The sequence below is a fragment of the Euprymna scolopes genome, chromosome 33 (genome assembly GCF_053919585.1).
Source record: "Euprymna scolopes isolate OS-2025 chromosome 33, ASM5391958v1, whole genome shotgun sequence".
Taxonomy (NCBI): Eukaryota; Metazoa; Mollusca; class Cephalopoda; order Sepiida; family Sepiolidae; genus Euprymna; species Euprymna scolopes.
In genome coordinates, this window is record NC_136514.1 from 74,974,623 (window position 1) to 75,118,801 (window position 144,179).

At 33.4% G+C, this 144,179-nt stretch overlaps 2 protein-coding genes and 2 pseudogenes across 2 annotated transcripts in view; 1 reads left to right on the top strand and 3 right to left on the bottom strand.

Annotated features, from left to right (window-relative positions):
• Positions 1-33,864: 33,864 nt before the first annotated feature.
• Positions 33,865-104,372, bottom strand: LOC145258303 (uncharacterized). Its single transcript, XM_080116350.1, has 8 exons — positions 104,298-104,372; positions 91,311-91,577; positions 87,425-87,551; positions 64,385-64,650; positions 47,282-47,410; positions 45,670-45,797; positions 36,962-37,075; positions 33,865-34,909 (listed from the first exon to the last, which is right to left on the bottom strand). Exons 2-7 carry the CDS (start codon positions 91,558-91,560, stop codon positions 36,971-36,973), a joined length of 1,005 nt encoding a protein of 334 aa, XP_079972476.1. The 5' UTR covers positions 91,561-91,577; positions 104,298-104,372; the 3' UTR covers positions 33,865-34,909; positions 36,962-36,970.
• Positions 69,511-69,647, top strand: LOC145258545 (U2 spliceosomal RNA; annotated as a pseudogene).
• Positions 104,373-117,196: 12,824 nt separating the features above from the next.
• LOC145258470 (U2 spliceosomal RNA) lies at positions 117,197-117,334 on the bottom strand (annotated as a pseudogene).
• A 12,916-nt stretch (positions 117,335-130,250) lies between these two features.
• The window catches only part of LOC145258304 (glycerol-3-phosphate dehydrogenase [NAD(+)], cytoplasmic-like), a 98,862-nt gene continuing 84,933 nt past the window's right edge, over positions 130,251-144,179 (bottom strand). Inside the window, exons 7-9 of the mRNA XM_080116352.1 lie at positions 142,098-142,207; positions 137,720-137,826; positions 130,251-130,498 (exon numbers count right to left, since the gene is read on the bottom strand). Of these exons, the coding sequence (XP_079972478.1) occupies positions 130,402-130,498; positions 137,720-137,826; positions 142,098-142,207 (314 nt within the window). The 3' untranslated portion in view covers positions 130,251-130,401. The remainder of the gene's footprint in view (positions 130,499-137,719; positions 137,827-142,097; positions 142,208-144,179) is intronic.

A 144,179-nucleotide genomic window follows, 5' to 3' on the forward strand; every position in this document is an offset into this window, starting at 1 on the left:
TATATATATGTATATATATGTATATATATGTATATATATATGTATATATATGTATATATGTATATATATATGTATATATATATGTATATATATATGTATATATATAAATGTATATATATATATGTATATATATATGTATATATATGTATATATATATATGTATATATATATATGTATATATATATATATGTATATATATATATATATATATGTATGTATATATATATATATATATATATATATATATATATATATATATATATATATATATATATATATATATATATATATACAGTGATGATCATATTTATTGGCACGGTAAAATAAAAGTTAAATTTTGTCTAATAAATTCTAAAAAAGGGATTAAATTAAAGAAAATAACAAAGTATATTATGTATTTTTAACTGGCCTTTCCGATGCAGCAATCGGATTTTAGAAAAAATAAATAACAAAGGAACAACAAACATAATTGCAAAAAACCCTTGTTCAAAATTATTGGCACGATTTATTTAATAATCAATTGTATAGCCTTTGGCCTTGATTACCTTCCTCAGTCGCTTTTCATAGTTTACAACAAAGTTGTTGCACTCTTCAGTAGTAATTTTAGCCCACTCTTCCTGACAATAATCCTCCGATTGAATAAGATTCTTAGGCTTCCTTTGCATTACCCTTAATTTTAATGTTCTCCATAAATTTTCAATTGGATTAAGGTCTGGGCTTTGTGATGGCCACTCCAAAACATTAATATGATTGTCCTCAAGCCATTTCTTAGTCAGTTTAGCCGAATGGTTTGGGTCATTATCTTGCATGAACCACAAACGACGACCAAGTGAGAGCTCTTTAGCAGAGTATTTCAGGTTTTCATCCAATATTTTAACATAATCTTCCTTTTTTATGCTACCTGTGACCTTAACAAGTCGCCCTGGTCCAGAGGCAGCAAAGGATCCCCAAAACATCAAACTGGCTTCACCGTGCTTCACTGTGGGTATGGTGTTCTTAGGCAGGAAAGCTTCGCCAGATTTTCTGTAAATATAAGACACTTTATTATGGCCAAATAACTCTATTTTCGTTTCGTCAGTCCATAGAACACGCTTCCAGAATGCAACATCTTTATCAATATGACGTTTTGCAAAGGCTAGCCTTGCTTTCAGGTGCATAGGCTTCAATAAGGGAGTCTTTCTCGGACGACATGCTTTTAAACCAGCTCTCTTCAAAACTCTACCAACTGTATGTCGAGATACATTCACTCCAGAGGTGCTCTGTTCATCAACAATCTCCCCAACAGAGATCCTTGGGTTTTGTTTTACTTGTCGAACAATTTTCCGTTCATCTCTTGGGGAAAGAATCCTTTTTCTCCCTCTACCCTCTAAACTCATAACGTGGCCTTGCGATTTGAACTTGTTTATTATGGCTCTAACAGTGGATTTGGGAAGGTTTAGCTTCTTTGAAATCTTATCATAGCCCTCCCCATTGGTACGGCATGCTACAACAAGCTTCCTGACGTCTTCGCTGTGTTCCTTAGTTTTAACCATGGCGATTGAAAATTATAATTTAGTCACTTATAATAGTTTAAATAAATCGCTATCTAAAAATTATCTGAAAAAAATTATTCACTGAATTAGCGTTAAACAAGCATAATATGGCTATAAAAAAGTTCAGAAAGCACGTAAACCGGAAATTGATTGATATTATACTGATACTAAAAGAAAAACAAAGCCGTGCCAATAATTTTGAACAAGGGTTTTTTGCAATTATGTTTGTTGTTCCTTTGTTATTTATTTTTTCTAAAATCCGATTGCTGCATCGGAAAGGCCAGTTAAAAATACATAATATACTTTGTTATTTTCTTTAATTTAATCCCTTTTTTAGAATTTATTAGACAAAATTTACCTTTTATTTTACCGTGCCAATAAATATGATCATCACTGTATATACATATATATATATATATATATATATATATATATATATATATGTATATATATATATACATATATATATATACATATATATATACATATATATATACATATATACATACATATATATATACATATATATATACATATATACATACATATATATATACATATATATATATATATATATATATATATATATATATATATATATATATATATATATATATATATATATATATATATATATATATATATATATATATATAAAAACAGATGTTTCGTGGTACACAATTTTAATATTGCTTTGGAAAGTATGAATGGAGTCATTATGGGTGAAAAAAAAAAAAACAAGAGAAACGGGAAATTGTATAGAGACAGATCGACTAAAAAGAATTATAGGTAAAAAAAAAAAAAAAAAACATCGAATAAAAAAGGATCCATACGAAATTTTGTGTAAAAAAAAAATGAAGGGATCTAGAGGTTAGAGTCATTCGTTAACTTAATGCAACTTACCGACGAGATCTATTGAAAAGGGTCGGTCGAAAGGTTAACCTCTAGATTCCTTAATTTTTTTACACAAAATTTCGTATGGATCCTTTTTTATTCGATGTTTTTTTTTTTTTTTTACCTATAATTCTTTTTAGTCGATCTGTCTCTATACAATTTCCCGTTTCTCTTTTTTTGTTGTTTTTTTTCACCCATAATGACTCCATTCATACTTTTCAAAGCAATATATATATATATATATATATATATATATATATATATATATATATATATATATATACACACACACTAAAATCAGATAATGCACACGCAGTCAAATACTAAAATACGCTCATTTCTACACAATGAGCATTTTGACATGTAAATAATATTCAACCAAGGTTTCTACCCAAACACGTGTTGAACATATTTACTTGAAAATAACTTTACATTCTTTTGTATAAAAATTTTTGTTATCAAATTTCGTTTTTCTCAATTTCTCTTTTACAAAATTCTCTATTCATACTTTAAGTAACATTTGTTAGTTGGTGACCATTCTGTTATTGCAATGTCTTCTTTTACTTTGTTTTATTATACACTAGCAAAGATAACCGCGCTTTCTGCGGGACTTTGCTATACGCTCGGTGCCCCCTTTGCGCGCACATTTGCAGTAAGTGAATGTTGTACGAACTGAACCAAATATGGCCGTAATCTTTGATATTGTCTTTGAAAAATTGTGTGCATCACCCTTAGGTCGGAGACCATCATCATGCCAGGGTTGGTCATGATCGGTCCAGTGTTGTGGGCTGTACGAGAGTATATAGAGTGTCGACAAAAAGAAAGTCCGCACTTGTAAATTTTCAAAAACTGCAAATTTAAGCTAAATTTAATGTAACTGTTTACAAACCTATACCGCATTTGATTCGCCTTTTATTTCTCTATAATTTTACATGTTCATATTTGATTTTTAATTGAAATATTCTAGTGTTCACGTCAATTTTAAAAAAATAACTTCAAATTGAGGCAAAAAGAAAGTATGCAGCAACAAATTCGCTTAAACCCAGCTTAAATTATCGCCCCTAAATCAGTTTAAAATATCTACCAACAGGCAACAAAGCATCTCTAATCGTAATTGTTGTTCCAGGTTATACAATGTAATATTTAGTCCATATACCACGACTTTCTTTTTGTGATCGTCAAGAGCTCATTAATCTCCACCTTTCTGGTTTATTCAATCGAGAAATTGGCTTCAGATTGAAATGTGATGAGAAAACGGTATGAAAGACTGTGTAAAAGCATCAAAACACCGACAGTGTTCGTGATGGCCCTAAATCTAGTTGTACTAGAGTTATATCTAACAGGGAAGATAATGCTATCAAGATCAGCAGCCTAAGAAACAGATTTGAAACGGCTCCCTAAATCCAACAACAGTACAATCTTGTTAAAAAAAAAAGTGCTCTCTTTCTACTGTCAAGAACAGATTAAAGGAATTTAATTTGCGAGGATATGTTGCAAAACGCAAGCCACTGATTTCTGTATAGAGCAGAAAGCGCCGTCTGGACTTCGACAGATGCAGTGAAGATCATGACTCTTCATATGGTCAAAAGTGCTTTTTAACGACGAAAGCAAGTTCAATAGGCTAGGCAGTCATGGTAGGTAGTACATCCATCGGAGGAAAGACGAAGGATATAATCCTAGGTGTCAGTTTTAACGCTGCAAAGTGGTGGAGGTTCAGTTTTGGTGTGGGGCATTATTAGTACCAATGGTCCAGGACCTATAGTTCGCTTGCAAGGTCAAATTAATTCGACCAAGTACATTAATATGTTGACTAAGCATTTTCTACCCTACTTTGGTCGGAATTTGGAGTATAATCCCATCTTCATGCAGGATAATGCTCCCATTCACACAGCTGGCAATGTCAAGAGGTTCCTGGAAGAGCATGATATTCCGTGTTTGGATTGGCTTACACAATCTCCAGACCCCTATCCTATTGAAAACGTATGGCATTACATCAGGCAACTGCTACGTAATGATAAAATGAACTTTGGACAAAAATTTAAGAAAAAGGGGATGCCCTTTCCCCGGAGTATTGCTGTAGTCTAATTCAAAGAATTTCCAAAAGATTGCAAGCTTTCAAATTGCAGAAGAGCTATGCTACTAAATATTAACTAGTTCATTGTGTTCCTATTGTATTTGTGTTGCATTAATATCCTAAAGTTACATTTAAATAACAATTTTCCATTGTGCGGACTTTCTTTTTGCCTCTGCATTTGAAGTTATTTTTTTTAAATCGACGTGAACACTGGAATATTTAAATTAAAAGTCAAATATGAACAGGTAAAATTATAGTAGAATAAAAGGCCAATCAAATGAGGTATAGTTTGTTTAAACAGTTACATTAAATTTAGCTTAAATTTGCAGTTTTTGAAAAAATTACAAGTGCGGACTTTCGTTTTGCCGCCTATATATATATATATATATATATATATATATATATATATATATATATATATATATATATATATTGTTTGTTTTTGTTAGTTTTAAAATTATTTTGTATCGCTATCCTAGAGTAAATTTTATCCTGTGAACACAGTTGTTCGCTATTTCTGTTCTACAGTTTAATAGATGCTGGGGTTCTTTAAAATACAGGATGGCAAATTTTTCATGAAGGCATAATCTACATGAGTCGTCTAGGTCTCTAAATGTGGTAGCTTGTCTTATTATTTTCCATTCGACTACCGACGAATTCCGCTTTTCTTGAGTTCCCAGTATTTATTTGCTAGCGTTGTTTTCATACAGTGTTTTATATTGTTGAATGTACTTTTGTGGTCATAATATCGAGTTTTGAAATCTAAGGAAGTCATTCCTACGTAATATTTCTTGTTATTCGGGATTTCTTTCGCAAATATTGTGGCCTGGTAAACTACGCTTTTGGTTAGACATTTATTTTGAAGTGGGCAAAGTGTGTGGTATCTACAGTTGCATTTATCTTGTTCGTTATTAGTATTTTTATTTTTATTTCTAGTATGGTTGTTGTTGCCCGGGGTTGGTTTATTATTATTATTATTATTATTATTATTATTATTATTATTATTATTATTATTATTATTTCTGGTAGTGTTAGTTTTATTTTTGTCATGGTGTCTACTTTTATATTGTTTATTTTGTTGTTGTTTACATTGTTTTTATTTAATATTTTGTTATTATGTGCTTTAATTATCATCTCTAAATTTTCGCAGCAGCTATAGGATAACTTTAAGATATTTTTATTGAAAATTTTGTGTGAGGGGTTGGTTGCGGGAAAGTGTTTTTCAATAAGATCTAGAATTTCTTGCCAAGTTTTGTTTTTACCATTTGATTGTATGGGTCCGTATACCAAATTATAGTTCTTTTTCTTCTATTTTTAATTTTATTATAGTTATTGGTGTTTTGTTGCTTATATTTGGTATCGATATTTTTGTATCCACTATTTTTTAGGGCTGTTTCATAGATATTGGTTGACCTGTTAAATGCATTTTTTCATTTCCTTGTGTATGATTTTCTTAAAGTTATCTCCCTTGATTTTGTTGGGGTCTTTTATTATAGCTAGTCCATCATCTCAATATAGGCCGATATCCGTAGTATCAAATATGCTTGTGAGGGCATATAGAATGAATAATCCCACAAGATCTGATGCTTCTGCAGAATCCCTGGCACCCATCGCCAAATCAAACGAATTTGTCATTTTAGTTTTTATCCATTGGGTTGAAAATATAGAAAACAAAGATAAATGTACGTTTATACAGTTCGACATCATAGACTTCTATCCCTCGATATCCGAAGAACTTTTTAACATTGCCCTAGAATTTGCCGAGGCATTTACTGATATATCCTTGGAAGAAATCAACATCATTAAAAAATGTAGAAAATCAGTTCTAATAAATAACACTAACCAATGGATAAAAACTAAACTGAAAAATTCGTTTGATACATAAACTATCACACACACACACACACACACACACACACACACACACACACACACACACATATATATATATATATATATATATGTGTGTGTGTGTGTGTGTGTGTGTGTGTGTGTGTGTGTGTGTGTGTATACATATATATATATATAAACTAACGTAAAAAAAACTAACCTAGATTTAAAACAGGTTAAGAAACTAGATATCCAGGCTAAATAGAGCACACACAAAGGAACAGGTCAACCAGAGGTCAAATAGGCCTTTGTCCGGTAAGTGCATGTTCATTGGCTGATAGGAAGGGCGCGGTGGATACTAGAAAGCTGATTGGCTAACTAAAATCTCAATAGAAGGTGCGTATATAAAAACGACAGACAACCACAAAATTCGCGCATAAGCCTGAAGAGTCCTAGAGTGGATGAAACGCGGAATATTCAATGTAGCTTAATCGCCATATATATTTTATAACTTGCTAACTAGTTCTACCTACGTATTGAGCACTTTTGAAGTAAATACTAAACGTTTACGCATAAATTTATACTTTCGTATATTAATTTTCTGTGAGTAAATGAAGTAGTTATATATATATATATATATATATATATATATATATATATATATATATAATCAGATGGGACTCGGACAACGCCGGGAGGACCTTGCTAGTGGATTGAGAGACTGCCTGTCTCCAGGAAGGTCCCTTTAACACGAATTCAGGAGATTTCGCATGGTTGAATCTAATGATGAAGATGGTGATTATGATGATGATGGTGAAAAGAAAGAATGTGTTTTACCGGTAATCAAAATAATCTCCCCAACCCCACAAGAATGGATAGTCGAAGGGTGTCTGCGCATGAAACAGAAGTCATAAAAATAATTCCCGAGCAGGACAGTTTGACACTTAGGTTAATTAACCGACCACCAAGGAAGATAAGATAATCCCTTGTAAAGTGGCTAGAAGAAATGGAAATTGACCATGAAAACCACTTGAAGAACGAAGGCAAGAAAATTGGTTATTGCAGGACAGACTGGTGATCATAAAAACCAACTTAAGGATACGATAGCTGATAGTGAGACTTTAAAAGTCGCCAATCCACGGTACATGGATATTTATTGCTTTTACAGAAATAATAATTCAGTTTTGCAATGACTACTGGCGAATTCAAATAAGGAAAGGAAAACCTTTTTCTTTCCCTTCGATAATTTTAGAGGTCGTTTTTTATTTATTTATTTTTTTTTCTGTGTCAGGGCATTCAGCGGTCGGTGGGAAATACTTTGACCCCCTCCCACCCTTGGGAAGCGGAACGTTACTGGACCGATTCTAATATAACGTTAAGCAAAGATATCTAAACGACACTTTGACACGCGTCTTCGGCGACCCCCCTAACTGCCATCCGGTTGAGACGCGCTTCTGTTTTCTTTTTCTAAGTTGAAATTTTTTCCCAAGTGTAAACTAACGATAACAGACGAAGAACTTTGTTAGCTAATGCCAGCCCCTAAAATCTATATGAGTGATTAACGCATTTGTAAAGTTGAAGGCAATATTTATTTTACGTTATGAAAAACAAGTTAATCCTTGAATTCTTTTCTTTGTTTTGAAAACACCGTTGTTTGGTAGTGCAGCCTAGTTTCAGACAGGCCCTGTTGACAGTTTGAAAGCCGGATCAAGATTGGAAACAAGTGAGCGGACCACGGCGACGGGGACAAATCCTACAAATAGACGGAGACAAAGGTGTGCCACAGGGATCAGAGTCAGTTGTACTTTTCTTTCAAGCCTGTGCATCTGTGCCGGCCCTGTAGGTGTTACAGTTTTTAAAAAAATTACAAGTTGCGGACTTCCTTTTTGCCACCTGTATATATATATATATATATATATATATATATATATATATATAAAATATATTTTAGTCATCGACATACAGACCTGTTTCGTTGTTTCACAACTCATCAGTGCCGCTAGACTAACACCTATCCCAAGCCGAGGATCGAACCTAGAACCGTCGTGATGACAGTCGGCAGTTCTACCCCCTGACTACGGAATCGGTGGCCGTAATTAATCTGTCCGAATGTCTATTTAAATAAACATCCGTTCGCCACTCGTAGAGGGCTCAAACGTTTGTTTGTAAACAAACCGCGAGCTTCGCATTTTTTCAGCTAAATTAAGTAGCGAGTAAGATAATTTACGATAGTGCTCTACCCAAGAGGGGGGCTTTATAAAATATATTTTAGTAATCGACATACAGACCTGTTTCGTTGTTTCACAACTCATCAGTGCCGCTAGACTAACACCTATCCCAAGCCGAGGATCGAACCTAGAACCGTCGTGATGACAGTCGGCAGTTCTACCCCCTGACTACGGAATCGGTGGCCGTAATTAATCTGTCCGAATGTCTATTTAAATAAACATCCGTCCGCCACTCGTAGAGGACTCAAACGTTTGTTTGTAAACAAACCGCGAGCTTCGCAATATAATAGCCTATCTCTCTCTCTCTCTCTCTCTATATATATATATATATATATATATATATATATATATATATATATATATATATAGAGAGAGAGAGAGAGAGAGAGAGAGATAGGCTATTATATTGACCTTTCATCTTTATCTTGGAAAATGGTGTGATACATCCCCAGGTGGGTGGGGGCATCATTATGCCAGATTTGGCCATGATCGGTCCAGTGGTGTGGGCTGTAGGAAAGTTGTACATACAGACACAAACACACAAGAACGCTACTACTTATATATATATATATATATATATATATATATATATATATATATGTGTGTATGTATAACTACTTCAAGTATAGATTTATGCGTAAACTTTAAGTATTTACTTCAAAAGTGCTCAATACGTAGGTAGAGCTAGTTAGTAATTTATAAAATATATATGGCGATTAAGCTACACTGAATATTCTGCGTTTCATCCATTATAGGATTCGTCAGGCTTATGCGCATAAGCCTGACGAATCCTATAGTGGATGAAACGCAGAATATTCAGTGTAGCTTAATCGCCATATATATTTTATAAATTACTAAATATATGTATATATGTGTGTGTGTGTGTGTGTGTGTGTGTGTGTGTGTGTGTGTGTGTGTGTGTGTGTGTGTGTGTGTGTGTGTGTGTGCGTGTGTGTGTTATATAGTCCTTATTAGAAGGGATGACGTATATTATATATTTGTTATTGCATGTTGGTCCGAGAGTGTTCATATTAGTGCGACAGTGTACATTTTAAAGGAGAGACGGGAACATGTAATACACTTTGAGAAATGGAATAGATAGATAGAGAGATTTATACAGTTCTGAATGGAGGTGTTTCTATAACATATATTTTCTTAACACATATATTTTTGAGATGATGATTCTCAGATCTTTTATCATAAAGAAAGAACTAGTCCTTACTTGTAATAGCTGAGGGGGGGAACATTCTTAAGATGATAGACACATTACTTATATGAATTTTATACACAAAGTTCTTTTTATAGATTAGTGGAACACAAGTTCTTATAATACAAATTCACAATACCTTGTCTGTAGAATAACATAACACAAGTTTCTACATGATTTCAACTTCCAATCTTTCGCCTCCAAAGGTGGGTTCCTTCTGACTCCTGTCAGCTCTATCCGACCCTCACTGACTCAGCACTCTCTCTCTCCGACTCTAACCGACCCTGGCTACTCACCTGTTTGTCTCCTAAAGCTCTAACTATATTGAGAACTCGTCTCTTAGCCATGACGTCACTGCATGCCCAAAACACGTGCATCGTTCACACATGCTTGCAAAGAAGAATTCTCTTACCTAATTTTCGACTAACCTATTTTACAATAATGTTTAACATTTTCTATTGTTCGGATCTTGATAAACTCAATTTAATTTCATTTCATTTAAATAAACAGAATTGCATCATCAAATCCCTTTTTCACATAAACAGATATCTAAACTATTTTATGTGAACTAAACAATGGGTAATTCTACATTCTATTTTCAATAACATATCTGTATTATTTATTTTAAACTCTCCTGAATCTTAATTCCAAACCTAGCTTCCTAGGTTCGAATTCTCGGACTATCCTATCTCATTTTCACTTATTTACAAGAACAGGCGACTGTTCTCTTACATACCTTCTATCCTTATTTTCAAAAAAAATATATATACATTTTTAAATTCTGGAACATTTTTTCTATATCTACACAACCACACGGCTAAGAATGATCAGGCTTAAAAAAAAAAACTCCTTTAGTCAGCCCTTTCCAACTGACTTCACAATTACTATTTATTTATTTGTTTATTTATTTATTATTAGATCAGACCCTCTCTGATCTTCTTGGCATTTATTTTTGGGTGTGTAGGGTATTCCTCCCCTGATCCACGTCAGCTGCTATATCCAGCCACGCTTATGCTGTAAACTGGAGGTCTCACTTTACCTCTTTCGAAATTGACGACTCCTTTCGTCCAAAAGTGCCCTGATCGTATCATTTGCCTGGTTGTTCTATTAAGTATGGCTTTGTTTTCATTTTGTAACTATCTTATCTTTTCCGGGACATCTCAAAGCTCATAATAAATCTTCGTGGTTGGCTTCCAAATTTTAAGATATACCTTTCATCACACTGATTCACTTGGATTTCCTTGCTCGGACTCTTGAAATTTTGATGAAGATTTAGAGAATATCGCCCTTAACTAATTAACCCCCAATCTTGCGCCATGATTCATCTCTAATTTGAGCCAACTCTTACCTTTTACTTGGAGTCGTTATATGCGACCAGCTTTTTTTAGCACTCAATTCACAGGGTCTATTTTTTTTCTCGAACGGGGCATCTCTAATGCTTACCCGGCAAGTTACGTATTCTCATGTTTCGTATTTAGGATGGGGCGTATTTTTCATTTTTTTTTTATTTGTTGTTCAACTTCATTGGTCGTGATACCCTGAATAATACCATAGATGAACAACTGCTAGAATCTATTAAATCCGTCGCAGTGGAAACCGTCCATCCTGAGGTATACCGTCAGCAATTCTTTGTAATGAAGCAAAGTGATGGGGAGACTATCACGTCCTTTATTTCCCGGTTGAAATCACAAGCGATGCTCTGCGCTTTCACTTGTGGCAACCAGCAATGTGCAATGTCATTTTTTGAGGACATGATCAAATCTCAAATCATTGCCGGATTACGGGACACCTCCCACCAGAGCAAAATTTTAGCAGAGATTACGTCCCTGCCAACTCTGAATGGTTTAACTAGACGTCCCTTGACTCTGGAATATACCGCCAGAGCATCAAATCACTTCCAACCAGCAGAGATCACACAAGTGGTCCAATTTAAATCTGCGTCATCAAAAAAGTTTCCACCACCAAATAAGACGAAACATAATGATGACAAATGCAAAGATTATGGACACAAGACACACCCAAAAGGACGAAGACAACGTCCCGCTTGATGCAAATCATGCCACAAATGTGGCAAAGAGAATTACATCTCAACTACATGCCACAGCACAGCATCGTCAAATGTTATAATGGGAGACTACCCAAATGACAGCCAGGAAGAAGATTCTTCATTCATATCGACAATGACTGTGCAACCTGAATGACTAGAGGAAGAAGAGGGGATCCTGCATGGTGCATGGACCAACAACACGTTCACACCAGGCCGACCAGAGCCACCTCTATTTTTCAATATTACCATCACATTAGATACAAAGGCCCACCAACACCTCGGACGATTCAGACATACAAATATGAAACAGCAACCCGTCCAATTGCCCGCTTTGGCAGACACGGGAGCTCAGATAAGTACAGCTGGTGTGGCCTTATTAAACAATCTTGGGTGCACTTTTGAACATCTGCTGCGCACTAGGCACCGGTTACATGCCGTTAATGATGACAACCTGCCCATCATGAGGGCCTTAATTGCCACGATGTCACTAGGTAAGACAGCATGTTCGGAGGTGATATACATCGGCCCAAGGGTGAAGGGCCTGTATATATCACAAACGGCCCTGAAAAAAATTATCAACAACGGCTTTCCAGCACAACTTAGCAGTCTGGTAGCCACAACGAAGATGGACCCCAAACCAACTAACGAAATGTTATCCTCTTGCGGATGCCCATACAGATCACCATGCCCATCACTAACCCTAACCACTACCAGACAAGCTGCCATTTCCCACCACACCTGAATATCGAGGAGAGATAGAAAGCTGGATCAAATGCCACTTTGCCAGCAGTGCATTTAATACATGTACGCACCAGAAATTGCAGACCATGACCGGAGAACCGCTTACTATCACATTCCTCGACAACCACCAACCTAAGGCTGTTCACAAACCAATCCCTATATCCCACCACTGGAAAAAGTCTGTCAAATCCCAGCTTGGTGCAGATGTAGCACTGAACATCATTGAACCAGTGCCAGCAGGGACACCAACGACATGGTGTTTGAGAATGATCACAGTGCCCAAAAAAGACGGCAGCCCACGTAGAACGGTCAACCTCCAAAATTTAAATGCAGCGACAAAACAAAAACACACCTACACCATCTACATTCAATCTTGTCAACACGATACCTCCAGGGAAAAAGAAAAACAATTCTGGATGTCTGGAACGGATATCACAATGTTCCTCTGGCTGTGAAAGCACGGGATGCCACCACTTTCATAACAGAATGGGTCAGATACAGGTATTTGCGAGCCCCCAAGGTTTCGAAGCATCCAATGGTGATTACACAAAAAGATTCGACACCATTACAGAAGGTTTCCCTCGTGTGGCTCGCTGTGTGGACGACTCTATCTTGTGGGATGATGATATGACACTGTCTTTTTGGCACACTATTAGATACATCATGCTATGTGCTGAAAATGGAATAGTATTTAACCCAGAAAAATTCCAATTTGCAAATAACAATGTAGAGTTTGTTGGCTTCGACATCAGCCTAACAGTGTACAAACCATCTCAAACATTATTTGAGGGCATCAGAAACTTCCTATCACCGACAAACATTACAGGAGTTAGATCTTTCTTTGGCCTGATTAACCTAGTTTCATATGCGCTTGCCCAAGCATCCATCATGTCGCCTTTCAGAGAACTACTGAAACATAACAGCAGGTTTTACTGGGACGATACATTGGAACAACTCTTCCAGCAATCCGAGGAAACAATCCTAGAAAGCATCCAGGATGGCGTTCGAACATTTGAAATAAATCGCCCAACATATCTGACTACAGACTGGAGTCGAGCAGGAATAGGATTTATCCTACTCCAAAAACATTGTGCATGCCCGTCCCCAATGGACTACCGTTGGGGGCCAGGACATTGAAAAGTTGTATATGCTGGCTCCCGATTCACTAGACCTGCTGAAAACCGGTATGCACCAATTGAAGAGGAAGCTTTAGCTATAAAGTTTGGATTGGAAAGCTGCAAAATGTTTGTTTTAAGCTGCCCCCACCTGATACTTGCTATTGACCAAAAACCCCTTGTACCGATATTCAATGATCGTAGCTTGAACGAAATAAAAAAAATCCCAGGATTTTAGATATCAGAGAGCAGACCCTGATGTACCAGTTCAGGGCCATATCAATACCAGGCAACGCCAATGGTGGAGCAAATGTCATGTCCCGTATCCCTACACCTACCACCAAAGTCGCAGCAGTTGAATCGGACAGCATAGAAGAAGCGTTGCAAGCTGGAATAGAATCCCGATACAACCAAGACAAATCTCCTATCAAGATGGCACGCATGCAGCAAGAAGTCACGATGGATCACCAATACCTGAACTTCGTGGAAACAATAGAAAAGGGATTCCCTAAACATAAGGATCTTCTACAGCCAAATTTTAAAGAATTCTGGAATATGCGAAGCGACCTATACACGGTTCAATCTCTAGTATTCAAGGAAGGCCGCATATTAATTCCAAAAAGCCTACGTCGTGAACTCATCGACCAACTCCATGTTGGCCACCAGGGGGTCAACAGTATGAGAAGCAATGCCAGACAACGTTTTTTTTTTGCCTGGTATGGGAGCACAATTGCACGAAAAGCGCAATCAGTACAAGCGCTGTAACGAAATTGCATACCATAAAGAACCCGCAATAGAGCCTGTCCACCCAGACTACCCTTTCCAATCGAAAGTAACAGATATTTTCAACATGGCTCGACGGAAATATATGATATATTCTGAGAGATATTCAGGTTGGGCAGAGGTATCCTCAATGCAACAAGACACCAGGATCTTCACAGTATGCGACATAATACGCAGGTATTTCGTTAATTATGGTATGCCGGAGGACATTGCTTGTGACGGTGGACCCCCATACAACTCTGATGAGTGAAGGAAATTTCTCAAAACATGGGGCATATCCCTTCGAGTCTCATCGGTATATTATCCACAAAACAATGGCAGAGCCTAGGCAGCTTTCAAGCACATGAAGAGGGTATTAACAACAAATATTAGCCCCAACGGTTCACTGGATACGGACGAAGTGGAAAAGCACTGCTACTCCATCGCAACACACCACCACCTGACATAGGTGTGCCGCCATCAGAACTTCTATTCGCTCGCCCCCTGAATGACCACTTACCAAACCCCACAACATTTCGCCATGAATGGTTGGAACTCGCTGACATGCACGAGAGGGGCATTAACCAGCTGTTCCTCAACAACATGAAACACACTGAAAACAGGCAGCAACTCAAACACTAAGAATTGGGGAACATGTGTCAATTCAAAACCAACATGGACACACAGGAATGGGTGTTTGATCCTGCAGAACAGTGGTTCATTAAAATTGTGGGCTCTGCGTTAGCACCTAAAAATAAAAAAAAAACGTTTACAATTGTTTTTGATATAGATGTACATAAGAATACTTTGATAAGTATGTTTAACTTAAATAGGGATGGTATAATAAAATTGTGGGGTCTGCGTTCGTGCCTAGCCTCCATAGAATGGAAATAGGCACAAACTTTAATAAAGACTTTTCATATCTATCTGCGTAAATATACTTTGATAATTATGTTTCAGTTTGAAGAAATATGGTATAATAAAATTATGGGGTGTTCGTTTGCGCCTGACCTCCATAGAATGGAAATATGTCACAAAGTTTAACAAGGTTTTTTAATATAGATCTACAGAATATTGTGATAAATGTTTCAGTGTGAACAGGTATGGTATAATAAATTATGGGGTTTATCTATTTTATTTTTACTTTCATCATATTTTGCTTTGGTTTTGATACCCTAGAATTCGAAGCTATCTCTTTACAACACTTTCTTTTCATAACCTACGCTAGGACAACACTGGCACGATTGTTGAAACTCTCCCCCGCAGACAATACCGCATATTAGTTGATGGCAGCAGGAGAACCACACTCCGAAACCGCCGTTAAGAGAAACATTTTCGTCGACATAAAAATTGGTATAAGGGCCATCCGTCAGATAAATACTTGGATGCACTCCCACTCAAGTTAGCGTTTTGCAAGGCGGTTGAAACCACGAGGATTGTGAAATTGCGCCACTTGTCCTAAATTTAATGAGAAATTGTCTCATAGCACACTTTTTCATTTTTTCTGGTGGGGTGATGTGACATCATCTTTAAATTGGATTATGTATTTAAATCAAATTTTAAATAATAAATAATAATTTTAGACTGACGAGATATATTGTTTTTGTTTTTTTTTTGTTTTTATATTTTGTCGCCGAGGTAAAATAAAACATGATTCCCGCAAGATAGGCTAATACAGTAGGTGTTTCGAACTGAGCGAAAGTCTACTAATGTACCATCCCCCTTTAAAACTTGCAGAGACTTTACTGGCTGGAGATTTCGTCAAGTCAATTTTTAGACCGGATTGTGAAGCAGAGAAGAAGAGTGGAGACCGGAAGTGGTATCGCTCTCCCTTTCCTTTTTTAACTGGACACAAGCGGAAGTCGCTCTTTCGATTTGGGTCGCCGACCTATTAAGAGGTCTCCCTCCTAGTGGGAGGAGGGGGATGGCTTCTTCCCCTTATGCGAAAAGGAGATACAGATACACGAGGCGTGGACGACGCAACCTTCTTCTCCAGTCATGCCAGAGAATGCAATGAATTTACTTTTTCACGAAAGAGACAATGACTTTTTCCCTATCATGCGAAGGAGATGCAGATGTACTGACGTGGACGATGTGATCCCTCATCCCTCACGGAAAAGACAGATATATAAAGTGCGAGCAAGAAAAGAGAACACATGAATTTGCTATTCGAACTTTTTCCCCACCGAAGGAAATATCTTGGATTAACTGCGTCGTTGACGAGTTGGGAAACACACCAACGAAAGAAATAAAAGAGGGGGTAAACAAAAGAGATCTGTAAGTGCAAAGACTTTGATTGCCCCCCAAAGACTTTCGCTTATTTCAATACGCGTAGATATACTTCAGATTCCATAACTCTGAATACATTTTTTTTCTTTCGTTAAACTCTTCCTTTTTTTTTATCTTAAATAAATCTATTTTTGTATCTTTTGGGAACGTGTCTGTTATCTCGTTATTTCATCGCGTTTTTATTGTGTTCGTCCTTGTATCTTTATCCATTTGTTTTTTTTTTGTTTTTGTTTTTTTTTTTTGCTGTGTCACATGCGATAAAGAGAAAAATACTTGGGTTTTTGCTTTCCCATACATTCCCTTATAGTCCCCCACTTTTTGGCCACGTGTTACAAAGGTAAACGAGATTTGTTTTATCATTAAGTTTCCGTTCATACCTCTACGTTATAAATTGCCTTACCACCCCTTTTATCGCATGTGTAACAATATCTTTATAAGCAAGTGTGTCAAGCCCGAATCGAAACTCGGCTCTAAAAACGACAGTCGACGCTTCCAACTCCTTAGTTATTATTCGATGCTGGAATTAAGCAAAATATCAATGTAAACATTGATATTTGTCGCAAAGTTTTAATTCTTTACACAATGGGCAATGCATTATAGGTTGGTGATAGTTGCCGATTCTACTTACCATAAAGCTCAACCAAAAAGTAGAAACATTCACAAATGGACTGTTTCATTGTGTCACAGCTCTTTAGTGTGGCTAGAAAAATGTCTCAAATCGGGATCGAAACTTGAATATTTAGACAAAAGTCGGTACTCAAATGAACACCCACCCTCTTCCTGCTCATCGTATGTTTGTAACGAATAATGGGTTGGGTGTAAAAATCAATCGTTTGATGAAAAAAAAATCAATAAAAAGCTTTTAACTAATCATTTTCCCGATAATTATCTTTAACCTAATTTCTAAGTAATTTCATTTTCCTCTTGACATCGACTAAAAACAATAAATTTCAACACTATGGGATGTCGGTCACCAGTTTTTAGGGATGTGGTTCACACCTGTTTTGGGGGTTTACTTTAGGGCGTTTTGTAATGGGAAAAATATTTTGGGATGAGCCGGATTCAGTAAAATATTTTCAGTGAAAAATATTTGCAGGTTTTATATTCAAATGTGAGAAAAGGAGAGACAATGTGATACGGTAAACAAAACAATTCAGAAGGCATACATTCACAAAAAGAGATATTTTAAATATATGTTTAAAATAGAAGTTTACAGCAAAAAAAAAAAATAGAATGTTCGTGAATATTTTTAGAGTTCTTGTAAAAACAAGGGCATTCATTAGCTGATACATTCGAAGAAGTCTAAATTGATTAAGAACTGTGAGTTTCAGGGGTCAGGAAAATCGTTTTTGCTCATTTATATAAATTATAATTCACACGCGGACCTGGGGAAATTTCACAAGGGACTCATTCATATGTAATATATTGATGTTTGCATTCTGTAGATGTTCAGCGTAAATGGAGACGCTCTGATATTATTGTAGCTCTTTTGTTAAAACTGCAAAAGTATTTATCTAAGCTAGCACGAACGACCGGTAAAGCCCGGTCATAAAGTACGCTTAAATATGATATTTTAATTCTTGCAAATTTCGTATATATTATTATAGAATTAATGTTCTATAGAATTCATGTTTTATCGATTTTTATATATTATTAAGTTGCGATTTCAAAAATAAAAAATATATCCATATGACTTGGGTTCATTAGCTTGAATCGAAACCGAATCCCAAACTTATATATATATATATATATATATATATATATATATATATATATATATATATATATATATATATATATATATATATATAACTTCAGTTCCTTCAGGTATAATCGAAACCGAAACCAAAACATGAAGAATTCTTGATAAAATGATTTATAAAACATAGATTATTGGAGTACTATTACGAAACCGAAGCCAAAACTTATGAGGAATTCTTGGTAAAATTATGTATAAAAAAAATAGATGACTTAAATGCCATCAGCTATAATCGAAACCGAAACCAAAATTATGAAGAATTCTTGGCAAAATTATTTATTAGAAGAAATGAAAGTACATAACAATTAAATGACCCAGGTGTAAGTGTGACACAGAAAATAACACACACGCTATCGTATTAATATATAGATTAAAAGTTGTTCATAGGAGTCTTGTTCATTTGTTTTTATATTAGAAATGTAGTTCAGTGAGAAAGTTAGAAAATATTGCAATTGATGAATCTTTTTAAATGAGCAGATAGAATTAAGGGATTCAAGCAGTCTTGTGTGTGTGTGTCTTTGTATTTGCTAATGTGTGTGTGAGTGTAAGTGAAGAGATGTTGCAGAGGGAAGCGCCAAAAGAGGCCACCCACCCAGCGGCACTGATCTGTAGACTGAGGTTTTAAAAGGATTTAGGTGATTTCCAGAAAGACCAATAAATTCAGAAAGTTTTTTGGATTGAGCCAAAATATAATCGTTTTATGCAGCATAGCGTATGCGCAGATGAAGTGCGCGCGCGAATGCATTTACCCATTTTGATTTTTACGTCGATGTTTACACATCGACTACCACAACACTATGCCCAGTTTATTTTCCTATGGCATCAAATCCTTTTGTTTCTGATTTTTTAAAAATAATTATTGACAAGATATATTATTAAGATTGTTCGAACTACTGTTCTCACCTTGAGTATTATCATCACAATGTTTCAACCGATGTAACCTCCAACCTTCTTCAGGTATACATTGACAATAAGTCTTATTTGCAAATAGTGAAAAGAATGTTTTGGTTCTTTTTCTCCAACAAGCTGCAGTCGTAAGAATTCAAAATGTGTGGTGCGTTTATGAAATGAAACAAGTGTCGAGTTGTTTCCATTTATGTGCGAATTTGGGTCCGTTGCGATTTGATATAATGTTTCTGAATTTTTTAGATGAGGATCGATAATATTTACAATCACAAGAAGCCTTCCGAACCACCGATATCCATGACAAATAACAACCTACCTGAGAATTCTTCCTTGAAACTGCTCGGCTTAACATTCACATGCAATATGAACTGGAACAAATACATTGAGAACATTGCAAAGGCTGCTGCAAAGAAAGTGGGTTCCCTCTATCAAGCTAGAAGATTACTCACACCTGACAGTATATATTTTTACAAGTATTTTAATTGTGTGGTCTGACAAAACAATATCGATTGTACCTCCTCAACATAGATTCACCTAACTTGTCCAACAATCAGCAAAATCTCACTAAAGAAATATCCAGGTCCCGGAAAGACTTCTACTCTACTAGTTTGTTCTCTTTAACGGTTAGAACTTGGATTTCTCTCCTGATCTTTTGCTTTCCTGATATGCAGAAGTTTAAATGTAACGTGAACAAACATCTTGCTCATCTCCTTATATAGTCCCCTGTAAACATGGTTCCAAATATTATATTTACGTCCAAATAAGTAGATAATTAAATTAAAATTGTCATTGCTTTTTTACTAGTGATGAGTATTCACGATTTATTTATTTATTTATTTATTTATTTATTTATTTATGTAAAATTCGATTTCTATTGTTGAGCACTCTAAGTTGAAGTAAAAAGTCGGTCATTTAAGCTTAAATGCGAAGATCATGATGTCATAATCATTAGATCACTATCACCATCTTGACATTTAGTCATACATGTTTAAATTTCAACTGTATTTCTCATGGTTAACGGTCACCATGTAGATTTGTTCTTTGCTAATGGTGTCAGAGATGGCTTCTGTGGTAATCGTGACACCCTGCACTCCTGATTCCCGAAAGGATGAAACACTAGTATCTGTAGGTATTAAAAAAAATTATACATATATATATATATATATATATATATATATATATATATATATATATATATGGATATATATATATATATATATATATATATGGATATGTATATATAGATATAGAGGTATATATATAGATATATATGTATATAGATATGTATATATAGATATATATATATAGATATATATGTATATAGATATGTATGTATATAGATATATATAGATATATATATGTAGATATATATGTATATAGATATGTATATATATAGATATATATATATAGATATGTATATATATAGATATATATATAGAGAGAGATATACATATATGTAGATCGATATGTATATATAGATATAAATACTGATATATATATAGATATCTTTATAGATATATAGATATATAAATATATATAGATAGATATATAGTTATATATAGATATATAAAATATAATAGATAAAGTTATATATAGATAAATAGTTATATATAGATATATAGATATATATAGATAAATAGTTATATATATATATATATATATATATATATATATATAGATATAGATATAGATAAATATATCTATATGGATATATAGAGATATAGATATATATAAAGATATATATAGATATATATATAAAGATATATATCTATATATATAAAAATGTAAATGTTGATTCGTTCGGAATTAATTGTCTAAAAAACCACTGGACGGATGGCTTCCACGTTTTGGTATAATATGTTTACTATATCCATGTGTGTTTTTATATATTTCTTTTTAATTATAACATTATACTTAATTTTTCTATGATAAATAAGTGTTTTTCTTTGTACCGAGAGGCCATTTTTTTTTATTTAGGGACAATTATTTATTACCGCTTCCTGTCACGTGACCAGTGTTACAATTTAGCGGTTTTCCTGCTAGATCTGGAGATTTCGTTTGCAATCTAGCGGGGAATTCTAGAAAATCTGGAGATATTTGGCACCCACACACCCGCATTTGATTATTAAAAAATAAAGAAAACCCGAAAAGCGATTGAAAATACTTTAAAACATAAAATAAACTCATTCATGTGAGTAAAAAAAAGTAGCATTTATTGCCTTTGGTAACAATTATTTATTGATTATTTGTTTTGTTTTTCACCTTTTTTTCGACTAACCATTCTTAAATCTCACTATAAAATCAATTTTTCCAAGTACATTTTAGGTGGGGGGGGGGGCATTCCAACCTCCGAAGGGGTTTGTATTACTGTACGCATAGATTCGAAAAAGTTTGGAAAAAGGTGTTATAAATAAAAAACTATGCAAAATACTATTAAAAACCCGCCGAATATATGTCAACCTATGTCACAGTAACACGTATTGAGCGAGTTTTTAACAGTATTTTATCCGGTTTTTTATTTATAACATCTTTTCCCAAACTTACCGTATTAAAGAGAGAATCAGACTCCATCTTGAATGTTCCAATACATCGGTAAACACTGTATGGTTTTCGAGCTGAATAAACATGTTACATTGAATAAAAACACGAAAAATATATCCAGTTAGGTAGAAAAGTAACTTATCTTGCCTTTGATAACATTTATTTGTTATATATTTGTTTTTTAACAACTTTTTCGAATCTATGTGTACAGTAATAAAACCCCAACATTAAAAAAAACACACTAAAAAAACACCACAGGCTTAATGTAAACAGAATGTGTTTACAATATCGGTAAATTTTCAATAGGTTTAAATTACATGATTATTGATAATGTAACCATGTGATGAACTTTAATTTAAATTAACCACACGTGGTCGCAAAATGAATGCCGACGCTCAAAGTGTATACACATTTTGACTCCTCCCTTTACTTAAAAATTCACCAAAAATCAGGAAATTAACGAATTTTAATGAAAATTGCAGTATTTTTCAAATGATGATCGCAGAATATAATGAACTAATTATTTTTTACTTAACTCTTAGTGAAAATGTTTTATTTTGTTTAAACAAAAAATACCTTTACTAAAGTTATGGTTTTCAGTAGTAAATAAAAAACGCAAGAATTTATTTTTGCTTTTTTTAAAGCATCGTAATTTGTAACAATAAAAAATAATTTTTACAGTAACATGGCGAAAAAAGCCCCTAAAATCCGTATTAATGTATTCGATATAACTCGAAGAAAAATGAATTTTAGCATAATATTCAGGAAATTAAAGATTCAATTAGATTCCTATTTCAGTCACCTAAATTATTTAGGGTGAAATGAGTTTAGGAATTTATAGCCAAACCTAAATATTTTTTTGGTAAATATCCAGATACGCTACTACAGAACACCGACCACTCTAATTTGTTTGCGCACCCCAACATCACATCCGCCCCCCCCCCGCTCGCGCCCCCAATGTACAAAGTAAAATCTTCGGAAAATGTTAAATGGTGTTCTAATTGGTAAATGTCGGTGCGTTACTTACGGAAAATTTGAAAATTCGATGTTCCAGGTAAAAAAAAAAACAGATAAATTACCCCCCCCCTACTCCAACTTGGTGTGCTTTCCTTTTCTTATTTTATTTCTTTTTCAGCTAATTTTAAATTTTCCGCCCAAAAAGCGCTATAATGTATTTTTGAAAATTAGAAAATTCTATGTCCTGGAAAAAAAAAAAATCCCCTCCCCCCAATGTAGTTTGCTTGGTGAAGCCGTCGTTTATGCTACAGCGTGCATACGCGTAGCATAAACGGAAGCTGCAAAATGGTGGAAAGAAGTTCGTGGGTTCAGGGGTAAATACCATGCAAACGGTAAATTTGCCCCAAGTTTGACTATCAGATTCGTTGTCAGCGACGTCAATTACCAATAAAAAAACACATTAGAGTGGTCGGTGTTCTGTAGTAGCGTATCTGGATATTTACCTTTTTTTTTTTTCTTGCTTAAAAAAAATAGCATTAATACAGTAAGTTAGGTAAACTGACTTTTTCGTTTAAAAATGGAATTATTTATTAACTTTTTTTAAAAATTTTTTTTAATAAATATTTTGTGTTTTATACACATAAAGTACAATTGTTGAATGTTACTGTTTTGATTATATTCGTTTGGGGGAGGGGCACAATTAAAAAATTAAGAAAGATTAAAATGAAGCGAAATTTAAGTTTCCGTTCCATTTTTACAACAACCGTAAAACAGTGCATACTCAGCAAGTTTTATCGTAATTTATAAGCATATTGAAACACTAAATAAACATTTTATTTATTTTTTTGCATAATTAATGATGGAAGTATTTTTCTGTTTATTTTTTTAACATCTGTTAAAAAAAAATAAATAATTTGTACATTCTCTTGAAAAAAAGAATCAAACTTTTCTCTACTTTCACATGTGTTCCATTTTAACAAACTGAGCCACAGCAACGCGTGGCCAGGTACAGCTAGTAGAGATATATATACATAGATATATATAGCTATATATATAGCTATATATATATATATATAGATATATATATATATATATATATATATATATTTATGAATATATATCTATATATATGTGGATATATATATAGAGAGAGAGAGAGAAAGAGAGAGAGTTTCTATAACTGCTACTGTTACTGAGAGACATCATTATCTAATGAGCCATCTACATATCAACAAAAGAGGCGAACAGCCATTGCTGTCTACAACGACAAACATTCTATGGAGATTGAAGAAATCCCATACACTGTTACAAATCGCTTATTAGTATTAATATATATGTGTCGTTCCTTTTTAAAATGCTTCTATGATTCCAGTTACAAGGAGAAAAAGAGACAACAAGAACATTTCTACAGCTGCTACTGCCACCACTACTAAGGACATTGCTACTCCATGAACCAGCTACTATATGTTAATGAGACAAACACCATTTCTGTCAATGAAATCCTCCAGAAGTAGATTGTTCTTGTTTCATCTACCATGACTAGGTAGAAGTCTTAATAATTAAGTCATTCTTAGTTATTAGTGTTTGGCACATATGAATGGCAGATGTGCAGTTGTTGGATGTTTGGTCTAGAGAAGAGGAAGGGACAAAAAACTGAAAATATCTCTGACCAAAGTCATACCACCCAAGGGATAATTTCTTTAAAGAAAATAGAATCCTCATTGAGTGGAGAGAGTTTCACTGGGATCAGGTTTGTGAGAGGAACAATGTCCAGAAACCGGCTAGATATTATTTTCAGTGGATATCTCCTCTGAGCAGCTGAATAATGACCACCAACAATAGATCAGAATCAGTCAGGTGTGAAGAGATCTCAGAGGAGGGGGAGGAGGAGAAGGAATAGTGGGAGTTGAAGTTGAACGTTGGGCAGTTGAATTTCAAAAGAGCTACTACTGGGCAGTTTGGCCGTTGTACCTCTGTGCAAACTGGGTCCCTTGAGGTTCTCAGTAGTGGACTTTGTTAACGGAGCTTGTGTCTTGGTCTGGCCAGGAAAGCATCTCATTTCTACAAGAGATCAGAGTCAGTCATAAAGAGACTCTAGAGGAGGAGGATTGGGGTTGAACGTTGGAAAAAGAACAGTTGAGTTTTGAGAGAGCTACCAGACAATTCATCAGAACTACCCTGAGGCTTTTAGTAATGGACTTTGTTAACTGTGCTTGTGGAGTCAGAAAAACATCTCACTTCTGCAAGCTTGCCATTCAACCTTGTGGGGAGTGAGCACCACCCATAACCACTAAGAAATAAACATTATTTGTTCATAAGCTGAATTTGTTTTACTTAGTGTGAGGATTTTTTGTTGCAGTGCTAACTGGATTGACGAACCCTTTTGGTCCTAGCACAGTGAAGAAGACAATCATGGCAGTGCAATGGACACACACAAGGGTGTTCACATTATCACCTGTAGTAAAGATTGAACCTTCAACTTTCACAAGATTAACTGGTTGCTAATAAAATGCTTTAACAGATTAACAGATGCGCTATTTTTTTTATGCCATTGCTTCGTTACATGATATGCACACCAAATTTTATTTAATGTTGCGCTTATCTATAGATATAAAAGGCAAAATGTGTGTGTGTTTGTATGTCTCATAAAAACTTTCGACAGAGGCGCCGGATTTTTACCAGATCAGTATCATTTTTAAGCTCGAACTTTCCGACGACAAATATCGAAAAACTGGCTGAAAACATTCATTCTTTTTTACAGGGAGGATAGCAAAAAATCGTTCCTTCACGACAAGATAACGATATACGCATATGCAAATGATGTCTTGGATTGAATCAGTTTAAATATTATAAAAACCGACCCAATTTCAGCAACGCTTTCTTAGCTCAGTTGGTTAAAGAGCAGCGTCATGATCTAAAGGTTGTGAGTTCGAATCATGATGTAGGATATCTTTTTTTCGATTTAAAATTTTTAATATTGAAACAGGATTATTTCTTTTTTTTTTTTTTTTTCCGTTTTTTTTAACAAGTTTTAACATCGCCCGCTTTACATTCGCCGATTAACAAGTTTAACACACACACACCTCGATTTTTTCGATTATTGAAACAGTTCGTTCTTTCTTTTTCCATCACATAGTTTTTTCAGATTTTCTAAAGAAGTTTATCATCGTTTTTTAATTTTGATTTACCCCCTCAACACACACTTTGATATTTTTTGTTTTTTACCCCCCCCCCAACACACACACCTCCAAACACTCAGGCAACCAACGAAACTTGGCACAGTTATTAGTCTTTCTCTACATAGGAACCACCCAGAGTTATGCATTTTTCCCATCGTTTGATGCAGCTCTGGAGACCGTTTTTGTAGAACACCCCAGGTTGGTCCTCCAACCATGACGTGACTTCAGAAATCAAGGCTGCATCATCTGAGAAACACTTTCCTTTCAAAAACAACTTCATGGCTGGGAAGAGGTGAAAGTCAGAGGGTGCAAGGTCAGGAAAGTAGGAGGATGGGTAGGATTTCATAACCAACGCCCGTGCTTCTGATCTGGCGACATGCGAGTTGTAGACCGGAGCGTTGTCCTGCAGGAGGAGGGTACCTTTGCTGATCTTGCCCCGCCTCTTGATTTTGATAGCTTGCCTTAATTTCCTCAAAAGTGAAGCATAATAGTGCTGAACCCAGCTTTCATCCTGTGTAATCAGTCTTTTGAAAAACTTTGACTCATCTTCTTGGCACTCGATGCGTTCTCGCTTCTGGAATGGTGTGAACAACCTGGGAATCCATCTGGCAGACACCTTATGCATATGCAAATGGTCATGAACGATAGTTTCCACAGACCCTGTACTAATCTTGACATCTTGGGCTATTTGGCGAATAGTAATGCACAGATCTTCCAAAATGGCAGCCTCAACTTGACGGACAGATGCCTCATCAATGGCAGAAGGGGGGGGGGGACTAAGTCTGGGAGCTGTTTCCACAGACTTCCGGCCATGTTTGAATTCACGATGCCAGCGTTTTACAAGGTTATACAATGGGGCATTATCACCATAAGTTTCTTTCATTTCATCAAGTCTCCTGTGGTGTGCGTCCTTTTAAATACAAAAACCGGATCACAGCTCGACATTCAACAGGCTCCATTTCACACCTGAGTTAGTTAAAACACCTGTAAAACAGAAACCACAATTAGTTCAGAGCTGTAATTTGCCACATAACCATAGAGATATAAATCATTGCACATGCAAAATTTCAGCTAAATCAGCCAACTGGAAGTGTGTCAGGGGCATTACTTATTGCACGCCTCTCGTAGAAAACGTCGACGTTAGTTTAACTTGCTGTTTTAGTTTCATCTGTTTTCACTTCTGTCTTTTTGGTGTCTTGGTAACATGTCAGACTCCTTTTTTTTCCGCCTTAGCCTCGAGACTTCAGGTTCGAGCCTACCTACCTACCAAAACATTTTTTTTTCTTTTACACCTCCAAACACCTGGCAACATTTTTTATTCAAACAGCGTCATTACTTCGTTTATTCTTTAGTTTACACACCTCCAAACACGCGGTTATCTTAAGATTGCAGGTTCGATCCGAGAGGGTTATTTATGCCATTTTCTTCTGCTTTTCGCCATTTTTTTTTTTTTTTTTGGTTTTTCTGATTTTTTTAACAAGTTTAACATCGTTTTTCTAATAATATTTAAACAGGGTTATTACTTAACACCCCCCTACACACACCTACAAACACCCAGACAACCCTGCTAGTCTATATATATAAAAGGCAAATGTGTGTTAGTGTGTTTGTGTGTGTGCATTTTTTCTGTATGTCGGGCAAAGACTTTTGGAGGAGTGGTTCTCGGGTTGGTCGTTCATTCTTATAACTTTTTATATGCTACATATGCTACCAAAATGATAATATCTAAGATTTACGAAACGTCGTAAATATCTTTTATTACAAAATTCGCGCTGTGAACTCGTTTTCTCTCCACTGCTATGCCATGATATTTGACCCAGAAAACCACCTGGGTTTTTGAACGCTTATTTTCGACTCTTCTAAAGTTCCTGCCTTCGTGGCGTCATGCTATGTCATCAAACTATTAACCTCAAGACTTTGGGTTCGAGTCTACCAAAACTTTGTTCGCTGTTCTTTTTAATGTTTAAACAGAATTTGTTTTGATCTTTGATCTACCCCCCCCCCTCCACAGATACACCTACAAACACCTGGGCAATGCCGGGTATCCCCACTAGTCTAATATATAAAAGGCAAAATGGGCGCACACATTTGAGTATGTCCACAAAAGGCTTTTTGCATCGGGATTCTCGCATTGGTTAGATTCCAAGAGAAGTTTTTTTATGCTTACTAGATCATAATATCACAGATTCGCAAACGGACATGTTTACTTTCGTTTTTTTTTTTTTATTGAGTTTTAAAAAATTCCCGTCGTCGCGTCGTGTTGGCAGTTTGTTTGTCTTTTTCGTATAAATAAAGTGAAACTAATCGAAGGCAACCGCCTGGCCTTCGCCTGGGAAGTATCTGTTCTGTAATTCATCCTTGGTCAATGTAGGGGAAGCCCTTCATACTGAGACAATCACAATTTATTTGGATACTGCCAGAGTGCCCCCTTTTTGGTTTAAGATGTTAGGTTCTATTTCACTTTCTTTTTGGCCTTCATGTCATGGGATTGAACCTGCCTACCTACTACCACTTTTCTTTTTACACCTATAAACACCCAGGCAACGCCAGGCACCCAGGCTAGTCTAATAATAAAACTAAGTGAAAACCGTTTTTCTCAACTTAAATGCATAATACAAACAAGATTTTAATGGAAAGAGTTCATGTAGTAATACATAATGAAAACAAAACTTTTAATGCCAAACAGATTTTTTTCCTGCACTCTTCCATGACCACAATCTTTACAAATTGCCACACTAAAATAGTTGTTCACATTACATTGATTTTTGCATGTTGTTACTGTCGGAGTAACATTGAAGAGAATTCCAAATGAAAGCACTCTGAAGAAAGAAGCTATCAAAGTAGAAAGTTTTTTCAGCATCTGAGGATCTCAACACAGAAGGGGTGGAATTTTGCCGCTAATCTGGGTCATTTATGTTGAACTGATCGTTAATCAATGCCTTTAACCTATACACTAGGGATTCCGGTTATAAATTTTCATGTAATGTGATCATAGCTTGTTACAAATGCAAATAATGGAATTGATTGCAGTGAAATTTGTTGGTAGATAAAATGTGCCACTCATGTGCTACCTCATTCAACAATAAAAAGCAGACCCTAACATGGTTTCCATGGTCTTCTCTTTTATTGCTATTCAGACTGCATCGTCATTACTTCTCACATTTGGAGGCTGCCGAGGAGATATGTAAGGGTTTACAAGTAATGAAATAAAAATTTTGTGGCTATCAGTTTGGTTCTGGATGCGGTGTGCGTGTGTGACATTATTGCAGAGTAAAAAGCCATAATATTGTGCTACATAGTTCAATACAAATTGCTATGGTCCACATTTACGTCTTCTGTCGAGATTGTCAGCTGATGTCAGTTAATCTTGATTCTGCTCAGAGCCACAACTTGCTTTCTACTTCCCCCAACTCAAAACTGTCATCAACCGTTGTAAACCCAAGATCGTCAGTAAACTGTTCCTAACCGTCATAGAATTCATTGCCAATCAAAAAAAATGTCAGTAAATTAACTTTAAATACACCGACTTCTATTGTCAGATTTTTTTGTCCCAATCACTGCCACACCTTGATCAACAATCTTATTTCAGCTTTCTTTTGTGTGCCTTAGTGAACAACTTCCTCTCTAATTATAACCCTAACGCCCTCTCTTGTCAGAGGGCCGGGCCGCATCCGTCAACATCCTGGTTCACGGGAGCATACTTGTGATGTACTTCTGGCCATGTTCGTCGCTCCCAGCTCACAGGACCATAGATGCAACCCAGCAGGGCTACATTCTTACTTGTCTAGTGGTGGACCCCTTAAGGGTGATCAGACTCTCACTGGTCACTGGAAAATATCTCTGCTGCTCAGGGCATGCGCAATGTGCATGACCCTAAGTCCGTGTGGCAACATTATCCACTTCGGCCGTCACTCTGGCTTCGTACTGGATCCAGCCTGTCTCCATCATCTGGCATCAGGGCATACCTGAAATAAACTGCATCTTCATTCAGGCCGGCAATCGAGAAACAAAGAAAAACTCTGGTTCATTTTCGTAAAAACCAAACAAAATAATTATTCATAAATCACTTTACACTTGTTTAAAGTCGAATTCTTTGATCCGAGCTTCATGATGCAGGTTATATAACTTAAGTAACTCTAATTAATTTCCCAGCTAAGAACAAGAGCTTTTCAACTTAGCTCTTATGCCCCCCCCCCCCAGGTGGGGTGAGAGCGATGTGGACGCCTCGATGCCAGCCAGTACAAAGGAACCTAACTCTAAAAAGCTAATTGTTTTTATAAAATTGGCCTCTTCTCCCCTCTCTCATATTGAAGATTACTTTTCCTTTTTTTTTTTTTTCTCTGAACCTCTTTTTTTTCTCTATCCCATTATCTTATTCTTTTTCTTCTCTCGTGAACTCTTTTCTCTATCCCTTATTTTACTCTTTTCATTTTCTATTTTCTTGTGACCCTCTTCTTCCTCTTTCATGACCATATCTCTCCCTAGGTTCAATTTATTTATTTATCTGTTCAACTAACTTATCACTGGTTTGGTGGTCTGGTAGTTAAATACAACAGGTGGACCCAAATGACAACATCTCCCAGACACCAAAGCAGACCTTTTGAACCCAAGTCATTGTACCTGTCTCACTCAATTAGTAGTTAAAATTCATTTTTACCAAATCCAACAAGAAAAACAATCTCTTGTTCCACGAATCCTGTTATCAGGTTTTATATTTGCTTTTCATTGAAAAAGATACTATTTCTTCTCTGGTGGATAGAAATCTCATAAACATCTGTTTTTCTTTGACCAAGTGTCAGCATCCCCCCCGACCATACCTCATCCTCTCCCATCTTCATCTAGCTGTATAGGATATCTGGCGCTGCCTGGGATCCCGTTACATAATGTCTTTCCACTAACCTTACTTCCTCTATTTGTTCTGCTGAGCAATTTATTTTTCCCTAACACTTGGCAGAGGAGGAATCAATAGTATCACAAACACTACAAAAGAAACATTAAAACAAATTTTTGGGGGGATTCACAAAGTTGCAAGAGAAAAGATAAAAATAAAAAAAAAGTAAATCAGTATTTGAATGAGTTTATTTGTTATTGTTTGAAAATTGAGGAAATTAATGCATCAACAGTCATCAATTTCTAAGGAATAAATTTTGATATGTTGAGAATGTTAAAAAGTGCCACAAATGATTTAATCTTGGAGCAAAATATTTCTTCCAGGCTTTTTTACGGTTTTTAATCTGTGACCATTATGTGGGGTGTAATCGGAAAATAGTTTTGCAATTGGATGACACACAAAAAAGACAAATTTTAGTGTCAGATTACCCAATCATTTTAAATTGTTAAAATCTCAATGCATTTCGTTAACAAGTTTTGTTTCTGAATTTTTTAGATGAGGATTGATAATTTGCATTACTTGGATTGTTCAAACTACTGTTCTCATCTTGAGTGTTATTCACACATTTCAGTCTTAAAACTCTGGATTCTTTCTGTCAAACTTCAGAATTTGCATAGAATTTTAAACAGAATCCATCATTTAACCCACATGAGGTAGGTTGCTCTCGTTCCATCAGCCATGACTGAGTAGAAGTCCTAAATAATTCACAATTATATTTTGAGTGTCACCTAAACTGAGAATTAAACTTTCAACCTTCAGAAGAGTGCAACGTACAACTGAAACTTTACCAAGTACTTTGACCACTATGTCACAAATTCGACAACATACACTTCAAGAAGGTCAGGCGTCACATGAACAGAAATGTTGCGCAAATAACACTCCAAATAAGAACAGTAGTCTTAATAATCCAAATAAGTTTTAATTTTTCAGAATTATATATTTTTGGTTCTCCATCTTTTCCACATCTGATACGGCTCACATTGGCCACAGCAGTACAAACTGATTTTCTCAATGAAACTTATTTACATTGGTTGGTTTCGATATACTTGTTAGCCAAGTCTTTCACTAACCCTCAATTGGGAGGTGTGTTGTACATTTGGAATCATCCATGCAGTAAAACAATGTTTTTACTATTTTTAACAATTGAATGCTTCAACATTTTGGATTATTCAGACAACTATTTTCGGCTCAGTTATCGTTATTTTTACGCATCAACTATAACCTACTGGTTGATCATCTTTTCAAATTGGAAATTTTCGAGTTGGAAACCTGTACATAAAATTCCACCTGAAGAAGCTGAAAGTTTTCATAAGTGGAAATGTGAAGAATAGCAAAATGAGAATTCAAATAATCAAAACTATCCTCATCTCAAAAGCAAAAAATAATGGAACATTTTGCATGGTCAGAATTTAACAGACAAGCAACATAGCACCACTGCTCATCATGTTCTCATGGAAAAACAAAAAATACCTGTTTCATATCGAAATCCACTGAGATTTTGTAAGTTACGAGTTGAAAAGTATTGGAGTAGCCGACTTAAAAATTGTCAAGTGGAAACAAAAAATTTTTTTCATGGGAGGATCGTAAAAAAACATGAAAAAAATTTGACAAGTGACAAAGAGAAAAGAAAACATATTTATATAATCTCTGCTTTTGGGTGAGAAATCAGTAGATTAACACCATCGGCTAAATCACTCTCCTAGAAACATGAGATTCTACTTTTGTTAGGTTATTACGTGTGATCACCTTAAAAAAACTTGAAAAAACAAAAAAATTATTTTAGAATTTGGAGTAGAGGAACAGTTTTGTATATAAATTTGATGTAATCCTCTATTTTCAGATTAGTCTAGCTTTTTAGAACAGTTAAACAATTTTTTTTTTAACACAAACTGACTAACACAATTTAAAAAAAACAAAAAACATGTAATTGGCTAAAACCATACACAATTGGCCCCAAAATATAGAATTTATCTCCCATAGCAAAAACTTTTTGCAGTTAACTGTCCTAAAACACTAGAATGGCCCAGAAATAAGGGATCATTTTATATTAAATTCATATAAGAAATTCAGCTAGATGGGGGAGAGACTGACTTAAGTTGCCTTGGAGAGAACTGTTGAGGAGAGATAGCATAGTGGGGGAACTCTGCAGATAATCCTCATGATATTTTTTGGGAGACATAAAGTGAGATCAGCTACCTGAACGATGGGGACCCAAAAGTGTGGATAATGTCCCTCAACCTGCACATTAATAAAAAAGAATCGATAAAAGTGATGATTTCTGTAAAATCGATTTTTTTTAAAAAAAGTTCTTGCTCAGAATGTCGCTATATTAAAAAACTGAAAATAAAGCAAAATCTGTATGCCGTACATACCTGTCACAGGTATATCATATTCCAAAAATCACATAAATTGATCAACTAGTTTTTTTTTTTTTAATAAAATCAAATTTTATGAGCATCCAAGAAATGAGTTTTTTGCTCAATATTTAAAAAAAAAAAAAATCTCAGAAAACATGGGAGATAACTTAATAATTCATACTTAAATTTTTGCTGCAATACCTGCAAATTCCCATCTTTAAAATGATTTTCTTAATAAAAATAAAACTACTGGATCAATTTATGTGATTTTTGGAATATACGATTTATGTTTCTGCTTGGATATGTAGATCATACAGATTTTTCTTTATTTTCGTTTTTATTCTGAACAAGAATCATCATCATCACCCCCCCCCCAAAAAAAAAGTAGAATCTCATTTGGTAGGGGTAATTTAGCTGAGGGTGTTAATCTCCAATATTGTTGCTTTTTCAGAGAGAAAGTGAAAGGGGGGAGAGCACAGAGAGCTACACATCCATAATTTTAATGGAAAAAAAATATCCATCCGATTTAGGAAGAAAATCAGAAAAAAATGTTAATTCTTATGGATTAGAAAACTTTATTTTTACATCACGAGGAAGAAATTAAATTGCACATTTTTCTTCTTTTTTTTGCAGTCAAAGTTTGTGATGTTTTGAAAAACTGTTTTGGTTTATCTAATCTAATGAAATGAACTGATGAGTTTTGAAAATTAAAATCAGATAAAACTATGATTGTTGTCCAGAATTCCTCCTATATTAAAAAACAAAAATAATGAAAAATCTGTATGATGTACATACGCATGATGAAAGGAAAATATATTCCAAAAATTGTATAAATTGATCAAGTAGTTTTATTTTTATAAAGAAAACCATTTTTAGAAATTCATGAGAAATTGTAGGCATTATAACAAATTGCGTAAGTTTGAATTATTGACTTATCTCTTTTTTTATATTATATTCCAAATGGTGGACAAAACAGTTGCTCTACTCTTATTTAAAAATTAAATTTTATGAGTAAGAGAGCAGCAACTGTCTCATGTTGCCATCTTGAAAATAATCTCAAGAAACAAGATAACTCAACAATAATTGAAACTTGCAATATTTATGTTGTGAATTCCTATTAAATGCCTAAAATTATTTTCTTATTCAAAAATAAAACTACTTGATCAATTTACGTGATTTTTTTTTTTAAATATAACATTTTCATTACATCATGGGTATGTACATCATAGTTTTTTTTTTTTTAAATATATGAGAAATTGTGGAGAAGAACTGATGAAACTATTTTTAAAGAAAACATTTTAAACAAACATTTTGTTGAATATAAACTTTTTCTCTTTTTTTATCTACAAAATTTGAAGGATAAAAAATATTTTTTTATAAAATAAAGTTTGTATATTGAATTGAAATTTTGTGAGATAATGAAAATCATTGCTGATGTGTTCTGTAATTTTGTTTTGTGTATCATTTTTTTTTTTTTTTTTAATTTTTTGGGTTTGTTCTTCTCTGAACGATGAAGATGAACTAAAACCACCAATTTTTAATTGGCTTCAACTGATTTTGAATGGACCGGTTATTTTTTGGTCAAATATTCCACTGGATTCTGAAATAAAAAACAAAATTATTATTAGTTTATATATATACAAAATAAACAAATAAATAAAATAATAAAGTGATCATTTTCGTTAGAGAGTTGTTGTAAGATATCTTGCTTTTGCTACAAAGACCTCCAATTTTGTAGATTTTTCGTACCTTTTAGGGTGCTTACTTGTGGTAACAATGTGGAAAGATAGAATAAAAAGCACAGTTGGCATGAACCCATTGTAGAGAAGCACTGACACTCGAATCTTGAACCGTTCCGATACAAAAATAATACAAGCATGCAATTTTAGGTGCTGTTAGGATAAACACAATAGCATAAAATGGTGTTTTTTTTTTGTTCAACACAAATCCTTTGTTTTTAATGTCTCTTTCTTCAGTTGGAAGAAAGAAAAAAAGCACCGCTGCTGCGTGAGTAAGCAAATGTTTTTAAACTTAATGTAGAGCTTGTATTAAAATTCAATATTTTATTTTTTTGTGTATTCATAAATCAATAAGCATTTTGTTTAAGTTTTTAATTTCTGCATTCTGATTAAAATGGCTGATAGGTTTAAATTTTACTTTTTAAAGGAAGACAATTTGTCATAATGCTTATGCCTACTAGATACCATCCTCGAGTGTCTAAGGCCTCTCTATACAGGGGTTTGCCAGAACAACCTGCCATAGGGATACTTTTCTCTAGAAGTAAACCCTGACTAAATATTCAAAATCACATAGTATTCACTGCCCAAATAAGATTTCTTCATTATTGCTAACCCACATTAGCTTTTACGAGGAATGGTGCATCTTCTCCAAGTGACGTTACCTCTAGTAATAGCACGAAGCTGGATACTCCACCAGACTAGATAAATTCTTGCCCTGGAATCCAGTAAGACCAAGAGACCAACACGTAAGATATACTACAACATATGAAAATAATTGGGGAGAAGAAAAATGGTTCTCAATTTCTTTACTAACTCCGTGTTTGAAAGATAAAGAACTTTAATGGAACATTCGAATATCTATGTATCTCATATAGAGTTCAAGTGTTAGCCTCAGGTAGTGGGCCCCTTGATCTCTGAGAACTTTGACTGAAGTAAAATAAAATTAAAAAATTCATAAATACGTACACACACACACACACACACATTTATTTCGTTGTTCAATGTAATTATTTTGATAAAAGTTGGGCCTTTTTAGTTTATTTTAATTTTATATATCATATATTTAGAATTTATTGCAGTTTAATTTATTTACTCTATGCATTTTAGAAAAGTTGGTTTAAACAGTCCAACTTCATTTTATTATTTTATTCTGCGTATTAACTTTATTTGTATTTTATTTAAGTTCGCAAAATAAATCTTTCTTCGCTGTATTTCTGCTAAATGCATAGATTTTAAAACAGATAAAATTTATTCCAAGTACTTGGAATATATTGTTTATTCATTAAAGCTATTCATGTAGAGTTAGTGTTAATCCGGTTTTTGTTTTGCTTTTTCTCTAACTCTATAACCTCGCTTTTCTTTTCTGATGAGAAGCATTAAACTTTGAAATATTATGGTCTAAAGAGTTTTGTTTATAATTCACATTTTACTTATTCATTTGATGTTCAAATTAAGTTTAATAAACTTTGAACTGTCATCAATTGTTTCTTAGGTTAATGTAGTTTGCTTGAAGCATTATCTAGCATGGATGCCAAGGACATTTATAGAAGGCAATACAATGCACAAGTTTGAATTTAATTTCTTTAATCACTGTGTTCTACAACCTGAAGTCCTAACTTATATTCCTGGTGAACCAAGTGCAAAAGAGATCCAGACAATTGCACTTAAGGGAACAACAAGGATACTAAAAAGAGCTCTTGGTTGATTTCAATAAAAAGCAGGATAATGTTGGCAGCTGGTTTGGCTGCCCAATACTCAACGTTACAATCTTCAAAGGAAGAAAATTAAAAAAAAGAAAAATGATAACTTAGAAATTGTCAATATGCTAATACAAAAAATACCAACTTTATAAGTGCATGTTGAGTATTTTTCAAGTTTTAGCAAGACATAACATACACAATACAATGACTTACCAATAGTCATTATTCTTTTGGCTCTTTTTTAACATCATCGGTTGCAGAATTCTGTGCAGCTGTATCATTTGCCGGAACTTCAATCTTTACAGTTGTGCCATTAGCATCATCCAACTATAAAAAAAAAACAAAAAAAAAAACACTGGCGTTAACATTGACAGAATTAACAAAAAGTGACAAAGCTCTCCAAGGAAGAGGAGGTATTGGTTGTTTTACAACATATCAACCCTTTTAGAGTTATTTAATGCTGAATCCAGGCATTTTGGAAAACCCTTTATAATGCTTCAAATATTTATTCTCGGTTTCATGGGATTTTGGTTGGGTCGTAGAGAAAAATTGTTTTTTAATGACTTTACAGAATATAATCGAGTTTTACAAAGGGTATGGGGAGAAAAAAAACTAACATCAATGTTTTGTGCATTTTAGATCAAGGAGCCAGTATCTTCAGATAGCCTGATTTATTAGCACGAAAAACGGGAGAAGACAAATTTATCTATGATCACAGCAACGTTACTAAGCAATACTATGCTTTTTAAGTTTAGTGTAGAAATAGAATGGAGATCGGGTTACTTCTGTAAAAAAAAGTTTAAACATTTGAATATAGAATGCACCAGCAAGTCCTGGGAACATATACCAGAGAGATGTTAATTTTCTCAATTAAAATAACGTTAATAAGATATCAGTGACCCCCCCCTTCCTTGTACACTGCCATTTCCTTTCCGGACACCTGATCCCTTGATCCATCATTTCATCAAAATACGAAGACGATGGGCTCTTATGTCTTACACAACAATCTATCAGTCTGTACAATTGTCTATAAACTGATATCATCAAAAATTAGATAAGCTGTTTTAAATTTCCTCTTTTGACAAAATTGCCAATCGAAATGCAGACGGGGTTTCCTTTACAATAGAGGATAGAACTGAAGCAGTATACTTAATATGTACAATACGTGCGTACTAAACTAAACCACCTTTGTTAACTATATATAATCGCCTGTACTGAATCCTCATCAGCTCACAACTTTCTGTATCCTCAGACTCTTAATTTCTCAAATCTTATATCACCAAGACATCCTTCTGAATAGATACAAGAATTCTTCTGAGCAGCATAACATCCAGTGATCATATATCTAATCCTCATGAAATTGCTTATATCACTCTGAATATTACCTTAAATTTTCTTTCTATCCCTAAGCTAAGTAGAACACCTCATAATACTCTATTCAACTACTTTTAAAATTAGATACACCCAGTTGCAATATTAGAAGTGCTTCGTCCCTGACCTAGACTACGGACTTGTACAACAAACCATGAAACTATTGTACCTAAAATTCCTCTCAAAACTGAAAAATACTGCTGGTTGTATACTAAGTACCCCTTATAGATACTTTACCTCCAAGATGACTGCATTGTCTGTTTTGCATGACAAACCCTTTTATTTTTTACTTAAATTCTCTCTCTCCTGATCACTAACAAATCAAACTGCTCTATTTCTCAAGTTACCACTAAACCTAATCCGTTTCACGTAACTTAGAGGGGTCCTTGCTCTCCGCCCTTGACCCTAACAGACTCGTAAATCGATACCCATTAACAACCAAAATTTCCTAGGCATGCTCCTGATTAAAACTCCTAACCCATAACCAAGCTTCTAAGTAAATACTTACTAGCCATAGTCCTATACATTGACTTAAAGTAATCTATAATGAACAGCAACCATTAATATCTCTTTATTAAGAGATAGTATTGCAATAATCATTTCACAAACTAAACCGGTACTCACTGAAATAAAAACCTCCGGATATTAAGAGAAAGGCGAAGGCATTCTCCTTCGTTGTAGTCTAAAGGCAACTTACTCAAATTGTCCAAAATTCCATGCATTCGTATACAATACTACTTATCCATCCATCTATATTTAACTATATTTACAACATATGCAATAACCTATATCTATCGGGTATAACTGTACTCCATATCAAATGTTCTCTTGTATCTATACTGAGCATATCTTATCTTTCAGTCTTACTAAATATTCAGTTTGGGCACCAAATCAGAATTTCTAATAACAAGTAAATCATACCCTTACACTTTATCCTAATCCTAAACCTACTAAACCATATCTAATCATCCATTCCTAAACTTACAAAACTATATCTAACCATACATTAACTCGTCTCTCTCAATCCAATACTGTAGCAAATTTAGCTGCTTCCACTGCACGAATTTTTACCTATACCCTCTCCCAGTAACAATGGAAATGGAAGCATAGTAATGCCCTTTTTTAACCAGGTTACCTACTAAAACCAGCCCATATATCTATTTACCAAATTACACATGACTCAAAACTTACTGTTTTACCCGTACTATATTGCACTCGCATCTCATGCCCTGCTATCATCTAAAATATAGTTTGGGCACAACTCGTAGTTCAATTCTTAACACCTACTCACACTCTAATATTATACTAGACCCAAGCTCACATGAATAATAAAAAAAAAATAATAAAAAAATAAAAGGAAAAAATAAAAAATATATATATACAAAAGAGAAAGCCTCAAACCACATTATCTCCTCCTAACAAGCCTCCTTACAATCATAGTTGCTTACACTGCATGAGCTCTACTCAACCCCTTTATCCAGTAACAATGAAATAACAATGTCCCTAATCCACTTTGAGGAGTGTAACTATTTAGCAGATATAACCTCTACAAACTAACCCAATAACATTAACTAACCACGCGGGGTTTCAGAAATACCTGGATTAGAACCCAGGCGCGGAGCAAACCCTCTCAGTGGTGACGGACCCAGTAAATCTTTCCAGATCATCCGTCTAGGAGAAGGAAAACTCTGAAACTAAACCAAAGAGGAGGGAGGCCTCTTCAGTCTTGGATGACAACCTTCCTAGAGCTGGTGACTCAAACAAATTACCGGTTTGCAAACCTAAAATGCTTAAGGAGTAGATAGGTCCTGCCTATCGCCCGGCTTTCATACTCCTTCTTTGCCTATTAGTAAGGCGCAGAGATACTATCACAGTGATTCGACAGAAACACCCAGTGGTAGATCTTGTTTCTTGTCTAGGGCAATGAACGCCGTTTCCCCACTCCCGACACACCCCACCCCTAAAGCTGGGCACTTGAGAATGCTTGAGTACCACATATGCCTGAGCAATTAGATTGGGTTGACCTTCCTCTGATGGGTTGAGGGTACCGGATTGACAGTTACTGGCTGCTGTTTCCGACTGGTAGTACAGGAGCCCTAACTCTTTGGTAGAGCTTAGAGCAGCTGCTCCATCAACAGTTGAATAATATCGGGATGTTTGCAGTGCCATGGCGCGCATGGAAAGGGACCCTGCACTCATCCCCGGTGGGCTTTCCTGAGGCCACAGTCCTAGTTGATGGAGGGTCAGCTGATGGTCTACTTGTGATGCATGTGTGATATTCTGCATAACCTCCTGTTCGGCTTCCCCTAACCCAACTGAAACTCGTTAAAAAACATGATGACAACAATACAATCTAAAAATAAGCTTAAACCAGGCTTAGGGTCAAACAAATCCAACTTGCCTCCTCCCTTGAGGCTTGCATTCACAAATATCCGTGGGCTTAGAACTAATTTAGCTGATGTTGAAGCATTTCTCCTAACAAATACCCCGGATATCTTAGCACTAAGTGAGACTAACCTACACTCCTCCATCCCCTCTAACTACTTTAACATGCCTGGATATCTCCCACTCTGCCGTAAGGACTCTGACAGACATATGCACGGACTTGGAGTTTACATTCGTAATACCCTTCCCTTGACTAGAGAAACAAACCTGGAAACGGATGATCAAGCCTTTATGTGCTTTAGACTAAACATGCAACATAACATTAGCTACTTTTACTTTCTATACCGCTCTCCCTCGACCCAAGGCTGCACCATAATAAACAAAGTATCTGACAGCATAGACACAGCACTCTCCTTCGACACTAGCGCCCAAGTACATGTATTTGGCGACTTTAATGTCCATCACAAAACTGGCTTGGATTCTCTACTTACACAGATGCAGCAGGCAGCGCAACTCATAGCTTCTCTGTATCTCACTCCCTATCGCAAATTGTTACTTTTCCAACCCGCTTCCCTGATCAGGAAGAACAACACGCATCACTATTAGATCTGTTTTTGACCACAGTTCCTGATGATTGTGTAACGAAAGCCGACAACCCACTTGGGAACGCTGATCATGCGGTGATAATGGTTGAAATCGCCCTAAACTCTAGACCCAAAACTGAAGAGCCAGTGCTCAAAACAACGAGATATTATAAAAAGGCTGACTGGGAAGCTATCAGAGATCTTATCAGAGTCGCCCCATGGGGAAATATTTTTTCTCTTCCTGCTGAACAGTGCGCAACCGAGACCACTGAATGGTTCAAAACTGCAATCGAAGCGCATGTTCCCATGCGGAAATTCTATAGCAAGCCCCACTCTCCCCAATGGTTTACTTCGACATGCGCAACTGCCATTGCTCAAAGGCAGCATGCATTCCGCAGGTTTAACCGACATAAGTCCAGTTAAAACAGACAGAAGTACATAGAAGCTAGAAGTAACGTTAAGAAAGAAATAGCGACAGCTAAGAGGGAATCTACGGAAACCACTAAAAAACGCATCGAAGCACAAAAACTAGGAACTCGTGACTTCTGGAAAATCTACAACAGTGTAGTAAATAATGGGCAATCAACAATTCCCCCACTAACCAACAATCACGAGGTTCTTTGTTCAGCAACCGAGAAGGCTAACATGCTTGCCAGTCGGTTTGCCTCAAACTCCACACTGGAACCTCTAAACCACCCCCTATCTCAATTTCCTATGCGGACAGACGTCACGCTAGACGATCTGATAATCACCCCTGCTCAGGTGCATGCTATCATAAAAAACCTTGACACTTCAAAAGCATGTGGACCCGACCTCATCCCAGCTGTGCTATTAAAAAAGTGCTCAGCCGAAGTAGCTCCAGTTCTCTCCAAACTCTACAACAAATGCCTTAATGAATCTTGCTTTCCGAGCTGTTGGAAAACTGCTTCTGTAGTACCAGTATTCAAGAATTCTGCCGAAAGAACTGACCCATTAAATTATCGCCCTATAAGCCTCCTCCCACTTTTTGCCAAAATATTTGAGACCTTAATTAACCATGCTCTAGTCCAGCACCTTACAGATGCTAAACTTCTGACCGACCATCAATATGGATTTAGACAAGCCCGTTCCACGGCAGACATCCTCACTGTAATCTCTGAACGTATATACCATTCACTGGACAAAGCGGGAGAGGGCAGAGCGGTAGCTCTAGATATATCTAAGGCTTTTGACAGGGTATGGCATGAGGGTCTCCTCAGGAAGATTAGATCTTACGGTATCACTGGTAGAATACTTAACATAATTAAATCCTTCTTAGATAAGAGAAAAATCCAGGTTGTCCTCGACAGTCGTACATCTAAACAATATGATATAAATGCGGGAGTGCCCCAGGGATCTATCCTTGGACCTCTGCTGTTCCTGATATTCATAAATGACCTCCCCGACAAAATTGCCTCTGAGATGGGTATATATGCTGATGACACCACACTCTATAGCAGGCACGACAGGAAAACAAATGAACATATATCTAAAGTAATGGCAGAAACACTAGAGGATGACCTCCAATCAGTAGTGGAATGGGGACAAAAATGGATGGTAACGTTCAATGCCACCAAGACAAAACTGGTTTTATTCAATAATTACAAGAAACCTTCTCTACCACCTATAGCAATGGCCAACGACTCTTTATCTGAGAGTACGTCTCTCAAGCTCCTTGGCCTAACGTTCACAGGAAACATGAGTTGGAACAATTACATCGAGGGCATTGCCAGGGCCGCTGCAAGGAAGGTGGGCTCTCTCTACCGTGCTAGAAAACTTCTAACACCCGAAAGTATCCTGTACCTCTATAAGGCCACTATTCGCCCATGTATGGAGTATTGCTGTCATATTTGGGCCGATGCATCGGCTACTAGTCTCTCGCTCCTTGACAGGGTTCAAAAGAGAGTCGCAAATCTGATAGGCCCTAAACTGGCATCTAAACTTCAGCCTCTGTCCCATCGTCGAAACGTTGCATTCCTCTGCCTGTTCTACAAGTATTATAATGGTGAATGCTCTGAAGAACTGCAAGGACTTGTGCCCCCACGACGTGCACACCCTCAACAGACCTGACAAGCTGCAAAATCCCACCCCCACACTGTAGAGATCCCTAGATGTAAAAGATCTTTCTACTCCAGTAGTTTCTTCCCCAGAACTGCTAGACTTTGGAATTCCATTCCAGGTCACTGCTTCCCCAACTGTACTGACATGCATAAGTTCAAGTGCAACGTGAACCAACATCTCGCTGCCCTAATCCCTACATAGTACCCCAGTAGATGTTTCCCCTGATAGTAGCCCCCTACACCAAAGTGGCAATGTGCCTTGTTTGGGGTGAAAATGTAATAAAAAAAAAAGAGTTGCAAGTATGTCATACAGCATCCACTATAACTATAGAATTCCTACAACTTTGTATGTAGAAAACAGAGCTATTATAGCTGACAGTGATATGGGACAAAAAGCCTTACAAGTTAGTGACCCATTGGTGATGCTGGGTTAAATCAACACCACTGAGAGTAGACCAGTGAACATGACAGCGTAACGTCACTTCCTGATCAACTTGTAGGTATAGAAAGTTTCTGGAGTTCAACCACGTGGTCATGCTAACAGGCATAAAAAATATGACTGGATAATGTCCATGTATGTTCTTCCAAAGAGAAAACAACAAGTCTCCATTTGGATAATTATATAATTGCACATTGGGTTAATTTTAATCTAACAAAATATAGTAAGTGAACTCGTTTTTGAACTTTTATTTCTATCGGAGAAAGTAGAATATTTCATTTTATTTATTTTTTTTATTGCAAAACAAACAATTTTTATATAATATTTTTCAGTCCGTTCTTTTAATAATGAATAAAACTTTTCATTGAGTATTTCCAAATATTTTAAAGTCAGCATTTTTCACAATTTTTTTTTTCTTTTTTTTTTTCTAACGATCGATGAATTTTCAATATTTTAGCACCGGGCGTAATTTATTTCTTTGAAATATATTTAAAATTTCAAGATTTTGTTTTTATAACATTTTAACTGTAAATTTACATGACTGAAACGGGAAATGAAATAGGAAATTGTTACTCTCGAGGTATACAAACAACACAAATTAATTAAAAATTCAGGATTTGTTTTACTATACATATAGATTAAAAAATTGTCAAAAAACAAATACATAGTGTAGCATCAAAACAGATACTACACTGTGATCTTGTTCTGAAGGCCAAAAGATATGTGTTTAATGTTTCTTTAATTGTTTGTTCCCTAAATTCATAATTCAGTTTTATCAGTATTAAATTGTATAAATTGTATAATGCTTTAAAATTACTTAATTTTACATAGATAATATTTTTTATATTGAATAAAGTTCAGTTTCAGTATTAATCGAACTGTTTTCCTTTTTCTTTTTCAAAATGTTTTATTGCTCTTTTTCAAATGGCCCTCATATAGTACTGAGTCTGCAGGCATTTTTCAGTTAACAGACCTTCTATATCTCGGTGGTCGTGGTTAAATACAGGGTATCCCAATAAAATGTATACACTCCTTAAATGACCATAAAACCAACATTTATTATAAAGAAGTTTCATACACCAAAATATTGTGAACAAATACAGAAAGTAGATAATTATCAAAAGTGTTTAAATTATTGGCCATTGTGGTCCATGAAGAACTGACAACGCTCACTGATTGAATCAAAAATGTTCCTAATCAGTTCAATTAGTATGTTAACACATTTTGCAATGGTTGCTTTCAACTCATTCATTGTAGCTCATTTAGTGGTGTGAATCCTGTGTTTAACATGCCCTTCCCTCCCCGCTCCAAAGAAAGAGAAAAATCAGGGGGGGTCTGGTGAGCATGGACAGTACTCAGTACTTCCTCCTCATCCTAACTATCTGTTTCACAGGTGACTATAAAGATATGCTTTTACGTCATGATGATAGTGGGGAAGTGCTCCATCCTGCTGGAAGTGCCATTCGTTATTCGTAAGCATCTCTTGGGAATGTGGCATAGCATATTGAGATAATTTAAAGAGTGTATACATTTTATTGGGATACCCTGTAGAGCTGAGAGGGAAAAGATAACGAAATACCAAGGTATTATGTACATGAAACTGAAATCTTACAAAGATCTCCGTCGTTGAAGTAATTATAAGAGCAACCAGACTGATGAAAAGGAATTTCAAAAACTGCCTAGCAGATATATCCAGTGAACCAAGTGCAAGAGAGATACAAACAATTGCACTTAAAAGGACAGAATCTTAAAAAGATCTTGGAATTCATTATTAAGATGACTATTATTTATTCATTGCGGACTATTATCCTCATCTTTTTTTTTTTTTAGTTGTCTCACGACTGAGGATGCAGATAGGAGATTTGGTGCTCCTATCGCGATTACCACCTGACGAAGGCTAGAGGAATAGTTGGCCGAAACACTGTGAAACAATAACTAAAAAAAAAAAAAAAAAGATGAAAATAATAGTCCACAATAAATAAAGGACTGGAAGGGTCGTCAAGTTTGTGAGCGCAAATAATAAAAAATCATAACTCATGGATGTGAATCTGTGTGTATACTTACAATTTTACGTCCATCTTTAAAGATGGATAGTTCGTGCTCCGTTTGACAATGCTGCACCAAATTCCAAGCAGAGAAGAAAGTCATGTTGCAAGTGGCACAGTTTAGCATCAAGGCTTCTTGTTCCGTTTCTAAAGATGAAAAAAAAAAAAAAGAAAAAAGAAAAACAAAAGATTAGATGGTAATTTCATACCAGTTTTTAAGAGCATCTTCTATAATGTGTCAACACAGCGACCAAGAAAGAAAATGGCCGCAATGTGTCCAACAAGTTTTGTAATCAATGTTTATCATAATGATTTTATGCAGATTGAAGAAATAACAATATTCCAACTTGTCATGAAACTGGCTGACAATTTTAAAATGATTCAATGAATTGCTTAGCATCAGTTGATTCTTGGAAGTGCATAATCTGTAATTTACCATTATTCAGAGTCAGATGGATTTTATCGTTCAATATGAAAAACTTTTTTTTTTCAGCAAAACAAACCTTCCTTACAAACAATTATCTTTACAAGTAACAATTTCTTAGTTTTTACATAAACTCAGCAGCCATTTTCTTTCTAGGGTGTTGTGTTTACAAATTACCGAATCCTCTACAATATAGAACACATGCTTATCTCTAGTGTAATGTGTTCTTTTTCTGTATTAATAGCTATTGCATTGTGTGCATAACTAACGGATGTAGTTCAGTATATATTCAGGTTCTTGTCCAAGATTCACTGTATATTAAAAAATATTAATAAAACATCTGTATGAGGTAGGTATCTGTGACAAAATGAATATAATCTTCCAAAAATCGCGTGAATTGATCAGGTAGTTTCATTTTTATAAAATCATCTTAAACCAAATAATGAGAATTTATAAGCATTACAACATAAATCTCATAGTTTGAATTGTTAAATTATCTCCCTTTATCAAAATTATTTGCAAAATGATGGACAAGACAGTCACTCCTCGATTATTCAAATTCATAAAAATAAAGCTACTGGATCACAGGATGTACATCACAGATTTTTCATTATTTTTGTTTTTTAATAACAGAAATTCTGGACAAGAACCTATATTCGTATGAATGCAAGCATCAGTTAACCAAAGTGTTGCATCATCATCATATTCAGGTTAACGCCAGTTTTACATGTTGGCATGTGTCTGGTAGCTTTTAGAAGTTGACTTACAAACTAATTATCTCTGGCCAGGTCTTTATTTATCCCGTTTTCGCTCAAATACATTTTTATCATAGCTGAGGCTCAGATGGATGATCTATGTGATACTGAAGCCATTTTCTGATACTTGGCCAACTGGCAGGTGCGAATACGCTATCACTGTTGCATCGTGAAGGTTCAAGCTGCTGCCAATCCTTACGTCTAGACACATTTCCTATTGGTCTTAGATGGTTCAGCCATGTACAAAATGCTTTCTCTTCCATCAATGATTGAGTTTTGCAAACGGAAAGTTGAAGAAAAAAAAAAAAAAAAAAAAAAAAAAAAAAAAAGAAAGAAAGAAAACAGAAAAACAATATCATCAATGTTTGGTGCATTTTAACATTACGTCAGAAATCCTGATTTGCTAGCACCAAGATGAAAAACAGAAGATTGTGGATGTGATTATTACTTACCAGGTTGCGGAGTTTTCTGACACTGGCAGCTGAATCGCAATTTGCATGGCAATTTCTTATGCTGGGCGAGCGTATGTAGATTCGTAAACTCTAGTTTGCAAACACCACATATCAAAATATCTTGATTACCTGCACAAAACAAACGGAACGCCATGTTCATTGCAAATTAAGTTCAACGTATAGATTTGTGTTTTCTTTTACCTGAAAAATGTTTTTCAACATTTCTTGGCTCGAGAAAAGTCAACCAATCCTTGAACCTGTGGCAGGAGAAAGACACATTCTTATTCATTAAAATAATGTGTTTTGCTTTATCACTTACCAAGTATCAAAACAAACAAAAACAAAAAAAGAGAAATGGTGTTTTTCTGTCCCCCCACGCCCCATATTAGAAAACAAAACAAAGAAACTCTTTATAATGTATGTAGCTGTGATGAAACAAAAATAGCATATTCCAAAAATCACATGAATTGATTAAATAGTTTTATTTTTATAAAGAAAATCATTTTTAAGTGATTGATGGAAATTTTTAGCCATTACAACAAAAATCTTACAAGTTTGAATTATGTTGAGTTATCTTCTTTGTTTGAGATTATTTTCAAGATGGCGACATGACAGTTTCTTCTCTCTTACTCATAAAATTTAATTTTTCGTATTTAATAAAACGACATGATTAATTTTCATTGTCACAAGTATGTACATCATACAGATTTTTCCTTATTTATTTTTTAATATAGGGGGAATTCTAGACAAAAACAAAAATTTCTTTATTGTCTTTTTCAGGTTTTGGAGAAATTTCATTTTATTCGTCCTGATTCTAACACGAATTTTAAACAATGTTTTTCTGTTTTTGTTTTTGGAATCCTTTGAAATGAGGTTTCATAATTTGTGTATTCATTCTTTTTGTGGACTGTTATCCTCATCTTCACAGTTGTTGTGTCATTACGTTTCAGCCAACTCATCCTCTGGCCTTCTTTAGGTGATTAACCGCGATGGGAAAGGAATGCTGAGTCTTGTAACTATATCCCCAGTAATTACTGCCTTCCATAGTTGTCGTCTCACTACGTTTCGGCCAACTAATCTTCTGGTCTGCTTTGGTAAAATTGAAACTGCTATCTTCAGGCAATGCTCACCTAGAACCATAGAGACTCAACTGCGCCAAGGGCCGTGATGAAGCAGCAACTATGGAAGGCAGTAATTACTGGAGATACAACTACAAGACTCGACATTCCTATGCCATCACAGTTAATCACTTAAAGAAAGCCAGAGGATGAAGTTTGATGGAACAACAACTATGAAGATGAGGATAAAAATCTGCAAAACAACGAATACACAAACTTTTTTGCTTTTAAGTGTTTCAGTATTGGAAGTTGATAAGTTGTCATCCAATCAGCTTTCTTTGCATATTCGTCTAAAGAGAAGTGTAGGTTTGGAATGAAATATTTATAAGATATGGGAGTTGGCTGTGTAGAGTGCAAAGTTCAAATTCAGTTAATTCCATCACAACTTCCACTTATAGATGTTGGCAACCTTCACATGCTCTCTCCCAATCCTGGAAAAGAAGTGGGGGAAACAAATGCCAACAACAACAAAATCAAACTGGCCAAAAATGTCTTTTTTGCCGTTACATATGAATTTACTTTTTTATAGATTAAAAATAAATGTACCTGTGTACACAGTGATGTTGAAAATTTGGAAAGGATTTTAAATTCTTGATTAGAATGGCTTGAATTACAGTTGAAAAAAGCAGTTGAATAATATAAAATTTTGGTTCAATTTTTAATTTCTGTTACCTGCGCAGATGAAAAGACTTGGTATTAATAAATATCACTGTCTCAGAAACGATCATACATCTAAACTGTTGTTGATGCTGAACTCTTAAAACAGATATAAACAAATGTCATATATTTGTTTCTTTCAAAACTATTTAGATATATATTTATACATGAAAAAGTTTTTTAAAAAGATTTTGATTCACATGGATTGAATCACAGTTGAAAAAGTCAAAATATTATAATTTATTTTTGCTGCTTAATAAAAGACATTAATTTTCGAATTCATCCCTGTCATATCAAAAAACAAAAAGTCTGGTTAAAAAGAAACAGGCAGATAAGATAGGAAGTTTAGTTTAAAAACAGTTTCACTTGAATGAGAAACGATGTGGTTGAAAGTTGTACCATATGGATTCATACGAATTCACATTGAAACATTAGGTTAACTACAATTACCAGCTTTTCATACACTTTATTAATCTCAACACTAACCCTAAGTTTGTGGCAGAAAAACAGGCTCCACATTGTTATATAGTTAATGTTATTTTTCTTTTCTAAAATGTGTATAGCAGCCATGTTAGAATTAGGACCATTGAACAAAATTGTTATCTAGCTTTTTTTTATTTAATCTGAACAGTAATTAAGAATTTTTGATGCTTGTCCAAAAATAACCTTTAGATTCAAATACCAAAAATTTTTCTGTATAATGTACGTACTCATGATGGAAGGAAAATTTCATTGATCAAGTAGTTTTATTTTTAACTAATAAAATCAAATTTCATGAGTAAGCGAAGAGGGAATATCTTACATCTTGAAGGAACAAAGGGAGATTACTCGAGAATTATAAACTTGCAAGGTCAGCCTTGTAATGCCAACGATTTCCTATTGATTGCTAAAATCGCTTAAATATTATTTTCTTTACAAAAATAAGACTACTTGGTCAATTTACATGATTTTTAGAATATGATATTTTTGTTTTGTCACGAGTACATACATCATAAGGATTTTTCTTTTTGTTTTTTAATATATGGAAAATTCTGGACAACAAAAAAACATTTTTTATTGTTCCAATTACTATTCTCATCTGGTTTTCTTTTTTTCATAACGTTTTGCTTAATGTAAAATCCAATCATCTTCACATTCATTTTTTCAAACTTATAAGAAACTGAATCCTTTTTAATCTACAAGATTAGATTGTTCTTGTTTAATCAACTCTAACTGGATGATAGCATTAAATAACTTTTTAAAGTTATTCTTAGTTAATATCGCCTGTAATAAGGATTGAAACTTCAACCTTCAGAAAACGGTCACTTAGAAATTATTGTTAATCGTTTGAAATATGAGTAGCTGACATTCAAAGGCTGGAAGTCTTCGATCGATGAAGTCTTCGATCGATGAGGCCTTCAGCGCATTCTCTGGATCTCCAAGCATCATATCTCAAACCATGTAGGACGTAAGCTTCCTAGACTTGAGGATGGCTCTCACTTCATCGTCGACCAACTGAGCTGATTCACAAGGCAATAGCACCAACACAACTACCGAGATGACGTAAGAAGAGTGGTGATCAACTGAGGACATAACTTGAAATGGTCAAAGCTGAATAGGAAACTGACTGGCCTTCACGTCTTTGATATGCAATGATGGAATTTCGAATGGCTGCAATATCCTGAGGGGTCAGCAGGAGACAGCCTTAGATGGCCTACAAATTCACTTGGAGGTGGCTCAACCCATCCTGCATGAATGCTGTCATGAGAACATGATTATTAATGGCATTTAGCTGTTACGCCACTAGTGGACATGTCAGGTTTTGAGTTCAACATAAAGATTCTCAATTTCAAAAATATGCACCTGAAGAAGGTTGGTGGTTGGGACGATTAACTTGAATTGAGAGGCGAGAGGAGGTGGAACTTTTTTAGGTAAGAGAATCAGTAAAATTTGTGCCTATTATCTTATGCCAAAAATGACTCTTTGAATTGCTTTTGTTTAAAATTGAATTTTCCATTGCTGGTTCTAATGATAAATATTTATCGATTTTAAACTACGAGTTAAACTAAAATTTTACACCCTCTCGCAACTAGTTTTGTATGTTTGTGGAACTATATGCATACATTACATGGGGTTTTACAGAAAAAATAAATAATTAAAAAAAAAAGAACTCTATAGCTAAATGTTCAGAGATTTTGAAAGAATCGGAATCAGGAATTTAAAACAAAATCAATGACTGTATCTGAAGAAGGTGGGGAGGGTGTATTGGAATCGCCTCATCACCAGTCGGTTTAGATGAGAACAGTAGTCTGAACAATCCAAATTATCAATCCTTGTTTCAAAAAGTTCTAAAAACAAAAAAAGGAATTAAAATTCAATGAGAAAATTTTCAATTGTAGAAAGAAAAAAAATCTACATCTAAACTAGAAAAGAAAAAAAGAAAAAGCAGAAAAACATTGCGAGAAAGCTTAATTTCATGAAATTTTATGAAAGAAAAAAGGCTAAAAAATAAAATTGTACATCGAATTTTTTTTTTTTTTTTAAGATGTCTACACATTTTGTTTTTGTACAAGAAAAATTCAGGATAAAAGAAAGGGAAAGAAATGGACAACGAGACAAAAAGCAAAAGCAGAATATGTACTTGTCCAGAAGACCCCCTAAAAAAAAAAGAAAAAAAAAAAAAGAAAAAAAAAAAAGAAAAAAAAAAAAATATTTTATGTATCCATGATGGAACAAAAACAAAAAAATTCCAAATGTTACATAAATGGATCTAGTTTTGTTTTTATAACAATCTCATTTTCAAAGATTTAAAGCAATTAATGAGAAATTGTAGGCTGATCTTGCAAGTTTGAATTATAGTTTAGTTATCTCCCTATTTTTTTCCTTCAAGATGTGCATAATACAGTTTATCCTCATGTACTCATAAAATTTGATTTACTTAGTTACAAATAAAACGGCATTATGTGATTTTTGGAATATGACATTTTCATTCCATCACAGGTGTGTATATTATATAGATGTTTTTAAAAATTTGTCTTTTAATACAGGAGGAATTCTGGACATGCGCCACAGAAAATAGAAAGGAGGGGTGGCTTTTAAAGCACCTTTAATATTGGGAAAGTCTACACCTGTCCCAAGTATTTTATTAAAATACTTTTGAAGTGTTAAGAGCCGAGGGAAACGAGAAGTTTTTTTCAAAGGATTTAGAATAAGATTAAAACTTAAAAAATGGAAACGCAGAAATCTGATTATGCAAACTATAAGACAAAACATGAATGATGGAATTGATAGAAGGAGAAAAGCAGAAACAAAAGAAAGTTCAAAATATTTTGCTTGTTTTATAACTTATGTTTGGTAAACTCAATATAAAAAAAAATTTTTAATGCAATAAAAAAATTGCTCCAGAGCATAAATTTAAAAAAAAAAAAAAAAAATTTATAAAAGATAATTTATTATGGTTTAAAAAAAATGTCACATTAAAATATAATAAGAAATAAGTAAAATAAAACAAGAATTTCAAATGAAAATAAAACCAACAAAGAAAAATATCCCTTGCTGTTATTAGTGTGGAAAATAAAAATGGAAATAATTTTGAAGTAAAAAATATGAGTAGACGACAAAAAAAAAAAAAAAGATAATTCCAACTTTTACTGGATTTTGTACAAAACACAAATGTCTTCATATTAATATAAAATTAGAAAACAGGAATCATAAGAAATGACCAAATTAAGGATTTCCAATGAAAATAAAATCCAAGAAAAATGTCCCCTCGCATGGAAAATAAATATGGAAATAATAATTTTAAAACGTAAAAAACTATGAGTAAATGCAGAAAAAGAAAATGTTATCCAAATTTCCACTATTAATGTTTCATGCTAAAAATAATTATGTCTTGATACGAATATAAAATTAGAAAATAGCAATTTAGGACCATTCTAGATACCCATCCTGTAGGAAAGTGTGTGTGTGTGTAAGGGGGAGCTGGGAGATACCATAGATTTATCAATTCTATCTTCCGTCAGATGAGAAATCAGAAGCGATTTTTGTCTCATCTCGAGTGCCCCTTTTTCAGGAGTTGAAAAACACACACACAAAAAAAAAAAAAAAAAGGTGCTTGTGCAGTATAATTGTATTTCAAAAAAAATCAATTTTAGGTTAAAAAAAAAAAAAAAAAAAAAAAACATAAAAAAGTTACATTCTTACATGATATAAAAATGATCAAGTACATCTGTTAAATTTTTTTTTTTTACATACACACAAAACTAACGTCAGGTATTTTCTATCTTGAATGGTAGATTACAATTATTTTATAGCATAATAAAATACGATAAGACTGCATAAATAAAGTTTATTTTTACTTGTAATTATTTTTCTACTCAATCATTTTTCATAACTTTTACTCATTTTCAATATTACACGTAATAAGTGTTTTTACGTAAATGCATTTATTTTTTTTAAATCATATACTGCACAAGCACCAAAAATAACCTCATGTCTAGCATTGACCTTATAGGGAGGCAAGTCCTTTCTGATAAGGATTTGGAGAATAAAAAAAAAACTTTTAAAAATAACTGTCCATACTCAGTTGTAACCAGGCATGTATTTAATTGAAATTTGTTTGACCTTTTCTCAAAATTAAGTCAATTTTGTTTCTATTTTTTTAAGGTTAAAAAAAAAAAAAACGTGATGTCTTAGCTGATGTTTCCATCGACCGACTGGAAGTTCGGAACTTTGAAATTAAGCGTAGTCAATCGAAAAGAAGACAATGACTTGTTAAAATGTTGCCGAAAAAAAAAAAAAAATCGACCCCTACTTGTACAAAACTGCTCAGTTGAGGGTGAAGGAATGAATATTTTGGGCCAATTTTTCGATATTTGTCGTCCAAAGGACAGAGCTTTCAATCGATACCGATTTCGTCAGGATCTGTTGCCTCTGTCGAAAGTTTTTGCGGGATATACAAACATGCACACACATTTTGCCTATATATATATATATATATATATATATATATATAGAGAGAGAGAGAGAGAGAGAGAGAGATAACATGTTGCTATTACCCCCCCCCCAAAAAAAAAAGAAAACACTGACAAATTCAATTTAAATATTAATTGTTGTTGATATTATCGATAATCAAAACTGACTTTATTATTACAGACATAAAGTTGGATATAAAAATCAATTAAAATAAATACAAAAACAGCAAGAAACTATTATACATCAGGCAAATAATATTTCATTTTAGTTTGGAAAATAAAATCTATCCGATGAGAAAAAGAAGACAAATATCTTGACAATAGATACAATATAAGTCAAACATGCTAAAATAAAAATGGAATTTTAGAAATTTTCATACAAAATGCTTAAGAATAATTGGTAGTTCTGCAGATTATTGCAATTTAAAACAAATGCATTTCAGCTAAAAAAAAAAAAAAACTAAAACATATCAAACGTGACATGTGGAAATTAATATAAATTCAAAAACATTATTCAGATCTAGTTTTTACAAACAAAATCACTTGTACTGCTAGTCCAACATTTTGTATTTTGAAATAATAGATTTTAATGGAAAGCAAGGGAGATAAGTTAGGAGAGTTTGTTCATACAAAATTGGTCGCAAAGAACTGTTCCAGATTAAAACATAATAAACTCAATAATTCGATAAATTTTTTTTTTTTTTTTTTTTTTTTTACAAAGGCATCACCACATTATCAAGGCCCAGAGGCCACTCAAGGATAAGGGTTAAAGAGTGTACAGTAGAAATTGGTCAATATAGTAATCATTAGTAATGAAAATTTTGTAAATTTAATAACTTATATGGAACGGCTCATCAAGAACTTATTTACTTTAGACTTGAACACAACCATATTGTAGTCAGCCGGAAAGCAGGAAAACGGAAGACAATTCCACAGGCGTGCAGTTCTAAGAAAGAAGCTTTGTTCATGGAATCTACGTTTAGGTTTAGGCACAGATAAAGAGTGGGGGGAATTATTGATAGTGTTTACAGCTAGACGAGTGTTTCTTGTGAAAGTTTGGCGAGGGGGGACCATAGATTGAAGCTCAGTTGAACACTTTCCATGAAAATAACGATACATCAGAGACAAACTCGCAACATCTCTTCTGTGAGATAGAGGTTGCAAGGAGGAGAAAAGGACATCTCCTACGAGGCTACGAAGTCTATTTTGAAAATTGTAACTAATTTTCTATTTGATCATTTTTCATATTTTTTTAACTCATCCTAATTTCACCATGACTCGTAAGTACATAATAGTGTAATCATATTGTACGATTTCTAGCATAGCGATTAAATATTTCACAGCTATTACAAGGCTGATTAAAACAAACAAAAGTCTTTGTCGTCAAATTGAGTTGTCTCTCTTGCTTTTTAAAACATCCTAAAACATAGTGGATCTGTCTCACTTCCTTATAAAATTTAATTTTCTTAGGTAAAAAAAAAAAAAAAAAAAAATACTCTAATGTAAAGTTGTGTGATTTTTGGATATAACATTTTCATTCCATAACGTATTTCATAAAGAGTTTTCTGTATTTTTTTTTTAACTAGGTTGAATTCTGTATAAGCATCATGGTTTCATACACCAATTAATCTGAACTTTTAAATTTTGCACAAAAACAAATGAAGGAGTTTTTTTGTTTTGTTTTTTTTTTTAAATAATTTTAAATTAAAATAATTGTCATTTTCAGAAACAAAATCTGAATTTTCTTGAAAAATTTTCAGGATAAATCTTGAGAAAATCAAAATAAACGAGACAAGAGTGACAGACACATAAATCCTTTCAAATTAACATCGCAGATTAAAAAATAAATAAAAACACCCCCTTTATTTTTGTCAATTTAAAAAAAAAAATAAAATTCCAAGTAATATTAAAAAAAAAAAAAAAAAAAAATCAATCATTAATCAATTATAAATCAAGTGCTAAAAAATCCAATTTACCGAAGAAAAAAAAAGATTATGCCACTTTCATTGTAGAAAACGCTGAGTAAATTTACTTTTAATGCAAATGTTTAAAAGCCACAAATAGGAGTTAATTTTTTTACATTAATCCACCCTCAGTAGTTGACCAAAAATATAATGCAAAAAAATATTGGTAATGATAGGGGATTTATAAACATTTTTAAATACATTTTTCGAGTTGGATTAAACTCAAATCGAAAATACTCATATTTAGCTAATAAAAGTGATAACAAATGTAGTAAAAAAAAAAAAAAAAAAAAAAAAAACACTGAAAACATTCAAAACAACATAGAAATTTACTCCAATTTATTTTTTTGTTTTTTCTGTTTCAAATAGCAAACATTTGTTATTTCGGCAGTTTATGGACCATGCAGAAAGAATAACTTTATTATCTAGGAACCCATTCTTAACATGGGGAAGGGGGACTTAACTATTCCGTACTTACACCTAACAATTTAATAAACAAAAGATACAGTAAAAAATTAAATGTAACTTGAAAATCCTCTCTAAAAAAAATAGTAGTTCATAAACTGCGAAAGTACTAAACAGATAAAAATACGAAAATGTAGTCACCCTAAAAAGAAGAATCAGCATTCTTTTTAAGTGGTAGCAGTAAAGCCCCCCCACCCCACTCTACAATTATTTACATGTTTTAATTATTTTTTTATTGAATGATTTAAAAAATTAATATTAAAAACTTAATTCACTATACGTCGATCACACCAAATAAAATTTCTCCCAACAATGGAAAAAGATTAAATTTAATTTTTACATAGTAGCTTTTATTTATTAAATATTAAGTTAAATTACAGAATAGTTAAAGCCCCACCATCATGTTATCAACAAGTTTCTAAATGATAATCTTATTTCAGCACGATAAAAAGTGATAAAAATGAATCAGACGTCACCTGGGATTGAACCTAAAAAGTTAATGTCTTTAGTTCATATCTTATCCACCGAGTTAAATTTAAGAGTCATGTGAAGACGTTAGAAATTAATATACTTAACATAAGGAAAGTCTGAAGACAACTACGCATGCACAAGACGGATGACAGCATTAAAGATAAGATTTAACCTGACTCCCACCAGATTCTAACATTTTCTACCCAAAGGAATTAATATTTTTTTCTGAATTTTACATATTATATATCAAAGACATTACTGATGAAGACAATACTAAGCTCATGGGTCTTTGTTTCGCTAAAAGTCAAAACATACTAAACAAACCCACATACAAACATTTGCCATTAATATAATAGATTACAAAAACAAAAGATATATACATAACAGAAAAAAAATAATATGAATTAAAAAAAAAAAAAAAAGTAGAATAATAATAAATGTCAATAAAAATTGTTGAAAGATTTTTAGTTCTTGTTTTGTTCATTGCCCAAATTACATGCATGGAGTATTATTCCTATGTCTGGGCTGGTGCATCTATCATTAGTTTCTCACTCTTAGACAGGGTTAAAAAAAAAAAAAAAAAAAGAAATTCTAAAATCGAATAGGTTACACACTATTGGCCAAATTTCAACGTCCATCCCAACAAACCTAACAAACAGCAAGACCCCGTTCCTTCACTATTGAAATCCCTAGATGTCGGAAAGCCTTCTTCTCTCGGACTGCTAGACTTTGGAATTCCCTTTGTGTTTCCCTGACTACACAAGTTTAAATGAACTGTGAACAGACATCTCGCTGCTCAACTCCCCAGAGTCCATAGTTAGACAGGATTCCAAATAGTAGCCCCTTTCATCCAAATGGCAATATGCATATTTGGAGCGAAAAAAAAAAAAAGATGGCAACTTTACGCAAAATCTTGTGAAAAAACTAATAAACCATTTTTGAGAAAATCAGAAAGACAAAGGAATGACAAGCAATCACAGACATGGAAGTTTTTTCAGATTAACAGGAGAAAAAAAAAATTAATAATATGAATTCAACTTTTAAAAAAATAAGGTAGAAAAAAATCCAGACAATATAAAAAAATAAAATAAAATAATAATTTGAAAGATTTATTGGATTAGCAGATCCATTGTGATTAATTAATTATGAGAAAAGATTTATTTTATCTTGTTGAAAGAAATTAAAAAAAAAAAATCCCAATTGTAATAATTACAAAAATAAAAAATAGTAAAACATCCGTAATAACAAATAATACCTTAAAAAATTATACAAAATTGCAACAATAAAAAATAAAGCAAGCAGATAAAAAGAAAAAAAGGAATTGCATTCTAAAAACCAGCGTTAAAAAAAAAAAAGATTGAATTTACATATCAACATAAACACTTGTAGACATTTAGGAAAGAAAAAAGACATCAATAAAGTAAAAAAAAAAAAAAAATCATAAAAATATGTAAAAAGTTATTTTTCTTGTTGGTAAATTATAAAAACAGAAAATGAAAATCCCATGTATATTATTTTGGCAAAAACTGTTTCTACTAAAAAGGTAGAAATAATATATGGAAGAAGTTTATAAAAATAAAAGTAACAGTTCATACTTTGAAATAAAAACTAATTTGAAATTGTATTGATATTAATTTAGTTTTTTTAAACAATTTTTATTTTATCAAAACCTCTGAATATTTTTGTTTCAATATTTGGATATGTGTACAATAAAAGTGTTTAAAAAAAGTCAAAAACTATAACTGTTTTCATCGATTTTGTTTTGTAAATTGCCAGGATACATTATTTAAAAGAGGAATAAAAAATTTTTTTTTAAATATTTTGCGTTTCCCAATATAACAATCCTCAGTAACTACAGTAAATATGATCATCTTATTTCATTTTATGTAGATACGTTTTAGTGAAAACTAGTTTGTTTTGATTTTCATTGGGGAGTGAGGGGGGGGGGTGTAATTATTATTTGTATTCACAAGACTTCAGATGATGTGACCAGCAACCATCTTCAGTTATATCTTTTGAACTTGGGAATCTTTCCATTTAAAAGTTTGTATCGACAGTGGTTCACAAGATGCATCCAAAGATGAAAGATGACATTGCTCAAAACATTGTGAATATAATGTAACATGTTCAAGTAAATTAACAAAATTTCTCTTCAACAACATTGCAATGATTCCTTTTCAATAATACTGCAATGACCACTAACAAATTTCAGCTCCAACATCTCTCTCAGCTGTCAAAAATGTCATTGCTCATCTTTCTTATAGTTGTTCTCTCTGTATGCAAATGAATGTCAGCTATAAAAAAAAAAAAAAACCTAGCTACACACACAAGATATTTTCTTCCTCTGAAAATCAAACGTCAAATGTGTGAAACAGTCCACATGCTTTAAAGCTGGCAAGCCTTCATTTTGATCTCCATTCTTACAATAGGTAAAATTTAATCTTCCTTTATATTAAAAAAAAAAAAACATATATAGCAATACAGTTGAAGACAATAGTTTAAATAATTCAAAAACAAATTATTAATCCTCATCACAAAACTTCCAAAGGTAGTTTGTATTTTAAACTAAGATGTTCAATTTTTTCACATTTTTAAAAATAACTGCCTATCAGGTTCTATTAGCAAACTATAAAAACAAATCTCTATATATAAAAGCGAAAATGTTTGTGTGTGTGTGTGCGTTTTCGTGTATGCCCGAGAAAGGCTTTTTTCCAAGAAGCGATCGGTCAGCTCACAACTTTTTAAAACTTTTTATATCACGTTGAAATCATAATATCTGCGAGTTAACAATGGGGGTCACCTGTCTATTTAATTTGCCCAACTTTCAAAAGTTAAATATTCAACAGTTTTCGATCGCCGCATGTGGATTCGAGTTTTTCGTATACAAAAAAGAAACGAACAGACCCGCAGTAAATAAAATACTGCCACGCACTGAAAGTTGATCTCACTAAGTCGTCAAGTATGGGCACCTGCCAATTCTTAATCTTACCAAAATAAATTCAAACATGTTTCTGTTAAACGTCACACGTTTTTTTTTTTTTCACACTTTATTATTTTCCAACTGCGCATCAAGGCTTCGGGTTCAATCCTTCCTACATACCTACCAAAATTTTTTTTTTTTTTTAAACAAACACCCGGCAAGAATTTTTGTTTTGATTTACCTAAAAACACACACACCCGGGCAACGCTGGGTACCCCCTGCTAGTATTACATAAAGGGCAATTGTCTATGATATTATGTCATGTTTAAAAGTAAAACTATGAAACAAATATCCATAAAATTGATATTTTCTTGATCAACATTGCCCGGAATAAATAATACCTAAAATTTATTCTTTGATACTAAACTGGTGCAAATTTCATCAGGGTAGGGTCGATTTTCCAGGGAGATAGAATGGGCTGGATGGAGAAAAAAGAGAGAGTGGGTAGAAGGGGAGGAAATGGGGGAGGTGAAAGAGAGAAGTAGAAGTTTTAACAGAAATATGTTAAACTTTTGCCCTAAGTAACAGTAGCCCTGATAGTTTGAGATGAATAGCAAACTGACTTGTTTTCACTAAAACTTAATATCTTACTTTTCTAAAATAAAAATAAATAAATAAATAAATTTTTAAAAAAAAGTTTTCATAGCAAAAAAATATCATATCTATTGCAGTTACTGGGGAATTATTATCATAAGTAGCATAAAATATTTTTATTCTGAAAAATGAATGAATTTAATATTTATATACCATCCCATCCCAAACTAGATCACAATAAGAATATAAAATTCATTAATAAAAACACAAAAAGACAAGAAAAAACAATATAAAAAACACAATATATATATATATATATGAAAAAGACTTGTGCATTAATTACATGAAAAATAATTAAAAAATATAGAAAAAAATCATGGAGACAAAAATAGACAGTTTTTTCAAATAATTATAACGGCTGTATCAAATAAAACATTTGTAACAAAAATATTTTTTTAATATAATTTATGAGAAAAAATGTTTTCTTTTTTCTGATGAAAAATCTTTCATTTGTAAAACAAAAAAAAAATACACTATGGATTAAACGAACTTGAAAATATATTGTAATAATTTTTTTTTAAAAGCTGATAAGCAAAAGGCTATCTGTTTAACATGAATAGTTTGATTTCACAAAGTCAATAATAGGTAAATCACAAGTTATCTTCCCTTGTTCATCATTATATGAACTCTACAACTTATCACATTTATGGGGGGGAAAAAAAACAAAAATACTTTGATATTTTTGAAACCATGCAATTTCACCTAGGGGGAAAAAAACCTTCTAAGGGGCAAATCAAATTTTTCGAAGCATTACCAATACTTGATTCATGTTGATTTTAGTAGATTTAAAAAATCCAATGACAAATTTCTAATTTGATAAAAAAGTTTTTTTTAAGTTGTTATACCATATCATTAATGGTAGGTGGTCTGATATGTTGCATTAATTTCATTAACCAGGATAACCCAAATAAAAACTTTCAAACATTCAAGGATTTGAAACATGTCAGAAAGAAATAGAAAGAAAAAAGAGAGAGTGAGTTTTTAGACAAGAACTAAAAAGGAAAAATTATCTGTTTCTTAAAAAAAAATTTTTTTTTTTAAATTAAAAAAAAAAAAAAAAAAAAGCAGCAAATTTCAATCAAAAAGCTGAGAATTCAGATATATATGAGAGGCCCCAGCAGAAATCTGCTATTCTGGATGGATTAAGAAAAAAAAGTAAGATTTTTGTCCAGAATTCCCACCACAGTAAAAAAAAAAAATTCTGCACAATGTACACACCCATGACAAACAGAATATATAATTTTAAAATCACGTAAAGCGATCAGTTTTATTTTTATAAAGAAAATCGTTTTTAAGCGATTACTGGGAATTCAGACATTATAATAAAAAATTTTCCAAGTTTGAATTATTGCTGAGCTGTTTTTCTTTTTTTTTTTTTTTATTACATTTTCACCCCAAACAAGGCATATTGCCACTTTGATGTAGGGGGCTACTGTCAGGGACATAAGCTACAAGGATATTATGTAGGGAGTTGGGCAGCAAGATGTCTGTTCATATTACACTTGAACTTCTGCACGTTAGTACAGTTGGGGAACCAGGGACCCGGAAGGGTGTTCCAAAGTCTAACAGTTCTGGGGAAGAAACTATTGGAGTAGAAAGCTCTCTTACATCTAGGGATCTCTACTGAGTAAGGGTGGGATTTAGCTGCTAGTCGGGGGTATTTACGTCGAGGGGATACAAGTGCTTGCAGTTCATCAGAGCATTCACCATTAAAATACTTGTAGAACAAGTAGAGAGATGCAACATTCCGTCAATAGGATGGTTATCTCTGCTTGTTTCTTGAAATTGTTTTCAAACTGATTGGCAAGACAGTCACTGCTCCGTTACTTATAAAATTCAATTTTCTCATTTAAAAATACAACTACTTGATCAATTCACGTGATTTTAAGAATATATTTTGGTTTTTCACAGATATTTTTAAAAAAATTTTATTTTAATATAGATGGAATTCTGGATAAATAAAAGCAAATAATTCATACCCCTTATAATAACATATGTACCACGATTTGTACACTGTGATCAAATTTCACACCCATCAAAAAATGTCTTTTAATTAGATCTGATCATCAAAGGAAAGATTGAGAAAAATCTGCTGTTGTGTGAAAATTCTGAATTTACCCATTTTAAAATTGTACAAAAATTGAATGCTGTTGTAGGTTGACTTAGTTTTAAAAAACATACTAGTTACACTTTTATATTTTAATACACATTAAATTGTTACCATTGTAAATAAGTTCCGCTTTAATAATTGAAAATAATATTTAGCTGACAATTAGGTTTTAATATTATAAATCCTAATAGTTATTATTTCAAGAGAATTATTAATAGAAAACTATACAAAATAAAGAAAACTGGAGTTGCCTCACTTTCCGAGAATATATCTAATACTATTTTTAATTAACTAAAAGAAAGCTTTAAAATGTGTGTATATATTTATATATATAAAAATAAAAACTTTTTTCATACCTCAAAATAGTTTTCAAAAAGCAAACAAGGTATAGAATGAGTTGTCTACCCCTGCAATCATTAATATTCAATTTAAGTAAATAAAATTAACTTCTGGGAATTTTTTTTGTGCGTATGCGTTGGGGTAAAATGAAAAGTTTAGATATTTAACAAAAAACAAATATAGTTTTATTAGTTTCGCACATGCATAGTCAGATAATTTATGCAACTTTAAAACATCATGAACAGACAATGAGTCCTTTCCAAGTAATATCGGAGATTAAAAGAAATATTTGACACCAGATATTTATTTGAACTATTTTAAAACTAAGATATATGACGCTCCCTTCCCAAAAATCAACCATGAAATTGTTAATAAAATTCAATCTTTTCTGCAATTCAAACATATTTAGTAGGAAATAAAATTCAGCTGACTTGTCCACCAAGTTTCAGTTATGAATAGCCAACAGTCTTTGTTTCATTATCATTCAATGATAAGTACACCTGAACAGGAGATGCAAAATTGTTGATAACTCTCGACTCACTCCTCTCTTTGCATGGTTCTGATTTAGGCCATCATAGTCCACTTCAGTTCAACAATAGTCTAGAGATTGTTTTGATAGAATTTATCTTTAAGATAGCTTCACAGATATAAATCAGGGTGGTTGGGAAAAATGAGTGTGAAGCTCATTTAGGACCATACCTACTGAGGAGACAATCACCAAAGTGCCCCTCATATTTCATATCACTGACTGGCGATAAAACAAAGAATGTTTGACATGCATGATTGAAACTGGACAAGTTAAAAAATGTGGTTGGATTGTACAATGGATTGTGAATTTTATTAATGACTATAGTTGGCATTTGGGGAGAAAGAAATTATTTATCTCTCTTCCACAGTGGGATGATGTGATAGCAGGGTCGGAAAGTGGGATTGAAGAGCCAGCGCCCTAGAGGTAGAGTACTCTAACTTTCAAAAAATTCCTGAGCAGCCCTATTGGTAGGGAATTAGCAATAACCCCTTCTCAAGGGGAGAAGATAAAGTTTAGGAGAATGGACCTCCTAGAACTGAACAGGATTAGCAAATATACCACAGTCAACAGGGAAAAGATCATTTCAATAATGGCCTATAGCCTGTTGACTTTGGTGAAAAAAAAACTTTAATAATCAAAAATCCAAGATTAAAGATGGAAAAACAAACTAGATAAAAAAAACACACAATTAAGAAAAAATTATTTGCTTGTAAAAGTGTTTGTAACTATTCAGAAATAGAGTTAAACAGATAGCCATATGGCAAGTGTATGAATTACATAATTTGTTAAAAAATATATAATTTAACACGAATAAAATAAAAAAAAGTCATTTCTTTTTATATATTTAATTAAAAAATCTTCATTTGATAGCAGCGTAAAAAAAAAAGTAATTTTATGGTAAAAAATGATTTGAGAAAAGCTTACTCAGTGGTGAACCAGTGGATGATCTGATTGCGGTTCTTTGAGATGGCACAGACGGTTTAGCAACAGCGGTGGCCACAGCGGGAGGAACGACCCTGCGTTGGGATGTGTTATTGCTGAGTGAAGAATTATCAGAGAGGGTCACCAACGTTCTTCGAATTCCTGTTGAAACAGGAGAGCTATAATCTTGGAAATCCGGACACAACTTTTTGGGTGGTGGACCACCCATTCTTTGGGGCTGAGGAAGTTGGGGTAATTTATTTAAGTCCCTGTTTATAAAATAAAAATGAAATGCCAAACATTTCCATTTAAAAACATCCTCAAAAGATGAATGCTTTTAAATGGGTGAGGAAAAAGAAAACGTTTTTACTATTAATATTAAGAATAAAAGAAACTTTTAAAGTCGATAATTAACATATCTAGAAAAAATGAAGTTGGAAAAATTTTAAAAAAAAATTCTACTGAAAGCTACCACAATAAAATTCATCCATTTAATTTTTTTTTCAGAAAAAAAATTTTTTTTTTTTACTTGTTCTAAAAATCTTTCAAAAAATTAAATGAAAGCTTACTATCAGAATAAATATTTAAAAACAAAAGTAAAATGTTTAAAATACACAAAAATATAAAAATTGATCAAAAAATAAAATATAAAAATTGATCAAAAAATTAAATGCATAAAAAATTGATTAAAAAATTAAATGCATAAAAAATTGATAAAAAATTAAATGCATAAAAAATTGATAAAAAAATTAAATGCATAAAAAATTGATAAAAAAATTAAATGCATAAAAAATTGATAAAAAAATTAAATGCATAAAAAATTGATAAAAAAATTAAATGCATAAAAAATTGATAAAAAAATTAAATGCATAAAAAATTGATAAAAGAAAAGAAAATGAAAAAGCAGTCAACACTGAAAACCGAAAATTAAAACAACTTATTTGTAAAATCGGATTAAATTATCCAAGAAAAAATATTAAATTGTGATACTCGAGAACGAACCAGGGTGTTTTTTGTTTTACTCAATATTTATAGTTAAAAAAAATTGTAGCATGAAAAAAAAAATTTGTAGCATGAAAAAAAAAAAATTGTAGCATGAAAAAAAAAATTTGTAGCATGAAAAAAAAAATTTAGTTAATAGATGAGGATATGTAGATAGTTAAATTTTTGTACCAATATTTGGCATAAATGGAGAAAAAAAACTTTCATAAAAATGTATGGGGAGAGACAAAAAAGCACTTTCTCTGATGATGGATAATTTACTATCTGAAAATAACCAGAAAAAATCAAATAAAGTTTGAAAAAGAAAATAAAAAAAATCTAACGATTTTCAATAAAAATAATTGCATTTTAGACATGGTTTCAAAGCATTTTGTTTGTTCAAAGAAAGAAAAAGGGTAGCAATTAAAGTCATTTTCTTTTTAGCATTCATTTGAAATTCATCAATGCCAGACTGTCATGAAAGAAGCGAAAAAAGAAAGAATGAACCAAACAAAGCAAAGGAATAACTTTTGCTCATTCATCTCACACATTAATTTCTAATGTATCACAACACTGATATTTTATTATCCAAAATTAATAAAGAAATTTGTTAAAAAAAAGTGTAACAATTTTAATAAATTTGCATCTAAAAAGTCCAAAAGCATTCTTTTTGTCTATTCAAAATTTCAATTATCTTTTTGTCTATTCAAAATTTCAATTATCTTTTTGTCTGTTCAAAATTTCAAATATCTTTTTGTCTGTTCAAAATTTCAATTATCTTTTTGTCTATTCAAAATTTCAAATATCTTTTTGTCTATTCAAAATTTCAATTATCTTTTTGTCTATTCAAAATTTCAATTATCTTTTTGTCTATTCAAAATTTCAATTATCTTTTTGTCTATTCAAAATTTCAAATATATTTTTGTCTATTCAAAATTTTAAATATCTTTTTGTCTATTCAAAATTTCAATTATCTTTTTGTCTATTCAAAATTTCAATTATCTTTTTGTCTATTCAAAATTTCAATTATCTTTTTGTCTATTCAAAATTTCAATTATCTTTTTGTCTATTCAAAATTTCAAATATCTTTTTGTCTATTCAAAATTTCAAATATCTTTTTGTCTATTCAAAATTTCAATTATCTTTTTGTCTATTCAAAATTTCAAATATCTTTTTGTCTATTCAAAATTTCAAATATCTTTTTGTCTATTCAAAATTTCAATTATCTTTTTGTCTATTCAAAATTTCAATTATCTTTTTGTCTATTCAAAATTTCAATTATCTTTTTGTCTATTCAAAATTTCAAATATCTTAAAAAATGTAAAAGCTTTTGAACAATTTAACTTTTTGTTTATGACTTGAAACTTGCAAAAAAATTTTAAATGATAAAAGAAAATATTAACAAGGGATTCAGAGTTTCGAGTATGAGTACAAAAAAGTCATCATTCATTCTGGAATGCATTTCAAATGATAAATTTGCTGAAATTTATGTTGATTTCGGTATAATCCCTTCCCTCTAATCAAGGTTTAGTGCTGTTTTTTACCACAACCCAAAAATTAAATACTATAATTTGTAATAAAAAAAAGAATAATAAAAAAAGAAGGTTCTTGTCCAGAATTCTCCCTATATTAAAAATAAAGAAAAATTTGTAATGTACCCATAACGAAACAAAAATATCATATTACAAAAATCACGTAAATCAACCAATTAGTTTTATTTTTTAGTAAGAAAATCAAATTTTATGAGTATCAGAAGACTCATTTTGAAGAAAAAAAATCTCAAAGAATAAAATCAAAGGGAAATAACTCAACAATAATTCAAAACTTGCAAGATTTATACTAATCGGTTAAAAATGATTTTCTTTATAAAAGAAAAAAATAACTACTTTATCAATTGTTAGTCGCGTGCAAGCGACTCTAAGTTAGTCCATCAGTCGGTCGGTCTGTCTGTAACACTTTTGTGCTTGGCCTTTTTGTTTAAGATCAAAGGTCTGTTGTTAATAGATGCTGTTTTTAGCCTTTTGGCCAAGATGGGTTCGAAGGGAATTGTCCTTGAAGTGTCGGGCGGAGACGTGTGCAACATACGTCTTTCCGCTCATCCTTTACCGTCTGTCTGTACTTCCCCTCCCTGCAAATGACGAATCAGCTTACAGGAGCACCTCAACACACTCTTGTGAAACAAAGGTAAGCAGTATGTTTGCAGAGAGGTCTGTGTTCGAAATCCGAGCAAGGGAGGCTTGGGAGTGCCCGATCTCCTGTGTCACAAGCACGCAGAGAGGTTGGCCTTCCTGACCCATTCGTTGTATGTAGACATTCCATGGGTCACTGCAGTTGGAAACTCGTTTTCCAATCTCACACCCAACCCCTCGGTCGAAGCTCGGCAAAAACCGAGGGGGTAACAAACATTCTACACCGAACTTAGAGTGTTGCTGGGGACCAGTGTCCTCAAACAGTCTAGGAACAGGCTTTATCGGGAGCTAGTGGGGCGTAGCACAAAGGAACTGCTAGTGAAACAGACGGGGATGTTGTTAGAGGAGGTTCGCTCCCAGTGGAGTTGGGCTCTGGGACGGGACTTTCTTACAAACTCAGAATTTTCCCTTACCTGGAGACTTGTCCGGAACGCACTGCCGCTTCTTGAAGAACTCAATCTGTACAATGAAGAAACCCGAGTCTACTGCCTGCGCTGCAACGAGGATATGAGGGAAACAGCTGGTCATGCCTTTTCCCGCTGCAGCAGGTCAAGACCCTCCTAGGGTACGTCAACGAGGTAACGGCTCGCATCGATGCCAAGCGCTGAACTATTTTGTGGAGAACATTGATCCGCCGCTGCCTAGGGAGAAAAGAATGGTTTTTCTAGCGATACTAGCAGTAGCGAGGATGGTCATATGGATCACACGTCTCAAGCGAGTCCACAAAGGGATATCTGTTCCAGATCGGGATCTGATCATCTACTTTAAACATCTGCCTAAAGTAAAGATCAGATGCGATTGGAAGAGGTTGCCTCAAGTGGGCTTTGATAAGAGGTGGGTGCATGATGCTAGCTTGTGCATCCGATGAGGCACCAAGTTTGAAGTCGCGTTACCACCATAAGCATGACACGCGCGATAAGAATTCTTCCCAATCCCCATTAGGGATCTTCCCGCTTGTTTTCGGTGCCCCGGAAAACAGTAGGTGATCTAACTTTCTAGATTAGCTCAGGGAGGGACCTTACTAACAATGCACTAGGAATTTTATTTTTTGTATATTTTTTCTAGATTCCCCACTCCCCAACACGAACTGTTTTTCTTCCAAATTCAAGAACTTTTTATTTTCCAATGAATTGAACTTTGTTCACACACACACACACACACACACACACACACACACACACACACACACACACACACATTTTAATAAAAAAAAAATTTTTTGCACACCCACACACAGAAATTGTATATATATCCTTTTTTGCAAAAACGCAGGGGTTTTCATTAGTTAGTTTAGATTCCACAGAGTGAATGAAGTATTGTGGTAAATGTTGCCAGTCAAGAGTAAAGTCGCCAAAGACTCCATTTTCACTTTAGTAACAAATACCCTGCAACACCCCCCCTCCCAGATCTTATAGGGCCTCGTGCCTAAATTTGTTTTCTAAATTTGAATTTTACTTTTAATTTATTTTAATTTTACATTAAATTATTTTGATTGTAATTTTCATTTTAACGAAATAAATTATATATGAAGATCAGAGTATAGTATCTGTTCCGGCAGATACTGCAAGCAAAGACCATATGTGGGAGCAATCCCACATATAAGACCTTGGTCAATGTAGGGGCAACCCTTCATACCAATTGTCACTATCCAGCTCCCATTCCCCACCCATCGGGAGCTGGTCCCCTTTCCCCTCGCCCCCCTCTTTCTCTCCACATTAGAAAACGGCCTTGTGCCTAATTTGCTCAGTGGGGAAGCAAATAAATACATACTGCAAGCAAAGACCATATGTGGAGGCAGCCTCACATATAAGATCTTGGTCAATGTAGGGGCAACTCTTCATACCAATTGTCACTATCCAGCTCCCCTACTCCCCAGGGAGTTGGTCCCCATTTCCCCTTCACTCCTCACATTAAAAATAGAGCTTGTGCCTAATTTGCTCGGTAAGGGAACAAATAAATACCCTTTTCTTGGCCTTTTGGCCAAGATCAAAGTGTAGTATCTGTCTTACTACAAGCTGTACTTATGTTTGTAACTTTGTGATATAAAGTGGGGGATAACTTTTCTGTATTAATTTAATGTAAAATGATCACCCACTTTACAACCAGTCAGTCTCAAAGCCATTCAAGTCATTCTCCAGATCATTCAAGTTGTTTTTGAAGGATTCCAGTTATTTTTTAAGCATTCAAGTCATTCTAAAAGTCATTTAATTCATCCTTAAGTTCATTAAAGTCATTTACTTTTTAGTTATTTAAGTCATTTCAGCCCATTTTTCGATCATTTTAGTTTATCTTTAAGAATTTCATGTCAATCCTACATTCACGCATTCATTCATTACATGAGAGCATGCGACTAATGGCTATCGGCCTTGTTACTTTTGGAAGATGATATTTTTTTGTTTTGTTTACGGGTACATACATCAGATTTTTCTTTGCTTTTTGCTTTATAATATAAGAGAAATTCCAAACCAAAAAGCAATATGGTATTATAAGCTCGATGCAAAGAGACATCAATTTAAAGTGAAACTGACAACAAAATTTCTTTATGAATTCATATTTTTGCCATTATTTCGGAATTCATGAAAGTTTATTTTTTTCAATATTCTATCCAAGTGCTATTTTTTATTTAAGTAATTTGGTTCTGGTCCAGAATTACTTTTATATTAAAAAACAAAAATAAAGACAAATATCTATGATATATGACAAAATGAAAATATCATATTCTAAAAATTACGTAAGCTGATCAAGTAAATCATGTTTAAGCGATTAATGCGAATTCAACATTATTTTGCAAGTTTGAATTATTGAATTATCTTTTGTTTTTTTTCCTATTTTCAAAATAGCGGACAATGTGTCATAAAATTTGATTTTATTTAAAAATAAAACTACTTAATAAATTTACGTCATTTTTGGAATATGATAGATTCATTTTTCACGGGTACAGATTTTTCCTCATTTTTGTTTTTTAATATAGGAATTTATGAGTAATTCCTAAAAATATATCTTAAAAAACACATATTCCAATGTTATTGCAGAATAAGGATAACATTTTTTTAAAAGTAACAGGTTTTGTTTTTTTTTTTAAATAAAAGATACAAAAACAAAATATAAAAAATAATTTACCACAAAAATGCTGAAAACAATGAAATAATAAAAAAAGGAAATGTACCCAAGATTGAAGTATGAAAAATGTTACATTTCATGTTATTAAGAATAGCAGTACAATGTTCATGTTATTAAGAATAGCAGTACAATGAATAAGAAAAAAATAAAAATACTTAAATCCAGTGAAGCAGTAAAAATAAAAAATCCATTTAAAACATAAAAAAGCAAAATTTCATCAGAAAAAAAAAAAAAAGAAAAAAATGGAAAGGTGCTTATTTATATAGCATTATATACAAAATATGGCAACTCAAAATCAAACAATAAAACTTATGAATATACTTAACAGTGAAAAAACACCAAAAATTACAGGAAATAAAATTTTAATAAAAAATAATATTTACTCTTTGGAGTCAACAAAACTTCAAGCAACAAAATCATGTAGCATATTTATATCAGAAAGGAGATAATCTATAATTCACTAGCTTGAAAAAAATGCCATTAGGAATTTATGTATTGACCTGACTTGAGACAACATTCACCCGGGATGGGTTGAACTAGCAATACACATGAAAAAATTGAAATAGCTTGAAATATTTCAATATTGGTATGCATAGAAAGAGCTTGATGAGCTAAGAAAGAATCTTTTTAAATTTTTAAAATCTGATTAAAATTAAGGAAGTTATGGCTATTTTTGTGCCTCACACGTTTGGATATTTTTCCCTCTTTAAGACCATATGCGTTTCGTCACATTTTTTACACTACTTTTTCAGTAAAAATGTCATATCTTTGTTAAAACACAAGACTAAGAAATGAAATTTACCATATAAGTGTATTTTTGTACAAGGAATCAGAATATGCAACTGAAAATCTCCCAAAGTTTATGGTTTCCAAATAATCTGCAGTAAATGTGCATAAATATGCAGCAATTCCTTAAAAATGCCATGTATCCATAAACAGAAAAGAAGTTGGAGAACTCAAAGTTGAATTGTAATGTGCTTTATGTACAAAAAACTTAAATCTAAACATAAGACCATTTAAAAATGAATATATTGCAATATTTCTTTGGTATTATTGTAGATTAACACCTTCTGTTTAACCCCACTCAACTCCTTCTGACCACCCCTCCAAAATGTGATTCTACCTTTTTAGGAAATTATGTATAAAATGCCATGAAAAACTTTAATGAAAGATAAACAAATTATTTTAGAATTGAATGTAAAATAATTTCCTATTACAGGTCATTCTAGCATTTTAGGGCAGTTAACTGTTTTTTTTTCTATGGGAAAAAATGCATGTTTTTTTTTTTTTTTAAGATGATTATGTGTAGTTTTAAGAGGGTTTCTATGCAATGAGAATATGGGGAGGGTTGCCATTCGGACTTTGAATTAATTGTAGGGCTAAGGAAAATTATGTGTGAACATACTGAAAACTTGACAGAGACAAAGCTAACAAAAACAATATTAGAGGGGGGAGCGGTTAGTTTCACAAAAATTTAATGTAAAATAATTCATCATTTCCTGGCCGTTCTAGCATTTTAGGACAGTTAACCAATTTATTTTTATGTGTATTTTTCTTTAAGGAAGGATCTATTTTTTGTTTGTTTGTTTTAGATGCTTGTATGTGGCTTACAGAGGTATTTTGTTGGGGGGGGCTTGCCACTCGAACTTAGTGTTATTGTTAGGGTTAAAGAGTGTTTTAGGAGGAGACTTGCCACACATAATTTGTATTAGAGGTGAAGTTAAGAGCTTTTTTTCAAAAAGAGCGTTCAAAAATTTGTTGATTTCTATTTTCGAGGTTGAAGGTGTTAATTCCATAGGCCGTTTATACTACGCTGGAGCAGGTTGTAAAAATATCTTTCGCTTAATAAGTAGAAAAAAAATAACGAAATAAAAAGCTTCCTAATTGTAGTTTGATGTGTTTTCTAACTGCTTTTAAAATTTCAAGAATATTGATATAGATTTTGAGGGTTTGTATTACTATACACATAGATTCAAAAAAGTTGTCAAAAAAACAAATATATAACAAATAAATGTTATCAAAAGCAAGTTACTTTTCTACCTAACTGGATAATTTTTTAGTGTTTTTATTTAATGTAACATGTTTATTCAGCTTGAAAACAGTGTTTACCGATGTTTTGGAAAATTTAAAATGGCGCCCGACTCTCTTGAAACGGTAAGTTTGGGGAAAAGAGTTAAAAATAAAAAAGTAGACAAAATACTGCTAGAAACTCGCTCAATATATGTTACCGTGACATAGGCTGACATATATTCGGTGAGTTTTTAACAGTATTTTGTATAGTTTTTTTTAATTTTTAACTCCTTTTCTCAAACTTACCGTGTCAAAGAGAGTCGGGCCGGGCGCCATTTTTAATTTTCTACGTAAACACTGTATTTTTTTCGAGCTGAATAAACATGTTACATTGAATAAAAACACAAAAAATATATCCAGTTTGGTAGAAAAGTAACTTATCTTGCCTTTGATAACATTTATTTGTTATATATTTGTTTTTTGACAACTTTTTCGAATCTATGTATAAACGAGATTTTGATACTTATTTTGATTTTGAAAAAAAAACATTTGTGGCTGTTCGCAGTAAAACATTGTTTTAATTCGTTGTTCAAAACTAATTTAAAGAATAAAAGTGCATGCAAGCTATATATCTAAAAAAGTTTATTTTGTTTTTTTAACCATGTTTTTAAATTTGACGAGAAATTGCAACAGATTTATAATGCCGAATTGGTTAGGATTGTTGTTATTATATATTCTGAAAACCGAATAGTTCTAAACTAATGTTATTCTGATAACAAAATAGCTCTAATTAAACATAAGAACATTTATATTCATATTTTCATGTTTTTCTTAATTCGTTCTTGAATAAAAATTAAAGAACGCGTGTTTGTTTACAACTGTGCTATCGCTGATTCTACAGGCTGGAGCTGCTGCTGCTGCTGCTGCTTAAACTTCATTTGACCAAATTCGATAATTAGAAACAATTTTTTTTTTCGGGTAGGTCCTTTTAAATTATCAATTACCGCGGTCCTACTCAACATAAAACAATACTTTTAATTGATAAAGATAGTAAAAAGATTGATTTACTTACTACTGGGTGTCCGAAGAATTTTTTTTTCAAAATGTTCAATACTCGTCATATTAAAGTCTTATTTTTAACACGACAAAAAAAGAAATGGTCAAAAATATTTCGGACACTTGACAGTATTAAGATTAACACCTCTTCTAATTGGTTCCCAAATTTCATGACGAAATTCTTCATACAATCACGGTACGGACCTTTAGAAAACAGGGGGGGTCATTACAAAACCTTACCGAAAACGCCATTTTATGACGTTCACATTTTTATCACTTTATTTGCTTAAAACTCTTAAAATATATAATGTACATTCATATTTATTAATTCATTTGAAAGTATAATCATTTCCGAACAAAACAGTAGTAATTTGAAGACTTGAAGTGCTTTGGTTTAAAAAATATGGCTATTTTAGTAGAACTACCTTGAAATCTGTGATTATCCAAAGCGTTTTTTCGTCCGTGTGTATTACTAGTTGAACTGGCTCTTCCCCTAGAACACATGGTTTCCCAGAAAAATGCAGACCATGGATGATGGATTGCAGCAACCAAAATAGTGATGGGGAAGTCAATCCCGGAACTCGTAGCTGTGGATAAGAGCTACGTTCGATGTCTGCTTTGATATTGTGTAACTTCGTCTTCAGCTAACCTTTGGAGCGTCTTCTCCAATCATGGAGTGATTCGTGGATTATGCATGGTAAATTTTTGTATTATTATTAAAATTCTGTATGTTGATTTTCCATAATTTTTGGTGCACACTAATATTTTTCCTTGTTAAGCATATTCGTAGATTTTATTATTTGATATTGAGCTGCCATATTTCATATGCATCTACATATAAATAAGCACCAAAAGAAAAAAAATGGATAAAAAAATAGTAAAATAATGAATGGTACAACTTTTTTAACTGTAAGAATAATAAAAAAAAAAAAAAAAAAATTGCAAATCTGAAACTTTATAGGAAAGAAGAAATATTAAAATATGTAAACATATTAGCAGGAAAATGAAATAAAAAAGAAATTTTGAGATGTTTTTCTCGTGGAAAAAAAAAAAAAAAAAAAAAAAACAATTGAAAATCCATATGAAGGTAAAGTTTAATTTCTTTTAAATTTAATTGATTATTAACTCTGACAATATACCATAATTTCTTTTAAATTTAATTGATTATTAACTGACAATATACCATGAAAAACATTTCTCTGAAGATAAATTATATACAAACATGTAATCCTTTATATATATATATATATATATATATATATATAAGTTCTAAATGTTTTAAGACTAAAAATAAAATATTTTTTCAAAAATCCTCAACACAGATGGAAAGCTATTATAAGCGAATATAATATAACTATCAGAAAAACCCAACACAGATTAATCTCCGTTTCAATATTAATCGTCTCTTTGGGTGTTCAATAGTCTTTAACTCGTCAAAACATAGATTAATTCTCATAGTGTTTTTCTGATTTCTATATAATTTTACTTATTGTTACGTAATCACGTAATTGGATTAAATATTTATAATTATAAACTTGAGTCAAGAATTGTCAATATTTTGTTTTTTATTTCTTTACTTGTAATTGTTGTTAGCGAAGAGGAGAGAGAAATTTGTTTATTTTCATTTAACATCTGCTTGAAAAAAAAAAAAAAAAACATAAAATAAGGGAGAAAGGTTGTGTAAAGAGAGAAAGAAAAGGCAAACAGTCGTTTAGAAGAGAAAGAAAAGATGCTTAAAGGATACGCTTGAATGAGAAAAAAAGAGAGGATGAGTCTACAACAAGAAAAAGAAGGGAGAAGACAACAAAGAAAAGGAAAGAGAAAAAGTGTGGATAAGTATCAGATTGGCAGAGGTGATTGATGGTGAAATGTTGCTGTACCTTTTGGGGCTACAATATACTAGAAAAAAAAAAAGAGGACTACTATAAAGGCGTTAGGAAATATATGTGAAGGAAGAAAAAAAGTGAATCCCACTGTACAAGAGAAGAAATAAATGAAAAAACTTTTTGGCCAGTGACAAGATAAAACTGGATAACTTATAATCCAAAAAGTGCATCAAAAGAAATATGTACTAATATTATCCCACATAAAAAAAAGAAATATAAAAAGAAGTGTGAGTGTATCCCCTTTTTTCTTTCTCTCTCATTGCTCAGTGAAATTGATTAGTAGAATAGATGCCATACTTAGCAAGTTATCTTTTGTTTTATTTTTCTTCCTTTTAGTTTTTCATGCATCTATAATCAATTTCATGGTGTCATCTTTGATATTTTTGCATATGTCCATTATTCAACATTTCTTTTTACTTGTGTCTTGAGAATAGGATAACACATTATGCTTCAGAGTCATTTTGCCATGAATCCTCAGGGAACTTTTTTTTTTATTGATTTGTTGTTGATAATGGTTCATCGGCCTTAACAGAAAAATGTGTTATATATATATATTATATATACCTATGTAAGATTAATGGAAAAGAACACTAGCTGAGGGCTCTATTATTAAAGTCCTGAACTGTCATCTAAGCTTCAGCCTCTGTCCCATCGATGAGATGTTGCATCTCTCTGCCTGTTCTACAAGTATTTTAATCGTGAATGCTCTGACGAACTACAAGCACTTGTACTCTCTCGACGTAAATACCCCCGACAAGCAGCTAAATCCAACCCCTACACACTAGAGATCCCTAGATGTAAGAACGCCTTCTACTCCATTAGTTTCTTCCCCAGAACTGATAGACTTGGAACTCACTTCCGGGATTCTGTTTTCCCAACTGTACTGACATGCAGAAGTTCAAGTGTAATGTGAACAGACATCTTGCTGCCCATCTCCCTTCATAATATCCTTGCAATGTCCCTGATAGCAGCCCCCTACTTCTAAGTGGCATTGTGCCTTGTTTGGGGTGAAAATTGAATAAAAATTTTTTTTTTTTTTTTTTAAATGTTAGACAAGATCAGAAATGGCGTTCACATCTCAATCGCAAAATATAAACAGGGGCTGAAGAGAGTTTGACATAGGAGACCATATATGGATCGCCTTGTTTGGATTTTAAACAGATAGTACTAATGTTTTTCTCACTTTCTGTATCATGCATGCATGTCCCTAATGATGTATGTCTGAACAGAGCTGAAAGGGAGAAACAGACCAAATATCAAGGTCTCATGTATGATATAAAAAGAAACTGGAATCTTAGGGAGATATCAATCATACCAGTTATTATATGTGCCACAGGGCTTATGAAGAAGAACCTGAAGTCCTACCTAACTAATATTCCTGGTGAACCAAGAAAAATCCAGACAATTGCACTTAAGGGAACAGCGAGGATACTAAAAAGAGCTCTCGGTTGGTTTCAATAAAAAGCAAGGCAATGTTGGCAGCTGGTTTGGCTGCCCCATACCCAGCATTACAGTCTTCAAAGGAAGAAAATTAAATATATATATATTAGCAATACACATGAAAAAATTGAAATAGCTTGAAATATTTCGATATTGGTATGCATAGAAAGAGCTTGATGAGCTAAGAAAGAATCTTTTTAAATTTTTAAAATCTGATTAAAATTAAGGAAGTTATGGCTATTTTTGTGCCTCACACGTTTGGATATTTTTCCCTCTTTAAGACCATATGCGTTTCGTCACATTTTTTACACTACTTTTTCAGTAAAAATGTCATATCTTTGTTAAAACACAAGACTAAGAAATGAAATTTACTGTATAAGTGTATTTTTGTACAAGGAATCAGAATATGCAACTGAAAATCTCCCAAAGTTTATGGTTTCCAAATAATCTGCAGTAAATGTGCATAAATATGCAGCAATTCCTTAAAAATGCCATGTATCCATAAACAGAAAAGAAGTTGGAGAACTCAAAGTTGAATTGTAATGTGCTTTATGTACAAAAAATTTAAATCTAAACATAAGACCATTTAAAAATGAATATATTGCAATATTTCTTTGGTATTATTGTAGATTAACACCTTCTGTTTAACCCCACTCAACTCCTTCTGACCACCCCTCCAAAATGTGATTCTACCTTTTTAGGAAATTATGTATAAAATGCCATGAAAAACTTTAATGAAAGATAAACAAATTATTTTAGAATTGAATGTAAAATAATTTCCTATTACAGATCATTCTAGCATTTTAGGGCAGTTAACTGTTTTTTTTTCTATGGGAAAATATGCATGCTTTTTTTTTTTTTTAAGATGATTATGTGTAGTTTTAAGAGGGTTTCTATGCAATGAGAATATGTGGAGGGTTGCCACTCGGACTTTGAATTAATTGTAGGGCTAAGGAAAATTATGTGTGAACATACTGAAAACTTGACAGAGACAAAGCTAACAAAAACAATATTAGAGGGGGGAGCGGTTAGTTTCACAAAAATTTAATGTAAAATAATTCACCATTTCCTGGCCATTCTAGCATTTTAGGACAGTTAACCAATTTATTTTTATGTGTATTTTCTTTAAGGAAGGATCTATTTTTGTTTGTTTGTTTTAGATGCTTGTATGTGGCTTACAGAGGTATTTTGTTGGAGGGGGAGGGGGGCTTGCCACTCGAACTTAGTGTTATTGTTAGGGTTAAAGAGTGTTTTAGGAGGAGACTTGCCACACATAATTTGGATTAGAGGTGAAGTTAAGAGAGCTTTTTTTCAAAGAGAGCGTTCATCACTCATATTTACTGTTAGCGGTTCATAATTATTGGCTTTATATTATATATTTAGTTTTAATTTAATAAGAAACTGCGTTGCGAAATTTCAAAGAAAATTCCATAAATTTGTTGATTTCTATTTTCAAGGTTGAAGGTGTTAATTCTATAGGCCGTTTATACTACGCTGGAGCAGGTTGTAAAAATATCTTTCGCTTAATAAGTAGAAAAAAAAATTAACGAAATAAAAAGCTTCCTAATTGTAGTTTGATGTGTTTTCTAATTGCTTTTAAAATTTCAAGAATATTGATATAGATTTTGAGGGTTTGTATTACTATACACAGATTCGAAAAAGTTGTCAAAAAAACAAATATATAACAAATAAATGTTATCAAAAGCAAGTTACTTTTCTACCTAACTGGATAATTTTTTAGTGTTTTTATTTAATGTAACATGTTTATTCAGCTTGAAAACAATGTTTACCGATGTTTTGGAAAATTTTAAATGGCGCCCGCCGCCCGACTCTCTTGAAACGGTAAGTTTGGGGAAAAGAGTTAAAAATAAAAAAAGTAGACAAAATACTGCTAGAAACTCGCTCAATATATGTTACCGTGACATAGGCTGACATATATTCGGTGAGTTTTTAACAGTATTTTGTATAGTTTTTTTTTTTTTTTTTAATTTTTAACTCCTTTTCTCAAACTTACCGTGTCAAAGAGAGTCGGGCCGGGCGCCATTTTTAATTTTCCAATACATCGGTAAACACTATACGTTTTTCGAGCTGAATAAACATGTTACATTAAATAAAAACAAAATTATCCAGTTAGGTAGAAAAGTAACTTATCTTGACTTTGATAACATTTATTTGTTATATATTTGTTTTTTGACAACTTTTTCGAATCTATGTATAAACGAGATTTTGATACTTATTTTGATTTTGAAAAACAAACATTTGTGGCTGTTCGCAGTAAAACATTGTTTTAATTCACTGTTCAAAACTAATTTAAAGAATAAAAGTGCATGCAAGCTATATATCTACAAAAGTTTATTTTGTTTTTTTTAACCATGTTTAAAAACATTGACGAAAAATGTGAGAACTTGCAACAGATTCATAATGCCGAATTGGTTGGGATTGTTATTATACATTCTGAAAACTGAATAGTTCTAAACTAATGTTATTCTGATAACAAAATAGCTCTAATTAAACATAAGAACATTTATATTCATATTTCATTATGTTTTCATTTTGTTTCATTTTGTTTTTCTTAATTATTTTCATTATGTTTCATTTTGTTTTTCTTAATTCGTTCTTGAATAAAAATTAAAGAACGCGTGTTTGTTTATACACTGTGCTATGGCTGATTCTACAGGCTGTAGCTGCTGCTGCTGCTGTTGCTTCTAGTAATATTAACTTCATTTGACCAAATTCGAGGAATAGAAACAATTTTTTTTTTTCGGGTAGGTCCTTTTAAATTATCAATTACCGCAGTCCTACTCAACATAAAATAATACTTTTAATTGATAAAGATAGTAAAAAGATTGATTTACTTACTACTGGGTGTCCGAAGAATTTTTTTTTAAAAATGTTCGATACTCGGCATATTAAAGTCTTATTTTTAACACGACAAAAAAAGAAATGGTAAAAAATATTTCGGACACTTGACAGTATTAAGATTAACACCTCTTCTTATTGATTCCCAAATTTCATGACGAAATTCTTCATACAATCACGGTACGGGCCTTTAGAAAACAGGGGGGGTCATTACAAAACCTTACCGAAAACGCCATTTTATGACGTTCACATTTTTATCACTTTATTTGCTTAAAACTCTTAAAATATATAATGTACATTCATATTTATTAATTCATTTGAAAGTATATTCATTTCCGAACAAAACAGTAGTAATTTGAAGACTTGAAGTGCTTTGGTTTAAAAAAATATGGCTATTTTAGTAGAACTACCTTGAAATCTGATTATCCAAAGCGTTTTTTCGTCCGTGTGTATTACTATATATATATACTAGTAGGACTACAAGGTGTTGCCCGGGGTCATATAAAAAAAAAGGCTAAAAAATGTATGTAACCTCCTTATAATAAAACTGCTACCTTAATCCATTTCTCTTTCTCTTTTCCCCTCTTCTCCATATCCCACTCGTATATTATCTCCGCCCAGCTCATTCATCTCTCTCATTTTAATGTACTGAAAATAATGTAAATCATTCACCTCTCCAGTCTATTATTATAAGAGACAACATTGGAAATGGCTGAAAAACTGACAAGAAAACTGACCTAGTTGAACTCCAAAGAACAAATATAAAAAAAAAAAAAAAAAAAAAAATTAGAGAACTTGACTGTCACAAACGTTTATCAGAATAATCTGACACAAGGATATTTTCTCCTACAAGTAAACCATGACTAGTATTCAAAATCACATAGTATTCAAAGCTCAAATATAAGACCCCACCCCCCCAATGGCTTACACGAGGAATGGTGCACCTTCTGCAAACTATGTTGCTTAGTAGGTAGGGAAGGGTGACAAAAACAGTTGCTATGTCACTGGTAGGATTACTACTTCTTGTTAATCTCAGTGTTATGTGACCAGTAATTTAAGAGTTTATTGGTTAAATATTGACAGACAGACACATAGTTTTATTTATATAGAATTAATTAATCCAAGAGTTAACACACTAAATAGTCTGTGCTTCTCCAGAATTCCCCCTACATTAAAATTAAAATAAAGAAACATCTGTATAATGTACATACTTTTGGTGAAAAGAAAATATTGTACACCAAAACTCACATAAATTGATCAAATAGTTTTATTTTTTAATAAGAAAATCAAGTTTTGTAGCTCAGGGAACAACGACAATATCTCAACGCCATCTTGAAATGAAGGAAAATAACTTAAAATAATTCAAACTTGTGAGATGGGAACTTTGGAAAAACTTAAAATCACTTAAAAATGATTTTCTTTATAAAACTAAAACTATTTGATCAATTTACATGAGTTTTGGAATATGATATTTTCTTTTCATGCAGATTATTCCTTTTTTTTTATTTTTTAAAAGAGGAGAAATTTTGGACAAGCAATTTATTTTCTTAATAAGAACATTAAAAATAAAATAAGTGGTTTGATCTCTATAGTCATTTCCATAAAGTGCGAACAAATGGACGAGAAAGAATTACTAAGTCCAATCCCTCCTTTGTCAGGGGGAGGGGACAATTTTCTTCATATAATAGAATATATGCATAAATAAAATTGTAAAATTTATATTAAAATACTAGTCACATAAAAAAAAACTTGTTCTAGGTTAATTAAATCATAAAAAAGTTTCAGGTCACTAACAAGATTAAAAAGAAATGTCTATAATTTTGAGAAGGCCATTTTATGTTGAAAGCTGAAGTCTCATTTATACACACAAACAAATAATTCTAATTTACATTTTTGACACAACTTAATCATTAATATTACCATGTATGTATTATGCTAAATTATTAGTGCAACACTATGATAAATAAAACAAAAAATTGCAATAAAAATACAATAACAAATAAAAAAAAATTTAAATCAAGGATTTATTTACAGAACAATTTCTTTTCTGGAGAAAATTTAAAAAAAATAAAATCTTGTGTAACTCAAGAAACAGGTAAATAAACAAAAAAAATCAGCAAAACAAAAAAAATTTTCTAATCTTAACACTAACAGAAGTAAATGAAAAATTTTATATACATTATATATTCATATGAAAATTAATTTGATAGCAGATAAAAAACAGACAAGTTAGAAAAAATATTGGATGCACAATAACAAAAAATTTTAAATTCATAATTTTTTAAAATAATTATTCTCTTATGAGCAAGATGAAAAATAGAGATAAAAAAGGATAAACTGAAAACTTTAAAAATTCATTACAATTTCTGTTTTTTTTTAATTCCTTTATGAAACTAAATATAAAAATGAAAGACAAATTAGTTTTAACACAGCTGAAAGATGTATGAAAAAAGGACAATAAAAGTTCCCACGTGTGTTAAAAATATTTATGATGGTTGCTAATGAAAACATGTTAAATTTAACGATGAATTCTTGTCCTGGAATCTGGTAAGACCAAGAGACAACAAGAAAGATATACTATAACATAGTTAACTAGACTATTAGGGAGGGGAAAATTAATTTTAACTTCTTTACAAACTTAACATTTGAGAACTTGAATAGAATGTTCGAATATTTATCTCATATAGAAATCAAGTATTATACTCAAGGGCTCCCTCATTTCTGAGAACTTAGACTAGAGTAAAATGAAACAGAAAAGAGACATTTTTTTTTTATATAAATAGATTATTCCTCTCCCCAAAAAAAACATAGGAAAAAATATAAAACAAAAATTTATTTAAAATAGAAAAAAAGTTCCCATCTGCATAAAAAAAAAACTTTAGATAGTTGCTGATGAGGACATGTCCAAATTTAATGATGAATTAATAGAATAACAAAATAATTCAAAATTTTGATGAAACAGGAATTTAATAAATTGGTTTGTAGACATTTTAAAAGATATGAAAAAAGGACAAAAAGGTTGATTTGTAAGTATTTAGAGAATCTTGATATACATAAAATCAGAAGACAACTTTATATATTTTTTTTAATTAGTAGAGATTTGAGTGACAAACGAGAAAAAAAAAAACTTCTGATGAATTTCCTAACAAGCAAGGCCAGGTTCCCACCAATCCTTCATACTTCTCACAAATGTAAAATTTAATATAAAATGATCCCCCTTTTTCTGAGATATTCTAATTTGTTTAGAGCAGTTAACAAAAAATATCTTTTCTAACAGCATTTCTTTTTTTTGGGGGGGTAAGGGTAGATTTTTTTCATGCTGTACAAATTAGTAAGAGAAGAAAAAAATGAATTTCCAAATTTTTCTGAATTACAAAGAAAGCAAAATTCCATCCCCGATTTTGTGTTAATTGTATATTTATAAAAATCAAAAATGCAGTAAAATAAAAACTGAATTTAAAAATTCCCATTTGAAAGATAATCACAAAATTTGGTTGTTTTACAGCACATCAAAGCCATTCGAGTTATTTAATGCCAAATCCATTAATTTGAAAAAAGTTTTTATGTTTAAAGATTTTTAAAATCTTCAAGGAGTTTGGTTGTTATGTTTTGCAGTATATTAATCCTTTTCAAGTAATTTAATGCTAAATCCAGTAGCTTTGGAAAAAGGTGTTTATGTTTCAAGCTGTTTATATTTTCAAATATTTATTCATGTTGTTTGGTTTGATTGTTTTGTAAAAGAAAATTGTTTTTGTTTTTGATTGAATGAATGGAAAAAAACTATCAATTTTGGGTGCATTTTTAGTAAGGAAGTCAGTATGTCCAGATAGCCTAATCTGCTCTAACAGGTATTAACACTCCAGGTTTGTTAAATTTTGAGACATTATGTTGACCAAAGATGACGGCAGTAAATCAATGGTAGCCGATGTCTGTAGATTGAACTACACTCTATGAAAGTAGACCTGGAAGTAATGGTAAATTAGAGGCAACTCCACATTCCCCACAGTTGCCAAATAAGGCCTGACCATTGGATTTCCTTTATGATCACACCCAAGATCAATTACAAGATTAAATCCAGTAAAATTTGTTTGCTTTTAAAATGCTAATGTAAAATATTTCTTTAATTTCCCATCATAAAATAAAACTATGTACATTGCAGGCAAAGATATTGTTAAATGAACATTGAACAAGGAAAAAAATGTTAAATAAGACACAGACAAAAAGAAAAATAATACAATGTAATTAATACTGATTCAGTCAGTTTAAAATATTTCCAACAAAAATACATTTTCAGATAGGAACACAAAACAAAAACATTCAAGTATGATTCAAGTGAAAAAAAAGAATAGTTAAGTGTTTTAGATGTTTGTTGAAAAATAATTAAAAAATTGATAATCGATAAAAAATACAATAAAAAAGTTTTTTGCAAAGAAAATGTGTACACACAAAAAAATGCTGAATATTTTTAAATTACTACATTCAAAGCATGATTATTGAAAAAAAAAAAAAAAAAAAAAAAAAAAAGGGTCCAAAAAAGAGTCTCAAATTTAATAGGTTCTCTACTGTCAGCGAATCTCCAATCTCCGTCCCATCATCATAATATTGCATCCCTGTGTTTTACAAATATTTTAATGGAATGTGGTCTAACGAACTCAGTACACTTGTATCCTCTTGACAGACATACACCCAACAAAACTGTCTAGCAGCAAAATTCCACCCCTTCACTACTGAGGTCCCTAGATGCTAGAAAATTCCCTTCTTTGATGTATTATTAGCATGCAAAAGTTTAAATGTAATGTGAACAAACATCTCGATCATCTCTCCACACAATCTCCAGTAGACAGGTCCCAAACAGTAGTCCCTTACGTCTAATTGGCAGTAGGCCTTGCTTACGGTGAGCAAGAGTTAAAAAAATATACATCATAAAAATGAACACAAATAATAAAAAAAATCTCTCCTATAAAATGTAAAACACCATTTCCGCTGCATTTAAAGCAGAAATCAGGGAATACAGTTATTATTAGACACAGGTTTGAATACTGTTCAGATCTAACTTCTCCACAGTAGATAATCGTAAACTATTTCAGTTAATAACATTTGCCTACACAAATATTTTTTAGCATCTATTTTTTAAGAAAGGGAAAAGTAACATAAAATTTTTACGTTAAAAAAATAAGTATTTATAGCTTTTTAATTAAGTAGAAATAAACACAAAAAGCCCAATTGCAATTGTCATATGAAACTTACATCAAAATATCTTTTGTGTTCTTCAATTGTAATCTTACTGTTCTTTTTTCCTGTATATATGCAATCCTTTTATTGATATTAACAGCAATTAAAGTGATTTAATAAAAAAAAATGGATAAATTACTAAAAGTTTTCTGAAAATATGTTTATTAATTTTCAAGGGAGATAATTTGAATGAAAAGATAACTAACAAGAAAGATATACTGATGAGACATTAGAGTTCATTAACAGAAGGGAAGTAATTGTTCTCTTTCTCTCTGCTTGCTAGTAGAGATGGCAGATTTTGTTTTTCATTGTCTTTTTAATTTGATCAATGGTTTAACTTAAAAATAACGAATAGTTTTTGTTTAGGAATAGTGGACAGAGGTCTTGCATTTATAGTCAAACATTCCTTTCCAGCCTTTTCTTTAAGGGGACTTGATTTTCAACTACTTGTTATTAATTACTAAATTGTAAGTTAAAAAAAATAAAATAAGTAAATAAAAAAATCTTCCCCACTCACACACACAATCACTTTAGCAAGTTTTCTTTTTTCTTGCTAATATTGATTCAAAAAGAAAAAGGAAAACAGAAATAAAAAAAGAGAAAATGAGTTTTTGCTTCTCACTTTTTTTTTTCTTTCTTGTTGTTGATGATATTACGTCTATTAGAAATATCTAACAGTCACGGTGTAACAGAGAGGAGCAGGAGTACAAATTTACTCTTTCAATTTGTCATGTTCAACTTTTTATTTTGATATTCAACGAAAGTTATGCACCATTAAAAAAATCATCCAATATTTACATATGCATAAAATTATTCTGAAACCATTAATTATACAAAACTGATTGATATACATCGATTTACCTTATCAATTTCAAAGTATTCCTTGTCAACTTTGCTTGGTTATAAATTTGGGGGGAAAAAAAAAAAAAGAGAAAAAAATTTTTTTTAAATGAGAAATTAGTCTCGTTTTATTTTAAAAAGAAAAAGAAAATGGCAGATTAAGCGAAAAACTCAAATTCCACTTATGGTAATTTATGAAATAAAAATCTGCTTAGGCATTAAAAGTAGTTTTATGTTGGTTTCATCATATATTACTAAATGAGGAATCATTTCCATTAAAAATTCAATTAGCATTATGCATCTAAAATTGAAAAAAAAAAAAAAAGCATGCTTAAAAAATGTCCATGTTATGTGAAAGAAGGCAAAGTTAAAGAAAATGACCACCAAATTTGTAACATTATCTTTATCTAACAACGAAACTCAATTTTAACTAAAAATAAATCCTGATTTAATAATATTTGTTGCATCAGTCAACAATGGCATTCACTCTACGTGGGTTGAACCGGCTTCCTCCAAAGGAGAAAGTTCCATGGGAATATGAAATTCACAAATGGTCCCCAGTTGCATGTATATCTTGGTCAGGGGAGATGATGACATTAAGTTTTTGCAGTACTTGCAGGAAGGTATTAACATCTTACATATAATGCTTGGTATGGTAATCACTGACCAGGTTCAATGTCATTTAAGTTTGGTGATCTAACAAAAACCGGTGTGTAAACTTGATTGTGCCATATATATATATATATATATATATATATATATATATATATATATATATTATAGTAAATAATTATATTAGCCCCTTTAAGAAACTTGTTTCTTACTGTTGAGCACTTTCAGTTGAAATAAAAGTTGGTCAATTTAGCTCTTATGCGCACATCATCATATAATGATTAGATCACTCTGATAGACATTAAAAGCATTTAAAAAAATAAATGTTTAAATTTCAACAGTATTTCTCACGATTAATGGCAGCTGAATGGATTAGGTCCTTGCTAATGAAGCCAGACATGGCTTCTGTTGCTAGGTTCGAATCTATCTCCTGGTGTTAATCATGACACTCTGCACTGATGATTCCCGAAAGGATGAAACACTAGTGTCTGTAGGTATTTAATGATTATATATATATATATATATATATATATATAATTATTAAATATGTGTGTGTGTGTGTATTTACATTATTTAAAAGGTGATGTATTCCCATATAAAGTGCAATTCTATAATGCTTTTTTGTATTTGTTCCATAACACAACACTATAACCATTGATCAACAACTGTGTGGTTTATCTGAAAGTTGAAATAAAACAGAGGTTATTTTTCCAGGCTTAATTTTGGTGACAATTTGCCAATGGATTCCAACAAATGATTAACAAAATTCTGAAACAAGAACAAAAAAAAAAAATGAGAGGTAATAATGGAAATGTTACCGATTTATGCGAGTCATCTGCATTGTTGGTGGCTTCACGTAGGTGCTCGTTGGATTGTGAGGAACTGGAGGTGCAGTTAGAGATGGAAACGGTCGCTTTGCCTTAGATTCCGAACAGAGGTTTATATCTACAAGGAGAGAACAAAAAAATAAAAGGTATTTTATAAAGAAATTATAGAACCTGAGAAATTATATATATATTATAAATATATAATATAAATTATATAATTATATAATGTAATCCTAAGAAATTATAGAACAGATTAAAATAAGTATATTAAGTTCGCGCAAAAATTTTTGTGAATTTAAAATTCCAATTTGAAAATGAAAAAGTATGCTTTAAAAATCTTGGTTCACAACCTTTGCTCTCTATAACTTGCTTCCATTTGTTAATGAGCTTATAATGCCTTGCTAATAAATTGTTTTGATGCAAAATATGAATTAAACTAATGTTCAATATCCTCTCGTAATGTTAACCCAAGGTCATCTAGATGGTTTTATAATCCTCAAAATAAGTGATAATCCGAGGGAGCTAGGTCAGGAGAACATGCAGGATAAGGAAGGTTTCCCAAAAAATTCTCCCAGATCTTTGGTCAGTAGTGCTGTGTGAGGAGAAGCATTATCATGATGAAAGAGGACTCCCTTTCTGTTGACTAAAGATTGTTTTCCGGTCAACATGGATAAGAATAAAAGAAAAAAAAAATGCTTTAATTAGATTAAGAAAAAAAGTTCTAAATTAATCATGGTGATATGCTTAAGTAATGACAATATGCATAAAAGAAATCACAATTGGTTAAAATGCCCAACAACAAAAAATCCAACAAAAACTTTTGCACCAACTTTATTTAAGAGGTGTTATACGAGTATAATTTTAAAATTGGAAACATGTTTGTTCCCAAGGCTTGAAGATACAGAAAATAAAAAAGGAAATGGTTTGGTTTACATCATATCAACCATACACAACGTTGCCCGGGGCAAAAGTGTAAGATATTTTTTATCAAAACTTCTTTCTCTCTATCTTTTTCTACTTCCTCCTCTCCGGATTTCTCCCCTCCTTTTCTTCACCTCTGTTTTTTTTCTCTGCTCAGCCCATTCTTTTCTCTAGACACACACACACAAACAAACAACTCGTTCATAGATTGCTTGAGGAATTAGCTGCCAAAGGGAATTAACTACTTATTTAAAGGATGAGTTATTTCCCTTTACTCAGTGCATATCTGAAACAGTTTAGAGTCAAAGTGTGAATATTTTTTTTCCTGAATTCTAAATATTATTCATCTGAGATGACACTGATCAAGAGGGATACCAACTTCGTAGACATTTGTTTTGTTGGAGAGTCATACGCCGGTAATGCCCATTTTTCATTATGCATGTGAAGCACGTAACCAGAGAGCTGAGCAATGGAAGAACCCAGGCAAGACTGGAAATGAGATGCCGTAAGAATATCTAGTCATTTTACTACTGCATGCAACACTTGAATTCATTACTTTTTTTCTCCCCTTTTCTCATTCTAATTTTTATTGCCTTAAAGCGTTATGGACGTGCATGTCAAATCTCACCCACATGTGAGAGTTTGATATCACAAGTTTTTAAAACATTGCATTGGAGCAATCATTTTTTTTTTCTTTCAGAGATATCCATTCTCACCAACAATTTCTTATAGCAGGTGAATACATAAAACATACTAAAATTTTGTTGCTTAATTTAAAGTAATTTTATAAATACATAGATTGTTTTTAGTTTATTACTATTTCAATTGCCACACTCATTTTCAAATGCAATTGTTTTTGCATCCTTTTTAGCATCATTTATGGTAAAGTTTTAATTTCATTTCTTTCTTTTAAATTCATTAAATTCAATTAATTAAATTTATTTTTAAAAAATATTCTGAGTTTATTATTTTTGTCAAGAAATTCTTTTTATATATATTTTTAAAAAGTATTGTTTAAACCTGTTAAAATGTAGTCAAGAAATAAACATATTTCCATAAAAAAACGTCTATGAGTAAAACTAAACCGTTTCTATATTTTCAAATCCCTTGGAATTTTTGGCATGAACAAAGTTTATAACACTTAAGAAATTCATAAGTTTTTGGTACTTATGCCAGAATACAGACCATGTTGAAATGCTATTGTTTTGAAGCGCAGCTTTGTTTTAATTATTTATTGTTCGATTTTAGTTAATTTGATTAATCATTGTTTGTTCTTAATTCATAATTCAGTTTTTACAGTATTTGATTGTTGTCTGCTTAAAACATACATAATTTTTCTTTTTTTTTAGTTATATAAATAAAACAGTAGATGTATGTCAATGTGAAAATGTTTAACCAATAAACTCTTGAAATTCATAAAGGATGGTTTATAATGAGTCAAATCTTTGTTTGGATGGATGAATAACGCATACAGAAATATGTCAGCAAGTTGAAAAGTAAACAGTTCATTTTAACTTGCCAACATATTTCTATAACTTTTGTGCATGTGCAAATTCATTCACAGCTCGAAGTGGTTTAATTTTAAACCTTTCTTATGTATCTGTTTATAACACTTAAGAAATTCGAATGGTAAGGAACATAGCTGGAGTGCTATATGTTTTGGTTTTGATTCTAGCTGATCGCACTCAAGTCATTTTTTTTTTTTTAAATCGTTGGAAATCAGTACTATATACTAGATTCAATATAATATTCAACAGAGAATTGATTCTGTAATAACAAATATAAAAATCTGCATGAATTAAAATATATTTAAGCATATTTTATGACTGGGCAAGGCCAGCCACCCTTCTTCCCAACTAGTATTGAATAAAGTTTGGTATTAGTATCAATAAAATCATGTTGCTTTCTTTTCTTTGTTTAAGTAAATAAATTCATTTTAATTTTTTAAATCCAGGAAAGGAAGGGGAACGAGGGATGTGGAAAGAAAGAGATAGAGGTTTAAATAGAAATTATATTATGCCTTTGCTCTTGGAAATGCCAGGTAACCTTAATTTCTCACATTGGTTGCTGCTGAGGAGGTGCATAGTGGGTCGTGGGTCATACATATAAAAAAAATAAAACTTGAAGCACAAACTAGAGAAACAAAAGAATCTAACACATTCTGGGTGCGTGTATGACACCATCGCAGGAAACGCTAATGTTACCATCTTAGTCTTCTGTTAAAGCCATGTTTCATCAATCGACGTCAGCTCATCTTGAACTGATGAGATACAATCTGCAACCAACAATCTTAAACTGGAAACTGTCCACCATTGTCGCAAACTCAAGATAGTTCGCAAGATACTGCAAAATTCACTGCCACTCCTAAAATGGTCTGTAAACCATCTCTAAATATATTGATGGATGGGTATGTCTAATCTTTTGTCCCAGTCACAGTCTACATCCTGATTAACAATCCTATTGCAACGGCTTTTGTGTGCCTTGGTGAAACGTAAACCCAAGGTTTACTTTCATCAGACTCATATTTCTCACTTCTTTTTATTTTTTCCTTTAGTCCTCACATTTCATGAACAAGGTTTCTCACAAAAGGGGGGGGGGGAATTGGTGTTTCCTGTGTTAGAATCTATCTAACATTTAATTTGGGTTAATTTTTGATTTTGAAGTAATATTTTTGTTTGCTATTTTAGTTCATTGGATCAGGTGGTTTCATACCTTGTCATACCATAAAAAACAAAAACAAAAATGATTTTCTATAACTTTGTTCTGCTGATAAACTTATTTCTACTTTTTTTTTTTTTTAAATTTACTAACAATTTGGAGGACGGGGGTGTAATTAGCATCACAGATAAATACAATTTCGAATAAAAACTTATATCTGCATCCATTTTCTTTTTTTGCAAATTATTTGTTAATGCATTTCTTAAATTTAGCAGAGAATAAAAAAGCGCTTACTTACCAAGTTGCTGGTTAGCGTATGTTTTTCCATTTTCGCTAATAAGAGCTAATCTTGCTTCATGCTCCGATGAATATTGAATGAAGGCGAACCCTTTATGAATGGAAATCCCATCAACAAATCCATATCGTCTAAATATCTGTTCAACGTCTTTTTGACTGAGTGCAAATGTATTTAGATTACCTACAAATAGCCGGGAATTTGCTGTTAGTGGATCATTCGTATTCGAACCAATCTTTCCAGCCATCATCATGATTAGAGAGTTAAAATCTGAAAAAAAAAAATGCAATTAACTTTTAAAAAAAACTTGCATTATGTGAAATTCTTAGGTTTTTGGTCCCCCGACAAAGGGAGGGTGGACCTGTAAATTCACCCTTATCCGTTTATCTGTTCGCACTTTTCTCAGTAACTACGACTTGGAATTTTTGGAAATTTTGCACAAACATTAAACATGATACGAGTAAAAAAGTAACAGCACGGATTTTCCGGGAAAACTCCAGTTACCCCTCTCTAGTGGTGCCTTTCAGGTTAAAATGGCTAAAATTGACACTTTTGTGCTTATTAAAAAAAATTGATGCCTTAGATTTTCATAAAACTTTCTGAAAAGTTGTAACTAACTGATTTCTATATAATTTTGTTTGTTTATACTTCGCAATAACTCTTGGGTGTGCCCTAGGGCCTCTTTTAGGACTAATAAAAACATTTTTGGGACTATTTTACCATATTTGTCCAAAATTTTCTGTGTATGTCTTTTTAGCAGTTTTGCTAAATAGACAAGGTGAGGTGCTGAACTCAAATATGTTAAGGCCTTGGGAACTTAAAACTGCACCATTTGTTCATTTTCACCAGGATTTGATGTCCCCTGGGGATTTTGGGGGCTAAATCAGGAAGGGGGGCAATGCCTCGTTCACTGTGCATTCACAAGGTACCATGTATGCTTCACTTGTTTAACTGCATATCAAACATTTTCACACGATATGTCATATCGAGTCATTTTGGAAAACGATTTATGTTTCAAGTTATTTACAAGTAGTAATATCTTCAAGTAATTATTTATGATGTTAGGTTTAATTGTTTTGTAGAAAGAAAATTGTTTTTAACTTTGTAGGACATGATTGAGTTTTACAAAGGAAAGGAAAAAGACAATTACATCAATGTTTGGTGCATTTTGGGTCAGGAATCCAGTATCTTCAGACTGTCTGATCTGGTAGCATCAGATGCTCTTAAAGGTGGTAACCGCGACGGATAGATGGACATTGTCTGAAGATAGCGGTTTCAATCCTACCCAAAGATGGCCAGAGGTTTAATTGGTCAAAACATGGTGAGACGGCAACAACTACGGATGGCAGTGATTGCTGAGAATGCAGTTAGGAGATTCGAAGTTCCTATCCGTCGCGGTTACCACCTGACGAAGGCCAGAGGAATAGTTGGCCGAAACGTTTTGAAAAACAAAAACTAATAAAGATGAGAATAATAGTCCAAAATAAAAATAAATTAATATATATAATGCTCATCTCAAAAATGAATTCCAATTAAGGAATAATATATAAGTACCTGCACAGTTTCTAATCCAACATATTAGTAAATAGATCAGCCATTTTAGAATCACTTGACATTTTTAGACCTAATTTTGCGAGTTTAGCCTTTTGTTGAGATTATTTTTTAAAAATTAAAAAAAAAAAAAAAAAAAAAAAAGGGCTGAATTCACGAAGTTTGGCCTAAAACATCAAGTGGGACAGATCTGAACAAGAATCACCCCTCCTATATATTAGTGCCTAATCAATAATAATCAACGGAGAAAATTTTAAAAAACCAAAAGCCGTTCATGGAGAGGTTGGCTGTTTATTCAGAAAACCATTCTTAATTCTCGTTCATGTTTGCCAAATTTTTTTGGTAATCTGGGAGACTAGTGTCCATTCGATAATAAGCCGCTGAAAAAAAATCGAAAACAAAAATTAAAAAAAATACAAAGGGGGGGAAGGTTACTGTTTTCATACATGTGGCGTTATGTGGCTTTTGAATTAGTAAACTGTCATTCCTGGAACATCCTCAGGATTCTCTCTTAATACTCAGAACTGACTCTGAATGTACTTATTTTTGGTATTGTTTGGTCGTTAAATTATTAATTGAAATAATTGTGATACTTGTGCACTTATTGTACTGTGCTGAAATAATAACGTTATTTAGAAAGCCATTCTTAACATAAGGAGAGGCCGTTTTGTAACTATTCTATCCTTTCACCTAACAATTTAATAATAAAAAGATATCGTAACACTTGAAATTAACTTGAAAATACTATTTTTTAAAAATAGTGTGGTACAATAAGTGCATAAGCCCCCAATTTTTATAAAACTGGAACTAATTTTGTTAAGATATCATTGTTTCAATGACAGAATCTTAAAGCTAAAAGCTTCAACATAGAACCCTTTTCAGAAAACGATTTGTTTCATAAAAATAATCATAGAATTAAATCCATTACTGTGCATTTCGGTTTCTTTGTAAACAAGTCAGCCAATTTTTTTTTCAGTAATATTATTTGAATTGCAACAAAAAAAAAAAAAAAAAAACCAGAATTCTACAAAATAATTAGTTTTAAAAAGCTTTAAATGATATCAAATTCCAATATTCCGCGATATGAAGTTTAAACAAAGATTTTTTTATAGCAGGTTTCCAATATTAAAAAAAAATATATTCATATAATAGAATATATGACTCTTGGTAATATAAAAATCAGAAATTCAACATCGGCCTAAAAAAAATTTTTGATTTTATTATTTGAATTAATATAGTGTCAACTTTATTTTTGCGCCTTTTTCAAAAAAGTATGGAGGCATCCAAGTAACATTATCTTTATATGCATAAGTTTCAACAGAAGACATTAAAATTAATTTATTTTATTAACTCTCAATTGTATAGTTTGATAAAAACAATCTATGTTTTACAAAAGGTAAGTCTTATATTTTTATGCATTTTTTTTATGTAAATTTTATTTATTCATAAATTTCTGCATAAAAAAATGTTTAAGTTTATAGAGTAATGTATAAATTTTGATTTCTTTGCAGCTTTTTTTCTTAACATGGACTAGTTTGTTTTTCTTGTAATATATTAGCCTGGGTGTCCAGCGTTACCCGGGTGTTTAGAGGTGCGTGTTAAGCAAAAAAAAAAAAAAAAAAAAAAAAAAAAGTGGTAGTAGGCAGGCAGGCAGGCAGGCAGGCAGAAATCTGTACCTCGAAAGAGGAAAAGAACCTAAAAAAAAAAAAAAAAAAAAAGTGATGTCTTTGCTGTTGCGTCCATAGCCAAACCAGAAGTGGCAAAGGTTTAAATTAAGGTTAGTCAATCGACAGAGGGGATGACTTTCAAAAATATCGAAAAAAAAAAAAAGAAAGCAACTACTCCTTGTAGAAAAGTGCCAGTTGAGGGTGAAGGAATTAATGTTCTTAGCCAATTTTTTTATATTTGTCGTCCGAAGGGGGGAGCTTCAAAACGATACCAATTTCATGAAAATCCGTCACCTCTGTCAAAAGTTTTAGGTAGACATACATTTAAACAGACATGTGAGATTAATATTATAGATGAGAAATTACTTTTTTTGGCACTTATGTAACTGTGCTAAAATAATAACATCAGTATTTAGAAAGCCATTCTTAACAGGAGAGGAAGTTTTGTATCAACCCCGATTTTGTTTGTACTTATCAGATTGATTGTTCTAACTGCCGAGGTGTATTCTTGCACTATTTTTCATTTTTCAGGCCACCAGTTTTCACAAAGACAACGGGCTGAAATGGATGTAAGAAAACTCACTCGAGGCTTGTAGTCTCAAAACCCCTTTGTCTCATTGAGACGCATTAATGCCCTAATGTGAGGCGAAATGTTATTATTTGCAAACACCAATGCCTTACGTTGGGCGAAATATATTCATCGCATACGGTCGTGCTCTGCAAATTGACCGACTTTCATTATTCATTAGTCTCGCAGAGACGAAATTAAGGTCTACATTTTGACCTGTCCTTTGTCCGCCATTCGGACAGTTATTCTCAGTGAACTCCATGATGACTACCGGACTCACAGCATTCACTGACTTGTTGCAACTATTCTTCGAACAGCATGAAGTATTGTATCCTGCAAACACGAAGATAAACCATGAACTACTACCCTTTTCAGGTGTTACCAGTCCTGCTCAGCAGATAGCTAAAGATGACACATCTTATGCAATTTGGATTTTTTTACTTAAATAAAATTTACGTTGACATTTAAAGGTGAGTCTGTTTGGATTTCTGATTGTTTTCTTTTATTCTGCCAAAGGCAAAAACTGAGGTGAGAGAATATCTTACACCAGTTTTTTTGCAAAAGATTTTTTTCCTTTTCCCTTCCTCTCTATATATTTTTTTTTTGCAAGAGATACATCAATTCATAATTGTAGTTTAATTTCTTATAATCGTTAACTTGCATTATAAATGTCTACATTTTCTTTTGTCAGATTGAATTTTTTAATATGAAGCGTTCTTTGATTGTCATAATTTGTAAATTGTAAAAATAAATAAGAAATGCCTGTTAAAACACTTGAGGGGACTAATTCATTAAAACTTAGGGAGCTGGAAGTGTCTCTTAAATTGGGACATCAACGTCCCTTTCTTTTTTCTTTGTTTGCAAATGATTTGCGATTAAAATTCCAAGTGGGCAAATTTGATGAGATCACGACAAAATTGACTAAGGAGGGGTTTCATCTTTGTCCTGGATACTATAAACCGAATGGGTCTGTTATTCATGAAATGATAGGCCGGGATCTTATTCAACGGATAAATAATCTCCGTTTAATTAAATGTTTGAGAGGTTCTGCATGGAAACTCCCCAAATACATAATTCTCTTCGGTAAGGGATCTAAATTTTTTAATTTAAATGCAAAGGTTAAGGACGACTTACCGGCCTTTGATGAAGTTATTAAAGCACTACCTACATGCAATTCATACTTAATTGATAATTAGTGTTAAATCCTATTGCTACATATGAGGATGCACTTCAACCGTTTTTCAACAATTCTGCTGTCGAACGTGGAGTAGAAAGGTTTTTATCCCTAGATTCCATAGGTATTGATGAAGAAAAAATAAATGCCTTCAAGGAGGCTATTGTTCTTAGGAACAGCAAATATTATATCGATCTACCATGGGACTCTGAAAAAATTCCTGAAGTAAAATCCAATTATGTGCCCTCACTGCGAATAATGCAGAGTGGCCTAGTCCTTAGACAGTAAAGGACTGTATGATGGATTATATGCAAGTCTACAAGGAACATGAAGACTGCGGGATTATTGAATCCTTCTCTGTTCCACATGGAATGTATGAGAATTATATATGGATTCCCCACAGACCTGTAATTAAGGACGGTCAGGGGGTAACTATGAAGATCTGTCCCGTATTCAGCTGTTCTATAAAATGTAAGGGTGGTACTTTGATTAATGACGCAGTTTATTTGGGCATAAACTTAACTGCACAATTGCTAGATATTTTACTAGCTTTCAGGAAAAACAATTATGTTCTTCTGGGCAATTTACGTAAAGCATTTTTACAGATCTGATTGAAATCTATCCCAGATGATAGATTTTGTTTCTTTTTTAGGGTGGACGGAAAATTGTACACCTACAGATTTAATACAATTATATTTGGCTTTAATGCTAGTCCATTTATACTGAGTTTTATGCTCAAACTAGTGGGGGTGCCCGGCGTTGCCCAGGAGTTTGTAGGTGTTTAAAAAAAAGGAAAAAAAGGCTGGAAGTCACACCACGAAGGAGGAAAAGAAGGTGAAAAAGAGTTGGTAATTAACTTTAACTAAAAATAAAAAAAAAGATAAAGAGAGAGAGGTGGGATAATTAGTCGATCTCGCTAACCATAACCCACCATAGCGGATAGCGAAATGAATGAGTTGGTAAGTAAGAAATGAACGTTGCTTTTATAGCTGGCCGGAGGCCAGTTAGGCTTCCCGCTTTCTGCCATTTTATTTATTTGTTTCTCCACGATGTTGAGGAATATCAGCTCCTCTCAAAAAGGGGGAACTCTGGCAGTATTCAAATAAATAGCCCCCCTATTGATCAAACCTAATTGACTTTAAAACATCCCTGGCCCGGAAGGCCAGGCGGATTCCTTTGCTTCGATTAATTCTGCTTTATACGAGAAAGACAAACAAACACTCGAAAGGAGGGAATTTTTTTAAACGCGATAAAAAGATAGAGACGATGCCCATTTCCATTACATCTCCTTCCTCCACCTATGAAAAGGTGCTGGGTATCAATATTCCCCCTCAACGGGACTCCCACAGTAATAGACGATAATGTCAAAACAAAACGTGGCAAATTATCTCAAGTTTTGAGTGTTTACAATCCATTATCATTTCTTCTTCCTGTCATTGTTCAGGGGAAGAATTTATTACCTTGTGGCAAATACCAAAGAATTAAACAATCTATGAGTTCCCCAGATGTGTATTCCTGGAGGACTCCTCAGTTGAAATCATTTGTTTCTTCGATGCATCTAAGCATGCTTACGGATTCTCTTTATACGCCCACAAAGGGACTCAATGTTCCTTGATATTCGCCAAAGGTGGCTTCCATTAAAGAGAAATCACTCCCTACATTAGAATTGATGGCTATATAGCTGGTCCCTGAAGTTATTCCTCAGGTTTTGAAGACCCTAATACCTATCAATATCAAAGCATTTTTTCTTGTGTCTGATGCATAAGTAGCCCTGTCATGGGTTTTAAATGGGAAAGGTTCAAAAAAGAATATTTTTGTGGAAAATCATATATCAGATATAAACAAATCTATGGAGGAGGTTAGCCTAAAATGTGGGGTAACCCGTAAATTCAAATATATTCCAGCAGATCTTTTAACCAGAGGCATTACAAACTCTAAGTTCAAACAAGTGTTCAAATTTTGGATCTGTGGACCAGATTTGCTAAATCAAGTTAGCATCTGCTGGCCCATATCTCCTTTAGCCTGTCTTAACGACAATAACACAAAAATCGTAACACGTATGTTCTCAGATGAAACTAGTTCAGACGAGAGTCGTCTACCAATTAAAATATTTTTAAATTACGACACCCACCGAAGTACTGACACCTATAAAAGTGCTAAATTGTTGCTTTTTCTCGTATGCAAAATGAAGTTTTTCCCTTGGAATTGGATTATTTGAAACAACCTTCAAAGAAGGTTGCACCCCCAAAGGCTTATTTCTAGGTAAAGATGGACTGATGTGGACCCATTCAGAACTCTGGTATTTTCCCATATGATATAAAATTTCTTATACTGTTAGGAAAAAATAATCACCAGACCAAACTGCTAATTATTGAATCACACTTGAATTGTTGCCATATAGAAGCAAAGTCTACCCTTAGCAAATTAAGGCTATCCGGGTTTTGGATCCCCCAGGGAAGACAAGCAATGAAATCCGTTCTCCGCAGCTGAATTATATCAGCATTACAAGCGTATGCTGTATTTTCATGGACATCGGCAATGTGCTTCAACAAGTCATATCTTTTTTATTTGTTGTTCAATTTTTAAAAGAATTACATTGATGAAAAGAGAATAAAATAAGCATTCCAATGATAGTAAATTTTTTTTTCTTTTATGCGTTCAATATTTTTATGCTCCAAGTTAAAACTGGAAAAAAACGGTAAAAAATTATGACAGCAAAAAGGGAAACAGTTTTTTCAATGTTTACATTTCATCAGTTACGTTTGGATACATATGCGCTGGGTTAAATTTGATTGGATATGGCTGAAATTTTACAGGCTATATAAACAAAGAAATCCATCTTTACTGGTGTTGGATTTTTATTTTTATGACAACAGGAAGTAAAGTTACGACCAAGCAAAGTTGACAAAGCATATTTCAAAATTGATAAGATAAATCAGTATATATCATCCATTTTCATATAGATAATAGTTTCAGAATTATTTTCATGTATAATATGTAAATATTTGATAATTATTAATTGCGCGGAAATTTCTTTAAAATGTTATCTTTTATAGAAATTCAAATCCACTTAAAGAGAAACGGCTTGGTTTTCGCTAACCATTGCTGTCAGTGTATTAACGAGTTTGTATTCTCTTAAAAATAGAAAACCGTTTTTTCTGCTTTCAAAACAAAAGCAGAAAAAAAGTTTCATTTTCTATTCTGGGTTTGTCAATTTAAAAAAATTATTTTCAAGTTTTTCAAATTCGATTTCCAAACTAGTATTTTGTTGTTTTTAACGCTTGTAGTACACATGTACTAACCATTTTTTGCAAACGGACTATCATCCCCACTTGCTTATCAATAATTATAGTTCTGAGGATCTTTCTCCAGACCCTCTTAATAGAAATACACTCTTGCGTTCCCCTGAACTGAGGAATGAATTTGTCAGTAAATTTAGACGTATTTGGCACAATGACTATTTGCCATTGATTAGAGAAGTAGACGCCAACATTACAGATGACAGTCCCGCACCTAAGCTGTTGGAGGGCGAAATCGTTCTTATCAAATCCCCAAATATGTCCCGACCCCTCTGGAGTTTGGGCAAAGTACTTAAATTATTGGTCGATAATGACCATAAGGTTAGCTCGGACTCGGACTTTAGGGACGGGTGTGTCCCAGTTCATTCATTAAAAAATATTTGTCCCCTAGAGGTAAAACATGATTCTGAATCTGCAGTAGCAAAATTTATGGAAGAAGGTGGGTTAGGGTTAGGAGGCCCCTTCTTCTGCCGTACATGTTCGATCACCAATGATGGAACAGCACCTATGATGTGTTGAAACTCATACAATAATTGGTATCATTTCAGTTGCGTTAGGGTTGACGAGCGGGACACTAAAGGTGTAAATGGGTTTATCAGAGTTGTATGGACAAAATGCCTAAAGAAATCCTTGTATTCCATTATCGGGGTCATCGACTTTCTCTTTATTATTGATAACTCATCTAGACAAACTAAAATTACTGGTTATAAATTTTGAATTTGGCAACAGACAGGCATACATTGAATTCATTACTGATAATTACTTGTATTAATGTTAAGTCCTGCAGGACAAATTTCTTACCTGTCAGTTACCGACAGTTTTTTAAAGTACATCATTATCTTGTTTAAAAAAGTAATGATTTTCCATTACTTCTTCTCCTTTCCTTGGCAGTGTGTAAGAAATTCTGCAGAAATAAGCAGGCTTCTCATTGGTCAGTTTGATCGTCCACAATTTTGTTTGAACCTATCAGATTGATTCTTCTTACTAACTGCCGAGGTGTATTCTTGGTGCTTTTTTTCATATTTCAGGCAACCAGTTTTCACAGAGAAACCAGGTCAAAATGGATGTAAGAAAATTCACTTGTTGCTTCAAAACCCCTTTGTCTCATTGAGACACATTAATGCCCTAATGTGGGGCGAAATGTTATTACCATTTGCAAACATCAATGCCTTTGGGCAAAATATATTCATCACACACTGTTGTGCTTTTCAATTTGATTGACTTTCATCATTCCTTATATAACGTCTTTCAGAGACAAAATTAAGGTCTACATTTTGACCTGTCCTTTGTCCGCCATTCAGATGGTTATTCTCAGTGAACTTTTTTTTCTTTTTTTTTTTTTAACATAAGCGTCACCACTTATCAAGGCCGATCAGCCACTCAAGGATAAGGGTTAAAGAATGTAGAGTAGTCAAAAGGACAATATAGTAATCAATAGTAATGGAAGTTCGGTAAATTTGTTAACTTAAGTGGAACGGCTCATCAGAAACTTGTTCACGTTGGACTTGAAGACAACCATATTATAGACAGCCGGAAAGCAGGAAAACGGAAGACAATTCCACAGGCGTGCAGTTCTAAGAAAGAAGCTTTGATCATGGAATCTATGTTTAGGTTTAGGCACAGATAAAGAGTGGGGAAAATTATTGATAATGTTTTCAGCTAGTCTAGTGTTTCTTGTGAAAGTTTGGCGAGGGGGGACCATAGATTGAAGCTCAGTCGAACACTTTCCATGAAAATAACGATAAAGCAGAGACAAACTCGCAACATGTCTTCTGTGAGATAGAGGTTGCAGCGAAGAGAAAAGGACATCTCCCACCAGGCCACGAAGTCTATTTTGAACCCTATCAAGGCAGGACAAGTCTTTTCTAGCAGCTCCTGCCCATATGTGGCAACAGTATTCCGTCCTTGGACGTATCTGGCTCTTATATAGATAGAGAATTGCATCAGCAGTGAGATATCTACTGGATCAATAGAAGGATCCGACCATTTTTCCAGCGGCCTTGGCAACAGATTTGATGACTACTGGACTTGCAGCATTCATGGCATCACTTAACTCATTGATTTGTTGCAACTATTCTTCGAACAGCGTGGAGTATTGTATCCTGCAAACATGAAGATAAACCATGAACTACTACCCTTTTCGGTACTCCTGCAGTATTTTACCCACCGATTTCACGATCTTAGCCGAGCGTTGATCGACATCCGTCGGAAAACGCCGGAACATGGCGAGCGGTACGATACTCTATCAGCCAATCAGGGCGCTTCAAACGAACGCGCAGCAGACGAATAATTTTCATTGAAATTACACACACATAGCGTTTCATTTCAGTTATTTTATTGTTCAAAGTAAAAATACACAGCCTTTCATTTCAGCTATTTAATTTAGCGATAAAAAAAAAACAAAAAACCGGGAGCTGTTGGAAACATATTTATGCGAATTTATGTGGAGACAAAAATTTGGACACAACCCTTTTGTCTCCATAATAAATCAAATCGCGGAAGGCTACCCGGTTTGGGAAGGAGCTTCTTTCCACATCCTCTGAAAACCCTTTGCTCCCTACTTTGCCTCTCTACAGTCAGTAGAAAATCTTCCAGTCGGAACTAAAGATAAACAGTAATTGTTGTCCCCCCCCCCACAAACATTACTGAAAAAAAAAACACACAAAAAAAAAACATTGAAGTGTTTATTACTGTTGCTTACCCCCCCCCAAAAAAAAAAGCTATCGGAAAACAAAATGAACAAAAAAAAAAATATTCAACAAAATAAATTTATTCTACTTTAAAAAAAACTTACGGTAAGTGTTTGTGATTTATTTTATCCAAATTTTTTGTATTAATTTTATCCATTTTGTTGTGTGTGTGTGTGTGTAATATCTTTTCCTTGTAATGTTGTTGCTATTCACATACTTTTAGCGTTCTTGCACCGTAGTAGCTCCGAATTCTCGGCTTTCGTCGGCGTTAACGCCGAAAGCGTCCGTCAACGCTCGGCTAAGATCGTGAAATCGGTGGGTAAAATACTGCAGGAGTACCCCCTTTTCAGGTGTTCCTGCACAGCAGATAGCTCAAGATGACACATCTTAGGCAATTTGGATTTTTTTATTTTAATAAAATTTACGTTGACATTTAAAGGTGAGTCTGTTTGGATTTTTTATTGTTTTCTTTCATTCTGCCAAGGGCAAAAACCGAGGTGAGAGAATATCTCACAAAGGACACTGGCGCCAAACGGATTTTAAACCAAACAGATTAATACGTATATATTGAATTAATTTTTCTATATCACTATATGTAAATATGAAAATCCGATAGCAAAACAAAAACAAAAAAAAACGTTACTTCTATTAACCATTATAGCGCCGATGACCATCCATAAAAATTGACAGAAAATAATAAACACACGAAATGATGACGTTGTAATTATTGTGTAAAAGGCAGACATTTTTCACATTTCTTTGGAGATGCCTGCCTACAGTACTTATGCAGAATGCGAACCGTGCTGAAATAGTAAAGGCATTATTTTAGAAATCGGCGAACCTGAACGAAAATGACCATCCCCTAAAAATGAGTGTTTTAAATTTTTTTTTTTTTTTTTTTTTTTTTTTTAGTTTTTTCGACGATTATCAGAGATTAGTATCATATTAAGAGAAAAAATTTTGAGTTTCATGGCGGCAAGCATATTTATTTAATAGCCGCTCCCCTGCCGGATATGTGTCCCTGAAACGCATGCCTGGAAGATTTAAATAGGTTCATTATTATTGTAATAATATTATAAAAACAAAACAAAAAAAAAAAAAGAAATTTTTCATTCAACATACAAAACAAAAAATACACATTAATATTTAATACTTTACATACATGGTAAATGATTTATTATTCTATTCATTGAATTTTACTACTTTTTAAATAAATTAATTAAAAAAAAAAAAATACTGCGGGCAAAAACATGGTTCCATGAAAGCGCGTAAAAAAGGCCTAATTTGGCACTAAAAAAGAAAGACCACATTTTAAAAGCAATCTGTCGGCCTCGAATGTCGTACAGTTAGCCTAATAAAAAAATGAAAAAAAATAAAAATGAAATTTTTTTCTGGTTTTATTTTAGTCTTTGTCTAATAATGTGTTTTATATAAAAAGAAATAGTTTTTATAATTTTTTTTGTCAGTCAAATAATTTACTTACACATTTACCCTAATTTATCGAACCCCTTCTTCATTAAATTTTTTTTTTTTTTTTTTTCCAAAATCATTTCTGTTAATATAATTAAGTCTGTAATTTATAATAATTGTCGGGGAAAAAAATAATTACAAAAAGGGGGAGGCGCATTTTTAGGGAGTGGGCACTCTCGTATAGGTCCGCCTAGAAATCCATTCATAACATGTGGAGGGTATTAACTATTATTCTGTACTTTTATTCTACGAATTTAATAAATTAAAGTTAACATAAAATTGAATTTAACTTCAAAACTCTATCTTTAAAAAATAGCACCAATATTTTTCTATAGTTTTCCCCAAAAAATGAATTAAAAAAATATATAATTCACAAAAAATATTTCGACATTTTTTTTTATGATGGCATGATTATTTAACGGGGTTCATTTTTCTTTCCCCTTTCTTAGTCAATATCTTTAAATTCTAAGCATCATTAATTTTAACAGATTATTTTTAAAACTATAATATGCAAAGAAACATACTGAAATAATAAATTTAAAAAAGAAAGCGAAATTGCTTGATAACATACAAGATTTTTTAAAAACAGCGTCGACTGGCTCCTTGCGTTTGAAAAACGGCCTTTTCCAATGATAGTCTCGAACTCCGATCTTTTTTTTTTTTTTTTTTTTGTAGGATAAAAAAAAAATAAATAAAATTATATTTTATTTAAATTACTCAAAAATAATAATATTTAAAAATTATAAAGATGACCGCATGTGGTATATTATAAACAAGTATATTTATAAAAAATAAAATTAATAAAATAAAGACAATAGATGTGGAGTCAGGGCAAAATAAAAAGATTTATCTCCCTTTCATTGATTAATTTCACGTCTTTATCTCTTTCTGTTTATTTTGGGGTGGCGAGTATTGAATTAATATTTTTCATTTACAATCAAACGAATATTTTCTTGGCCTTTTTGGTCAAGATCAAAGTTTAGTATCTGTTCTTCAGATGCTGCACTTCCATTTCTTGTTCTCTTTCGGTGGAGGAGAAATCCTTCACGACTGAGACAATTTTCATTTTTGTACCTTTTCTCCACGTTAAAAAACGACCCTGGTGTCTAACTCTGTCCCGTGGGGAGGCATATAGGTACAATCAAACGAATATTTCTTTAAATAAAAAAAAAGTGGATGCAATACAGAATTCAAACTTTTAAAAAAAAAAAAAAGTACAGAAAAATATTTGTTAAAAATAAAATCAAATTAAATCAAGTAGTTTTATTTTTAACTAAGAAAATCAAATTTTATAAGTTCCTATTTAGAATGCCTCCCCACTGGACAGCCGCAGGCGCAGCACGCAGCAGCGTTAGACACTAGAGTCGTTTATAACGTGAAGAAAAGGAAACAAAAATAAAAATTATCTCAGTCGTGAAAGATTTCTCCACGGAGAGAGAACAAGAAATTGAAGTTCAGCAATCAGCATATGAAGAACAGATCCTACACTTTGATCTTGACTCGAAGGCAAAGAATAATGTTTGCTTTCACGTCGCCATCTTTAAAATAAGCAAGGCTAGAAAAGTCCACAATAATTCAAACTTGCGAGATCAGCCTTGTAATACTACCGATTTCACATGAATTGTTTTAAATTGTTTAAAAATGTTTTTGTTTTGTTTTTTATAAAAATAAAACTATTTGATCAATTTACGTGATTTTATTTTTTTTAAATAACGTTTCCCTTCCATAAAGATTTTCTTTAGTTTTTTTTTTTTTGTTTTTTTTAAAATTATGTTGAATTCTAAATAAGAAGCAAATAACAAACATAATGGCGTAAAATAAAATGAAATAAATCTTACAGTTCTTTATTGTTTAGATAAAAAAAAATTATTGGATTAAAGCAACTGGCCTTGACGGTATTCCAATTATAGTTCTCACAAAAGCTTCAATCAGAACTAGCTCTCATACTTACAAAGCTTTTTAAGCATTGTCTTAAGGAGAATTGCTTTCCAACACCCTGGAAAACCACATCAGTATGTCCCATATTTAAAAATTCAGGTGATCGGTCATCTCCCTCTCAATACAGACCAATCAATCTCCTGTGGGCAAGTTGCTGGAATCTGCAGATCTACAGTAGATGTGCTAACAGTTATATCTCATAGGATTAGCAAATCTCTTCACCAACAAAATGGGAGCACAACATATGGGAGTTCTGCTCTACACCAAAGTTTGTTGGCTATCGATGGGGAAAATACCTCTCTCAGCTGTATGAACTCCATATGGAAGCAGAAATCTTTCTACAAAAGAATGAAAACAACCTCCATGTCCACTTCAGCAATGAAAAGTTTGTCATGAAGCTCACATACCTGGCCAATATTTTTGGTTGACTCAATGAAATGAATCAGTCCTTGCAATGTTGTGATATGAGAGCCAGTGACATTCAAAACAAGCTTGTCATAGTGCCTGCTCGAATTGAAGTCTGAAAGGCACGAACCAAGCCAAGTCGATAGCTTCATTTACTTTTTTAGACGAGCATTTTCAAATGCAGACGATTGAACTTGCATCACTGGACATCTCGAAATTCTCTCTACTCAGTTCCAATCTTATTTTGACAAAACACCATTGGATGTTCTGTGGCATAGAGACTCTTTCAACACTGGAATTGAACCTACTGAATATAAAGCAGAAAAGTTGGCAGAGTTCAAAGTTTTAAAAGCGATGAAGCTAACCTTCAGTAACAAAAAAGACGTCTCTAGCTTCTGGTTGTCTGTTCAGGATACATATCTCCTACTCAGCAAGAAGGCATCAATAATGCTCATACAATTTACTACAACATATCTTTGTGAATGCAGATTTTCGAACCTGGTGACCATTAAAACGAAATTCAGAAACCTTCTTGATGTTAGGAACAATATTCACCTTAGTGTGTCCAAGACGGAGCCGGACATAAGAGGCCCCCGTCGCATGACCTCAACAACAAGTGTGCCATTTTCAGCAAGATTTTCACTTTGATTTATAATTTTAGAGTAATGAAATAAATAACAAAACAAAAATTGCATATTTTGTGGAAGTGCAGGGGGCCACGAGTTTTGAGATACTCAGTAAGGGGGTCATGGGTCATTAAAGGTTGAGAAACACTAATGTAAATAGTTTCAAAATAAATATATTTATGATATATTCATTTATATCTGTTCCAAGAATTCAACATCAACAACAGCTAAGGTGTACAATCGTTTCTGAGATGAAAGGAGATTTATTGATACCAATTTCTTTCTTAGAACTGCACGCCATTGGAACTCTGTTCCGTTTTCCTGCTTTCCAACTGACTACAATATGGTTGTCTTCAAGTCCAACGTGAACAAGTTCTTGATGAGCCATTCCCCTTAAGTAATCCAATTTACCAAATTTCCACTACTAACGATGACTACGAAATTTTCCCATTGACTATTATACACTCATTAACCCTTATCCTTGAGTGGCCTCTGGGCCTTGATAAGTGATGAATCCTTTGTAAAAAAAATCTCTTCATCTGCACAGATTCTAGATACCAGAAGTGAAAAATTGAACCAAATTTCAGTAATTTTAATAATCAACTCTTGTCCTTTATCACCTGTCATTCAAACCATTAGAATCAAGATTTTTAAAACTTGAAAATCATTTTTGATTTTGAAGCATTATAGTGTACACAGATATGTTTATTTGTTTTTATTTTTAATCTATTAAAAATTTTTGATCTATTAAAAATTTTTGATCAATTAAAAATTTTTGACCTATTAAAAATTTTTGACCTATTAAAAATTTTTGATCTATTTTTGATCTATTAAAAATTTTTGACCTATTAAAAATTTTTAATCTATCAAAAATTTTTTATCTATTTTTGATCCATTAAAAATTTTTGATCTATTAAAAAAATTTTTATCTATTAAAATTTTTGATCTATTAAAAAATTTTTATCAATTTTTGATCTATTAAAAATTTTTGACCTATTAAAAATTTTGGATCTATTAAAAATTTTTCACCTATTAAAAATTTTTGATCTATTTTTGATCTATTAAAACGTAAATTCCTATGGATCGACAAAAAGGTAAGACGTTTTTGATATACGCTGTTGTTGGCATTGGTTTCCCCCAGTTCTTTTCTAGAATTGGGTATTCACAAGGTAGACCATGTGAAGGTTGCAACAAATGGAAGTGGTGCCATGGGGCCAATTCTATTCAAAATTAGCACACCCCTAGGTCATCAGTCTGTGTATTTATCGAATTCACCATGGCCTTCTCTCATGTTCACAGGCATTATTAAGAGTATAGGAAATTTGATATTATCATATTCGACATCATAAAATAATATTCGACATCATAAAATAATATTTGACATCATAAAATAATATTTGACATCATAAAATAATATTCGACATCATAAAATAATATTCGACATCATAAAATAATATTTGACATCATAAAATAATATTTGACATCATAAAATAATATTTGACATCATAAAATAATATTCGACATCATAAAATAATATTTGACATCATAAAATAATATTTGACATCATAAAATAATATTTGACATCATAAAATAATATTCGACATCATAAAATAATATTCGACATCATAAAATAATATTTGACATCATAAAATAATATTTGACATCATAAAATAATATTCGACATCATAAAATAATATTCGACATCATAAAATAATATTCGACATCATAAAATAATATTCGACATCATAAAATAATATTTGACATCATAAAATAATATTTGACATCATAAAATAATATTCGACATCATAAAATAATATTCGACATCATAAAACTTGTTTTTTTTTGTTTAGTTTTCTGTTTTTTTAGCTCATATTCACCCCAAACAAGGCAAATGGCAACTAAGATGTCAACGGTGATTGTGAATTATGGACAATATTACAGAGACACTCTAAGCAGGGAGTTGAGCAGCAAAATGTCTGTTCATTTTACACTTAAATTTCTACATGTTAGCATAGTCAGGGAAGCAGGAAACAGGGTGGGAATTCCAAAGTCTTGCAATTTAAGGGTAGAAATTTTCAGAATAGAAGCCTCCCAGCATCGAGGGATATCTACAGTGTAGGAATGGGATTTTGTTGCTTGTCAGTTTATCAGCGATATTTACATCACAGGGGCACCAGTTGTAAGAGTTCATCAGAGCAGATTCCATTAAAGCATTTGTAAGACAAACACAGGGATGCAACATTGTGGCGATGGGGCAGAGGTTGGAGCTTAGTTGATAGTGCGGAGCCTATTAGATTGGAGACTTTTTTTTGGACTCTGTTCAATAGAGAGAAACTAGTGGTTGATGTGCTGTCTCACATGTGACGACAATATTCTATGGATGGTCGGATTGAGTTGTGTATATTTGACTTACCTTTTTACGTTTAAACAAATATGGATGATTAAAGAAACATATTTCGAAGAAAACAATCAACAGATTTCACAGAATCTTTGGGAGTGTGTTGTGTTCTGTTATGTTGTGTTGCGTTGTTGCATTGTGTTGTGTTTTGTTATGTGGTGTTGTGTTGTGTTGCATCGTGTTATGTTGTGTTGTGTTGCATCGTGTTATGTTGTGTTGTGTTGCATCGTGTTATGTTGTGTTGTTGTGTTGGGTAGTGGAAGTTTATATAACATCTAATCTAGAGTTTGTTGTGTGTATGCACATTTAAATGCAGTTTTTTTCATTATTTCATTTTCATCCCAAAAGTACCACTTTGGTGTAGGGGGTTACTATCGGGGACATAAGTTGCAGGGATAAAATGTAGGGAGTTGAGAAGCAAGATGTCTGTTCATTTTACACTTGAACTTCTGCATGTCAGTACAGTTGGGAAAGCAGGAACCTGGAAAGGGAGTTCTAAAGTCTAGCAGTTCTGGGGAAGAAACTATTAAAGTAGAAGGCTTTCTTATATCTAGGGATCTCTACTGTGTAGGGGTGGGATTTTGCTGCTTGTTGAGGAGGTACAAGAGCTTGTAGTTTGTCAGACCATATACTTGTAGAACAGGCAGAGAGATGCACCATTTTGTCAATGGGACTTGAAGCCTAGATGACAGTTCAGAACCTATCAGGCTGGCGACTCTCTTTTGAACCCTGTCCAGGAGCAAGAGAGAAGTAGCAGATGCACCAGCCCAAATGTGACAATAGTATTCCATACATGTGTGAATGGTGGCCTTGTAGAGATACAGGATACTTTCAAACATAAGTAACTTTCTAGCAGGGTAGAGAGAGCCCACCTTCCTAGCAGTGGCCCTGGCAATGCTCTCATGACAGAATGATAATATACATAGATACCTTTACAATACAAAGGACAAATAAAACTTATTTGGGGTTACAACATCTAATCAATCGGGAACATATCTAGTCCATAATTTTGGTTTTGTCTTGATGGAAAAGCTGCAACAGAAATTTTCCGTTAAGAACGACAGAGCCTCGGGTTTTAATTTTAGCAACTTTTTATTCCAGAGTGTTTTTTCGCTTTTGGAAAGTTTCAACGCTGATTTTGACTATTGCCATTTGTGACCCCTTCTACTTGGAGGCATCATGATCTCTCAACCATCTCTGTCCTTCTCTCGACTCTGACTAATTTGCACATATCTCAAAAAGACCATCTCTCCTCTAAATGATGTCATTAGTACACATCACTAAGATGATCACCTGATGTTTTTACATGTCATTATTTTTAAGTTGTCCTAAATTGTTATGATAACATTTTTAAGTTCACATTCCTGGTAACTATTAAATGTAAATAAATATCTAAATATTTTGATTATTCTAAAACCTATTTTAGCTAACAGGAGATTTTGGCTTAAATAATCATAATAATCATCAACACACCTTCAGCGTTGCCCGATCAATATTTAACATGTGGATAAGTAAACAGCTCGCCAAACTCTATACACCTTACCCTTTATGATTTTTCGCCCACTGGAACAGAACACCTTCCCATTGTCAAAAATGGTCTTTTGAAATATAGGACTTTTTACCGTGAAGGAGGAAACGAATGTGAAAAAAAAACGTGACGTCTTCGCCGTTGTGTCCATCACCAAACTAGAAGTGGCAAAGGTTTAAATTAAGGCTAGTCAATCGGAAAGAGAGAATGACTTTTGAAAATATTGGCGAAAAAAGCGACCCCTATTATCATTAAATCATTTCTCTCCGATAAGCTCATAAGAGTAGTGGTAGATGGACAAAAATCGGAGGCCTGCAATATAAATGCTGGAGTCCCTCAGGGGTCAATCCTGGGCCCAACTCTCTTCCTGATCTACATCAATGATCTCCCTAAACACATACTTAAATCATTCGTTGACATCTATGCTGATGACACGACCATCTATGGCAATGCATCAAAGGCTGTAAATGACAAAGTTCTCTCTGATTCTCTCTCCTCTGATCTCGAGCGCGTGGTTCAGTGGGGGAAGATGTGGCTGGTTACCTTTAATGCATCCAAAACCAAACTCCTATTCTTACATCATCAATGCTCTGATCCCCATCTGGCATCAATTGTGATGGATGGCTCTCGTCTGGGTGAGGCCCCGTGTTTTGACAAGCTTCTGGGTTTGACCTTTACTCCTGATCTGAAATGGAACACGTACATCAAGTCCGTTGCCAAGGTCGCTGGAAAGATGGTGGGATCCTTCTACCGCTCCAGAAGATATCTCACTACTGATGCAATTCTCTATCTATATAAAAGCCAAGTACGTCCAAGGATGGAATACTGTTGCCATATCTGGGCAGGAACTGCTAAAAACAGCCTATCCTGCCTTGACAGAGTACAAAATAGACTTCGTGGCTTAGTGGGGGATGCCCTTTTCTCTACCCTGCAACCTCTCTCCCACAGAAGAGACGTTGCGAGCCTATCCTTGTTTTATCGTTATTTCCATGGCAGGTGCTCGTCTGAACTCCAATCTCTGGTCCCCCCTCGCCAATCTTTCATGAAAAACACCCGTCTAGCTGAATCCACTGTGAAAAATTTCCCCCACTCTATATATGTGCCTAAATCAAAACACGGATTCCATGAACAAAGCTTCTTTCTTAGAACTGCACGCCTGTGGAACTCTGTTCCGTCTGCCTGCTTGTCTGCCTACAACTTGGATGTCTTCAAGTCCAATGTATACAAATTCCTAATGAACCGCCCCCTTAAGTAAACACTTCATCAAATCTCCAAACTAACGTAATGTACTTGCAATAACCCTTATCCCTGAGTGGCTTCCGGGCCTTGATAAGTGGTGATCACTGTGTAAAAAAATAAAAAAAAGTGCCCAGTTGAAGGTGAAGAAACTAATGTTTTTAGCCAATTTTTCGATATTTGTTGTTCGAAGGGTCGAGCTTCAAAACGATACCAATCGTGTGAAAATCCATTACCTCTGTCAAAAGTTTTAGGCAGACATACAAATATACATTTAAACAGACAGCTAATAGGTGATTTATAATGTAGTGTGGGGAATTCTTCAATCTCCATAGAATGCCATGAACAGAAACGGCTGTATGCCTCTTTAGATAGTTGGCTCATTAGATAAGGAGGTTTCTCAGTAGTAGTAACAGTAGTGTGAAACTATGTTTCCTCTCAACAATCACTGATGTCATGATTCTTTTCTCTATCACTTTCCATTCTCACTCTGGCCGTGTTGTCGTCTCTCACACATTGGCAACTACTGTTCACGAGTATAAAAATATTAAAAAAAACTCAAGAGATGCTGGGTGTGTGTGGGACATTATCGACTCTCTAAATGCTACCGTCCACATCTTAGGTGTCTCACAAAGACGTGTTTGTCAGTAAATCGATCAATTTATCTCCCCATCTGCGCTGAGCCACAACCTTCCTTCAACTATCATCAACGGTCGCAAACTCAAGACTGTTCGTAAAATATCTTACCTTCCAATGCTTGTAGACAACTGTTGTATAACCACATGCTTCAAAGACATGCAAAGGAGATCATCAAAGCTGAACCGGGTCAGTTATTGAGATGAGTGACCTATTGGGAATATAAGGTGCTACAACCAAGGGTATAATATTGCATTCGAAATTCTTAGATCTTCACAAATTACACCTTTTCTTCAGCAGCAAGCTATTGACGTGCTCTCAGCATGTAAGTAGATTGCTCATTAGATAGTGACATCTCTCAGCAGTCATAAAAATGTTCTTTTCTTCTTTCTGGAATATTAGAAGCAATTGAAAAGAACAAATAACTCGATTATTTGCTCTTGGATTTGATTTTACTTTTTATAGTAATTCACATCGTGGTGAACTGCATCTTCCTTTCCTAACCTACAATGAGTGGTGGTCTGTGACTGAGGAGAGTCCATAAAGGGTGATCATTAGGTCTATGACAACAGCATGTTCTTTTCATTGTTTTGACTCGAGTATATATCCAATACAATTAGACACAGTTAATCAACCGAGAACCACATCACTCTATATAAAAGCACATAAGATATCAAGGGATACACACTCGAGAGTCAAAAAATGAAAAGAATATGCTGTTGTCATAGCCCTAGTGTGTTCCCCTTTTTGGATTCAAAACCGACAGTGCTAATGTTCTAATATTTTATAATCTATAATATAAAAGCGAAAATGTGTGTTAGTGTGTGCGCTTTTTTTGTATGTCCGGCAAAAGCTTTTTTGAGGGGTGGGGGTACTTAGAACATTTTATATACTCCCTAGATTATGATATCTCTGATTTACAAAAGGAGGTTGTGCCTATCTTTTATTTGAGCGACTTCTATTTTATAAAATTCCTGCTATTCTGTCTTCTTGCGAGTTTGTTCGTGTTTTTCGTATAAATAAAGCGAAAGTATCTGAAGAAATTGCATTTCCCTGGCACTCTTCCCAGGGATGTCCACAAAGCAATGAGCTTTGATCAATGTGGGGAAAACCCGTCATATCAGACAATTGCTATTAATTTGAACACTCCCCTTTTTATGGGGAGCTGGTTTTCCTCAACATCTTGGGGAAACAAATATGCAGAAAGTGTAAAACTTAACTGGCTTGCAGCCAAAGTTAAGTGCACGATGTTTGAGCTTGTTAAATTTATGCACCTGTCTGAATTCCTTCACTTAACTTTTTAATTATTCTTCACTTCTTTGCCCTCTTAGCGTTGTGGTAACATATCACCTTTTCTTTCACTTTCTTTTCCAACTTCGCCTCAAGGGTTTGGGTTAAAGCCCATCTGCCTACTAACACTTTTTTTTCTTACACACACAGACAAATACCCGGGCAATGCCGAGCACCCACGCTAGTACATACATAAGACATATCTCATTTTGGATGAAATTTAATCTTATTTTTACATGGAGAACTTCTCAGCTTTCTACACACGTCCCTGGATTAAAGAATTTGGTTTGAAATTATGCGTACGTTTGCAAGTGAAATATAAAGATTCCCAACATAAAAAAAAAAAAATAAAAAAAATAAAAAAATGCAGATCTGGAGAAAGCTAAGAGGTTGCATCAGCTGAGCCATCACAACCAGGTTTTCATTTATTTTAGAAGCCGTTTCACAAAGGCTACCTCCAACTTTTCTGATCTGTATCAGGTTTCATCAGAAACTTGGTATTGGTCGGACTATGGATAGTTTATGCACTCTGCATTTCTGATGATTCAGCGTAAGAAAATATCAGCAGCTGCCAAAGGATAGATGGCTGCAAAAGTATTAGCAGCAGCCGTTTGAGCACGTATGCAAATTAACAAGTGTATGCTGGCTTGCGTTACAAGAAAAAAAAAAAAAAAAAAAAAAAAACACGGTTCAGGAGAGAAGGAAAGAGCTACTGGGTGTGATGGACATGTGGCTCCATAGTGGCAGCGAGAGACTTAAGTTGGTGTCAAGATGGCGGGGTTTTGTTAATCAAGCCCTTGTACACCCGCCCCTCGACGTAAATAACCCTAACCCCCTCAATGTAAATATCCCCGACAAACAGTAAAATCTCACCCCTACACAGTAGAGATCCCCAGATGCAAGAATACCTTCTACTCTAATAGTTTCTTCCCCAGAACAGCTAGACTTTGGAACTCCCTTTCAGGTTCCTGCTTTCGCAACTGTACTGACATGCAGAAGTTCAAGTTTAATATGAACAGACATCTTGCAGCTCAACTCCCTTCATAGCAACCTTGCAGCTTATGTTCCTGGTAGTAACCCCGTACATCAAAGTAGCACTCTGCCTTGTTTGAGGTGAAAAATGGTATTTAAAAAATCTCATGACAGACAAAATGAAAAGAAGAAAGAAATGAAAGCATTGTTCGGAAAGCAACGGTAATAAATGATTTATTAAAAAATAAAAATAAAAAATAAAAAAAAAATCGGATTTATTTATTTTGTTTGGTTATTCCTTTTTGACAGTACCAGACGGCATGAAGGTCTGAGAGAGGTTTGAAGTGTAACAAACAGTTTGAGCATGACAGCCACACTACACAAAATGTTTGGATAATCCTATACACTGGAGTTGTATAGCAGACATATGCTGTCACACTTGAACCATTCTATCTAAAAAAAAAACAAAAAAAAAAAAAAAAAAAAAAAAAAAAAAAAACAACGAAAATAACAAAGAAACCCAAAACAAAACACGCACACAAATTCACTCATGTATGGAATGTTGTTGCTACATCTGGGTTGGTGCAGCTACCACTAGTCTCTCCCCCCAAAAAAAGAGTTGCCAATCTAAAAGGTCCCTCACTACCAACCAAGCTCTGTTCTATCACCAGAATATTGTATCCCTGTGTCTGTTTTACAAGTATTTTAATAGAATGTGCACTGACAAACTCATAGCACTTGTGCCCCCTCGGCATAAATACCCCTGACTAACCAGACAAGCAGCAACCTCCACCCTTTTACTGTAAAGGTTTCTAGATGCTGAAAGCCTGTCTACTCTAGTAGTTTCTTACCTCGAATGCTATACTTTGGAATTTCCTCCTGCTTCTGACTGTAATATTACACACAAATTTAAATATAATGTAAATACACATCTCGTTCCTCAACTCCCCAGAGTGTCCTTGTAGACATGATCCCAAGTAGTAGCCTCTTATGTCTCACTGGCAATATATCTTGTTTGGGGTGAATAAGAGCATTAAAAAAAAAAAAAAAATACAATGGTGATATAACTGTATGCAACGGATTGCTGACAGCTCTTCAAAACAGACTATTATGGATAGTAGGTGTTATAAGAGGAAATAAAGGGAAATAACTCTAAAAGAATAAGATTGTTTTCCTTGGACTGGAGAGACAGAACAAAACAAGTGGGTGGATCCACATTATTTATAATAAGCATTCTTGTAAAGTTATCACTTTTTTTCTATTGTTAATAGTTTCATGCTCATATGAAGTGTTGTTGCAAATTCTTACAACCAGAAACAAATGACATCATATTCAAGAATACAACAATTTGACGACGAGGATGAGATTGGAAACATTTTTGGAGCACATCGTGTCTTTTTCTATTAAAAAAAAAAAAAAAAAAAAAAAAAAAGAATTATTTTCATCATAAACCCTAAATTTACTGGATAAAATCCTGAGAAATCAACAAGAACAATTTCTACAAGCACAAAAATTAATTGAGACATTAACAAAACTATTTCAAACAAAGCTTGTGATGGCATCAGGAGATTAACTAGATGAAAGTCTTGGTACATGGCTATGTGTATTGGTCAAGCAGTTAAAAGGAACTTGTACCAAATATCAATTGGTTGCAAAATCTCCTTGGAAAACAATATTGCATTCATGGCCTACTCCTGAAATTACTTGGTCATGACTATATGTTGATTTTGCAGGACCAATAAAGGAACATTATCTGATACTGGTGGATGCTTAGCCAGAAGTCTTTCAGATGAATCATACTACCTTGAATGAACTTGTAAAGCTACAAGAAATTTTCAGCAGATTTGCCGTCCCTAAAATCTTCGTTTCTCATAATAGCACCGCATTTACCTCAACAGAATTTTCCAACTTTTGTAAACAGCACCTCATATCGCCACCCTTCTATCCACAATCAAATGGACAAGCTGAACGGTTTGTCAACATATTTAAGAGAGCACTTGTGAAGTTAAAAGGGGAAGAAACTACACAAGACATCATGGAAATATTTCTAAGTAGCTACAGAGCTATCCCTAATCTAAATTGCCCAAATGGAATATCTCCTGCTGAAGCACTGATGAACAGAACAAAGCTGATAGCCATTAGTCATGTGCCCTCGTCTAAAGAATGAATGTATGATTGACATGAAATTCTTAAAGATAAAGTAAAATGACCGAAAAATGGACTGATGTGACTTAAAATAAATAAAAAGTAAATGATTTTAATGAACTTTAATGAACTTAACGATGAAAAGTAAATGACTTAGAATGACTTTAATGAACTTAACAATGAACTGAATGACCTTAAGAATGACTTGAATGCTTAAAAAATAATTGGAATCCTTCAAAAACAACTTGAATGATCTGAAGAATGACTTGAATGGCTTTGAGACTGACTGGTTGTAAAGTGGGTGATCATTTTACATTAAATTAATACAGAAAAGTGATCCCCCACTTTATATCACAAAATTACAAACATAAGTACAGCATGTAGTAAGACCAGATACTACACTTTGATCTTAGCCAAAAGGCCAAGAAAAGGGTATTTATTTGCTCCCCCACCGAGCAAATTAGGCACAAGGCCTATTTTTAATGTGAGGAGTGAAGGGGAAATGAGGACCAACTGCCCGGGGAGAAGGGGAGCTGGACAGTGACAACTGGTATGAAGGGTCTCCCCTACATTGACTAAGGTCCCACATGTAGGGCATCCCCCACATATGGTCCCTGTTTGCAGCATCTGCCGGAACAGACACTACACCTTGATCTTGGCCAAAAGGCCAAGAAAAGTTTAAAAAGCTAAGAACAGCATCTATTAACAACAGACCTTTGATCTTAACCAAAAAGACCAAGCACAAAAGTGTTACGGACAGATCGAGTGATTATAGAGTCACTTGCACGTGACTGAAAATATGTTTACCAATGGATGCTATTCGTCCATCATCAAATGATCTTCAAAAGAGAAATAGAACAATTGCAAACCAGTTCAATTGTTATCATGGAAGAAGGTCACATCACTTCTTACCTGAACAACATCTATTGGCAAAAGACTACCGCAATAGTAAAGAAAATAGGCACGTGGTCACATAGTACTGATAATGTACTCTATAATGTGGATGCGCAATGATCTATTTGGTGGGTCAGACATGCAAATCAGCTTTGCTACTCATACTTTTCAAAGAGACAACCAAATGACACAATCATTCCCTTAAATTTTTTACTGAACATGTCTGAATTACCGCAAAGTATTCAGTCAACAAAGCAAGTCCCACAAGAAACGTGCAAACCAATTCACTCTTACATCAAACATCCTACAATCATCATATTTCAAATGGGAGGTCTTATAAGAGGAAATAAAGGGAAATAACTCTAAAAGAATAAGATTCACATTATTTACAATAATCATTCTTGAAAAGTAATTTTTATATCGTTTTTCATGCTCATATGAAGTGTTGTTGCAAATACTTATAGCCAGCAACAAATGACATCATATTCATGAATACAACAGTAGGCATAAGACATTGCCTGATGTTCTTCGTCTCAGAGTCCGGGAAGTTTGTCAAATTAAAAATACAAAGTTAAAAAGAGATAAGGATTTTTTTTTTTTTTTAAGATCGACTTTAAAAATTAGAATCTAATTATATTGGAATTGGGGAAAATTCAAATTGTCTCATCACTAATAAAAACACTCTTTGGTAACACCAGATACGCACAGCTAGTTTATTACAAATTAACTTAAATTATTTATATATAAGGCCCATTTACAGCAAGGAGAACACAAAAAAAAAAAAAAAAAAAAAAAAAAAAAAAAGAATAAGGGTCACAGGTATTTTCTTTCTCCTGCTTTTATGAGCAGGAGAAAGAAAATACCTGTGACCTTTATTCTTTTGGCGACAGAAACTTTTATTGGTTAGCGACCATTTTCCTTTTTGCTTCTTCGGCAGTTGAGAGAGAAAAAAAAAAAAAAAAAAGAGAGAGAGAAAGAGGAAAAGAAACTAAAAATTTAGTTCTTGAAGATGGCAAGGGCACGTCAAAAAAAAAAAAAAAAAAAATTATATATACATATATATATATTAGCAAAAGTACCAGTCGTTGACTGGGTTCAAAAACAGCTTACAGAAAATGGACTCTGATTTATGAAAGTATGATAGGTTATGAAAAGAAAGGGTTGTAAATTTGGGGGTATCAAAACCAAAGCAAAATATGATGAAAGTAAAAATAAAATAGATAAACCCCATAATTTATTACACCATATCTGTTCACACTGAAACACTTATCACAATATTCTGTGGATCTATACTAAAAAACCTTGTTAAACTTTGTGACATATTTCCACTCTATAGAGGTCAGGTGCGAACGAACTGTAACGTGCATCCAGGAGATAAGCGCCCGCGTGTTTGCGTGTTGTGTGGGTACGTGGGAGAGACGGATGAGGGGAAAAAGACTTACCTCGAGACCAGCTCAGCGTTACCGACCAAAAATAGAAAAGAGGGACCAAGATGGTGACCGCCGTCTTTTGTAAAGTATGATGTCTCGCAAAGTCACACGAATTCTCGGAATATGCAAATTTAGCCGGCCTAGAACGACGATAAAAGCGGGTGAGGGGAAAGACGTGGGAGAGTGACGATTGAGTTGGCTGGGGAATTGTGTGGCTGTTGCTTCTTGTGCCGTGTTGAGGATATCTTACCGTGTTAAAGAGAGAGTCGGGCGCCATCTTTAATTTTTCCTTACATTTTTTTTCTTACAAGCTATCTCGGCCATTTGGCCTCTAGGACTATGACCGAGTCGAAATTTGACTTAAAGCTCATACCCGAGTTTGACGGGTCCACGTCCATCGTCGACTGGGTTGAAAGGGTCGAGCTGACGTGCGACCTTTGTGAGGTGAAAAGGGTACACACTGTAATTCCCCTGAGATTGGCTGGGGGTGCCTTGAGTGTATATCAGCAACTCAGTGCTGCCGAAAAGGGAGATGTCACCGCAATTAAAGCTGCGCTGTACAAGGCATTTGCCATGGATCCTTGTACGGCCTATGAAAAATTTGCTTCCCGAAAACTTCTACCGGAGGAAAGCGTGGACGTTTTCTTCGCTGAGTTAAAGAAACTCGCAGTTCTGTTCGGTGGAGGGGTGTCGGAGCGGACGCTCGCGTACGCGTTTGTGGCGGGCCTTCCCACTCGGGTGAAGCAGCTACCGAGAGCCTCAACCAGCGTTTCAACAACGACCATGGAACACTTGATGGAACGTGCTCGAGCCATCATCAAAGATGAGGAGGACCTGGGGGAACCAGTTGTGATGGCGACACAGACAGGCCAGATTGGCGCTCGGGAGATTCCGAATCAGAACCCTGCAAGCAATGGGAAATGTTTTCGCTGCGGCCGACGCGGACATTTTGCAAGGAATTGCACCAACAGGGGGCGTGTGCGCTGTTTTAAGTGTGGCGGTTTGGGGCATCTAGCCCAAAACTGTGCGGGAAACGTATCAGGGGAGAGGACGTCAGCGCCGCCCTGCTCCCCGAGCAAAATTTGAACAAGGCGCAACCAGTAATAACCGTCTACGTAAACAGGATACCCTGCTCAGCACTTCTCGACTCAGGCTGTTCGCATACTATAGTGAGCACCAGGCTGTGTCCAAGTTGGACTAAGAGGAAGATCAAAGTCACCACGATAGGAGGCGAGACCCAGACATGCTGTGGAGCTGGAACTGTCAAGATCTACACGGACACCGGTGCAGCCACTAAGATCAATGTGCTCGTGACCCAAGGAAATCTCCTGGGGTTTGACCTGTTGCTCGGATACGATGCCATCAAGGCGCTGGGGGGAGTCGCAATTCATCGGGATGGAAAGGTGCGATTCTTAGAGGCCCCAGTGTGTGCAGCGCTCCATATCGATCGGCCGGATTTTACAGTGGACTACGACTCGCGCAAGAGGGCCTGGATTGCATCTTGGAAGTGGACCGAGGGAATGGCACCGACTAAACTCAAGAATGGGGTTGCAGAGTACCCTATACCCAGTGAGGCCCGAGCAGAATACGAAAGGGAACTAAAGGCGTGGATCCAAGATGGCTGGTTAATCCCCTACCCTGAGGATAAGCTTGGGCCTCCGAAGGGTCTAATACCCTTGATGGCAGTAGTCCAGCATAACAAGTCGAAAGTACGGCCCGTGCTGGACTATAGGGAGCTTAACAAGCATATTGAAGCCTACACTGCCGATGCTGACGTATGCGCCAGTAAGTTGAGGGAATGGCGTCAGAAAGGCACTAATGTCTCAATATTGGATTTACGAAAAGCCTATTTACAGGTGCGAGTTGATGAGACGTTGTGGCCGTTCCAGACAGTTTGGTTCCAGGGGCAGAGGTACTGCCTTACACGCCTTGGCTTCGGCCTAAATGTGGCACCACAGATCATGAAGACTATTGTCAACACAGTATTGTCCCAAGAAAAGCCCATGAGGGACTCAACGTCAGCTTACATTGATGACGTATACGTCAATGAAGATGTACAGTCTGCGTCGTGTGTCAAAGAAAAGTTGGCTCAGTTTGGTCTGGAATGCAAGAATCCCGAACGTTTAAGGGAAGGAGCACGTGTATTGGGATTGGATGTTTATGAAGAGGATGGCACCCTACAATGGAGGCGTGGCAGTGAAATTCCAAGCATCCCCAACCTCGTTACAAGGCGGACCGTTTTTTCTTGGTGTGGAAAACTTGTTGGTCACTTACCGGTCTGTGGCTGGCTCCGCGCAGCTGTTGGTGTGATTAAACGCAGAGCAAATTTAACAACCACGGGTTGGGATGACATATCCGATGATGTCCTACTAACTCTGATGATTAAAGAGACACTGGAGAGAGTGAACAAGAAGGACCCTGCCTGTGGGCGGTGGTGTGTTAACGGAGACAACGTAGGTGTGTGGGTTGATGCCAGTTCTTTGGCGTTGGGAGTATCGTTGGAGCAAGGAGGAAACGTGTTCGAGGATGCGTGTTGGCTGCGGCCCGTAACAGATTCTCAGCATATCAACCTGGCAGAGCTGGACGCTGTTGTAAAGGGGGTAAATCTGGCCCTGCAGTGGCAGTCTAAGAAGTTGACCTTGTACACAGATTCTCTCTGTGTCTACCACTGGGTGTCTGACACACTTTCAGGAAGGACACGAATCCGTACCAAGGCAGCAAGCGAAATGTTAATACGGAGAAGGCTAGACACGCTAAAAATCCTGGTATCTGAGTATGGGCTATCACTGAGCGTCACTCTGGTGCCATCACATTGTAATCGTGCTGACCAACTGACCCGTGTACCTCACAAATGGTATGAAGCCGCGAAGATGGGAATGGAGATTACTGCTCGATCTTGTGCAGTTGCAATCGACCCATGTCAAATACAAAAAATTCATGCACAGAGCGGACATCCGGGTATCAAGAGGACCCTTTATTTTGTGAGGCGTGCATACCCAGCAGTGACCAAGATGGATGTCAGACAGATCGTCAGAAATTGTGAGGCTTGCCAGTCTATTGATCCTGCACCAGAGCGATGGCAGAAGGGTCGCTTGGAAGTTGAGAATGTGTGGCAGCGGCTGGCCATGGATATTACCCATTACAGTGGCAAGCCCTTTCTAACTCTTATTGATTGCGGGCCTACGAGATTTGCGGTGTGGCGGCAGATGACCAGACAGGATTCAGCAAATGTTGTTCGCCACCTATCATCCATTTTTTTTGAGCGAGGTGCGCCGGAAGAGCTCCTGACTGACAATGATGCAGCGTTTTGTAGCCAGCAAGTCCGGCAGTTGTTAGATGAGTGGGGCGTCCGTCTACGGTTGCGATGTGCGCATGTGCCATCAGGAAATGGCATTGCTGAAAGAAGCCATCGCAGCATCAAGAGAATTGCTGCCAGGAAGCGATGTACTATTGCGGAAGCAACATATTGGTACAACATTACGCCAAAGGACGGGACGTCCCCTTCAACCGCACCTGCGAATGCTATTTACACGTACCGAGTCGGAGTGAAGGGAATCAACACTACGCAGCCAACCGACAAGGGAACATATAACAGATATGAAGTGGGAGATCCAGTGTGGGTGCGGCCTCCAGGAAATCGGTGCACCGACAAGTTTAAGCGAGGACACATATCTGGAGTGATTAGCCAGCAGTCTGTTTTGGTCGATGGAACCCCACGACATGTGCGAGATCTTCGCCCAGCTACCGAGGTGCGTCATACAACTACAGAAGAAAGCAGTGAAGCGTCTAGCGATGAGCTGCCGATGCACGGATTCAGTGAGCCCCTTCCAGAGACTGATAGCGATACTTCATCTGATGAGGCGGAACCAGATCCAGAGCCCGAATCTGAAACAGTGAATGTACCTCTTCGCAGAAGCACACGCACTAAAAGGCCACCCCCCCCAGTGCTCTCTATGTGATCATCAGATCAGGGGGGAGTGTAACGTGCATCCAGGAGATAAGCGCCCGCGTGTTTGCGTGTTGTGTGGGTACGTGGGAGAGACGGATGAGGGGAAAAAGACTTACCTCGAGACCAGCTCAGCGTTACCGACCAAAAATAGAAAAGAGGGACCAAGATGGTGACCGCCGTCTTTTGTAAAGTATGATGTCTCGCAAAGTCACACGAATTCTCGGAATATGCAAATTTAGCCGGCCTAGAACGACGATAAAAGCGGGTGAGGGGAAAGACGTGGGAGAGTGACGATTGAGTTGGCTGGGGAATTGTGTGGCTGTTGCTTCTTGTGCCGTGTTGAGGATATCTTACCGTGTTAAAGAGAGAGTCGGGCGCCATCTTTAATTTTTCCTTACATTTTTTTTCTTACACGAACACCCAATAATTTTATTGTACCATATTTCTGAAACAAAATTATCAAAGTATACTTACTGTTATATTGGTAGAGAAGTAAATTGAACAGATATCTTGCTACTGTTATATTGGTAGAGAGGCTGGTTGTATCGGTTGATAAATTAAGAAATAATCATAAGGGAATAAGAAATAGTTTGTTTTTTTTATCTCTTAGGGAACACCTACGGTGAACGGTGAATTTAAATTCAAATATAAATATGAAAGCATGCACCCCCCCCCTCGCCTTCGGCGAGCACGTGAATTTAAATTCAATAAAAAAAAATTAAATAAATAATAATAACAAATAAACGCACTAGCGTTAGAGGCGTACACACACACACACCCCTCCCTGCCTCCCTCTGAAAATGCAATGCACGAGAGAGCCCACTGTCAGCGAAGCTGATGAAAAGGGAAAGGGAGAGAAAGAAAAAGTGAAATCGACGCGGACGAATAAAGAAAGCAGTTTTTGAACCAAGCGTTTTGTCAACGGTGAAAAACGATAGCGTTCGTATAAAAAAATTGAGAGGCAAGAAAAAAAAAAAAGAAAAAAAGAAAAAAGAGACTGGAGAGAGCAGTGAACGGTGTCAAATGGACCGGTTGTTTTGTTTACGTTTGAGCGAATAAAAAAAAAAAAAAAAAAAAAAAAAAAAAAAAAAAAAAACTCGCTATGAGCCGGTGGTGCTCAGGAATGCCCAAAACGCAGCGTGAACAGATTTCCCTGAAATAAACAGGAGTTGAATTCTTTTGGCAGAGAATGGACATCATGGAAAGTTCACAGTGAAGATATTAAAGATGAATAAGCAGAGGGTTGCAACGAACAAAAATATTGTCATGTCGACGGGCATCCTCATCCAAAAAGAAAACAAACAGGAAAAATCTAGCGAATGATGAACTTTGCGGAGACATTATGAAACACGAAAGTCCAATTGGATAAAGTTAAGTGACTATTATGATTTCCTCATCCCGATATCCCCGCTCCTTGTCCGAACTGTCATACCATAATGGAAACGATACATACATTTTCTCTTATATTATTTTTTTGTTTGTTTGTCACCTTGTTTTCTTTTCTTTCTTTTTTTTTTATCATCCGACCTCACCCCAACCTATTGCGGTGTGATATTAAATTTAAGGATGTTGAATAAAATTTGTGTTTTAAGATTCTAGCGTTGTGTTATTCTTGCTTTGAGTTTGAATCGTTCGGGACAAAATGTGCTAATGAGAACCTCAGACGTGTCAAATAGGTCACAAATCATGGCCGACACTTTACTTGTCATTGTCTTATAATCTTGTAAACGCTTTTTTTTTTTTTTTTTAAATGTTTTATTTCCATACTTTGTGGACCAGGTGTGAATGCAGACTCAACAATTTTAATGGACCACCGTTCTGCCAAATCAAACATACCCATTCCTGTGTCTCGATACATCTTCTATAATTATGTGATCGGTTTTTTAAAATAGTCAACAATATAGGAGCCTATTCGTGACCAGACACAGACATTCAGCTATATATATATATATATATATATATATATATATATATACACACACACACACACACGACACACAATGATACTTTTGATGAGTTTCTAAACGAAAATATAAAAAGGTTTTGTATTAAATTTAAAAATAAGTACGTTTTAAATGTTAAAAAAAATCAAAATTTTAATTCCTTTTATCATCATTCATTTACTGGCAGAGTTTTTTTTTATGCAATAAATGAATTTTTTTTATCCTGAATTTATGTTCTTTACTGAAGGGAAATAGATAAAAAAAAAAAAAAAATAAAAAAAAAAATCACCAAAATGTCGAATCATGCACTGGGAAGACCAGTCGGGCTGACAAACCATAAGAGTAAGAAATATTTCCTACTAGCGAGGGTACCCGGCGTTGCCCGAGTGTTTGTTTCCGGGACGGGGGGGGGGGGAGTTTTAAAAAATGTTATGGTAGGTAAGTAGGAAGGATCAAACCCGGAGTCATGAGTAAAAGTAGGAAAATAAAGTGTGAAAAAAAAAAAAAAAAAAAAAAAAAAAAAAAAAAAAAACAAAAACATCTGCAACGTTAACAGTTCGGCCACCAAGAAAAGTCCATTCCAGTTGTTTGGAAAAAAAAAAAAAAAAAAAAAAAAACGACTACGGTAGGTCGGCGTGAACGTGAAAATATAATGTGAATTGTCCAGCACGCTAACCACTATGCCACAGAGCACTGCAGCTTAGTTTAGTGATTTTAAATAACTTCACATGAAAGAACTACGAAGCCAAACCGGTGTTCTCTTCTCAACTGTTCCTTGTGAACGATCCCCAAACGGTGTTAAGTGGTGGCAGGGGGAGGAGGAATTTATTAGAGAGAAAATATTTTACCACTTCCATTGATCTTAACCGATTTTGGCCGTGACTTCTCAGCAGAAAAAGTATAGAAATCTAAGATTATCGAGGAATTTGAGAAATAATAAGCCTATAACACACCTCAGATATTGTTCTGCCGTTTGTGCATATTATATTTGCATGAAATATCTTGATTTTTAATCCTATTAATGTCAAAATCAGACGGGAAAAATTAGTTCATTTTATTTATATAGAGATAGTGTCTTTAAAAGGCAACTTGAAAGTGAAAGTACAATTTGGTGGTAAAGGATTAAAGTTTGTAATTTTTTTTTTGGGGGGGGGGGGGAGTTCTTATCCATAATTCCCACTATATTAAAAAACAAAATAAAAGAAAAATCTGTATGATGTACATACTTGTAACAGAACGAAAATATATTCTAAAAAATAATGCACATTCGTCAAGTAGTTTATCAGAGGAAGGACTGTCTCATGTGTCACTACAAAAAAAAAAAAAAAAAAAAAAAAAAAAAAAAAAAAATCCATATTTAGTAAGATTTATTGTAATGCTTATAAATTCCTATTAATCACTTAAATTATTTTCTTCATAAAAATAAAATTACATAGCCAATTCACAGGACTTTTTGGAATACATTTGTTTTGGTACATATATCAGATTTTTCTTTGTTTTTTTTTTTTGTAATATAAAGTGAAAAAAATTACGAAGAAAAAAAAAAAGAACAAAATGCGTAAAAAAATATTGTCTCAATTTTTTTTGTTTCTTTGTTTTATTTGTATAAAGAATTTCTTTAATATACAAAAACAAACACTTTCATGAAGTATTTCATCATGTGACAAATTAACTTTTGAATTGTTTTTGTTTTTATGTAGCTTAGGTCCATTTAAAGCAAGGAGAACAAAAAAAAAAAAAAAAATGGATGAGGGTCACAGGTATTTTCTTTCTCCTGCTCATAATGGAGACAAACTTATTGTTTAGCCACTGTTTTTCTTTTTACTTCTTCAGCAGTTGAGAGAGAGAGCGAAAAAGAAAGAGCGAAAGAGAAAAAGAAACTAAAAATTTAGTTCTTAGAGATAGCAGGGGCGAGTAAAAAAAAAAAAAAAAAAAGTAATGCATTCTTTTGGTTCAAAAGCACAAATAAATCATTGTATTTTCAAGCCAAAACAAAAATCAATTTTTATTTTTTTTTAAATGGAAATCAATCCAGACAAAGTGTTAAGCCACTTGATGTAAAGCGCGAACAAGAATATAAGATGATTGTTGCAAAGGCAGGAGATACCTATTAACTAATTAATTATTGAAAAAAGGGAGGTTAAAGATAGGAGGAAAACAGTCAGCAGGAAAAGTTCCACAAGTCTGCGATTCTCAGAGAGGAGCTACTGGAATAGGAAGCTGTATTACAATACGGATCAAAACAGTAAATTGATGGAAACCACTAAACAAAGGAGTCAAACGAGCTAGAGAAAAAGCAGACAATTCTGAAGAGCACATATCATAATAGTATTTATAGAAAAGACTGAGACTAGCAACATCACATCTGTGAGAGACGTTAGAGAAGATAGGGTGAAGCCAATTTAATTGCAGATAGATTTCTCCATCTTTCTACCCACTTTTGAATTGTCACAATAAAGTAAACAAGTCAGCCATTTTAACCAAATAGATAAAAGGGATGTGGCAGTGTTGTAGTGGATACTGACAAACTGACGATCTAGACGTACCAAGTCTAAATCATGTTAATTCCATTGGTGCTTGTCTAGAATTTTCCTTATATTAAAAAACAAAAAATAAAAACAAAAAAAAAAACAGAAAAAAAAAACAGAAAAAAAAACTGTATATATGTACCAGTGACGGAAAAAATATATTCCAAAATTAATATAAATTGATCGAGTAGCTTTATTCTTATAATGAAAATCATTTTTAAGCAAACTTAAGTTTTTCCAATGTCCCCATGTTAAGAATGGCTTTCTAAATTTTCGCTACACCTTCAAAACAAGGGAAATAACTCCCAAGAATTATTTCCCTTGTGACAGTCGTTGATTGTTTGATCAATTTACATGATTTTTGGTGCATGATATTTTGTCACAAGTATGTACAACAGATTTTTTTAAAAATTTTAACAAAAGGGAAGACATTTTTAAATGTGTCCCTGTCATATTTAAAGAACAAAAAGCTCTTCAGTTGAAGCAAAAGTAGATCAGATAGCAAGCTTAGTTTACAAACGGTTTTGCTTGAATGAGAAACGGATTTCTCTGAAAAATCTGGATGAGCGATATTTTCACAAGAAAGGCATTGTTTTTTGGTGTTTGTTCAAATTTCCCACCATAAAAAAAAAAAAATAATGAACAATTAATATTATGTACAGACCCATGACGAAAGGAAAAGATCATATTCTAAAAAAAAACAAATCACATAAGTTCATCAAGTAATTTTATTTTTAAAAAGTAAATCATTTTTAAATGATTTTAAGTGATTAATGGGAAATTGTAGGCATTACAAGGTTGATCTCAAATTTAAATTATTGTGGAGTTATCTTCTCTTTTTTCTTAAAGATGGTGACATAATATAGTCCCTTTTTGTTGACTTATAAAATTTTATTTTCTTAAAAAAAAAAACGCTAAAATTACTTGATCAATTTATGTGACTTCTGGAATGCAATATTTTCATTTGGTTATGGGAATGAACAACAAATTTTTTAATTTTTGGTTTAGGTTTAATTCTAGACAAGAACCTTTTTATTTTATTCAAGAAAAAATAAAGTTTGTAAATAAATTACAATTAGAGAAAAACAAACTGAAAATTACAAATTAATTTTCAAAGTGAAATTAATGCTTTTGTAAATGTTAACGATCACAGCCAGAGGAGAATGTGAGAAAAAAGATCCTGTATAAGAATTAAAACTGGCTTTATACTATTTTTGCTAAATAGCAATGTGTAATCATTTTAATTAAAAATCCATTTAGTATTATGCGCATAAACTTGAGAAAATTGCAAGAAATGTGTCAAGCTGATCTGAATAAGCAAAATCAAAACGAGATGGTGGTTGAATTTGACCTGATGTCATGTGATTTTCCTTATTCAGATAATGTCAACACATTTTAAACCCTACATGCATAATACTAAATGGATTTTAAATCCTAATTATTCCTTATTTAATAAGATGTAAGAAAAATAACAAAATTATTATAAATGTCTATACAGAATTTTTACTGCATTCTGCTCTGGTTGTAACCTTTAACGTTTGCGAAGTTAATAGGGATAAGGAAAAAAATGAATATCTCAAATTGGGGGAGGATAGCATTATCACATCTTCATGAAATTTTCGTTATTTATTAAATATTTATTTTATACTTAAAAAATTTTGTGTAAGTCCAGAGTTCAACCTTAAAAAAAAAAAAAAAAAAAAAAAAAAAAAATACACACACACAGAAAAATCTTTATAATGAGCAAACAGATCATGGAATAAACCTGTCATATTCCAAAAATCACAAATTGATCAATTTTCTTTTATATAGAAAATCATTTTTTTTTTTATATTTGCTATTTAGTGATTTTAATAAATTGTATCCATCACTTGGCTGATTTGATCTCAGGAGGTTGATTTAGATTGTCTCCATTTATTTATTAAATATAGCGGATCAAGACAATGTTTTGCTTCTTCATACAATTTGATTTTCTTGGTTTGGAAAAAAAAAAAAAAATTAAGTTGATCAATTTGCAGAATTTTTGAAAAAATGACATTTTCAATTTGTGATGGGCATGTGCCTAATAATTTTTCTATATTTTTGCTGTTTTAATTAAGTTGAACTTTCACCCATTTTTTTTTTTTTAGGTCACGTAAATTAATTTACACTCCCCCTTCATTTCAAGAAGGAAATACATCATCCGCATATAGTCAAAAGTCAGTGAACCCCTTAAGTTTAAAAAAGTTTAATAAAATGTAAAATGCTTTAAAATGCAAGCCATCTTAAACATTATTTTTATTCTTTTGTAAAAGGTCGTCACCAAGTTTCGACTATGGTTATAAGATGTATTTGTCCTTGAAATTAAGTAGGGGGGTGTCAAGTAATTTACATGATCCAAAATTTTATAAATTTGTTTATTTTAATAAAATGAATACTTTATATTAACACTAATTTATAAACAGTAAACATTTCATTAAGATTGGATAATTCTGTGATGTTTAGTAGATTTTTTTCAATCCAGGTTTTTGGTTAAAAAGTAAATTAACTATCACTGCTGTCCCTAAATTAATTAAAAAAAAAAAAAAACAAAAAAAAAAATTGTTTTTCAGCCTGAGATATATAGATATATTTATATATACATATATTTTTTTATTTTCATTTCTTTTATACACAGGTACTTTTGGAGCCAGCAACCACAACAATATATATTGTTATAGAAGCCATTGTATTAAAGCTTATCAATTTTAAAAAATAAAATTAAAAAATAATGGAAATCTATGAATGTTCCGGATGGTCCTTGAGACATTCAATGAATTTAGTGACCGCATATTCTCCTTGGCAAATATAATGGACGGAAGTGAACAACGGAAACCTGGGGATAAGAAAAAAAAAAAAAAAAAAAAAAAAAAAGATAATTTATAAAAATCGAAAAATATACAAAGGGAAGATAACTCCTGTTAAAAACAAATAAATGTAAGTGCAATGTAGCACACTGAGGCATTAAAGTGATATGATGAACAAAAACAGACAAACGAACAAAGAACTTAAGATTATAAATCTTCGTATATCTAGTTTTCAAAATCATTTACATAAATATGGACTTTATGGCAAATGTCTGATAATTTGGAGAATATACTTCTTTTTCAAAAAGAAATCAAATCAAAAGAATACTGTAGAAATGGAACAAGAATACAAAATCAGGTCAGTTACCAAGCAGAAAATGAAGGCAATAAATTTATTTATTAATGTTAATTATATATATATATATATATATATATATATATATATATACTAGCAGGCCGCCCAGCATTGCCCAGTCGAAAAATATGCTTAAATATATTTTGATTAATGCAGATTTCGTATTATTTATTATATTATACTAGACCCAATATATAATGATTTAAGAAAAAAAAAAGAAAAGGACTTTTGTGCCAGCACCAAGAATCAAAACCAAAACATTTAGCTAATGATTTACTTTTTCCTTTATGAAAGCACTATGAAGACATTTACTGTAAGGCTAAAAATTAAAACACGAACCAATAGCTATTATATCACACATGCTACTCGGGTAATGCCATCGTTCGATCTTCACCTGGCAAATTCCATTTTTTTAATTTTCACTTTTGCACCGACCCCCCCCCCAGCTAAAACACAAATATAAAGTTTTTCATGGGTCTGAATACCCTATATATGAAGTTTCATGTCTTCAGACCAAAAACTGATGGAGTTTGGTAGGCAAAATATTTTTAAACAAAAATATATACACATACATAAATATATATAAAAGAGTTTTGTGTTTACTATAAGTTTTTTTACACAAATATTATGCAAGTATAAATCATGTAGAATACTTGCATGAATATAATTACACGTAATAGGTAACTAAAGATGATCATCCCATAAGAAAACTGAAAAGACGAATAGGAAATTAATTAAAACGAATGTTTAAAAGGATATGCAAATTAGTTACATCTTTTGCAGATGGATGCAATTGAATGACCCGTATATAAGTTGTATTTTCTTTTTAAATAAAACTAGCGAGGGGTACCCTGCTTTGCCCGGGCGTTTGTAGGTGTGTGTGAAAAAAACCGGAAGCCTTGACGTGCATAGTAAAAAAAAAAAACAGGTGCCCGTGAAAAAAAAAACGAAGCCTTGACGACGCGCAGTTGGAAAATAGTAAAGTGTGAAGAAAAAAAAAAAAAAAAAAAAAAAAAAAAAACAGGTGCGCGTTTTTGATTGACGTGACGGCGATAGGTATTCAGCAGTTACGATTTTGTGCGGGACAGTTTTTAAATAAATAAATAAATAAATCGATTTGTTTGTTTTTAAGTTCGGGGAAAACCAGCTTCCTGTTTATTATGGGGAGTGTCTCGTCTTGAAATGAAAGCTCCTGTCTGATATGACGAAGTACTTAGCTCTCTAGAGACCACTGGTTCTGGGCCGGTGATTAGAGCCGAGTTTCACTTTTTGATTATACTGAAAACCGAATGTAACGCGTGCCGATGCGGGAAATGTGGAATAATTAACGTTTGAAAGTCAATAAAATTAAATAGACAGGCGAGCTCCGTGGTTAAGTGTGAGATATTACAATTTATAGATGATATAAAAAGTTTTAAGAAGCTGTGAACTGAGCGAGCGCTTCTCTGAAAGAAGCCTCTTGTGGACATCGAGGAAAAGCGTACATACATACATACATTTTCGCTTTTATATATATATATAGGAAAAATATGAATACACAAAAAAAAAAAAATTATAGGAGTATAGATGTATTATTGTTACAAAATTTTTAAACATGTGCAACAGATCCAAAACTAGCCCCCCCCCCCCAAAAAAAAACTACAGACTCATTAATCTAGTTTGAAAGTCTGTTTTAATAAAATTGTGTAATCTTTCCCACCTACAGATTTTCTAATTAACTTGAGCAGTCTGTTGCACATATCTGTCTCCATAAAACACCTTCTTCCAACTCCACCTCCTCTTCTCTCCATGGTTCCTTTTATGTGTCTGGTATAGAAACGGCAAGTCTGCATTACTAGCACGTGATCATTAAGTACAAAAGCAATAGTGAGCCGCCATTTTTTTTTTGTTTTTTTGTGAAGCGACCAAACTACGAAGCACACATACTCACATGCTACTCGAGTAAGTTATGATTTTCCCTAGAGTTAAAATTTGCAGTAATTTTGCAATTGAAACAGCCCACTTAGGGTTAAAAAAGAGAGAGGGGGTAAAAATCAGCTAAAAAACCTGACTCAAAACAGTGAAACAGGATACCAAGCTGATCCTGGGTCTGCACCTTTATGAGGTTCACTACTTGAGCTGTGATTGGCTAATCCTCATATCTGCTATTGCAGGGAACCGTCGTGCCTGGTCAGCATTCATTTGTGTTGTGGTACATTGTATATTTTTCAATAATGTCCTTTTTCTGCTAAAGCTCTATCTGCTCTAGGTCGACTTTAACTACAATCTGCCTTAGGGGACCTCCGAGCTACCAACCATTATAATATATTAAGTTACACCTTACTTTTATAATCTAAGCTATTAGGAAGGAATCTATCAATTTGAAGATAGATGTATGAACATTCCATAAAGCAGAAATTAAAGATAATAAACTGTTTATACACACACACACACACATAATATATATATATATAGATATTATGGACTCTCCCGTCGATTTTGACATATGAGGTTCCACCACAAAAATTAAGTTGTTCAGAAATCTACACAGATGATTTGTTTATAGTGGTAAAGGCTTTGTGTAGAACCGACCACATTTTTTTTCCTATTACTGCTAATCCTTGTCAGTGCAGATGACTGCCACAAGACAAAGCACAACACAGGTTTTTACATGAGAGTTTCTTTATCCTAAATGCATGTCTTAACTAAGACTGGGGATGCATCTCTCCCAGTGAATTAATGTACCTCCAGATACCAACCTGGAAATTTCTACGACTTGTTGCAGTAAATACAGCGCTTAACCTTCCCAAATGATCACCCATCTGATACTGGCCAAGCTCAACGTTGCTTAACTTTGGTGATCTGGCGAGAACCGGTGTGTCAACGTGATTGTGCCGTATATAATATATATATCTTCTCTACTATTATATAAAAGGAACTTTGTGCATGTGTAAGTTTGTTTCCTATGAACTCCGAAAAGGTTGGGACGATTTTTGAAATTTTACACAAATGTACTTTATGTATTTGGCAGTGTTCTTAGTTTTTTCTTTTCTTTTTTTTATTAAAATGTTTTCAATAAGTATCGATAATCAAATAAATCTTATGAAAGAAGAAACAGACGATTTTAACCAAAGTTAATACCTTACACAGCCTAACATCACAAGTGCATTTGAAGTTTTATTATCACACAAACAGTGGTTCTGTTTAAAGTACAACTAGACCTTTTCATATCAAATTCAAGCCATTACCAACACATAAGCAGAAAGGCCAGGCATATAAAATCTACAGTAGGTTCTTGGGTATGACAAGGGCGCGCCTGAAATGAATGTTTCTTTTGAAAGCACAGTTGAATCATGATACTTCACTTTTGCATTTTAACCTTTAATTAAAACCTTTATATATATAAAAATAATTTTATAAAATCAACAATATGTTCTCAGCAGTGCAATGTAGACTACAATGTATTGTCGACTAAATCACTGCAAGAGGCATGTGAAGCTTCCTTCTGGTGCACCATGATATGTCTCCAACTAGAGCAATCAATCAATTTGATTGAAAAATGGGTTTTATCGATTTTGATAAAAATATGGGAGCGTGAAATATTCACTGATCATCATTCAATCCTGGGAATGTCGGGCCTCCTTGTTAGTGTGTGTGTGTGTGTGTGTGTGTGTGTGTGTGTATATGGCTCAGTACATGTCAAATCAACAAGGAGGGGGGGGGCAAACCATGTCCAACATGGATTTTTTTTTTTTTTTTTCAAATGTGTTACGCTTATAGATCTCCATGAAAGGAATTGAATGGCACCTGTTAAACATCTCAAGGTAAAAGGGTTCCACCACAACAATTAAGTTGTTCAGAAAAAGATATGACCTTGACCTTTTTACAAAAAGGTCAATTTTTATGGAAAGGTGACCAACTTTAAACGATGATATCTCTTATTTATAGGCCTACAAAGTTCATTCATATATCATTCTAAAGTACTTGGATAGATCTACAATTTTTTTTTTTTTTCAAGGTCAAATTTTAAGTTGACCTTGACCTTTTACCTGAATTCTCAAAAAGGATCATTTTAATTTTTTTGTAATTTTGACAAAAGATTTGTCTGTCTTATGACAGTATATATTCCAAATTTTATTATGGGTTTTCCACTAGAACCATTCCTACAAGCATTTTAAAGAAGTGGGTTAAATTCAAAATGGTGAAATGTAGTACCTGCTACTTCATATAAAAGCATTTTGATAGTTCACAATATGGTCATGTCTGATATCTTTGTAAAGCTATTTTAATGCTGATTAATATATACATAAAGGCCATGGTCACAAAATCCATACAAAAAAAAAAAACTTATGTTGATGAAACTGAATCTTCTTCATTATTTTTTTTTGTTTTTAATGCAACAGATTTTATGGAAAAAAAGTCATGATAAAGATTTTATGTTAGAATTTAAAAAGATATAATAGTATTAAGTAGTTTTATATAGTAAAAAACTATTTAAGTTCTACATTTACATGAAAATATAACTTACATGTATATGGTGCCTTGAAAAATTTCAATCTTGAATTGTGTTCCAAGACAGACTCAACTGGGAAAGTGGTTTCAATAATTAATTCTTTATAATCTTTTATTGCTTTTTATCTTTACCCATCCCCTACTACATATTTAGAACTTGTTTTTATAAGCAGTAAACAGGCAGACTTCAAAAATCAAAGAAAAGTTGTCAACAAAGCTTGTCTGGCATAGGTGATAAAACTTTCACTTAGTCCACAAACTTATTGAAAAACCAAAGTATTTTTTAATACTTTTTAGCACTTGTCAAATTTGTCACTGTTGAAGGACTGGGCAAAACCGGAAAGCTCATGTTTTATGGGGTTTTTTTTTTTTTTTTCCACACAGCTAAAATAAATCCACATAACATTTTTATGTTATTAGGTTTTACTTTTACTGGTAGCTTAAAAATAAATATTCTTCATTTTTTCTTTTAGTATCAGCAATAGAAAAGAGTAACATTATTTTGGAATGGCATATTAGGCTAAAAGTTTGGATTCTGATACCTCAAAAAGTTCCGATTTCCAGATTCTGATTAACTGAACCAACACTAATTATATCACTTTTTCCATAACAAAATCTGTGTTGCATTAAAAAAACAAAAAACAAAAAAAACAAAAGCAAATGAAGAAAATTCAGTTTCATCAACATAAATTTTTAATATGAACTTTTGTGATCATAGCTTTGTATATATTAATCAGCATTAAAATAGCTTTACAAAGATATCAAACATTACCATATTGTGAAAACGTTTTTATATGAAGTAGCGGTACTACATTCTGCCATTTTGAATTCGGCCCACTTCTTTAAAGCGCTTGTAAGAATGGTTCTAGTGGAAAACTCACCATAAAATTTTGACCTTGAGATGTGTAACAGATGCCATTCAATTCCTTCCATGAAGATATATAAATTTAGCAAATTTGAAAAAAAAATCCATGTCAGACATGGTTTAACCCCTTATTGATTGGACATGGAATGAGCCATATATATATATATATATATATATATATATATATGAAAATTCTTTTTTGGGGGGTACAAGTTTTAATTATGGTTAAATATAGACAAATGAACACGATATATATATATATATATAAAAAAAAAATTTTGTCCCCTGCAATATTCATGACAATTCCTTTTTTTTTTTTTTTTTTTCTTAATCGTAATTTTCCTCGATTTGACTGTTGAATGAGGAACGAAACCTAGTTAGCTAGCCTTTATTTTCATTTTTTATTAACCATCATGTCTATATATTATACACACACAGACTTTGATTTACCTCAAAACAAGTCTTAGCTATTATGGCAAAAGTAACATTTCCAGATTTCAAAGAGAATTGTTGCAAGAAGGAAAAAGGAAGGCAAGGAAGAGAGAAAAAGAGATAAAGTGAGAGGAAGAAAGAAATAAAACCCAGCTAAATAGCAATGACAAAATAAGGCGATAAGGTTCCTGCAATTTTGTAGAAATCATCTTTAAAAGCAGATTCCTACTTAAAGTGGAGAACTCACATCCATGGAAGTCTCTAGAGAATTAAAAGGGAAATCTGCCTTTGCTGAATTCATAAAAAAATAAATTTTTATTTTAATACAAATCATTCCAGACAAAGCATGACGTCACTTGATTTACAGAGCTAAAAAATACTGCTTCAAGGCCAAAAAAAAAAAAATAAATAAATAAAATAAAAATAACCAACAACAATTATTAAATAGATTCTATCCCAAAACACAACATTTCCCCTTTTGCAAGAAACATTGCTCATGGAATGCGAGGACTAAAGGACCGTATAAGGAAAGCTGACAAAAGTATACCCAAGATTCACTTTGTTTATATTACATGTGTAACAGCGTGTGTATGAGCGCATGAGAAAATCAGAAAGTCTGGCTAGCGAAAATATTAGCAGCAGCAGCAGCCATTAAACTTATACAAATTAGCGATTGTGTGTGAGCTTGTGTTACAAGAAAAGGAGAAGAAAAAAAATACACCATGTGGTTGAAAAGAGAAGCAAGTCGCACTAGCGTAAGGTAGCAGTGACGAAGACTTAAAAAGTATGTGTGTGTATGAAAAGACTTATCAAAAATAATGAAATGCATTGTTTTGGAGGAACCACAAATGCATTTCATTTGTACTTTAAAAAAATGCTGAGTTGAATTTTTATTTCTTTTTGTTCCTGCTATGTTACACATGTAAATTTCTGCATTTTGGTTCAGTCGGGGAAACAGAGCAGGAAGAGAATTCCTAAGACATATCAACTAATTGAAATAAGCTTAAAATGTGCAGAACTTCAATTCCTGCTTCTAGAAACATGAAATAGTTTATATAAACAAGCAAATTATATTCACTCGTGTTTAGAGAACTTTCGAGTACTTACTGTTTTTCCATGTTTTTGCCTTTCAGCATATGGTTGACTTCCGCAGCTGTCGGAGGTCCTTGGAGTTTTTGTCCGTTCAGCATTTCTTTTTCAAGCTGCTCAATTGACTGAAGAAAAAATTTTTAGATGTGTTCAAACTGAAACAGTTTTATCCATAAGTCAGTTACATTTTTTGTTTGAAATTGTATTTTTCACCTTTAAACATAGTGAATTCAACCTTTATATCTTAGATTAGCCGTGTGAACATGCCTCAAGTGCGTTCATGGCTGTGATGGGAAGCGAAAGTGGTTTAGTGACTAATGATGTGGACTGACAACCTGGGTGTACAAAGTTCAAACCCAACACGTTGCACAAAAACTCACTTTCACTTCGGAAGCTGGCAACTTTCATGTAGTTCCTCCCATAAGTATCCAATATCTTTCTACAAAGAATTATGACGAGAAAAATATTGGAGGAAAAAATATTGGATGTCAATAATAGAATCTTTGAATTCATACATGATATAATGATGAGGATTCTGATGATGAGGGGGATGAGGAGGATGATCTCCACTGTTGTGCCTGTCCAAAGTTGCTGTCAGCGGTTACAAAGAATTCACTATCCAAAACAAAAAGCCACAAGTTCAGGTTATCAACAAATAACGTTTATTATTTTAAATAAGTGGCACTTACTTCAACAAAGTTGAATAGCAGACTTACAGAATGAAGTGTTTGCCTGACCAAAAGTGTAAATTACAAGTCTTATTTACACTGTCTTTTACTGAGAGACTCAAAAGGGATCCAACCGGCCCAGGAGAGGCAGACTGACTCAACAACACTTATGAAGTTTGAGACAATTATGCAAGGGGATAAATAGCACTGACTAAGCAAAAATAAGCATTTTTTGCAAGAGATAATTTGGGACATTAAAATAATCCATGGAACAATGAAGCAATGTTATGTAAAAACAAGTCTCCACAAGAGTATAGTTCCAGAAATTGCCAAGGCAGTTTATGAAAAGGAAACAAGTTAAATACACTAAATAAAAAATCATATCTTTTTGAAACTGACAAATAAATTCACATAGTTACTAATGAGATAATGAATTTATAGTCAGCTAACGCACTTCCTAACTTCTAGCATGGCTGCTACCGGAAGTGGTGACAAGGCAAATCAGTTTTTTTTTTTGCTTTTTTCTCTCATGCCTATGCATGCACTTTTTTTTTTTTTTTTTAAACGTTTTTCCAATTTCCAATAAAATAATACATAAATATTGTACCTGAACAATTATAATCAGTGACTTAATCGAAAAAGGAAACAAGTTAATTAACAAACTAAAAATTAAACAAAAGTAACAAAATAATCAAACTCGTTAATGTACACAAAGTAAATAAACTGTAACAACGAAAATGTTAAAACTACAAAAATTAAATATTGATCCCCCCCATTGCAATAACTATGTGAGGGAATTTTTGATGGATTATTTTAGAGTCACAAAAAAAAAAAAAAAAGGCCATGCTAGTTTTTCCCTTGAACTTCACAAGTCTTTACTCAACTGCCTGGTAGCTCTCACCAAAACCAAGCCTACTATAAAAATTCAACTCCCACTCTCTCCTCCTCCCAGAGACCAAGGCTCTGACCCCTCCCCCCTCCCATAGCTGAAATCTTTTCACTCTTCACTGGTTCTGGCCTTTTGCTAGTTGTCATTGTTTGGAGGTTGGTTATGGGAGACCCATAAGGCAAATAAGATATGTTATCAAGTCAATACATCAAGTGGACTAATAGTTTGTTGCTTTAAAAAAAAAACTAACGAAGGAAAAGTCAGCAAATAGAATATCAACACCCCCTCCTTTTTTTAGCCACAGGATCATATTAATTGCTGCTTCTACTGCTATCTAGGCCATTGTTTAAAATGGCATGCGTTTTAAAAATCTTCCAAAGCAGTTGAATTACAATAATTCTAATATTAATTTTGTAATTTGAAATGTTCTTCATTTTATAACTATGGTTATAAAATGTATTTATCCTTGAAATTAAGTGGGGGGTGAGGGTTAAGTAATTTAAAAGCCTAAAATTTTATAAATTTGTTTATTTTAATAAAATGAATATTGTTTATATTAACATTAATTTATAAGCATTAAAAATTTCATTAAAATTTGATAATTCTGTGATTTTAAGTAGATTTTTTATTCTTGTTTAGAATTTCCCCTGTATTAAAAAAAACAAAAGTAAAGAAAAATCTATAAGATGTACATAACCATGACGAAACGAAAATAACCTATGCCTAAAATCAAATCAAGTAGCTTTATTTTATAAAGAAAATAATTTTTAAGCGATTAATGGGAATTCATAGGCATTACAACATAAATTTAGTAAGTAGGAATCATTGTTTCTCGAGTTCTTTTTTCCAAAACGGTAATGCTAGACAGTCATTCCTTAAAAATTTTTTTTTTTTTATACGGAAGTCACCATTTATCAAAGCCCAAAGACCGCTTGAGGATTAAGGTTAATAAGTGTATGGTGGTCACTGAGGCAACACTGTAGTGATCATTAGGGGTGGGAATCGGGTAGAATTTACAATGTATCATTCGACCTTCACCTGGCAAATTCCATTTCTTTAATTTTCACTTTTGCACCAATTTTCCCTGGCTAAAACCCAAATATAAAGTTTAACATGGGTTTGAATACCCTATATATTAAATTTCATGTCTGTAGACCAAAACCTGACAGGAGTTTGGTAGGCAAATTTATTTTTAAACAAATATATAAACACCTACATAAGTATATATATATATATATAAGTTTGTGTTTACTATGAGCTTTTTACGCAAATATTACGCAAGTATAATTCATGTAATAGTTAACTAAAGATGATCATCCCATAAGAAAAACAAAAAAAAAAACTATAGGAAATTAATAAAAATAAATGTTTAAAAGAATATGCAAATTAGCTAGATGTTTTGCAGATGAATGCAATTCCATGACCGATATATGACACACTTGTATTTTCTTTTTAATTAAATATTAGGTTGGTGCAAAAATGTTTTTTGATGTTCAACTTCAAAAGATCATAACTCTTTTCATAATAAACTTTATTAATTGAAATGAGAACCATTAAAATCAACACATTTTTTGCCAACGAGAAACAAGTTTATTTTAGGAGAATTGGTCCTGTCATACTGACCAATCTCAGGCACATATGTTGGAGCTTCTGCTGCATTTCATCAATTTGTCGTCATTACTTCTCTGCCGTAATTGTTTCGCCCGGATTCAAGAAGTTGTGACGAATGAGACTGGCTGTAGACTATCAAACAGTCAGCATAACCTTTTTTTTTGGTGCAATTTTGTCTTTGGAAGGTGTTGTGGAGCTTCTCTGGCATCCAACTACTGTACTAAACGTCGCCGGTTGTCAGAGAATCCACTTATCACACGTCACATTCCACTTGAGAAATGGGTCGTTTTTGTTGCACAAATGGAGCATAGAAGACATTTCAAAACAATTTTTTTTTTTATTATTGTTTAATTCATGCAGCCCCCATTTATCCAACTTTTTTGACTTCCTATAGAGCAAAAAACGCGCTTCAAAATGATATATAACATGGCTATATATATATATATATATATATATATATATATCTCAATGAATAAATTCAGAAATCATATATAAAAGTAACATGTGAGAAAACGATATTGTTTTTGCACCAACCTAATAGAAAAAAAAATTTTTAATATGAAAATCGATACAAAAAAAATTATAGGAGTATGGATAGATTTGAACTCGCAGATTGTCTCTAAGCAACATACTAATCGATTGACTTATATGTTGATACACAATGGTGATTCAATGCATAAAGCTGACTAAAACCTTTTAAGGCAACAAAAGAAAAGAAAGAAAGCAAAAACGACATCAAAACTTGTTTTTAGTCACACATTCATATTAACGTTTGATAAATCAGAATTCTGATTTACAAAAAAGTGGAAATCCACTAAAAAGCAGCTTTATAGCTGATATTATATTGCTTTTTTTTTTTGTCCCCAGACAAAGCATGAAGCCACTTGATTTAAGGAGCTTAAAATCTTACTATTTCATGATCAAAAACTAGCCAGTGATACATTTTAAGATTCAGACCCAGAAAACTAATTCTTCTCCATTTTTCAGAAAAATCGTTCATGGAATGTGAGGACTAAAAGGGAATTGAGAGTTACGAGGCTGTCAAAGTAAAACTGAGGTCCACTTTCTATTCTTAATACTATTTGTAAATAATGTGTATGTGAGAGTAAGCTGATGCACTCGTTATTCTCGTATCAAATAGAAATATGCATTTTCAGAAATTTTTGAAATTCATTCAAATTAATAGAAACTGAAATATTTGCATGCATCTAAGTATAGAATTACCTACCTTGCCAGTTTTAGCAAATGCTTCACCAACTTTCCGGTTACGTCCACCATAACAGGTTGTGATTAAATCTGCAACACCACAACTTTCCAAAAATGTTGCCATTATGGAATCTGAAATGATAAAGTATCAACTTGAGAATCTGTAAGGACCTGTGGTGTAACTAATAAAATAATAAGTCAAATTCAATTCTAAGCAACACTCTTCTGTAGGTTGCAGGTTCAATCTTCAGTATGAGCGATACAAAAAATGTATTTGCAAATTACTTAAGACTTCTACCCAGTTATGGCTGTCAGAATGAGAGCATCTGACCCCTGCAGTAGTCTGAACAGACAAAATCATCAATCGTCATCTTAAAAATTCAGAAACATAAAATCGGTTTTTAAGTATGGCATGTTAGCTGATTGACCTACAGGATTAAGGATAAACTGACGATGCTATCTAATACATGAACAAGACTTTTCCCCATCATTACTCTCTCTAGAGTTGAAAAGCAAACGAAAGGAAAACAATAAAACAAAAAGGACAAAGACTTTTTCAACCAATAAATATTAACAAGACTCATTTTGGAAAGAAATCTATTACGAATATGACATCTTTATTCCATGATGAGCATGTACATTATAAATATTTTTCTGGAATTATGTAAACATTAATTAAAAGGGAATTTCCTTGATATATACTGGCATGATTAACTAAACAGAAAGTGGAAGTCAAAATGGCATTATATATATATATATATATATATATATATATATATATATATATACTAGCTGTACCCTGCCATGCGTTGCTGTGGCTCAAATTGGCGCAATGGAAAAAGTTCCAAAATTACATGTTTCTTATAGCTTTAATTTTCCATTTTGCATGGGTACAGTTTTTGTTGTTCCATTTTCTTAGCTGATATAGAGATTTTCCGGTTTGGTGACTCTTGAATACGTAATATAAATTGTCCATGTGAAAAAATTGTAAAAATTGTTCCCTGTGCTTTGTTGATGGTTATTGCAAATGACAATAAAATTGGAAAGTTCAATTTCCTAAAGTGTAATGATGTATCTGGTGGAATCATAGGAATGCATGGAATGAAGATATATTCATCTGTGAAAGGTCCTGTTAAGATTATTGTTTCTATGATATTGTTTGTTAATTTTTTTTTAATGCAAGCTATGTGCCATTGCAAAGCTTGGATTGGTTTATATTTCACAACATGATAATTAGTACACCAAATTTCAGTTGCAATACATGCGGTGGCATCCCTGGCAAATATAGCTGTTGGATAATTAACCACATTATCTGCTTTCACAACAGTGTCGATGGATTTGTATTTGACTACCTCACTTGGAATTTTACATTGAATAATAGCGTTAAGTTCATGGGCATCTTTGTATTGACCTGCAAGAATAGCTCATTCACTCAGTCAAATGGAATTCTTATAATTTGAATATCTGCAAAAACCTTTTAAACTAACTATTCTTTTGATGAAATAAAATTACAGAAATTACAGAAGTTAAAAGTCAAAGAATTTTGCCCTTAACTCTGATCAGCTGGCACTTTTTTGTACCTAATTTCCCACAAGTGATGCAAAAGTTTTTGTGTGGATCGAACAGTCTGCAACTAGACATGCATATTTTGAGTTAAGTTTAATGTCTTCACATGGAACAAAAAAGTAGAGTATTTGAGGCAAGCATTTATTTCATCTGCTGGTGTTGATTGAAGAATAACAGGTAACATTTGTCTGAAATCTCCTGCAAGCAATATTACTGCATTCCCAAATGGTCTGACATTGCCACGCAAATCTTGCAAGAGCCTCAAGTGATTTTTTGCGTACCATTGTGCATTCATCCTAAACAATAAGTTTGCATTTCTGCAATATTTTTCCCCATATTGGATATTTTGGAGATGTCAAACATGAGATTTTTGAAAAATTGAATGTTTTAAAGTAGAATAAATAATTCTTCTACTTGGCAGAAAGGTCGCAGGTATTCCTCATGCAGCAAGGGCTAAGGCTATGTCATTTTGTTACCAAATGGCTGCCAAAATCAATTTAATTAGAAAGGTTTTACCAGTTACTTCTGGTGCTGTTCA

What these genes read in the sequence shown, in the direction of transcription:
- LOC145258303 (XM_080116350.1), bottom strand. Translation starts at nt 91,560, where the DNA reads ATGATGATGGCTGGAAAGATTGGTTCGAATACGAATGATCCACTAACA. An exon ending in CAGATGACTCGCATAAATCG is followed by an intron (nt 64,651 to 87,424) that starts GTAACATTTCCA and finishes TTTTATAAACAG; the next exon opens with GGACTTAAATAAATTACCCC. An exon ending in ATCCACTGGTTCACCACTGA is followed by an intron (nt 47,411 to 64,384) that starts GTAAGCTTTTCT and finishes TGTTTTGTGCAG; the next exon opens with GTAATCAAGATATTTTGATA.